The following is a 109,442-nucleotide window of genomic DNA, read 5'->3' as shown; positions in this document are numbered from 1 at the left end:
GCGATGCCCGGAGCTAGAGCTGGCTGCGGGAGGTGGAATCCCTGCTCAGCCCAGCTTTCATTTTTTTAAGGGCTGGTGATGATTTTGCAAGGCTGCAACGCCACTGCTGCTGCCTGGGGTGGTTGTTCTCTTGGCTGGGGTGAATTGCTGCGTGGGGATGGAAAGCGGGAGGACGCTGAGCCAAGAGGAGAGTTGGGAAGGCAATGGGGTCTGCCCACATCCCTCCCACTCCTCGCCCAGGGCAAGGCAGATTCCCAGGCTCCTGGGAGGGGAACCGCACCCCACATTTCCCTCAGCAGCGAGCAGCTGCCCTGCCAGAGCTCTTCAGCATCCAAAGAAAGACCAACAGCCAAAATCTCCTAACTCCAGCTGGGCTGTGGGGTCTGAATTTCCCAACAGCGGGTCCTGATGGAGAGGCAGGGAAGCATGTCCCAGCTTGTGATCCAGCCACTGAAACCTCCCCCCTCCTTGCCCAGAGCAGCTCAGCTGCAATTTGGATATAACCTTTTTTTTTTTTTTAATTTATTATGGTGTCCTGAGCAGGTTTCCCAGCAGAAAGGCTCCCTGCGTGCTGCGCCAGCACAGCCCGGGCCCCAGACGAGGGGCAACGGGCTCTCGCAATGAGCCCAATGGGGTTTGCACCAGGCCAGGGCTGCGCCGTGTCTGAGCTTTACTTGCCGTGCCCAGAACGAGATGGATGATTTGGGAAGCCGGCTGTAAAATATAAAAAAAGAAAGAAAAAGGTTTAATGCAAAGAAAGAACCAACCCCAAATGAGTTTCCCTTTGGCACGGAGGAGGAGGAGGGAAGATGCTGCTATGCATGGAGCAGCCTCCGTGCAGGAGAGTTCCCTCTGCATATGAATGCTAATAATCCGGGGCTGCCACCACCAGAGTCACTTGACAGGCTCGTTCACCCTTCTCCTTCAGATCCTGCTCCCCTTCTGTGCTTGGTAATTTTTAAACTTTCCCAAATATTGAGGAGGAGTGAGGAGTGTCCCCAGTTTCCCACTTCCCCCATCCCCCTGCCAGCACAGCCATCCCCTCCTGAAAGCCCCCCTGTGCCAAAGGATGACTGCGGGTGGCTGGGGGGGGGTGGCCAGGAGCACCCCAAGGGATGCAGAGCCCCAGCTGGGCACCCATCCCATCCCATCCCATCCCATCCCATCCCATCCCATCCCTTCCTCGCCCCAGCTGCGGACCTGGTGGCTCAGTGCGGGTGGCAGCTCTCGGTGGGGCCGCTGAGTGCGGCGGGAGGCCATTAATTCTGCTGCTTGGGCTTGGGGGTGAAGGCAGCTGGGAGCGCAGGCGGGCGGTGGAGTCTCTGGTGTCTAATATAAGGGTTGAGCGCAGGCTGCTGCCTCTCCTGCAGCACAGCCCGGCAGGGACACACCGTCCAGCTGTTTGCTTTTGCAAGGCTTGTCAGGATTTAGACAGATTTGCAGCTCACCCTCTGTTAATTTTGGTTGAAAATTAGTAGTATAGAATAGACAGAGTGGGATGGGAGAGTGCTGAAGAAGTGCAGGAGGAGGAGGGGAGCTGAACAACTTGCAGGCAGAGCACGAGTGATCACATGTGCTGGGTTCCCTTTGGAAAGCGGGTTGCATAGCCAATGCCAGCTCAACGCTGAGCAATTCCCGGGGGCAATTAAAGCATTCACAAACCTGGCTGCTGCCTCCTGACCCCGCGTCCCCACACCCAGCATACACGTGAGGGTTCATGCAAGCATTGGCCCCTCTCTTTTTAAGGTTGAGCTAAAAAAAGCCTACCCTGCTGCGTACCAAAAGCTTTGGGGTTTGAGGCGATGCTGGGAAACCTGCGTTTGGTCAGCAGCCGCTGGTGCCACGGCGGGACGTGTGCCAGGGGACAAGGCCACCCCATTGTGGGGTTTTCCCAGCCAGGCAAGGAGCAGAAGGGCACAGCCAGCTTCAAAAAGAGGAATCAGCTGCAGGTGGATGTGCCTGAGCATCCCCACAGCCAGCCCAAGCGCTCAGGTTGTTTAGGACTCGCAGATGAGAGTTCACGGGCTCCACAGCAAATGAGCTGCAGGGGAGAGGACGGGACCAGGATGTTTTTTTCTATGGGATTCCCAGGTGAAAAAGTGCAAAGGGCAAAATCTCAGAGGAGATAACTCCTTTGGCTTCTGCTCCCCTGACAGCTGAAGTGGAGGAACTGCAAAGGAGTTACACCTGGTTGTAAGCTGAATGTGTGAATTGAAAGAGCTCTTGGCTGTGAAACCACAGGTGCCCGTGGGAAAGGGAGACGAGCCCTCGCCCACGCAAGAGCTCCATGCCCTGCCTGAAATCCTGCTTGGGGGTCAGCAGCCGGTGGGAAGGAGGGTGCAGGAGCAGTAAAGAGTGAGAGGCTATTTACCCAAGGGGGTAAGTGTAACCAGGATCAGCCCCTCAGGACTGTACAAGCCTGGGGGTGCGGGTGGAGAGGAGGGAGCCTGACTTAGCTCGGGGATGACAAGGGTTTGGGATCAGGCTGGCGGGTGGCTGGGGCGCAGACCACCCTAAATAACCGGCAGCCCAGCCGTGCTGGTGCTGGGCTAGCAGCTCTGGGCTCAGGGCTACCCTCGCATGAGGCTTTGGTGCCTTGTGCCAGCACTGGCTGCAGCCTGGCTGGTGTCTGCCTAAACTACGGCAGTTTGCAGTGAGTCCCTGCGTGCTGCTGGCAGCAGGGCAGGGGACCTGTTTGCAATCCCCTTTGCAAGGAGCTCCCTGCTGCTCTTCCCTGGGGAGCAGTAAGCTTAGGTATTCCCCCTCTCTCCCCTCTGCACGCCTCACCCCGTGGCTGCCAAGAAATGGGCTTTTCTGTGTGCTGAGGTGGCCAAACCAGCCCCAGGGAGGGCTCCTGTGCTGGGGCTGGCGGGACCCCCGTGCTGGGGGGTGGGAGGTCTGTGGCTGCGGCATCCCTTTGCAACCGCTTGCTGGGATGGAGATCCAGGACCACGGCTCTTGCTGGAAGAGGAGGAGGGAGTGCTGTTGGTAAAGGTGGCTTCTCCCCACCCCATAAAGCCTGGCACCTCCCCGGGGAGCATCAGCAGCAGATCAGGCCCTGCTGGGGGTCAGGGGAAACCTCAAGCAGTGGGACTGGGTTGCCACTTTCTGCTCCGTGTGAAGGCCCTGGGAGAAGGGTAGGACTTAAGATCTCCGACCCCGTGGATGTTTCCCTGCGTTAACAGCTTGTTTCTGCCTAAAACACGCTGTCTGCCCCTCCAGGCGGGGGTATGAGCAGTAATTCCCAATGATTTAAGGCTTGGCTAATGTTATAAATATTATCTCAAAGCAGGTGTCAGTTCAAGGCGTAATCCCAGACTGATGCGTAGCTAGGTGGCCCATTTGAATAAAAGCAAAGCAGGAGATTCGGATCTGTGATGCAGTTATTTGGTCATGCTGCTGGTGTTTAGAGTGAGACCTGCTGTGTGCATCCATCTGGAGCCTGCAAGAGGTGGTGGGTCCCACAGGGAGCAGAAGTTCAGCCTGGATTTTTCAGAGGAGGAAAGCACAGGTTTGCTTTTCGGGAGCAGATGAAAGGTTTTTTGGGGGCCGAACACACCCCGAGAGAAATGTGTGTGGTGAGGCAGCAGCACAGGCTCTAAAATACCTATTACCAGGCAGGAGCCCTTCCTCGAGGTGCGGATATCAGGGAGCTCACGGGGCTTTTAAAGCCCTGGGGTGGGGGGCAGACATGGGCTGCGTGGTCCTCCTCGTGCTGGGAGAAAAACCCTGATAAATGTGAGTGCTGGGAGACTGAGGAGGGGCTGAGGGGTGTGCAGTGTGAGAGTAATGCTCCTAGTATTAGTATTATTAATTATTACTACTATTGCAGGCTAGGAAACAGCATGGACTTAATGGCTGAAAGCAGCAGTAATGAGAGCAGGCGCTAGGAATGGTTTTCACGGAGTGTATTGCCCTGCAGGAGTGTGTTTTAGCAAGGGGCAGCTGGGGCTGGATAAGGCCAATGAACACCTCGTGCAGCATGGCAGCTGTGACAGCATCTTCCTTCTCCTGTGGCAAAGTCCTGCTGGTGGGAGAAGCTGACCCCAGCCTGACGGGCTATTTTTAGTCCAGTTCCCTAAAGAAACAAAGGTCAGGAGCTCGTGATGCTGGTTTCCTCCTTCCAGGCTGAACCCATGGGTTATATCCAACCACGTTCAGCACACAGTGAGGGGCTTGGCAGAAAACCAAGGTCTCCAAAATCTTCACGAACGTTAGCAGCTCTGCTAATTAGCAGTCTCTGCCTGGTGGGGCCGTGCCGCAGACGGGGGTGGAGGAGGGAGCGAGGGGGTGGAAGACGCCCCAGCCTGACAGCTGGTCCTGGCCATGGTAGGAAGAGCACCTTCCTGATGCCTCCTCCCAGTGATGGGGAACGCGTGCTCCTGTTTGCACTTGGGATGTTTTTACTGCCCCTGGACCGCCCGGGGTTTCTCTGTTGTGTAAATAGGTTGAGAAATGGAGGAGGGTATGAGTTTAGGGCTATGCAACGTTCAACTAGATGAATTATTTTGCCCCAGAGAAATGTTAGCACTGGCTTTACAGCTTCGTTCTTGCTTGCTTACTCTGCTACTGCCATGGATCATTTGTCTCAGACTTTAAACATCTTTTACTGATTACTTCCTCTTATTTTTCCAGAAACCAAACTAAAGCTTACATAACCATCCCTAGTTATGCAACCCACCATTCAAGTTTTGTTTGCTGGGAAACAATATGTGTGTGTTTGTTCATTCTTTGTCCTTTTCATTGGGGAAAATTTATCCTTTCTGTGTCATTGGATTTCTCTGTCTTTTGCAGTTAAGTGATGGACTTCAGCCTCTTGCCATGCACTGGTTCTGCTTTCACACCCTTGCTTGCCAGCACCAGAACTTAAGGTAACTTGTCACATCTGATGTTAATGGGTATGAGGTCCCCATTGCCATGTGCCAAGGTTAGTTGCCTCTGTCATTTCAAAGGTTGCTAGCTTTGAATCTTGGGATTTGGTTCTCTCCTGCAACTAATTTGGGGTAGCATTTGAGATTTCTTAGAGTTGGTACCCTTTCTGTGTCTTACTTCTGTTCCTCTGCAGTATGGATTGTAGAGTAGCTGCCATAAAAACTAGAAGAAAAATCGGGCTTATTAACTGGTATGTAAAATGTACTGGGCCAATTCTGAATGCTTTCAGCGAAGAAACTAGAAATGCAAGTAACCTTCTACTGTCAAGATCATGGCTATGTATTACTCAACACATCATGTGTTGTTCCCCATGCATATAGATTGCTTACACCAGCAGTTTGGAATGGCATTGAAAACATGTTATGCTGTTAGGGACACTGTTCTAGGAGAGGTTGATGTAGGATCTGTGGCTTTTTACTTGATGTCTCAAGTTAATGTAGTAGTATAACCTAATATATAATGAGAAAAGCTCTGTAATGGAGGTGCACATTCATTCAGTCTTAGGCCACAAACTTCTCGCAGCAAGGCAAGGAAGTCAGGGTGCAGCATTGTATTTTTCCTTGAGTAGCAAAGATCAGGATAATGTCACAGCATGTGAAAGCTAATCCACTTGAACAGCAATGCAACTACCTGATATATGATAATCTGGTGGTGGGTTTGAGCATGCCAGTTCATAAACTGCCTTGTTTAGCAACAGAGCTACATTACCATGTTAATCCTACAGACTGATGGTGGGTAGTTTCCTGGCTCCTATAGAACACCTGCACATGCAGTAACTGCTTGGCTGGCAAAGGGCTTTTAAAAAGTAGCTTGACTGCTTGGGAAGTCAATTATTTTTGTAAGAATTTTTCTGAGAATAGCAGTTTGCTTCAGCACATGCTTAAATGACTGGTGACTTCCAGTTGATGGAGTTGGTGGTTTTGGTTTAACCTGGGCTTCTATCTCCCCAGCATGTGGCTACTTATGATATTATAATAGATCTCTAATGGGAGTTTCACAGCATGTCTGTGAGCTCAACAGCAATAGGCAGTTCTTCCAGAAAACAAGAGTACCTGGACAGAGTAGCTGTTCAGTGACTTGTGAAAGCTAGACTGTAGCAGTTATTGGACATGTCTGTACATGAAGGAAGCAGTTTAGTGCTTTGCTCTAGACTTCATGCCAATATTGACCTCTGAGTACATGTATACACCCACAGAATTACTTCCCCCTGTTCAAAGCATGCCCTTGCTATTCATGAAAGCATTAAATAGAATGGCAATTAGGCAACAAGCCCAAGTTTTCAGAGGGGTTACAAAAGCAGCACTGATATTCTCTTACAATGACTTCTGTCAGAGACCTGAATTATTAGATTGCTTACTGATAATTAGTTTTTACACTGAAGTCTAGCTCAGAGTGCACTGGAGAGCAGACCATATAGACTTGAAGAGACACAGGCAGCCAGAAGCAACTTGCATCTACCACCTGTAGTGGTAAAAGTGCCTTCCTTTCCCAGCTGCTACACTACTCTGCCACCTTGGTTTTCTAACTGTCAAAGCAGTCACAAAATACCACTTATTAAACCTCAACAGCACTTTTTTCCTCTTAATGGTGTTCAGCATGGTGCTCACTAAAGGCAGAATGCTTGTGCATAAAACTCCAAAGGCAGAATAGGGCAGTAGAGGGAGACAGTGTCTAGCAGAACCCATTCTAAATACCTGCCTCCAGAAAAAAAAAGTGCAAGCTCATTATACAGCATTTCTTAAGTAGTATACTCTTGCTTAAGTTTTAGTGTCCATGTAGTACTCTACCTGCATGTTTTCAAAAGCTTTCAGGTAGAAGCTCATGAGAAGCTATAAATACCAATTTTCTCTTTTCATAAGAAATAAACCCCTCACTTATAATACTCCAGGAAACACTATTAAAGTTCTTTTGGCATACATTTACTGAAAAGTCAGTACTTCAGCTGAAAGGCATTAAGCTGTAGGCCACTTTTTATTCCACCAGATGCCCTTCCAACCACTGACACTTCAGTTTCACTTATAGAAGATAAGTAGAGAAGCAAACAAAAAACACAACTGGGCATAATGGCTCTAGAAATTTATTTTCAGAGCTTAGTGCTTCAACTATGATTAAAATACTTATTAAGCAATTTAAAAATGCTACTGACTGGGTACTAGAACTAGACAAGAATACAACTAACATTACTTTCATGCACTGACAGATACTAGTTTGCTCATGCCACTGAAGTAGGATCTTTCCCGTTCACTCATCAGTTCAAAATGTAGGGGTCTTCTACAGAAGTTGCATTCAGCTGACGAGTGCGGTTTCAGCTCCAGGCCAACATCCTTCCATGTAGCTAGCAGTTTTTCTGTTATGAGCAGAAAAATTCATTAAGATCAAGGCTTAAGACAGTGGATGGCTTTAGAGAAGCAGCAGAAGAGAAGTATCATCATACCTATTCTCCTAGCAAATGAGGAGGGATAATAGGAATTCACTGTGACATAATTAACCACTTGAGCAAGGTGACTGGGCTGCAACTAAGTCTCAGCTATCCTCATGCTACCTCTTCTGACAGGATCAGGTAAGCTACATTCCCTGGAAAGATCTCTGTTTAAGACAGGTTAACAGCTCAGCCAAGGAGAGCAGGTGTCTTTGGACCCCACATAACATTGTTTAGGACAATGCATGAGCAGAGCCCCAGCAGAGGTGGCTGGGATGGAACTGGCTGGGTACAGGACTGCACTGGCCTTGCACACTCTGTTCTAGGATGCAGTGCACTGGCCTTCACATGCCATGCTCAAAGCAAGTTAAGTGCAGAAGTATGCACTATGTGTGCTGCTGAAGTGGAAAGACACTGTCCAGCTTGTGACATCTAAGACTTAAGTATTTCCTAGTCTCATCTTTAGTATAAAGACTGTATAGACAACCCCATATTTTCATTGCACTGATATAAGAATCCACTCACCAAGAAAATAACTCATCATCTGAGGGGTGTGGTGAGGCGTAGGGGCAATACGTAGCAGCTCTTCTCCACGGGGAACTGTGGGGTAGTTGATTGCTTGGACATAGATGCTGTGCTGGCTCATCAGCTTGTCACAGATCTCTGTATTTTTAGCAGCATCTGCAACCTAAAGTTCAAAATTCTAAGTTACAACCAAAGATCAACCAAAACCTGCAAGGTGGCAGAACTGTCGGCCCAACTTGGCTAGCCACAAGAATCAAATAGGACTACTTAGTCTTCCTTGTGCCACTACAAGTAGCATATACATCAGAAAGAAGAGCTAAAAGCTTGTGTTGTAGAGCCCTCTGGGCGTAAGCACGCTATTGCAGCCTAGCCAGGTAGCTCTTTATACCAGAACTCTTCTTTTTACTAGCTTGTTACCAGTCTCCTTGCTTTCTGTATACTGTTAGATTGTGGGTTTTGTACACTTCATCATTTTGCTTTACAACATTTATAGCAGGCTGAGGTCTACTTAAGCCAGACTCCAAGCACATCACTGCTGAATACTGAACAGGCTTGAACTTTGTGAATGTTAACTAATACCTGGAAGTATAATGTTATCATGGACACAAAAACAGGCACTGCAGTCCTGCATCAACAGTATCCAAAGTACTCACCCTTATTGGAATGATGTGACTGGGGCAGTGCACCACAGGAAGGCCCGCATCCATCAGCATCTGTCTCATAAGCTTCACATTGCGTTGATGCTGGCGCCTCAGAACTTGCCCCTCTGTGCTCTTCAGAGTTCGGACAGATTCTAGGGCACCGGCTAAGAGCATGGGTGGCAGGGACGTTGTGAAAATAAAGCCAGCAGCATATGAACGAACAGTGTCTATCAGAGAACTTGTACTGGAGATGTATCCTCCTACACAACCAAATGCTTTGCCTGAGGAAAAAAAAAGGCAGCCAAGCTTATTCCTTGTACCCATTAGAATGGCTTGAAGTATTATAGCCTTTCATTTGAAGGAATGAGTTATTTGGACTGCATACTTAATGCAACAATGCTAGCCCCCACTGCTAATCTTGCATTTACTCAGCACATGTTACAGCTTTGTTTTTAAGCCAATCCTGATAACATGGATCTAATTATTACACAGCAAGCCAGTTCAAGACTTTCAAATACTCAAGTTTTGATTTTGGGAAGACCTTATAAGCCAAATCATTGAGCATAGACTTCAATAGTGACCCCAAGTGATCAACACTAAGTCTCTCAGCAGATTTAAAATAATCTGTTCCAGAGATGCTAGAAATAGCCTATGCTCCTAAGGAGCACACAAGGTTGTTACTGTGATTGTGTGGTCAATACCAGCCTCCCTTTCCAAATGTTCAGGTACCAGAACAGAGCCACAGACAGAACTAGGGTGTCTGGTGAATGCTTCTGTTCCTATTAGGCTGTCACCAAAGTTTGTACATTTCAGAGCCATGAACTTCCCTAGTAAATTTTATTTATGTTTTTGAAGCTGTTTAAACAACTTTGCAATTTGCAGCAGTAAACTTACTCCTAAGCCTCCATTCTACTAAGATAATAGCAGTTGCTTCAGTTCTTGCCAAATCTCTTTATATAACTCCCCATCTCAGGTTTCTAGATTAGAAGCACTCCATTTCACATAAAAGAATTAAGTACTACTAAATATAGAGTACTACCCTACTAGCATTCTCACCTGAATTTATTCTTGAGTTGTATAATATGCCACTGGAGGACTTTTTGCTAGCTTGTTTAAAACAAAGAGCCCAATGCTATCTTAACTGATTTGTAAGGCAGTGTAAGTAGCTTAACACAAGCTTTTCAAACTGTGGGGCATACTTAAATCCTTTGGGCTTTTTGGAAAAATCCTAGCCCCCAATAGCCCTTAGCAAGTTCATTTGAATAGACTGAGTTAACCCACTTAATTTGGCTGCTCAGAAGCTTTGCTGCCTTAGCTTCTGTGAAAATGCCAGGCCATGCATACCAAGCGTTCCAGAGATGATGTCCATCTTGTGCATGATTCCATCCCGGTCTCCTATACCACCACCTCGAGCTCCATATAGCCCCACAGCATGCACTTCATCCACAAAAGTGATTGCCCCGTGCTCGTGGGCCACATCACACAGCTCTTCCAGAGGACAGACTGCACCTAGGAACCAAAGCAGTGACTGGAAGTTTAGGATTCCCTGTACTCAGCTTGGATAAATACTAGAAGTACCCCCAAACACTAGGCATTTCAGAAGACTATTTTCATGTAAACCCTTATAGCACTGTACACTTTTAGATCTAAAATACAGACGATTTGAGCACTAACTGCACTGAAAGGAGAGAGAAGGGTTTGATGTCAACTTACCATCCATTGAGTGAACAGTTTCAAATGCAACAATTTTAGGGGTAGAAGGATCAGACTTCTTCAATAGTTCTCGAAGATGGTTGACATCATTATGGCGAAATATGTGTTTTGGCACCCTGCTGTTTCGGATCCCCTGGATCATGGAGGCATGGTTTCCAGAATCAGAGTAGATCTCACAGCCTGAGGAAACAGCCCCGTTACACTTTAAGTATAGAAAGCATTAACTGATCCCAGCATTGCTTTATGTATGGAAAGTGTTCAGGCAGCAAGGGTAGCATGTTCTAGAAAGTAATGCTCTTGATCAAAAGAACAAGTTACAGATCATGCAGAATAATATTTAAGGCTTATTTTAGGTGTTAAAACTAAAACAAACTTGAGCTTAAGGAAATACAGAAGCGTTTTTCCAAGTCCTTAATATTTTTATCTAACTCTTCTAACTTCTGAAGGCAGACAGCATGCAAGAGAAAAGTTCACACCCACAGGTGGGAGGACACTAAATTCCTGCTGCCTCATTTTCAGGTGGAATTTATATGTAAGAGCAGAAGACTCTGCTTTGTCTAATTCCTTCTGCAGTTCCTAGCTCCTAGACCTCAATCTCAGTAGGCTGCTACTATGATTTAAATGAGTTGAACATAATTTGAATATGGCATTAACAAAAACAACCACACTTTGCTGATCAAGTAGGACGAATCCTCACTTTGGGTAGCCATTTGTAAAATGCACTCCCAACTGCTTAGGGCAAGGTTGTGTTTTTGTGGTAAATACAGGGTGCAGTTTGAGATCTCACCTGGCAGCATTTTAGCTAGAGTGAAGAGAGTGGAGTCATTGGCTACAAAGCAAGATGAGAACAACAGTGCTGCATCTTTTCCATGAAGATCAGCTAGTTCTTTTTCCAAATCAACATGAAATTTACTTGTTCCTGAAATATTTCTTGTGCCTCCTGCTCCAGCACCATGTTGTTTCAGTGTATCCCTACAGAGGGCCCAAAGAGAGGCATTAGGATTACAGCATGACACAGATGAATAAAGGATCATTGCCAAAAACATTCTAGTACATAATCAGTATTGTTCTAAAAAGGAACTGGCTGCAAAAAGCAGCTGTTAGATTTAAGGTTTTTGAGCAACTTGCACAACTTGGGAATCTGATAAGCTAAGAAATCAGTTACTGAGTACAGCTGCAATATACCATCCAGTTTATCTGGTAATATTTGGGGACTTCTAAGGAAAATCCAAGGAGCAGTGTCAGTGACTGACAGGTATACTGCAGCCCTGGAGCTAAATATTAAGTTACCTACCTGAGCTCAAGAGAAGAGTATAAGCTTAATTATAGACCAAGAATAATATCAGAAGCAGCTTATGTAGCACAGTACAGAAATCAATTCTTCAGAAGGCTTCCCACAAAAGCTTCTGCAGGGCACTATAGCTTGCAGCTGCCTCTTAAGAATATGGCACTACTCACATAACTGCTCCACACACGCGAGGGTGACGACTCATCCCCAGGTAATCATTGCTGCACCAGACAGACACCTCTTTCTTAGTGATCAGAGAATCAGTATAGTCATCTGCCATGGGAAAGATTTGTGCCTTTCGGTTGACTGTTTTGAATACTCGGTAGGTGTGATCCTTCTTCTTTTCATCTATCTTTTTCTCAAAGAACTGATCATACTGGAAGGTGGATACAGCTAAAATGAAACAGACACTTAAGCACACAGGGAATAATCACAAGAGACCAGGCTGGTGGGGGTTTTGCCAGACAATCTTACATTTTGGCAAGTTATCCTGAAGCAGATGAGACACACTTTCTGGTCTTTGCTTCAGCACAATATCCTTAAACTTCTTGAGCAAGCCACTCCGCTCTTCTCCCTCAGTCTCAATGTTCCTCAGTGTGGAAGTAGTTGGTATTTTGGCAAATTCTGTACCTACAGACATTGTAATAAACTCTGGTGAGCTTAATCAGTTTGAAACAAAATGAAATAAGTTGACTTCAGCAAAGCAAATGCTTTAAGTAACTCTTAACTCTTCATTCTTTAGGAAGCACGTGCCTGAATCCACATGTGCCTGTTAGGATCAACCATTTTATTTGCTTACAATTTTGTATTGTACACAACAAAAGGAAAGCCTCGCTAGTTAATAACAATACAACATGCAATTTCCTTACAACACATTTGGTTCATCATGATTCAGAAAACCACTCTATACAGCTACAGCATTTATCTCAAAGAGTTGGTACACACCTACCCAAAGGCAGAGTTCTAGTCAGCTGCTTCCTTTTTGTTCCTAGTATTTTGTTCAGTTAGCACAGATTTTTTTAAAACTATGCCACAGAAAAACAGAAAAGTAAAATAAGCTTCCTGAGACAGACAGCAAGGCTTTTCTGATATTGGTGAAAAGTTCCTTCCTTTGAAGGACAGCCCTTCCGTATCAGGACTGAGAGCCAGCCAACACCCTTTAGTTCCATAAACCAAAACCCGCCACCTTTGCTTGCTTTCCAGCTTGGATTTGTGCTGGTACTTGCCTAGCATCTCGATCCAGTTTCTTCTATCTCTGGATATACAACCTTTGTCTACACCAGCACCCTGGTAAAGCTCTCTTCAGTTCTAAGCATCCACTTTGGGTGGAAGCGTAACAGCTCCATTCACACAGTTAGAGCCAGTGTATCAAAATATAGCATACAGTATTCCTGCACCAAAATCACCCAGGGGAAACACTGCACAATATTGCAGTTATGCCATTAACACCTACATTCTCCAACAGCTTTTTATTGCAGTCTCCCATAATCCTACCTGCATAATTTAAGTGGTAACTGTTACGACTTGGCACACTCTTAGAGCAAAGTCAGACACCAGAAGCTCTCAGAAGGAACCAACGCTTCAGCACACAGAATACGTACCTTTCCTCTCCGCCTGCATTTCCTGCACATCCTCTTGGAGTTCTAGGCTGGCTTTGCAGAAAACATTACTGTTCTTGTGATTCATCTGAGCTGCCAGGAATGGGCATTTGGTAGCAGAGCTCTGGCTAACACCAGCAGGTGGGTGGCCAGTAGGTGGCTGGGTTCCATCTGTATTCTGTTGGGCCACCTCTTTGGCATTTTTGGCCTCTGAGGTGGGGGTGAAGAAGGGAAAGCACTTCAGCTTCATAATTTTAATACACTGACTTAAGCTTTTCTACCCATTACCTTCACAATTAATTTAGCACAAGCCATTCAGAACTATTTAACTGAGCAGTCACACTGTATTTATACAAGCATAAAATCCCAGTAACACCCAAGCGGCATCTGATTTAAGATGCCAGATGTAGCACTGTACCCTTTGAGGGAAAACAAATAATCTCTCTTTCTTTTTCACTCCCAAAGGGAAGATTTTCTTTTGAGGAGTTCAGCTATTTTCAGCCACCGGTCTTTCCCTTCCTACAAGCCTCAACTCCTTCCCCCGAGTGCCAGGGTAAGAATCCCCCAAGGGATGCTACCGGGAGGGGTGAAGAGACGCTCAAGCGTGAGAAATCCCAGCTCCATGATCCAGGATCACAGATCCCCAACCAGAGCTCACTGCAGGACGTCCTAACAGTCCGGTCTCCGCTTTACGCCGTGCCCATGCTTAATTACCACAGACATTTAAAGGATTAAGCAACCCTTATCTCAAAGCTGCCCATTCCAGAAGTTTCCTTCTGTGACATACGATGTTTGTTTGGGTTTTTCTTCCTCCTTAAGGGTGACCAGGTCTGTCCCGAGGACGGCTCCCCGCTACGGCTGCCGTGACCCGCCACCCGCAGGAGAGGCCTGGCTCCCGAGGCGCGGCCCCAGGCCGCCGCTCCCCTCCGGCCGTACTCACCCCGGCGGGCCGCGGGGGTCTTCTCCTCCTCCGCCTGCTGCCCGCGGGCGGCGGACGTGGCCAGGGCGCGGGCGGCGGCCGGGGGAGCCGCCTCCATCATCCGGGGGCAGTGCTGGGCGTACAGGAGCAGGGAGGGCCCGGCCTTCTGCAGGAAGGCCTGCGAGACGCGGGCCAGGAACGGGCAGCGTCGCACCACCGCCTCCATCCTCGCCGCCGAGAACGGGAGACCGGACCTGACTTCAGCCGCCAACGGGAAGGGAGGAGGTGAGACCCGGGCAGCGCTCCCGTACCCGGCACTGGCCCCGCTCCGCCGCTGCCTATATAGCCCGGGCGGGCACGGCGCAGGCGCGCTGCGGCTGCCCCGCCGCCACACGGCGCAGGCGCGGGCCGGGCCGTGAGGGGCCGGAGGCGGCTGCCGGGGCGGGGGTGAGGCGGGGGAAAGCAGCGAGGGGCCGGGGGTGGCTCCGGGTGGTTCCAGTGGGGACGGAGGGGTCCCTGGGCGGCTCCCGCGGGGAAGGAGGGGTCCCTGGGCGGCTCCCGGGGCGCTGTGAGGGGCCGGAGGCGTCCTGAGGAGATGGGGGGCGGTGAAGCGTGAGGGGCCGGAGGGGGCCCGGGCGACTCATGGGGGCGTCGTGAGGGGATAGCAGGCGCTGTGAGGGTACGGAGGGGGCTGGGGGGCTCCCGGGGCGTCGTGAGGGCACGGAGGGGGCCCGAAGATCTGGTGGGGGGGGGGGTGTGAGGGGACGGGGACGGGGGGCAGCCGGGAGGGGACGGCCCCCACGGGAAGCAGGGGCGGGTAGTTGTCCTGCTCTGGGTTTCCCCTCAGCCCCAGGCTTTGCAAGGCTTGTTTCCCAGAAGTATTGGAGTCCTTTACCCCCAGGACAGAAGATCTGGGGGCCCCTAGTGAGCCTGTTCATGGGAAAATACGAGCTCTGAGTCAGCTGAGTGGGGAAACCCAGCACTGCTCTGACAAACCTCATGTATTTTCTTCCTAAACACGCACCTCTGACTCCCTGCAGAGTAGTCGCACAGGGGCTCAGAAAGCAGCGGGTAGTCTCACTGATGGTGGTGGGATCCTGAAGCCCTCTCGCTTTGCCTACAGCCAGTATGAATCTCACAGTTTCTCTGTCAGCAATGCTCAGACTTCCACCGCTGTGTTTTTGAAGCGTGGTGCCACTGCCCAGGTTTTGAAGATAAATAAGACTTGTGAGAATGACAGCAGCAAGTGAAATCGAGTCCTGCATCCTCTGGTTTGCAATGGACATTAAAGTTTATTTGTTTAAAAGTATATTTACAGGTGGGTAATGACAAAAGGAGCCCTCCTTATATATCTGGCCGTCTGAGCTGCAATAGTACTAATTCCTGTAAGCGTATACTGGCTGCTGAAGTGTGGAAAGAATGGAGAAGAAAGATGACGATGCATTTTTTTTCTTCATCTTGTGAAACAACGATTTCACGGAAGACAGGATTCGGGCTGAGTACTGCCTCTCGGCCTCACATCCCTCAGCCAGCTGAGAGCTGGCTCGGGCACTTTGAGGCAGGAGTTGTTTTTGTAACAGGTACAGAGTTTTGAGGAGAGCTCTCTTAAAGCTCGCTCTTACTTGATTCATGTCTTGCATGTAGTCACGTTGTGTAGTTACTAGAAGGCACTCATAGAAGAGTGATTAGGGAAATACAAAAGCTATGTAGAACTGTGGCTGCTGAACTCAAGTTTGGATACAAAAGGCACTCAGAAAATATTGGTTGGTATTTACGTGTTGCAAATTAATCTTCTGATAACTCCTCTGTCAGAGGGCAGGGGGAAGACCAGCAGGATATTTGCCTGACCCTCCTCTCTTCATCACTGTCTCACTTTGAGGATGCTGGCTGCAATATGTAAACTTTGAGTAAGTAGATGAAAAGGAAGGCAACCTTAAACCATAGTCAAACCGCAGACTTGCTGTCAACTCCAGCGCGTTACTAAGCTCTGAGGTAGGAAACAGGACAGAGTTCTGCCTTCACGTACACATTGTGGGGCCCTGAAAAAAGCAGATAGGGCTTTACAAGGTAGGGTGTGGGATTTGGGTTTTATTAGGGCTAGGTGGTTTTTAAAACACAGTTCACTTCTTGCTTACTAGGTATTTAAGACAACATTGTTTAATAAGTCTTGATGCTTAGATCTTAATTCATTTAATTATTCCAGCAATGTAATGCAGAAGTTACCATTAAGAAACAGCCTTTCATCAGTGGGTATCGTTAAACTACATATATGCTCATTTTAATTTGTTCTGTAAATAAATTATTAAACCAAGGCTATAGTATTTGACCTGAGCCTGTATAGCAGTTATGATAGCAAGAATCTTGGCCATTTGGTAATACCAGGACAGTGCTTCAACTTATTACTTCAGTTTGCTCATGAAAAGTGCTCTTTTTTCACAGCTGGCTTTCAGTTAGTGTTACATGCCTCAAATATTCACATTTTGCAAAATACCTGATCTGTGTTTCAGATTACTGCTATCCCTGCTCCCCTGACCATCAACATTTGACTCCCTACCTTGAAGCTTTGTGTCACATCAGTTAGTTCGAAAAATGAGGAAACGTCACAACATTCTACCATGTAGATACCTGACGAGTGTCCTTAGAGCAGACTTAATGTGTATGAACCTAAGGGATCACTCCAGTGGTCCTTAGATTAATTTCAGTTTTAACAACAGAAATCTAGTCCCATATGCTTGATTTATAGTATGTTGATAGTATTTTTCCTTCTCCATCTATTCTTCCCTTATTAATTGACTATGGTACTTAACTCAAGAAGGACAGAGGGAATACATGTTTTGTTGTAAGAGGCACCAGAGAAAGATGTTGTGCAAATATGCTGGCAGAGTACTGCAACAGGCTGCAGAGCTCTTCTGCATGGACACCTGCCACAGCAGGTTGAATCCCACAAAAATCTGATAATCCTTCTTTATCCTGATAATCTTAACAGCAGCATCTTAGCATGTTGCAAGGTTGAGGGATGAAGTACGTTAGTCTGCTCTGTTGCTGGAATTCAGAAACTCGTGGTTCTGTATTCAAAAGTGCATGTGAAGTCTGAAGAGCATCTGCTTTTTACACAAACATCATTCAAGGTTGGCAGCTGAGACACAGCGACCTTGGCTGTGATACGGAGGTCTCCCAAGCGGAGCAGAGCTCTTGGCTTTTCTGTCAGGCTTCCCTACAATCTGTGCTATTAATCAGACCCCGCAATAACTTCTTTAGAGCTTGATTTTGGTGAATTTATTTAACCTTGTAAATGACAGGAGTTGCGCAGAGCTAAATAGCAACGGAATGACATTAACTTGACCCTCATCTTGGAGAGCTGCCGAAGGAACATGTCCTTGTCAGTGCACAGAGATGGCTGCGAGCTCTGGGACCAACAGAGGGGGAAAAGTCAGGGAAAAGGGTGTCTTGTCAACTGCTCTGCCAGTTTCCTCCCTTTGGAAGTATTGCCAGAGCTTACATGTTGAAGGTGAAGTAAATAGTAATAAAGCTGCCATTAATTAAAATTTCTTAGGGCTTCAGTGGATTAATTAAATGGTATTTAAAGATGTTAATTGTGGCGATGTATTACCATCATCCTACAGGGCTCAGGAGAAACCATGAAGTGCCATGCAAATGCTGTTTGCCACACTCCAGAAGGAGGACTTCAGACTGCAATAAGGGACAGTACCTTAGCAGCCCAAGGGGGAACAGGGAGCCTGTCTGGAGAGAGAGAAAGCAGGCTTACGGAGCCTGTCTGGAGAGAGACAGCAGGTACAGTGAGTGGGGAGAAGCAATGACTGCCTGTGAATATGTAAAGGGCAGAGTAGCATGTAATAAAAAACGAAAATGCTTTAAGCTGAGGGGATAGCATTGGTGTGAGAACAAATTTATTCAGCTGGCCGTGACAAAGTTTAGGTCGGAAGGTGAGTAGTTCCTAGCTGTAACTGTTTTGGAGCAGTCTTTGGAGCTGGTACCTGAGATGCTGCGTACCAGATGGATTCAGCAGAGGAAGCTCGATCTGCCTGAAAGGCCCCTGTGATGCAGTGGTAGGGGAAGAGAAGGGAAGACTCCCAGCTACCCTGAGAGCCTCCGCTGATTTTAGTTTTCTAAAGCCCATTCCATTCTGATGATTTGTCCATTTCTTTGCTAAATAAGTTGCAAGATGGGGAAAAAAAGGTGAAATTCCAGCAGTTTGGGAGGTGGATGAGAAGCCATAGAAAGTGCTTCCCATATAGAAATTGAAATGGGGAAAAAAAAATCCCCTGCCACAGGGTCAAGTTGATTCTGCAGATGTCTGTGAAGAGCTGCTGCTGAAGATGGTCTCTTTCCACATTACCAGTTTAGTATATAGGCTCAGATCTTAAGTTACCTTCAATACTTCCCTCCCATCCTTCTTCTCTCAAGCACATTTTGCCCAATATTCCTGGAAAAAGAACTTGATTCACACATTTGTAGCCTTCATCCAGCCTCACATCTGTCAGCAGTTAGCTCCTTTCGTGGAATTTTAATGAATTTTATGCTTTTAAGAGAGCATTTAGCTGCTTAGCAGAAAAGCAAGAGGCAAAGCCCCTCTATGTTCAGCCTGTCCAAATGAGAGCATATAACTACCATTAGCAACATTTAATCCCTTTTGCCCACTTCTGAAGTCAGAGCTGCGCATATTCCTAATTTTTTCCCACCCAGTCAGTGTCACAAGAGGGCGAGCCAGAAAAACAATTCCCCCTCCCCACGCACAAGTCACTGTCTATATTGAGATCTGAATTTTCCAAGGGAGTGGATGTGATCCTGACATCTGGATTTAATCCAGACTCAAATTCCAGGCTTAGATCTGAGAACTTCCACCTCCGGTCCTGAGACTGGCGGTTCTTAGAGAGAACTTAGTTTACCTTTTAAGGCAAAATTCGAGGGTTGCGATAGTAGCTGCATAGAGAAAATTCTTCCCATGCTGAATTTCTTTAGCAGATTTTCCTCATTTGGATCCAGTGTCTTTACATGACAGAACAGGAAATCTCATTTCTTTATAGGACCCTCTAATCGATAGAGAATTCAGCCAAGCTGGAAGAGCTGCTGAATGCTGAGGCGCGTGTGACCTGTTGCGGAGTGACTGAGCAGCACCCCTGTTTCACAGATGCAGGCCAGGCAAGCTTCTTACCCCATCTCATACCAACAAGTGCCGAGCTGTTTTTCTCGCCAATGTAATGGATATCTTTTAAAATTCATGACCTGCTGGTGGGTCCTCACAAGGGTGTTGGGTCAGGACACTTTTGCCTGTCTGCCAGGCCCCAGGTGCTGCCCGTTGATGCAGAGGAGTTTGGTCTCTTGGCAAAGTCCCATTACAGGGGGATGACTCATGCTCAGTTGGGACAGTAGAAGCTGTTGCCACCCTCATACAAGGTACCCTGCCCTTCTGCTGAAGGGCACCACTCCCACACCAGGGCTGCTGTGGTCTACAGCCCATCTGATTAACACATCCAGCCATGGTTTATCTTAATTCCAGCATATCTCCCTGACATCCCTCCAGTTGCTTCAGATGTAGAAAATCACACAATAGTCTTTTTTTTCATCTTGCACCCTCCAGTTTGTCTTGCTTTGTGCAGCACACGGCAGGAAATGGTACACAAGTCTTTCCAGCTACTGTGAGCTTTGCCACACTTGCAATGAATTACATTCACACCCTTGTTTGCTCCTCTCTCACACAGTTTTCCTCCTTCTCTTAGAAAGAACCAGTAGACTCCAACCAGTATATTTTTAGTTAGGATTATTGCTGGGCTTCAGCCTGTCTTTTTTCTTGCACATATCTCAGCCCTCATTTCTCCTCATTAGCTACTCGGGCAGAGGTACCACATTCTACATCCAGTATAGAAGCTTGAACTCTCTACATAGTCAGCATAGAGCAGAAATACCTTACAAAAGGTGAATCTGAGCACTTCCTGTATGAAGGTATGAGAGGGTGGGGAAAGGTCTTAGCTCTGAAGTCAAAGCTCTCTATAGCTCTCTGTAACTGAAGTTTCCAGAAAGGAATTAAGTAGATAGCCTGCTCTTCTCTCTATAGGAGGGACAGCTGACAGAGGAGGGAAAGAAGTGGGTGTCTCTTCTTTGTCTGAATTTAAATGCTCCAGGCCCAGAGAGACACTCATGTTTATATAGTAAAGCATCTTTGCTACACCAAGTAGCTCTAGTGAGCTCCTACTGCTGCTCATATCTGCGTTAGTGTGGGCATTGCCAGGAAGGTGGAAGTCAGAGCAGAGACAGGAATGTAAAAGTCCTTGAAAACAAGAAATCGACCCACAGCTGTGAAAAATGCTGTGCTGGAGCCTATGGGCTGTCTCTTTTAAAGCAATGTCAATGTTAGGACTTTCCTGTCAAGCAGAAGATTGCTAGAAATCAAGGGTATACCTTGTTCTTTCCCTCTCGCCCTGTAAAAAATGGGCTGGTTTTGGCTGGGATAGAGTTAATTTTCTTCACAGCAGCTTGTATGGGGGTAAGTTTTGGATTTGTGATGAAAATAGCATTGATAACACAGGGATGTTTTAGTCATTGCTGAACAGTGCTTGCACAGCATCAAGGGCTTTTTTGTCTCTCGCACTGCCCTGCCAGCAAGCAGGCTGGGGGTTCATGAGAAGTTGGGAGGGGACGACCCCAACTGACCAAAGGGTTATCCCACACCATATGACATCAAGCTCAGCAATAAAACTGGGGAGGTGGAGGTTGGTCGGGGCTGCCGTTGCTCAGATGCTGGGCATCTGTCAGTTGGTGGTGAGCAATTGTTTTCTTTTGCATCACTTGTTTTTCTCGGTTTTGGTGTGGTTTTTTTTCTCTCTCTGTTGGTTTTTTCCTCTTTTTTAATTATTAAACTGTCTTTATCTCAACCCACAAGTTTTTGCACTTTTACTCTTCTGATTCTGTCCCCTATCTTACAGGGGGGGAGGGTGAGCAAGTGGCTGTGTAGGGATTAGCTGCCTCCTGGGGCTAAACCATGACAAAAAAATCATCTCTCTGACTTGTATACCTGTCCCATGGGCCCGCCATGGACACCTTACAAGGCAGTAGCATGTTCAAGTGCCCTCACTCCTCCCCAGTCACCCCAGACTCAGTTTGACACAGTAAGTTAAATCCCTTGTGTAAACTGATGTAGTTTTGTTTGTCAAAACGGAGATTCACTGACTAGACGGGTTTTTAATCAGTACTATTTCCTGCAGATGTACATGCTACCTTTCTTTTCCCAGGTGTAGTAATACAAATAAGATTGCCTTTTCAGCCTGGAAATAGGGATAAAGGCATCCTGTGAAGTCTTATTAGTGTCTGATGTCTTTTGGGTGGGTGAAAATGATGGGATTTCAAAAGGCTGTCACCTTAAAATGTCTGTTGTAGGTACAGTACACCTACAAGTAATGCTAGTTGTTGTGGTTTGTTTTGGCAAAGGCTTATTCTTCTCTTATGCATCTGGTATTTAAATTTCTTCTGCAAGGATTGATATTTCAGGGAGGTATGGAGAAGGAGAAGCATTTCAGAATGAAATACCTGCTTATGACATGAGAAGGTGGGGAAAAATCCCCCTCTTGACTAGACTCAAGCTGGGAATTCCTGTGTGGGTGTTATCCCATGAACGAATACCCAGTGAAGCAAGAGGACCCTTCTGTTACCTGGGTGGCTTGTCTTCTTATCCAGCAGTTCCTTAGCATTAGATATTGCTGGTCCTGAGACAGTCTTAAGAACTGTCTTGGAGAAAGCAAGCAATAAACAGAGGGAAGTGTAAAGCAGTTTTGATCTTTTGTTGTTTCCATCAATGGTCAGGGAAACTTTATAGTTAAAGAATTAGTTGTTATAGTTAACATTGGTTGCTATAGTTGTATAGTCAGTTAGAATTTGCTCCTTGAAAGAAACAATCCAAAGGGTTGAGAGGGAAGTGGCCAAGCAGTAGAGCAGAATGATGCCTTTCATCTAAGTGGAGATGTTCCAGACATGAAAGCAGCATGAAAATGTGTGGCAACAGGGGGTATGAAACATCACAGGGCCAAACCCACTCCTGTGAGTGGGAGAAGAGTCTGTGTAACACCATAGCCTGTGTGCCACAGCAGAAAGCTGGAAGGATGAGCTACAGCCTTGTTGGTGTCCAGCTCTTTCCTCTGCAAATGTTTCCATCTCCCAGTGTAAGTGTTGGTGCATTCTGTCCATGGGGTTTGCTGTGCTCTTTTGCAATAGCTCTGTTGCTTAACCTTTGAGGTGCAAGACATACTATTCCTCCTTGTGCTCTAAAGATTATAGATAGATAGTGGTGATAAGGTATTAAAATGAGAAGAGTGTCAGCAATAGGGAAGAAGGGGCCGGTGCTGAAGGGAGGAAATTAGCACATCATATATCTCCAAATCTGAACTTGGGAGCTGCAGACCGGAGAAACTCTGTGACATATTAAGGTTATTGGAGTATATGAGGCTTCCATTCCTTGTTTGCCTTTGTACTGAACTCTTCAAAAAGCTGGCAAGTGCTCTGTTTGCACTGTCTTACAGCCTAAGTCACGCAAAGCTCTGGGCTCTACTTTCAAGGCTTCTGGGCCACTCTGCCTGCCAAGCAGCACAGGTGGTACCAGGGGGAGTACAAGTGAGGACCAGCCAGGACAGCTGGGATGGGAGGTTTCTTGGGGTACTGTGACCCTGCTAGCAGCCTTTTCTGCATGTAGTTTATTTGACCTGATGGTTCTGCAGCTCTTTGAACTGAACACCATTCCAGCTGAGATCTACAGGGCTAGAAGACTCAAAGGAGCAAGTTGTCTCTGACTTGGTGTGCTAGCAAACCTAGTCTTGTCAGGTGTTGGCTTGGGCTGGTGGTAATGGTTGGAAAATGTGTTGTTCTTGTATCTCCAGGAGATGTGGTAGAGAAGCTAGATTCTCTTATGTCTTCTTTTCAGGAATCGCTCCACTTAATCAGGCAAGATGCACGTGTTTTCTCTTGGAAATGCCCATTGTCCCAGCCCTGGGTGAAGAGGGTAAAAGCTGATCCTAGGGAATGTCCTAGAAAGAGATGGAAGTGCAAACATTGCATAACAAAAGAGTTGAAAGGGATCAGCTGAGAAATTAAGACTGAAATGGCAAAAGTCCAAACCCGAGGTTAAGTCATTCTCTTTACTTCTGTGCCCAGTTTCTCATGTAGAATTGATTGTAAGAGCAAACCAAGGGAGAGTAGAGGGTTATTGCTGGCTTAGCATTAGTGATGGATCATGTGATTGACCTGTGTGCTGTGTTTTTATACAGAGCTCTGCTAATCTTACAGAGCTTTTATATACATTAGAAAATGTAGTCTCTTCAGACTTGCAAGTTGCAGCACTTTGCCCAAAAATTCCTGCAGCCATCCCACAAGCTCCTAGGAGAACTAGAGTGTAGTTGTGATGGTTTGTATTTCTTTTTAAGTACTTCCAATTTTGGTTTTTAAAGACCTCTAGTCTTGACAAGTCTCTGCTTCAAAGTTTAACTTGAAAAAGCAGTTCAGACTTCATCTTCTCAAAAAGTTGCATCATTTCCAGTGTGAAATTTGATAATGTGTTAATTAAAAAAAAAAAATTAATGTTAGGACTGAAGACCTCTCCTGAGACACTCCCCTCTTGGCACTGGTAAGGGATGATTGATCACATAGGGAGAAAGTACCAAGCCATATGAGAATGTGGTGTGGAGGGGTGGTGGCTCTATGTGGAGAGATAATTTGGGGTGAAGGGTAACTGATTCTCTCCAGCCATTGGTAGCACCAGCAAACTTTCAGATTAACTCCACTGCACAAGACTATTGCTGGGAGGCTCGGCTTTAAGCAGTGGCTGAACTGTTTCCCCAAAAGCCCTGATGACAGTTTTGTATTTCTGTTGTTTGGCACTTTGAAGTCTGCAAATACAGCACAGCTGGCATGTATTATTTCAGTGTTTAACAAGTAGGGAGGTGGCTGGGTTGCCTTGCAACGTTTTTCCTCAGCCCATTCACTACTTAAAGGTTAATTCTTCTGCCTCTGATGGAGTGTGCTGGCAATCTCTGTGTCTGGGTGGGTGCGAGGTAGGGCTTTTTTGCCAAGCTGCATTTTTGTGAGGCAACAATGTCTTGGAAGAAGCAGTTTTGGGGAGAGATGTCATGCTGGGCAACACATGCTTACTAGGCCAAGCTCTCAGATACGAACCAGACATTCATCCTGCCCAACCTGCAGCAGGAATGAGACCCTGTAGTGGAAGGTGGGGTGCCTGGGAGGGGGGCAGCCACCACTTCAGCCACAAAACAGGAGCCAACAACTCTAATATGCGAAGGTGTGCAAACCCTCTGGATCCTTGTGCTATCTAGTGCTGAAATCCAGAAGAATCTTCGGGGCTTGTGTAGTGCCTAGTCTTGCACTTTGGCTGGAGAAGGGAGAGAGGAGGCTGGTGCTTGGCACAGCGAACAAATGTGCTGCTCTTCTGTGGGTGAGTGAAGGGGTCAAGCTCTGGGTTCCCTTGCAAGCCTTGGGGACCACGGATTATTCCACGCTACCTGTGCTCTGTACTACTGTCTCAGAAAGGTGGTAACCTTTCCTGTGTTTGCTTCAGCTTGGTTCCCAAAACTGCATGTCTCCTCCACAGCAAAAACACTGTCAAGATACATTCACCATGAAGGATGATGAAATTTTGAGCAAGTAATTGAGATTTAAAGCTCCAATTACAAGAGCAAGTAAACTAGAGCTGCTTCCTAAGCTTGTGTTTTAATTGGAAGAAGTGATTTCAGTACATCCTTCCCAAAGTCCTCACACTGTCTCTTGGGTTTCATAGTCAGTGACCTAGTTTTCATGGAGCTATCTTGTGGCGGTGCAGTCCCTCGCTCAGCTGCATGCACTTGGATGAGGGAAAACAGTGCATGTGTATGGTGATGGTGCGTATGCCTGGGGTTTGATTGCTCTGCTATTCAGAGTTTCCTTGGGTAGAAATACTGTTTTATGTTTACTTGGCAGCTTTTCTCCTTGCTGCTTGTTCTGGTTTAATTGTGTGGAGTCGTGTCTGTTCCCCAGTGTGCTGTCAGTTGTACATGTTGCTGAATACAATGCCTTTGGGGGTGGTACTGAGCACAAGTGACATCTTAATAAGGGACCCTGGAGACATGGCTTTAGTACTAAGCTGCCCCCCTCTCCCAAAAATTGTCAGTTTAGGGCTTATTAGTCACACATCCCTCCTTTGAAACCACTATTTTTAATGCTTCTGCTCTGTGCTGAGCCCTCAAAAGCCCTGTTAGGTTTTGCCTTCTTTGCTGATGGTGGCTGCTTTTTAATTGCTCAGGTAGCAGAAGCGGGGCTTGAAAACTCAATCAACATTATCTCAGCTTATCTCCCTGTCATCAGTGGATTTAAGCAGATCAAGACATTCATAGGGATCATGTGTAGATGCAAAACACAGCTAGCTGTAAAGGCAGATCACATGCACCTAGACTGTTCTCCCAGGTGTCAGCCATCCATGCCCTTGCCCTCAGCCAGTCTCTGCCACTCGCTGCCAGATGGGCTCTCCGCTGTCATGGTTGGGAACAGGTCTTTCTGCCAAGTGAACAACCTGGCACTGCTGGCACATGACCTCTCCTAACTTCAGCTGCAGCATCAGGCCCTTTTCTCCACTGACCTTGATGCCCCTTTGCAGCATCTGTGTCTCAGGGCTGTGACTGCCAGCCCAGCATGTTAATTTAACCCTCTGTGCAAGCTGAGGCAGCGCATGCAGAGAAGCTGGTATCTCTGAGCTTAGAGGAGTCAGGGGAAGAAGTGACTTTGGATAGCACACCCTGGCACAGAGGAGTGTGGGGGACAAGAGCAGGAGTGTGAGAGTGAAGCACAGTGCAGGGAGCCGGGGCTCAGCTGTTCAGCAGGATTTGGTACAGCTCCTTTGCTGGAGCCTCATGTCTGCCTGCCCCTGGGCTGTTTTCGATCCTGTCTTTCTCCTGTTTCATGGTTTATGTCAGTGTGGTTTGAGCAGTGGCTAGTGAACAAGCTCCAGGCTGCTTTCTCTTCCTCAGAGGAGATGGTGAGAGCCTGGTGCGTCTGCTGGCTAAAAGCTTGGCAGTGAGCAGGTTGGGCAAAGGAGCTGCTGTTGCTGCCAAATGGGATTTTGTCCCCAAACCTCTGGGGGCTAGGCTGGGGTCTGGCATTACCCTGGCTGCCTTCTGCGCTTAATGAGCTACCTTATCTGTCATGTTCCTCATGGCAGATGGGGTCTTTTCAGGATTAATTAAGGATCATAACTGTGACCTAGTTACCAGACTTGCACTATTGTTACTGGAGCTCTCTGAGCCATCAGGCTGTTTGAGAGAGCTTCTTACCCTTGTCTGCTCTGGTTACTCACTCTGTATATCCTTCTGGGACTGACTCTGAGCCCCAGGCAGGATCACGTTACATTCATTTCTCTAATAGATTCTTGCCTTACCCTTGGGTAGGTAGTTAGCTGCTTCCTGCTTGCAGTACACCAGTTGTGTGGGGATTAGATATGTTGGCCTACATCTTTCACAGTGTTGTGTCGCATTTGAGAGGGGGATCTGAAGATAGGGAGAGATCAGCTGCAAGATTAGAGAGGATGGTGCTGGAGACAACGTCCTGAGACAGTCCAGTTCCGTGCTGCCATGCCTTAAACCATACTGATGCTGAAGGGATATCCCAGGATCTCTCTTCTCTCAGCTACTCAAATCCTTGTCATTTCCAGTTTGTACTTTATTGTAGCAAGCCTTTAAGAATGCTCCCCATAAAGGAGCAGAAATGACAAGAGCTTGAGAAGTAAATTGAGTTCAAGCTCTTCTAACCCTGCTTCTTGCCTGCCAAATTTTCAGGTAGGGCACTGTTCCAGCTGGGAACAACTCAGTCTCGTGTTCCTGTGGTCTGCAGACCTGCTACAAGCAGATCCTTCCTTTGGCTGGGAAGGGGTCACACTACAGGGGTCATGGCGGGAATTTGTCCCCTTCACATCTTCCTGCTCTCTCCTTCCCTCCCTTTGCTGCTTGTTTGATGAGAGCTTGCTTTGGCCGGTGGATTGAATCTCACACAGCTGGGACCTTGCACGGGCTCACAGCCTTGTGCACAGGGGCTGCACATGGTATGTTTACTGTTTACATGAAGAGGGTTTATGTCCCCAAAGCTCCCCTCGGTCCCCCAAAGAGCTGGTCCTTAACTAGCCTGATGTTCTGCTCAGGGTCTGATCGTGTCCCCACAGGGATCCCAGCAGCTCCTGCTGATTTCAGACAGGAAGAGCTTGAAGGAGGCTGTTGTGTGGGACCCCTGGGAAACAGCATTTCACTTTGTCCTCAGAAACATGCACAGCGAGAGAACTGTTTGGCTTTTCTCCTTTGCCTTGGAAAACATCTCTCGTGTTCCAGTGACCTGCTTATTATGTAGGTCATCACTAGCTGGAAGGAAAAAACAATTTAAAAACTAGGAGAAATCTAGCAGGGTTCCTCCACTGAGCAGCTCTTTCTGGAAAAGCAGAGAAAGTTGCCCCAGGGCAGGTGGCAGGCAGCATCGCCTGTTCCTCTTCCACCCACCCTTGGCAGAGTAGTTGGAGAGGGGAAACTCTGCAGCTGGAGGGATGTGCGATACCCTGAAAGCAAGCAGATCCACTGTGCCCTGTGATGGGGGAACAGTGCATTAAGGTAGACAACAGGGACTTGACTTGAGTGGTCAGGGGTTGTTTGTCCTTTAATGACTTTCTTGGGCTTGGTTTTGGTAATTAGGAGGTTGTTTCTGCTGGTCTTACCTTGGTCATGGCACAGTGGAGACCTCTGCCATGTGTGCTGGAAGAGCAGTCCCTGCTGGGATACAAGACTGTCCTGCCAGGGGTAAAAAGGGGACACAGAACAAGCAAATGCCTCTGGATGCCAAAAGTAAGACTGGGACCTGAACCAAAATTCATCTCAGTGTCGTGCCAGTGCCATTACCCTGGGGCTGTTCCACTTTGCTTGTAGCAGAGCTGACACCTTCTGATACCCACTGAGAAAAGAGAAAGCCCTTAGCATAAACTCCTGAGTGTGACCTAAGCAAGGGACAAACTGCTCTGCGAACAACAGGTTCTGTCTGACTTCACTCATACTTGCCTCTGATGCAATAACTCTTAATACCCCGCACTATCCTCGCTTCTTTCCCAAATCCCCTAAATGTCAGCTGAGCTGGAGACACTCTGTGCCCTGGCTACTTCCCGCTTGGGGAAGTGTGCATGTGTGTTTCCTTAGGAGGAGCATGAATGTAGCTCCCCTCTCTACTGCTCACTGAAGGATTTCTCTTTCCCTTCAGAATGCATAGAAATGCGATGGTTTTGAGGCAACCAGGCTTGACAGAAGAAGCTGAAATCACTCACAGGCTTCACTAGTAATCAAGGTGAGACAAGATCGTGTAAGCTGTTACCTTAGGAAATGAGATTTCAATATGCCGCATTCTTGGCAATGAAAACCTGTATGGGGAGGTAGGTTGTACAGCGAGCAGAGGGCTCTGTCCCCCTCTGCCTTGCTGTTTGCTGGGTCCCCTCTCCAGGTCCGCATCACAGCTGTGTTGCTGCTTACTGTAGCAGGGCTGGCTGAGCAACCCCTTGCTGGCACTTGTGCTGTTGCTGCATTCACCTGTGCTAAGCCTGAGCGAAGCCTCTCCAGTTGCAGGAGACGCCTAGCACAGACTCTTGTGCTTGAAGGTGCAACTGATCATTTCCCGGAATACAGGTTCTTGCAGAGCTTCTTGCTTTGTTCTAGATGTGCTCGCTTCCTGCAGCCTTTGCTCTTTGCTTTATACCAACATCTGCTGTGCTGTCTAGATAAAGCACATACATACGTCTGTGACTGGACTGTCCTCCCTCTTCAACATCTTGATGTTGGTGGTTTCTGTTTAATACACGAAGATATCTCTGCAGATTGCAGTTCTCCTGCTGTCTAACCCAAGGGTAGGCAGTCCTCCTCCTCTCAGCACAGCACAGTAGTCTAGAGAGAAGTCAATGTAGGAAGCAATAGAGCGATGAAATTTTAAACAGGATGACATTTTTTCACCTACAGTAAAAAGACATCTCCCATGCTTTGTGCACCCACACGGAACAGAGCATTAAGAAAGCAGGCAAGCAAGCAAGCATGTATCTTAGCTGGAGGCACTGCCATGCGATCTGCCAGTGTACTGCAGACAGCTTGGAAGTCTTACTCAAGATGTAGGATTAGGTAAGTTCCTAGCACAAGATTTTCTGAGCTAGACAGGGGACAGTTGCCCTGAGGCTGGGATTGTCACGTTGGCTTGGTGGGTCCTTGCACAATGAGGCTGCTCTATGCTGTAGGCAGAAGGTGCTGGAGCTGTCATGTACTTGTGGTGAGAATGTCAAGGATAGCCTGTTATCTTTGCTTGGAGGAAGGGTTTGATTAGAAACTGTCTCATAAATCTGTGGTTATTGAATGAGTTGCTCCTTCAGTATGTATGAGCCATCTCCATATAAGTGCCAAGTGCATCTGTCCTGGGCAGGCATGCAGCTGGTCTAAAGGAAAGCAGATGAGCTTTCCTCATCACAAGCTTTTCCTCATCAAGCTTTTTCTAAATTGCCCCCTGTATGGAGCAATTCTCCAACATTATTAAACACAGCAGCAGGGGTGAGTCAAGCAGATTTTGTCAAGGCTGCCCTATTTTTTCCTCTTTTTGGTTTTATTATAAATTGAATGCACTGTGTCACAGGGCACAGTGCTGTTCCCAGCATGATTGGTGGCAACAAATAGCTACCCAGGAATGGTATCTATTGTGTGGTAGCTGGGGAGAACCTCCTGTTCCCAACATCTCCAGCCTGTCTGGAGCTTGTTGCCATGAAATTGTGGAACTTAACTAAAGGATGATTGGGCTGTGAAAAAATAATTTTAACCACTGATTAGCTGAGTTTACTTACGTGTGTCTCATTGTCTTCAGAAGTTGGTGAGGCCATAAATTTAGCAAGCTGGAGTATCTAACTCAAGTTCTTAAATGGGAAGCAAGGCAACCTGGTGTTGTAATGAATGGTGATACTTTCCTGAGGGAGTAATGAGTGTTATAGTCCAGACGTGTTGGAAGGCAGGTTGAACCTTTGCAGGCAGGCTGGGGTTCTTGCACCTATTTGGGAAGTGTCTGGTGCTGCTCTGGATAAGAGATGAGGTTAGGTGTCCCTTGGACTTGACTTCTTGAGAGGGAGGTGTCGGCAACACTCTGCTGAGCCTGGGGCTCTGCGCAGCTTTCTGTTGCGAGAGCACACCTCTCATTTGCTCAACTTTGCTTAGCTCATCTCAAGATAAGTCTTGATATTGTTTAACACAGGTTTTCACCCAAACCACAGGACAACTGTTTAACAGTTACTGTAGCCTCAGATGTTGCCGAACTATTGTGGGTAGTGGAAGAGCTGTACTGGAACACGGAGGGTCTTTAAAGTAAACACCAGCCTGGGTCTTGAATAATAATTAGGGCTCCTAGCAAGCAGCTGTCCTACTGGTTACTTGTCTTGCAAGCTTCAATTGTCCTATGAATGAAACAACTTTTATTTGAATTAATCTCAAAGTACAGGGTGCCTGAAGGAGTAAAATACCTTGGCTGTTCATGCTGCAGTGAGCTTGCTGCAACCTGGGGTTGCTCTTTCCTGCATGCCCCCCACCGTGCCAGTGCTCAGGTCCTGGCTTCCACCCCTGGGGTGGTGCAGTGGCCCCAGCCCAGACCTGGGCTGCCCAGGGTGGGAGTGAGGAGCACAGCTGGGCCCTGCTGGGCAAGAGAGGAAGGACAGGGAGACGACTGTGCGCCTCTGGATGCATGTTGAGGGAGGTGAGGAGGTGTGGTAAGGTCACTGGAAGCTCAAACTGATGGTCTTAGCATGGCTCTGCTCTTCCTTCTGCAGCCTGCTCTTCCTAGCAGCCTCTGTCCCTGTCCCTGCACTGCCCCCTTGCTCACATGGTATTTTCAGACACTGCTGAGTAAATTGAGCAGGATACCCTCCCGACCAAGCCTTCATCAAGAAGAATGAGATGGCTTAATTACAACCAGACAAAACCTTAAGGATCACAGCCTACAATAAGCCACTGACATCTCTGGTTGCTCAGCCCACTGTGGCCACTGCAGCTTGGAGTGGGACCACGCAGGGAACTGGCTTTACAGCTGTCTTGTGCTGGGTGAGATTGTGTTGGGGCGACAAGAAAATAGACCAGTGTCCCAGCATGAATCAGCGATCCATTTGTATACAGCTACTGCTTCTCCAGTGGTACCAGGCAGTCCTGCAGGGTGATGAGCTACAAGGATAAAGAACTGACTCTCCTCTTGTGACAGGAGGGTTTATGCTAGGCAGTTGTGGCTGGCTACTGTTTGTGAGAGAAGAACGACTCCAGGTTTGGACTGAAGAGCTTCCCTACTGTCTGGGAGTTCAGGGCTGAAGATCTGGTAGCTAGATAACGAGTGTTCAAGCTGTTTGGTTTGGAGGTTCAGGCTATATCTATGGGAATTGAGGAGACGAGGCTACAAACAAGAGTTTTCTGATTTGATGCCTTTTCAATTTGGTATTGCAATTCCCTTGCATTTAAAGGATTTTTGCTAGGCTATTATATGATTCACTATTGGCTTCCTTTTCCATCTGTTTTAAGCTGAACTTCATGATGGCACATGGTTATGCTGTGGCTGTGCTGCCTGCCTGCCAGTGGCTTTGAATGTGGTGGCCATGCTTTGGTTTAATGAAAAGCTCAAAGAACAGTAAAACTTTTAAAGGTCTCTAAGGGATCTCTGAAACCACATAGCCAGTGGATAGAGACCTTACAATACACTGACCAAGAAAGAGGCTCTAGCAGAATCGAACCATAGTAGCCATGAGGAAAAAAAAACCCCAAACATGCAGAAACTAATTATGCAATTACCAAATCCATGAGGGACCAGGTTCCTTAGTTCTGCTGTTGCTGGAGCTCCTTGCATGGCAGAGGAAACAAAGTTGCTCACAAATGAGAAACCAAGTGAGTAGAAAAAATTTCTGGCTTGCCTGCAACTATTTGCTAGTAGTGTAAGGCAAGCAAAGGTTAAACATTAATTTCAATCTAGTATCTTCTGTGCTTTTTTTCACTTGCCCAGTGCTAATTCAGTGTTGCTATCTGGAGGGTAGGATGGCACACACAGTGCTGGGGGGAAGAGGTGGTTTTGGGTGAGGATATACCGTGAACATCCACCTTTGTGGCATATCCTGCCAGGCCAGGGCCGCTGTTGCCAGTTAGGCTGAATGCCACTGAGCTGCCGGAGCAAATGTCGGCTGCTGCGGGACTCTGCCTCAGGCAAGGTGCTACTCGTGGCAAGCACGGGCAGGAGGATTTGGCCTCGGCATCCAGGGTTGCTTCCTCTCTGAAGTTACCCTGCTGCAGTCAGTCCCATTATGTACGATGGTATCTTTGGTCAAATGAGAAGGCGATGACTTAGCCTGTGTTATAACCCCTGCCCTGGGTTTCTCCAAGCCTGTCAGTTATGAGTCACTGTTTGTTTATTTACAAAATGCACACAAATGATACCAATACAGAGTAATGCTATTACAGACAGTGGTGTTTGGATATCAGGCTTTGTTTGCAGAGCAGAGACGAGTAGTTGCACAATCTGTGTAAGTAGTCACTCACTCCTAAGAAAACCAGTCAGATATCTCAGTTTGTCCACCTGACCTATTGCTTTAGCCCAATGACCTGACTCTGTGGTTGCTTTTACTATGTAAGGGGTTTGATTTTCCTGCTGCAAAGGTGGTTTAGTGTGTGTGGGCTTTGTATCATCTTTCCACCTCCTCTACTGCATCAAAGCATTAGGGCAAAAGCTATAAGAGCTTTTGAAGTACAGCACAGCTGTATTTCACTTGGGAAGGGGAGGGGTGTATAAAAGATATGTTTAACTTAAAACAATTTAATGAGTTTACTAGTGATTTTTTTTAATGCTAAAGAGTCGTCTCCACAGTCTAAGCCCAGAGCAAGCATCATGAGTGCTCATATCACCAGCAGAGCAGCAGCCACGGCTCAGCTCAGGGGCAGTGTTTGGTGCTGTACCACCCTGAACAAGGATGTTTCCCTATGTAAGACCCTATGGTGTGGCTGGCAGCAGGAAGCTTTACCTTATAATTATGTCATCTGGAGGTGAGATGAGGGTACATCTTTATAGCAGCAAGGAATTGTTCCTGTAACTGTGCAAGAAACATGTATAAAGTAGTTGCAGTAAAATCATGCTTTTGCTGTTTGGTTGAATTTGTAAGAACCAAGGCAGGCCCCTCCAGAGGTGTGGCAGAAAATCTGCTCTAGCGTAGTCCTGAGCTAAGATAATAGACAACAGGTGGGTGCAAGTAGTTTTTGGACTAGCACAAGAGAGTTTGGGGTCTTTGTTATAATTAACATAAATAAGCTGTGATGGAAGATTCTCATACTCCTCCTCTTTGGGTCATTTTTATCCATGACACCAATGATTGCAACATCAGCATGACTAATCCTATGCATCAGATTTATCTGACGTCTGTTTCATCCGAGGTTAGACTGTTTGTTTGCAGAGTGTGTTGTAATACTTTACAAAAAAGAAGCAGAGCAGCCCTGTGCGGAGTTGTCTGCCCTCTTTGGAGATGGTGGCCTGTCTTCTGCTCAGGCTCACAAGAGACAGAAGGAATAACTAAACGCATGAGACACTTTGAGAAACAAGCCTGTAAAATCCCACATGACCAGGCAAGGAGGCTTTGTTTCGTGCAAACAAAATTGAGCCTTGAATACTTGAGTCTTGGCTGACTGTGACAAGCAAGTCAGACCAAATGTCCATCCAGCTAGCAGCAGACACTAAGGGAAGATGCTGGTGTGCACTATGCTCCTGGCAATCCCCTGAGCCAGAGGATGTAGGCCAGGACATAAAAGTGCTGGTGAACCCGTTCTGCATTGATCTGTCTAACCCTTTTATCAACTTGCTTGGTTTAAATCCAGAATTTGGCAATGAGTGAGACAGTTCTGTATCATTTGGAAATGAACTTCCTTCAAAGAAATAAGGATTGTGTTCAATGTCAGCTGTGCTTTCCTGCCCTCTAAACTCTAGAATAGCATATCACACTGTCATAAAACTTGCTGGTCTTTACAGCTCACAGTTTGAAAGGCATAAGGTTTCATTTTGGCTAAGTATTCTGTAGTGTCAACAGCTTGCATTTCTGACATCTTTTGTCATGGTGTAAGTATTTATGGCAACTATGTTATGCTGGAGGGTTTTTTCCCTGAAGGTCAGGACAGTTGCAGATGAAATACCCTATCCTTCTTTGTGCCAGTCCCTTACTGTACCTCTGCAATTTCTAATGAACATTTGCTGATTAGAAAAACTACCCTTGGTGTAACTTGACAGAACTAAATGCTGCCAACCCTAATTGTTCAAGAAGTTGACATAGCAAGTGGGATCCTTCTTTGTCTTCTAGTTTTGAGACTTTGTGGTGCACCTAGGTTTGCGATGAGGACCATTCTGCATAACTAGGAAAACAAAACACTGCTCTTAGCATGAAGTTCTCCTACTCCCTGAAATGGGACACCAGATCTCTTCAGGTGAATACAATATACTGGAAGACATGTAATAAAAATAACAGCAGTTGGAAACAACTGGCCTTGCACCTCAGCTCTAATTATAACAGTGTTCAGCCACTGCCTGCACTTGGCAGAGGTACTGTCTTCTGTGAACGAAGCACCCAGCTTGAACCAGTGCTTGGCCATTTTCCAGTGCCTGGTTGAGTGCAGCCCTTCTCTGGGCAGGCAGCACCTTTCTCGTGCTGGTTCTCCAGGGAAGTCCCTCACACAGGACAAGTTTCAGGGGATCGCTTCCTCATTCTGCTCTTCTGCTTCTACTTGCACAGGTTAAAAGTTACCACAAGCTTGAGAATTGGGCAGTAGCCATGTGGCTCTGGGACTGGTGTAAGTACGAATGCAGCTGTGGTGGAGGCTGCGGAGCCTGCTCACATCAGCTGAGGGTCTGGTCCTTCTATGCCATTGTGGTTATTCAAGAAACCAAGCAACGCCTGAGGAGCAGTTGAGTGTGATATTCCCCCCTGTTCTCCTCCTGGCTGCTTGCAGCATCCCAAAGCCCAGCAGGCATTTTCCATTTGGCTGTGGTAGCAGGCTGTGTAGATAAATATCTACATATTCAGCAGGCTGAGCAGGAGGGTTTGTGCGTGTCTCCCTTTAGGCTGGCCTGGACTTTGTCATGTTCTGCCTCCCCTTCCCAGATGCTTCCTTCTGTGCTTCAATAAAGTGGAATATGGCGTCACTTTTGGTTTTGTCTTTGGAAGAGTAAACAAAACAGAAGGCCAAAAGCCAGCTACTTAAAACACATTCCTCTGCTGTGACTGGGAAAAAATCTCTACTTCAGATACAGCCATCCGCTGTTTGCATTGCTCATCTTCCTGGCAGGGGTTATGGGCTTTGTCTGCCTCACTTGATCCGAGCCTAACCTTTCTGATCTTTCTATTTTTGAGATGCCTGATATGCTGCTGCTTCTTCTCACAGATCCCAGGTCCAGCTGCTTCCCACATCTCCAAGAGTTGATAAAAAAGATCTCGTACAGTGGGTCAAGGTACAGTGATAGACAAGAATGCTCTTGGTCTTGATAGGGCTTGGATTATCTATCAGGCGCATTGTGGACCTGGCATTGAGCTGAAAGGCAGAGGCAGAGGAATGTGTCTCCTGTCCAAGAGGGAGTAAACCTGACCCTGACCAAGACACGCAGGGCTGGGTGACTTGTGGTGGGAAGTAAATTCTGAGAAGGCCTGAGGTGCTGCACAGGACAGTGGCTTCTCCTATACCTCAGGATCACTCAAAGCAGCACATCTCGAACTCACTGCAGCTGTAGTGCCTCTCTTTTTTTGACTTGTCCATCTTCCTGTGACAACCAGCTCCTTTCTTCCCCTTTCTGCTTTCACAGGAGAAAACGGAACAAGTTGCTTCCTGAAGGTAGAGATTGAAGAGGTGGCTGCGGTCACTGGGTCCTGGCTCTCCGCCCCAAAGGGTTTGCCCTGTGGCCAGCAACGGCACTTTGTGTGCTGCTTCTTGGCTTGTGTGAACATTTGGTGAGCTTCACCCTCAGAGCAAGCCTAAATTCCTGAGGATTTTCCAGCGATAAAGTGAAAGCCAAAAGCTGAATATGGACATTTTTCAAGGGTCAGAATGTGTTAGGAACTGGCTTGTTAGTTGAATCTGTGTTTTGGGTGGCGGATTCACATCCATTTGCAAAAGTCTGAAGCTAGACGATGAAATACCCTCTGCTCCTCCCATTTCCCAGCACTTAATGCAGTATTAAAACTCTATTATAGCATTTTGAAGGACTCACATTTAGATATGTACCATTCTATAGAGGAAATACTGTACAGTAATGTTTGTGCTGCTCCCTTGTCCTGCTGCTAGTGAATCTCCCTCTGTTGACAAGCTCTTCATTCATTGGCATGATAGCAGCAAGCCTGCTTTTAGCACTGTTTCCAAACTTAGCCAATGCTTAGAACAGATTGCTAGAGAACAGTAACCTGGGACTGCCAACAAAGTGAGCTCGGGTTGTTCTGGGCTCTCAGCTGTCTGCTGGGTCTCTGTCAACTTAGAAATAGCCTCCCCTGTTATAGAGCTCACAAAATGCTGCAGCCAACCTGCCTCACAGTGGGCTGCGAGGGAGAGAGACAGAAGCAGGAGCTGAGATACCAGGTACCACAGACAGGTCCTTTGCATTGATCCTGCTGGTATGAAGAGGGTTTACGCCACACAAAGGCTTGCTGCAATGTGTTTTAACAAGGGAAACCCTTTCCCCTTGCTTGGCAGAAGTATTCAGAGCCCCTTTGAAAGCTTAGTTTGCTACCAGGGAGCTTTTCCAGCTGCAGGACAGATCTCAGGGCATATGAGGAGTCCTTGTTCACAGATCTTTAAATGCTGGCCTGAAGGAGCTTTATCAGTATTGTGGTAGTGCCTGGAGCATAAGGAGTCAGTATAGCTTATGTTGAACATGTAAAGCTGGCTCAGGAAAAACAGTTGCCAGCTCTTCCAATCCAGAGAGGGTATTTCAGGGCAAATTTCTTCATGCACACCCTTCCCTTTCTCATCAAATATAAGAAACAAAAGGCAAAACGTCTTCCTCCCAGTTAAACTCTTCCAGGGCTAGAGAAGCTAAAGGATGAAAGGCACAATGCAGCCAGTGCTGGGGAGGGAGCGCACTGAAAGGTCAGAGCACATCATGGCACCACATGCCTAGAACATGAGGGTGCCTGGTAGCTGTGACAAAGGTTATGACAACCCATATCAGACACAGCTTGACAGTCCTGGTGTGCTGGGCTGGGCTGAGCTGTATGCTGGGCTCCTCTGAAAGTGGCTGTGCAGCTCAGAGGGAAAGATGCTGATCTTTCACCAGCCCACTAGGCTTCTCTTGGAGCAAAAATACTATCAGTGCCTGGGGAGACTAGAAATTACTGCTGTGCAGTCATGCAGTGTTTAGAGATGGGAGTATTTTGCTTGACTTTTAAAGAATGTGCAGCCAAGGCTTGTAAGATGTTTCTCCAGTGAATCACAAAAACTTCAGAAATGAGGGCACTGGGATGCCCAAGGCTGCAGCCATCCCTGCTCCTCCCTGTGGACCCACTCCTGGATGCAACCGCACACAGCACGGTCCTCTCCCTGCCTACAGCCCCTCGACACAGCTTTATTGACTTCTGGGCTCTGGAGTCCTATCACCAGTGGCTCTGGGAGTGAAAAGCAACAAGTACTCTTCAGCAATTTCTCCTCTGGCTGCGCCCTTGTGCCAGGTCACGGGTGCCACCCTGCGATGTCACTGCCATGCAGCATGGGTGCCACAGTGATGTTTGAGAATGTCCCATGGGAACCAGCAGTCAGCCAGTTGGCGCCAGTTGGCCTTTGGTTGGTGTCCGGCAGGACCAAGCCTGGCTGGCCAGAGCAATGTTTGCAGAAGAAAGCTCAAGCCCAAATGAGACCGGATGGTTTCAAAGGGAGTCATCAACAGCTGAAATCTCCTCCTCCTCTTTGTCAGATGACCTGGGGGAGTCGTCACGTTCAGCTTCTCCTGCCTCTCCTGAGTGGGATGATCAAGCAGCTGGGGATGCTGTTGTAGGGGCAATGACGGAAGAGTCTTTCCAAGCTTGCAGTGATGACAGCACTACTGAAAGAGACACTCCTGCTTCTTCCGAGGAGAGCACTGGCAAAACCGAGGACCTCTGCTTTCTCAAGCAGCTCTGGAAAATTGCCCACAGCGACAAGTTTCAGTCCATTCAGTGGGTTGATGAAGGAGTCTTTGTTGCCCTCACTGAAGAAATGTTCAAGAAGGAAGTGCTGGCAAGAAGAGGACTTGGGAGAGTTTTTGAACTGGAGAGCATGGAAAGTTTCCATCATCAGCTCAACCTCCATAGGCTGCGCGAACTGCCAGAGGTGTCCGATTTGTCTAACTCTGGGGAAGAATTTCCGGCAGAAGACGCAGCCACTCCTGCTCCTAGGAAGGCACATCAGTTCCTCAGCACAGGAACTGGTGGGAGAGACTGATGTTCAAATCAAATAAGCCTTGGCAACAGAGGAGATAGGGATGGCCATAAATGTCCTCACCTTCATTTCTTTCTCAGGGCATTTCTCAGGTGAAAACCCAGGGCTGGTTATAACTTAACAGAACCATATTGTAACATTTGAGACAGCCCAAGCTTGAGGTCTCCAGTGTCCCTGAGAGTGTTTTTCAACACCCACCTTTGTCTTCTGCCGTCAAAAGCCTTAGTTTGCATATCCTTGGTTTTTTCCCATGTGGGAACTGGTGGCAACTCACTCTTCTCCTTTCCATTGTTTAGCTTCTGCACTTCTGCCACAACCCTAACTTTAAGAGGCACCATCCCCAGCTGCTGGCAAGGTGCAAGCCAAGAGTGGGATGCAAAAGGAGAGTCCTGGCTGCATTGTGCCTGGATGAGGAGCTGGAGGAAAGCCACCCCTCAGGAAGCCACCAAGGTCTTCAGCCTGTGTGGGGAGCCGCTGCTGGGGTGGAGAAGGAGGTGTTTGCACCAGCTCAACCACAGGACATGCCGGCGTCTCCCCCTCGGAGGTCCCCAAAAACAAAGCTCCGGGCTGAAGTACCTCCCAGCTTTGGCAGCACCCAAACCCCTTCCCAGGCAGCTGCCCCCCGACTTCCCGACCCTGCTGGAGCCGCAGGCAGGGAGAGCTTCTGGGCTGCCCCATCCCTGGCACCACCACCCAGCAGCCAGGCCCCGGCTGGCCTCCGGCACCGCACCAGGCTGCACCTCCCGCACCACAGCTGCCAGCGTTGGCACCGGGGCTGGGCTTTCCCACCTTCCCCCCCGTGCAGCCCGGCCCAGCGGCTGGGCTGCTCCCCTGGGCTGGCCTCTCTCCCTCCTGCAACCCCAGGCTGGCAATGCCCGTGCCGGCAGCAGCCCTTGCCGCGGCCACGCCAACGTCACCCCACGGCCACGGCCCAACAGCCCCACGTTGTCCCACCTGCACCTGCGCCACCAACGCTGCGGCTGCAGGTGATGGGGCTGGACCCAGCGTGGCACATGGTAGAGACAGTGTAGATAGTCACTACAGAGTGAATAGAGCCTAATAAGTGGAAGTAAATAGGGTCTAATAGATTCATAATAAATAGTCTAATAGAGTTGGTAAGAAATAGAGTCCAATAGTTAGTAATAAATGGAGCCAGAGTTGGCAATAAACTGTTTGAACAATAAACCTTTTCTAGTTGTCCTGTCCTGTTTGGGCAGTGGAAAACACTGTTCTTATATAGTTCTGTGGCTTTAATGTTCCCACTTGTCCTTTAGTCTGTCTTAGCAAGACGGACATCCCAGCACAAGCATGTGCCAATGTCATGGTAGCGCCAAGAGGTCCAGCAAAGGCTGAGCTCCTGTTGGCACTGCACAGAAGAGCAGCCAGGCGCCTCTTTCGCTCTCTGAGGATGAGAAGTTGGAAGGGGAAATGATCCGTGCAAGGAAGCAACTGGTTTGGGTGGTGGGCAGTGGGCCATACCACCTCTCCGGTTCGGTCTGCCTCAAACTGGCTTGGAAATACAAAGGACTGCTGCTTAACTGTCTACACAGTTAAATTCACTGCAGAAGGGTCTGGCTTTAGTAACTCTACAAGCTGTTCAGAGAGCTCCTCTAGCACTGTTCAGGCTGATAATACCTTTCTGGTTTATTAGGTGGGTGGTGCTGGACTGTCCAGCATTACCCGCTCTGGCCAGGCCTGCCCCAGTGCCAGGGTCTGTGTGGCAATGCCCCTGCCGGGTGTGGATGCTGGGTGCATGCCCCATGAGTGGGGAACTCCATGTCCCAAAGGTCTCAGCTTCACTCCTGTGAACTCAGCTAGCATTTTCCTAGTACCAGTCTCTGTGCACTTTGGGTTCTGGGTTGATGCAATCATGAGTTCAGCAAAGACTGAACTCCGCTCACCCCTGCAGGCGACAGCAGAGAAAGTTCAGGGACTGAAAGCAGCCACCTGCCCTTGGTCAGCAAGATCAGCAGAGCTGGGGCCACCTGTACTGGGAGATACTTTAAAGGTGGGTTTGATCTACATTCGTGTAACAGACTTGAAGATCTTACAGTGGCTTAAGACACTAGAACCAATGTAAGTGGTCAGAGACAACTTTGGAGATGCCCGGAAGGCTGCTGATGGGATTCTGGCTGGATCCAGCTTGCCAGGATTTCTCACTCCTGAATCTTTCTCCTCCTTTAGGCCAGTTCTGGAAACTGTAGGCATGTGCGAGCTCCCTTCCCTCCACCTCTCTTGGATGGCTGAAGAACTGTATAGCTTCACGCAGGGAGTAGCAGTGTATTCCTCTGGTGCTCCAGGATATGCCCTGGTGTCAGTATGTCTCTGTCCCCTTGTCACCCTTCCCCTCACCACTTCACCTATATGGATGAGCAGTGAAAGTAGCACAAATCATCTGCAAAGATAAGGCAGCAAATAAAATATGGTATTGCAATTAACAGAGTGCTTTCTGGCTCTCCACCTAGCAGATGCTTCGGATCTGAGACAGACAAATTTTTTCATAGTGGCCCGAGCAGCTCCAGAGCCCGGGCTCTGACGACCCTTTGCTTTACAACGGCAAAGCAGCCCTGCATGCTGAGTGCTGAGGAGGGGTGACAGGCTCCCCCAGGCCTGTCAGCTTTTTCCAGTTGTTGCCATAATCAGCTCATGTTACCTTCCTCCCTCTTTTCAAGGCTCTGATAACAAGCACCTAGGACAGCCAGCTGACCTTTGGCTGAGCTTCCTCTTTAAACTCCCGTGGCTTTTGCTTCATTGCCTAGTTGTTACGCAGCAGTAAAGATCCATTCTGATAGCAGCAGAGCCTGCTGCCCTCCCCTTTCCCTTCTTACACAGGATCAGAGCTCTCTGAATTTCCTTGAACAAATTTGCATTTAGGTCAGTGAGAGATTTACTTGAGGAAAAGATTTTTTTCTCCCATCTTTTTCTTAACTCTGTAAGAAAGGACAATAAGCACAAACGCAGGTGGGAGAAAAAAAATTGTGGGCTATAAATAAATGGGTTTGGCACACGTGGGAGGACGAAGTCATTAGTAAGAGAAAATCTCTGATGTGGCAGCAAGCTACATCTTCAGCTGATGCAAAGCAGCATCGCACCATGGAAGAAATGGTACCATGTCATTGGCATCAGCTGAGCTCCTTGGTGGACACGGACCCCTCTGTATTTCCTAAACTGTCTGCAGGTGCCTCCTTCCACAGCAGCAACGAGGGAAGTATGGACAGCAAGTCTCTGGACTACATTGATCTTCACCTGCAATTTTTGGCTCCTTGTAGCTGTCTGCTTAGGCTGCCTAAATCCCTGCTGTGCTCTCTGGATGCAAAGCGGCAATAACAGGGTGGCTGTCCCATCCCAGCTGGTGGGGTTGACATATGCCAAAGCATTGCAAGGTTGGTTGCTCAAGGCCCCTACCTCCATCTCTAGGGCGTGTTGGGATGAGACACAGAACAGCTGCAGGAGACCTATGCTGGGATCATGGTGGTCATGGAGACAGGATGACCTTGTTCTGAGAGTGCTGCTAATGACTGGGAGACTTGGGTGCGGTTGCTGGTTCCATCTTAGCTTGTGCACATTGCCTTGACCAACTCCACATCTCTTGGTGCTTTCTCTGTAGACAGCAAATACTTCTTCCCACCACTGGTCTTGTTGAGAACCTCAGCTTTCCCAGGAAAAGTCTCATTGTGGCTTTCTGAAGCCTAGCACACTGTCCACCAGTTGGCATATTCTTAAAACTGCAAAAGTATGCATAGAGACTGGTGTGCTCAGCAGTTTAAATATTAACAGGACACGTGAGAAGTGGGGTTTGCAACACAGAAGTGGTAAACATTCAGTTTAGTTGCTAAACTTAGACGCGCTCACTCTAGCGAGAAGTTCAGGGCTTTCTGAATTGGGCTTGAAGTCAAAGGTTAGCTGTAATTTCATGCAAGAATGACCCACCTGAATTCTGGGTGGGTCTGATGCTGTTCAATAGCTTTGCTGTCCAATGTGGCTGCGTGCTGCCTTGCAGCGTGCAGGGACCGCAGCCCTGCAAGGGCTCGCAATGCAAGGCTCTGTCGTTACGACAGAAGGTGGCAGATCCTGGGGCTTCTGGCCTCTTCCTGATTCACAGCCATACAAACAGCCCCAGGGAAGTACTTCCTGAGAGTTACTGTATGTCTAGGTTTTGCAAGCTGGGAAGTGGTATTTAAGAGGCTAGCTCAACGCTTTTTTCACCCAGAGTTGTGGTAGTCTTAACAAAGAAGCTGGCTAGTTTGGCATGATTCATCTTTAATGAAATCATGCTGCATTTTATCCAATTTTCCTGCTTATTTCTGCAGCTGTAGAAAACTGAAGGCTGGAAGAGGCCTTAGCCTGCCCTCAGGTGGTCATCTGAAGAAAAGTAGGAGTCACACTCCTGCCCGTGTGTCTTCAGCCGGTGGTGACACCGGGGTGCTGCCTGTGGTGGAGTGACAGCACATGGACTGAGGTCCTTCTCCCTGGCTGGGTCGTTGGGAGGGGGCTGGCTCCCAGGGCAACGGTTTCTGAGGGACGGGAAAATCCCATCCTGCCCAAACCCAGGGCAGATAATGCCACAAAGACGTTCAGATGCTGGGACAGAGCCTGGCCAGCGCTGCCCTGGCTGAACTGGGCTATCTCAAGACTCTGTCCTCTCCACCACAGGACCTGATGTATGCCTGTTGCTCCCAAGGGCCCTTTTTTCCCAAAGACCTTGGCATGAATATTCTTTAATTTTTTTTCTTTTGACATTTGTTCTGGACTGCTGCAGGTGTGAATGTCTCGCCACTGGGCTGCTGTTTCCTCTGGCTGTTGGTGTTATGGCAGTGGTACCCCAGGGCTGAGGACTTGGTAAGCGAAGTATCCAGCCATGGCCACCATAGATGCTGCTAGTGTATGATCTAGAGGTGTGTTGGGTTTTGGGTTTTTTTTTTTAGGTGGTGGAATCCTTCAATAAAAGCAAATGTTCCCATTTTCTGCCTTTATAAGTGGGAGTGCAACCACAATATGTTTCTGACTTCATATTTCTCTAAAATGGGTTGTACAGGCTTCTTTAGTGCCTCGGGCATATTTAGCATCTTTTCCGTGTTCTGGTTTATTTCTGTGCAGAAAAAGAAAAGCTAATAGTCAAATGCCAAAGAATTTTGTGAGGAACAGATTAGGCGATGCTGGAAACTGCGTCAGGTTTATAGATCCAAGATCCATAGCTATGTGGGCAGAAAGGCCATATCTGAGGGAGGAATGTATCTCTTCAGACCCAGTTACTCAAATGGCAGGGGGAAATGGAGAGCTTTTCAGACACACAAACACCCTCAAACCAGCAGACTGTTGACCATGGGATGGCAGTGCGGGAGGGAGAAGGATGGATGGCTTCCCTGAGAAGAACAATTCATGGGATTGTGGTTATGGCTCCATGGCAGCCTGGATCACACCAGTATTGGTCTGCTGTGGCCACAAGGGATGTCAGTAGGCTCCAGAGGCAACACGTGGGCAGTGACTGTGCACTGGCAGCGGTATATATAGCCTTGTGCCAGTGACGACCTCAGTGGGGATTTGTGTCCTTCTCCCACTGGCTGGAATCTGGCATGGAGGTGCTGGGAGGCATGAGTGCTGTCCCCAGGGATCGATCACAACTGCTGTGGATGTAGCCAGTGCACGCTGAGACTGTCGTGATGCTTTTGGCTGATTTAGCAGGGAAAAAGCTGCAGCTGGCGGTGGGAGAGGTGTGTTCAGACACTGCCCAAAGCAAAACATCCTGGCAGATAAGGAAAAGGTTTGAAATTGTCAGGTGTTCCACTTGACTGTGCTTTTCCTTAAGAAAGCAAATTTTTTTTAACCCTGCATGAAGCAACTTTTCAGTTAGAGACACTAATCTTAAAAAATAAAAAGGAAAAAAGCTAGAAAAGGCACAAATATGTATTTAGACAAAATACATGACCGATTACTTTCCGAGAATTGGAGAGCTTGATTGCTTGGGCTGATTCACATTAAGGAAAACTTCTTTTCCTTTTTTGCTGTTGATTAGGAGTGGGAGTAAAATAATTTCTGGTCCAAATCCAGCACAGCTTGAAATGTGTCTTGTAAAGGTCCTTATTGCTTGGTTGTGCTCTGGGAAGCGCCGTTTTAGAGCCCATCCACTGCCCTATGCTGTAGCAGACAGTTTTCAACAGCAATGACAGACCTGTGTAATTTGGAAGCGGTTTGTTAATGCTGGAACAAAAGCTGGAGGATTCCCTGTGTGTTGAATGAAACCGTCAGTTCCTTAATAACCAGAGAACAATCCATTTCATTTTTAACTCAATTTCATGTAGTAGAACAAGCTTCGTCCAAAAAACCTCAGCTTTTAGGTCACAAGGCCTCCAAACAATTAAATGCTCTGCATTTATGAACAAAGCACGAGTGATTCAGATAAAGTGAACTGGAACATCTCCTGCCCAGAGGATGAAGAGGAAGGAACGCAACATTTGACAGTCTGACAAGGAAACCGTAAAATACAGGCAGGAGAATTACATGCTGTTCTGCTCTTCTTGGACTTAGGACAAAGTTAGGAAGCACATCCCCTGCTGATGTGATAAGAAGTGTGCTGGGGAGAAGCATAACAGGATGAAAAAAGCCATCTTGGCAGCGGCGTGGCAACATGCTATGTTGAGAAAATTCACAACTGGCCCGTGCTGACCAAGGAGAGAGGCCAGGACGCAAAGTCTAGAATTACAAGGATAAATAGCTACTCATGTGCAAGAGGTGTCCCAGCCAAACTGTGGCACCCCAAAAGTGGTTTTACACTGGGATCCTACACCCTTCAAGTGTTCAGGTACAACACAATTTGACTAATCACTTAATCATAGGAAAACTTTGCAAAGCAACTCTGTTTCTGCAGTATTCTTGCTGCTTGTCTATTGATCCAGATGTCCCTGAGTTGGGTCTTACTGGAGTTACTTGTGTATGATTCTGGGAAGGTTTCAAAGCCGTGTCAGAGGGGCTTGGATGCTGGTGTTACCTCGGTTGTCCAGGGGTACCCTTTATCCCTCACGGACAGCTCTAAGCTTCCACAGAGCACAAGCCTTACGCCCAAGGCCGGGCCGTCCTTTAGTCCATTTACTTAAGTATGAACAATACCAAAGTCTCCAGTAAAATTTCACTATCTCCTTACCCTGCAGTGTATAATGTGAACTAATATGTATTAACAAAGCTAACAGGCTTTCATACTCTAAAGACTAACTGCTGTAACAGTGAGGGAAAGAAATTTTCCTAATACCGGTGAGCACCCTCACACAGGGCCAGCTGCGCTCAGAGGAACTGACTTCCACAGCAAGGCCCACGAGACTCCTTCCCTACACTTCCAACCGGGCTTGCGTTATAGCCTGACCGGCGGGAGGAAGAAGAAGAAGAAGAAGAGGAGGAGGAAGACGAGCCCCAGCCAGCAGTAGGTTCCCGCTCCACCTCCCGGGCTTGTAATGGCGGCCCCCCTCAGTGGACAGGCCCCGCCCACGGCCGGAAGTGCCCCCGCCCGCCCCTTCCGGCCCGGCGCCGTGGCCCCTTTAAGGGCGGAACCGTTGCTACGGGGCGCGGGAGGCGCCGAAACTGAATTGTGGCGCGCGAGAGGGGTTATGGCCGCCGGCTGCCTGGTGAGGGAGGGAGGGAGCGAGCGAGCGTCGGGGTTTGCTGCGGCCTGAGGGTTTAGTGCCGCTGGGGCTGGGCTGAGAGGGGGAAGGCCTAGGGGGTCGGGCCGGGGTCTGCTGCGGCCTGGGGGTTTGGTGCCACTGAGAGGGGGAAGGCTTGGGGGCCGCTGGGGCCGGGTCGGGGGCAGCCTGGGCCTCTGGGAGGGTGTTGGGGACGGGGAGGCTGTGGCCCCTGGGGCCGGGAGGAGTGTTGGGGGGAGCCCTGGCGCTGGGGGTGGTGGTGCATGGGGCCCTTGGGCTCGGGGTTTGATGGGGGGCGGCCGTTGGGGGGGGGGGGGGCACGGTGCAGGGCTGGGGAAGGGGGGTGGCCCTGGTGTCTTTGGGTGGGGGGGAAGGCAGGCCTGGTGCTGGGCCGGGGGGGAGTGTCTGGTGTTGCTGGGGCGGGGCTGTGCAGGGGAAGGCCTGGGGGGCTCTGGGGCCGGGGTGGTGGTGGGGGGCAGTTCTGGGTTAAGGGGAGGCTTAGTGCTGCTGGGGTTGGGCTGTGCAGCAGGGGCTTGCTTGGGTTGGAAGGCACTGGGAACAGAGGTAGGCTTGGGGGAGCTTAATGCTGCTGGGGCTCAGGGAAGGGGGCAGCCCTGGTTCTTGGGGTGCTGTTGCAGCCGGGATGGGTCTGTGTTTGTGTGTGTGTGGGCACCTCTAGGCTGGTGGGGGGGGGCTGGTGCGGGGGGGGGGGGGGGGGGAGTTCTGGATTTGGGGAGGTCAGCCCCTGGGGAAGGTCAGCTCCTGTTCTTCTGGGATTGGGTGCTTGTTTGAGCAGGCTGGGGCTGTGGTCATGTCCTGGGGGGGAGCAGGCTGTGGTGGGGATTGACAGGGAGGCAGAGGCTGTGTGTATGAGAGCAGGAATTGAAGGCTGATCAGCCTGTTCTGAAGTCTGGACAGTTTTCAAGTGTTACAATCTCTTGTAATGGTTCTCTCGGTGTTTTTGGTTTTTCCCCTTGACCTCGGGCTTTGTTTGGCCTTTGCAGCAAGGTGCCATGTAGGGACATGCTGTATTCCCAGATGTAGGGGAAGAGTAGTGGGTCAGTCTGTTTTGCTGCAGTTCTGATTCTACCTGTCTGTTTTGACAGGTGTGTTAAATCTTGCAAATTTGTCCCTTCTGTGTGAACAGTGGCCTCTTGGCTATACCTGTGCTGAGATGAGCAGCTATCAGAGCAAAGTTGAGCTTGACTGCCTGCTCAGGTGGTAATTGACAAGGCTGATCTGTTCCAAAGTCAGCTTTGGGGTCTCTGTACCAGCAGCACGTTGTAAAAATGCATGAATGATTTGTGGAAGTAACCTAAGATCCAGGGAGGTTATCAACTTGGATAATTTGCCCCTTTTAAAGTTTGCCAATACATGTGAAATTCACATTTTGTGTTGCATGGTGTTCTTATCTCTACCTGGCTTTTGTGGGCTGAATATCTGGCTTGGTTCGCTTGTCATAGAAATAAAATGGTTTTATTGTGCGAAGATGGTTCTTAATCTATAGTGTCTGAACATTATTGTCTTCTAGGAAGATCCGTCCCTGGAGAGACACTTCAAAGGCCACAGAGATGCCATCACTAGCGTGGACTTCAGTCTCAATAAGAAACAATTGGGTAAATTGTCTCTCTATGTTTTGATGGCCAGATGATAAATAAAGAGCTTCTCTGCTTTAGTTAAATGGAGGGAGCACTGGAGGTACTGAGCTCTACAAGAGCAAAGAACTTGTTTTCATGATGAAGAGATTTTGGAGAATTTCAGGATGAATGTTTCTCTGTGCTTTGAAAAAAATCCAGTTCTTGAACCATAGGGGTGGCAGATTGTGTGCGTCCTGCTAGAGCTTTAGGGACATCTACCAATGCTTATTTCACATAGCTGGTTTTAGCATGCAGTTAGCTTAAGGTAAAACCTTACTTCTTTTTCTCCCTCTTCCATTTCTCCCCTTTAGACAGCTGCTTGTGGTTATGCCAAGGCTTGTGTCCTAATTGCTATTCAGTAATCCACTGCATGTGCATTGAGTAGGAACCAGGAGGGTTTTTGGCTCTTAGTGAAGTTGCTGTTTGGTCTTTGTGGCATGGTGGACATTGCTTTGGCTTGCAGAGAAGATAAGGCAGAAATGATAGTTTGAGGCAATATACCTGGTAGGCAGTGGGTGCAGCAGGCATCAGTAAACAGAAATGGAGCAGTCTAACAGGTAATAATCCTGTTCTGATCTTGCAACCTACACAATCTACTGGAAGCTGCAAGGAAACGAAAATGAATCAAATTTGTCTTGGATGCCCTTTCTCCCTGCTGCTGTGTTTATTGTTGTCTGCTATCTTTTCCTTTCCACTTTCTGCATCTTTGATTGCAGAGCAAGAGTTCGCTCTGTGTCTGTGATTCTGTTTGTATATTCCTAAAACTTTATTCAGTCAATGCAGATCTCTGTTTAGCAAGGGTGCTTTGAATGTAATTTAGCATTGCTTTTGAATGGCCTTTCAGAAGTAGTACGGGGGGCCTTTACCGCCTCCATCTAGACTGTGAAATAGCCGCTCTTGATATTTTTAGTAAATGAGATCAGGTAAGAAAGGGAAAAAATTCTAAGAATTTTTCTTCTTTAGATACTGTCAGGTCAGTTGTGTGTACTTGACTCTTACGAGATCTTAAAGTTCTTTTTCCTGATTCCCCCCCCCCCGCCCTGAAATAAACCAACCAAACCTAGAGGACTCAGTCTTTTTATGCCATTAGATTGCTTGCTCAATCCAATAAGGATAATAGGTATTGCCAACAAGTCACATATAAGCATCATACTGAAGTGCTTTATTGAGATGTCAGAGTATTATTTTCCTTAAATTTTTTAACATCAGTCCTGGGGAAGCTGTGATATTGCAACTTAATAACCTTGCCAGACAATGACTTAGTGTAGTTATGACTGATGTTCAAATCTCTTGACGCTAGGCTGTGTGCTCAATCTACTTTTGCACAGTTGTCTCCTCTTAAATTTTAATATCAGTAAGGAAAGGTGTTGCCTGTATGAAAAACAAAACCAACAGTTGAACTGACAAATGTGTAAGGTTTTTTGTTTCCCCTTAGGGGACATGAATAATAAATGATCCTGTTTCCTATTGATTTGGGAATAATATATGCCCATTTCAGGAAGAGAGATGACCATTATTTTTTATGTCAAAATGACTGAAATAGAAGGACATTTCCAGCAAAATCTGTTTGGTGTTTTGCCATAACACTAGCGAACTGAATTCTTCTTGTAATTATGATACTGCCATGTCAGAACCTACCATTAAACTGCTCTTTTTTTTTCTAGGAACATCTTAAGATCTCCCTGGAGATATACCCCACTTGGCACTCAAGCAGAGAGATACAGATGCAGCTTGGGTTTGTTGGCAGGCTAAGATGTGTATATTCGTAGATTTTCCACAGGCAAATACAGAAGTTTTCTGTTAGGCATTAAAATTGATTAGAAGGGGTATTTTTGCTGTTATTGTTTGAGACTTTAAGTTGCCATGGGCATATGTTTGCTCTTTTACAAATCACTAGGGTCCCAGTGCTACAGACTTCACACAGTGTGGCGGGCTTTAGGGGATGAACAGCTGTTTAGTTTTCACTGCACTGAGTCAGTGATGGGACCTGGGCAGGAGAGTTTGACTGAAGTGGAATTTACTCTTATGTTTGGGAAACCTGTTGCCTGGTATTCTTGGCAGGGACCGATATGGCTCCTGTCAGACAGAGAGGGGGATGTAGCTTGTATGAAGTTCAGTGTCATGGAGATGAGTTGTCAGTTGTGCTTTCAATGGGTGTAGCATGTGCACCTGAATTCTGCCTTCTGCTTAAGTGGCCCTTTGCTCTTGCTGCTGAGGGAGATCTTGAAAAAGCAGCACCTGTCCTGGGGGGTCTCCCTCCAGCCCTTCTTGTCCTTGGAGCATGCCTTTTCCCTCTTCCACCCCTTTCTTAGAAGCCCAAGAGTAAAGGCAAGTTGTGGTGGTTGTTGGTTGTTTTTTATTCCCACAGGTGACTATAGAAGTAGTCATGAGTAGAAGAGTGGGTGTGAGTAGCTGGAGGGACCCCATCTCCATCCATATTTCCTTAAAGCCTCTCATGACTACCATCAAGGCCTGCAGACCCTTCCTACTAATAGCAAACTGAACACTGCTCTAATAGTGTTGCAAGCTTGTATTTTTCGTATGTTAAGAACTGCTGAGCTGACTCTGATCAATGTTTTTGCAACAAGGGAGAGGTGTTAGAGGGAGATGTAGCTGGGTTGCCTTTAAGTCACCAACTCACAGGGCTTCTCTGCTTAATCTGTAGTGTGTTACTTGATATTTAACCTGCTGCAGCCGACAGCTGCCTCTGCTTCCCAATAAAAAAGTGACAAGAGAACCTTCATTCACAGACCTTCTATGTGTTGCCTTGGTGTGTATTTATTTGGAAGAAGTTTTGCAACTTGTGTGGCTTTTGTCTCTGCAGCTGTTGTGTGACTTTACTCTTGGAAGTAAGTTGTTGGTCCAAGCCAATGCATGACTGACTTTCTTTGAATTACTAATGAAATACACAGTATGCAATACATCGGTGAAGCTTCAAGGACAATGTACTTGAGATTGCTGAAAGCTGTAATGATGAACTGAGTGTGAAATGTAGTTTCAGTGTAATTGGAGGAGAACTAATGCAAGTTTGGTTTTGTGTGGGTTTGGTTTTCCTTTTTATTTCAGCAAGTGGCTCAATGGATTCATGCCTGATGATCTGGAGTATGAGACCTCAGATGAGAGCCTATCGCTTTGTGGGCCACAAAGATGCAGTGATGTGTGTTCAGTTTTCACCTTCTGGTCACCTGGTGGCTTCAGGCTCTAGAGACAAAACAGTCCGTTTATGGGTTCCCAGTGTGTAAGTATCTATTCCCTTCTGTCTCTTTTTGTGTTTTAACTATGGTTTGGGATTTCTCCTTGCTTCTTGATAGCAGTTCTCCAGCTATGGGACTGGGATCTGTTTGAGGGAAAGAAGAATTATTTAGTGTGAGAGCTTTAACAGAGGAGAAGTAATTTGGTCTTGCAATTGCATTGGAAAAGACTAAAATCCTTTGCAAAGCTTAAGGTCAGTATTAACTTCCTATGCTAATACAGCAAGTCACTAAAGTAACTCATCAGTGGTGAGCTGTTGGATTTTTCTTCCCCTTTCTCCCCCAGTCTTTCTTCCTAGCAAATCAATCCTTTGCTTCTCTGCCAGTGTTAAGCAAGATGCTGAAACACAAGCTGAGGTTTAGTGAGGGAGATACCTGTTCTGTGAGCAGGGTGGAGGTTACTAGCTTGCATGCTTGCTGTAGTCCACAAAACAGGTGCCTTTAACCTTTATTTTTTCATCTAAAACTAGTAACTCTGAGTTCCACTGATAGTAAATGATGGTATATTACTAAGGTAAAAGACTACTTTGGGTTATGTGTTGACTTTTTTTGTGAGCTTAGGTATGATTAACAAAACCTTACTTTCAGTACCTTAGCCTATTAGGAAGTTTCCATTTTTGAGTAGAGGGTTTAGTTGCTTTAACTCATTAACACTTGTCAGGTGCTTGGCAATCGCTGGCTGAGAGACCTCAGCTTCTGTTGTCTTACTCTGTGATGCATTGTTTTAAGTGATATGTCTTCAGCAAGGAACACTTAATTGAAATACAACACAAACAGGAGAGTGCTGAAGAACAACTGCTTGAAGACTTAATCTTGCTGCAAGTAAAGGGAAACTTTTTGCAGCCAAGATGCAGAAAAGCAACTGCTAGTGTTTCCTCTGGTCTCTTGATTCCCATGCTAAACAGTGGGATTGGTTTTTTTTTTTTTGAATGGACAGGCTTATAAAAAGGTATTGGAGCTTCCTTTGCTTGTGAGCTTGTAAATTGCTGCTATCAAAGACTAAAGAATTGTGTCCAGAAACAGACCTGATGATTGCGGTGGCAAATAAAAGGCATTTAAAAAACCCAAACCAAACAAAACCACACAAAAGCCATACCCCAACTTTAAAATAAATGTGTCTCTTCAGACACCTGGGAAAGCATTTCTAGTTGTTTATTTTTGATGAGATCTTATGGTTATGATTACCCATTAAAGCCTTATTTGATGATCTATTAAACCATAAGTAATCTCTGCCATGGAACTGATAGGTTCTGAAAGTGACTTTTTAAACTACGTGATAAAAGTGCTTTTAAATATCTTAATTTTAGTTCTATTTCACTACAAATTTGCAGACTGTAATTTCAATTATAATTATTCAAGTTCAGCTAAACTTTCCTGGAAGGAATGATCACAATGACATGTTAGCATATATATTATTAAAAGACAGGGTAGATTATGATTAAAACTTAACCTTGCTGCTCATAAATCTATAAAGAAAGAAACTGACAATGTCATTTTGCTATCTCCAGAGCTGTGCTGCTAACACAGAATGTTGAAAATAAATTACAGCGCAAACTTGTTAGATTTCTCAGAAGCTAACGTATACATTTTAAGAAAGTACTCGGATGTGAGGAGAAAACTGAACTTGTGTTGGATGATTCTATCTTGGTTGCTTAGGCATGTGAGCTCTGTGGTCTAAACTGCACTTATGGCTGTCATGTCAGAAAAGGGCCAGTGTGGAATGGGAGCTGTTATTGTTATGCTGGTTGTGAATACCTTGGTGCATGGCACCTTTAATCTGTGTTTGTTTAGTATTCTTAATCAATTTACCTTCACCAAATATAACAAAAAAACCTGTTGATGTTGAATCATGTTTGAGACCTTCAGCTTGCCAGTTTTGTGCTGTCATTAAAAGGGGAAGCAGAAGCTGCCCCAGAGTCTGTGGGCCACGACTTTATTTCCAAAGAATCTGAAAACTTGCAGTCCCTTTCAAGGGTGATATGTTACTGAAGGAGTTAATGCTACCCTGGTGTGTGGATTTCTGTCTTTGGAATTTGTTTTTTTATAAGCCATGCTGACAGAATTTTTTAATTTCATGTTTCTGCATGAGTTTTTATCAGACTTGGTGATGTTCTGTGGTTCTGGAAGAAAGAAAACTTTCCTGAGAAGTAACCTTTACTGTTCCTTGCCTTCTGGCAGATAAAGTATTAAATAAAAGTAGGCAGCTCTGACCTTTTCTGAGGAGGGAGGGAATATTGCTTGGAAGGTATGTTGTATTTTGATTTTTTGGCCTTTACAGTTTTAGTTGTCCTCAGCCTCAGTATAAAGCCTGTTAAATCCTAATGGAGAAGGTAGCAAACCACTGTGTCTTTCTGTTTCTTCTGCCTGTGAATATGGAGATCCTGGTAGTATAGGACATGCTGGAGATGTATTTTAGACCAAGAGTCCCATATACCTCTAAATATGTTGCACTTTGGATCTCTAAATATGCCTTGCATTTATTTGCCAGAAGAATCCCTCTTGCATTTATTTGGAAATGATGGGTAAAGAAGAGTAACCAATACATTGTGTTTTGTCTTGCCTGGCTGAGTTAATGGTAGCTTGCTCTAAGTTGTACAACATCAGGCATGCTGAATTCAGTTGTGTTATTTCTTGTGTGATGCTACATCAGAAGAGTTCAGCTGGAGTATGGGCCATTACAGGAACAGTTGTGAGGTAGTTACCTACTTGGCTCTGTCTAGATGAACTGTGAAAATACTTACTTCCCTCCTCACCTGCCTTCCAGCAAAGGACCTGGTAACAGAACAGAATCTCAGCATCTTCTTTTATATTGATGTTTCCATAAATGTTGTTTAAATGGTTGCACAAATTAACAATAGTATTTTTGCCCCTTTATAGGAAACATGGGTTGTTTCCTGTTGGATTGGGCTCCAGTATTGAACTGGAACAACTGGTTTTAGCTATGTATTCTGTATAGCTCATGAAGCATGAGTTTGGGGTTGAGCGACATTTTCTTCCTAATGTAAGCCCATGCAGTTCCCATAGAAGTGGTGGTTAATAGCACCGCTCAGCATACAGAAGCTTTGTGTTTTCAGGTACATAATGTCTTTGCTGCCCTGCTGTGCAGTTTTAAAGTGCTCTTTCCTTCTGTATAGCAAAGGAGAATCTACTGTGTTCAAGGCTCATACGGCAACTGTAAGAAGTGTTCATTTCTCCAGTGATGGCCAGTCCTTAGTTACAGCTTCTGATGACAAAACAGTCAAAGTGTGGACGGTTCACAGGCAGAAGTTTCTATTCTCACTTAGTCAACACATAAACTGGGTTCGCTGTGCCAGGTAAGTACCACTTTCTGACAAATAGAGATGGGGATTTATCCCTCAAAGCAGAGACTGAATATCATGGTCTTGTGTAACAGATTTCTATTCAGGATAATTCAAGTGTGTCTAGTGACTGAAATATATTGCTAACCTACAGAGAGATCTCTTTGCATAATAGTTGAGTACCCACCTGGTGTTTCTTCAGTGATCTTTGTCAAGCAGAGACTTTCCTGCTTAGTGATTTGTTCTGTGTTTTGCTTTTACCTGGTATGGAGACTTCTGCATCTTGAAGTTGCTAACAGAAGCAAAATAAGAGATTTATATTGTTATTTCAGCTTAGTTACTTTTAGACTTGTCATGCCTCTAGTTAAAAATTATCACCTGTGCTCCTTCCAAAATGCTGAAAGTGCTGCCATCATAAAACATTATTTCCTGGTAACTGTCTCAGACTTGGTTTTCAGTTGTCAGTCTCAGTTGTTCTGAGGAGTTTTTATGTATATATGGATCTAGGATAAAGCCACGGTTTCTCTGTAGGTGAAAAGTTCCTTATAGTTCTTGAATGTGGTGGTGGTGGCAGTGGCTGGTAGTGCTATAGATGCCCACAGTAGAGCGGAAAATGTTTTTCTACTTAGGGACTCAAGTACTGATCTTGTAAAATGTATGCCTCTGAAGAGAGATATTGATTTGTCTTGTATATGAAATTTTGAGATAGGTGCCTGATACATTCTTCTAAGGCACTTGAATGATGAAGCTTCTCCTGCTGCAGCTGTTATCTTGGGAGTAACTGTATTGCTCTGAATGCTTGTGGCAAAGGTAGGCATTTTTTTGAATCAGGATACAGAAACAACTTGAGATACACTTAAATTGACACAAGTAGGACAGGACGTCTTAAGTCAGTCTCGGGACTTTCCTGAAGGTTATTGTATGTGCTTGTGGAATTAGGGATAATTTGAGGACTTATGGCTTGCTTTGTTTTTCACTCAACTTAGTGATTGGATTTTTAGCCTCACTGATGCCAGTGTGACTTCTTGAAGAGTGAGGTGTGATTACCAACATACCTTGAGAGCTTGCCAAACCCATTTGACCCCATACACCCTTTGGGGGCATTTCTTAATTGCTATAACTCTTGTCTTAGATTCTCTCCTGATGGACGATTGATAGTGTCAGCCAGCGATGATAAAACTGTCAAACTGTGGGATAAAACCAGCAGAGAATGTATACACTCCTTCTGTGAACATGGGGGGTAAGTACGTGGCAGTGCGCAAGGACTGGCTTCCTTGTGATTTCTGAAATGGGGATCACCTGGTTTTGTGACTGCAGTCAGAGGTCCTTGTCCTGGCAGTCATTTCTACCTCTTAAAAAAGCATTAGCACCTATTACAAAAGTAGCCAGCAGATGACGAGATGCAAAAAGAGCTTCCAGAATTGCTTTGACCTTTTTGTGACTTCTTTAGATTGGAACCTTGAGGGTTATATTTCAATAACTGTCCAACATGTCAAGCCTTAGTTTCTTTATGCTTATTTATTTTTGGAGATGCTTAAAGTATTTATTTCTTCTTCTAGTTAGTTTAAGCTTTTTTATTTTGCTCTGTGTTGAAGTAAATTAAAAGAGCAAAAGTATACTGGCAGATTGGTACTTGGATGCTTTGTTTCATGCTCAAATTTTTGAATAACAAGGTTATTCCAAAAAACACTTTGTATTCAGAAAACCAGCTGTTGAATTGGGATTTTTTCATGGAGAATATTGAGCCACAGCAACAGTTAATTTGTCCAGAAACACAAAACAAGTCCTTAGAGAACTGAGACTGGAATCTTCCTGATTTCTTGTTGCATTGAATCTTTAAGACAAAGTTGTGTTCTTTCCAGGTAATATGCAATTATATTAACCCAAATTCAGACAGCATTATTTTTTCCAGTGCTCTTAAGAATACAGCTTGTCCAAACAACCTGTTGAAATATCTCAACTTCTTCAGCATTTGTTACAAGAATACTCAAAGGATAATTAATTTTATCCAATTTCTTGCATGGATTGGGTGAGGAGTTACAAGATGCTCTCCACAGAAAGTTCTGAAGGTTTTACCGTACTTATGTGTTCCAAATAAAAATTGATTGCTACACGTCCAAAAAGGAATTTGGTCTTAGCCTCACTACCTTCCAAGCAGCAACATATGATTTCAGGCACAAATTCAGCAAGTTCCATCTTAAAATTAGTTAAGCATAACAGAAGAAAAACATCTGTTCAGTCTTGTACACACCACTCTAAAATCCTGTTAATTTAATAGAAGACACGTATTATGCAAACATTAAATGAATGCTTGAAAATGTTGTGACAGTCGGATCTGTCAGATTTCAGGAGGCTTGTAGTCCTTGCATTACTACACCTGTAATGCAGAACATTTAAGATGGTATGCTTAGCTATAATCCTGCAGTCTACTTGGTGTTATAAGCAAGGTCTTAACCTGAAAATTTGCTGAATTTCTCTTACCTCTGCCTTTCTGTAATGTTCAATGCATCATGATGTAGCTTCCCCTCTTGAAAAGACCTTTTTGATCTTTAGCAAGAGTTGAATGTAAACGATCGGATTTAACTGCAATTTACAGGTTTGTGAATCATGTGGATTTTCATCCCAGTGGTACATGCATTGCTGCGGCTGGTACAGATAACACAGTGAAGGTGTGGGACGTTAGGATGAATAGACTTCTTCAACATTATCAAGGCAAGTTATGATCTTAGAAAAGTCAGACCTTTCCACATATTAATATGAATTGCTCTCAAGTCCAAGGACTGTTTGTCCATCACCTGCTGCTTTTCCAGAAGGGCACTGGGTTAGGCCTGCCAGTGGAACCCTTTTTTCACCAAACATCATGCTTTGCTTTGTGTTAGCTCCAAGACTGATTCTTGCATATTGGTGAGAAACATCTCTGTTCTGATTCGTCCCTCTATGCCCATCATCAAAAAGCAAAAAAGCCCTGACGCTAAAACTGTCCCGTGTTGCAGGTGTGCATAGGTGTTATCTGCAATGCTACTTGGCTTGTATTCACTGTTCTTGAGATTATGTGCAGTAAAAAGGATGTGGCCTTTGCCTCTGAATAAGCCTGTAGAAGGAGTTAGATGCATTCCAGCAAAGCAAAAGGTTAAGTTCTTCATGAGAAAATTAGGAAAAGTTAACAAAAGAGGAGAATCAAAATCAACCAATTGCAGTTCTGTACCATGATCCATGTTTATGGTTCCTTCTCCAGTATCTGTTTGGTTTCAGCTTCCAGAATTAGCTTTGACCTTGTTATGACTTGTCCAGGTTGGCTTGTCCTTGGAGTAGCTGGCTTTTATATTTAGGAGTCTAAATCTTTTTTTTTTTTTTCTCCCCCTTACCTTCCAAATGGCATCTCCTCCCATTACCTGTTCTTGTCAAACTGTGTAGTGCTGCTGTTTCGTAGAACTAGATAGGAAGAGGGTGCTTTCCCATTCCTGCAAGCTGCTTTGAGTTTGATTGTCCTGTTTTGTGCATATTAGTTTCTTGAGCCTAAATGTGGCTTTTCTTTCCCTTACTGTTAACAATTTTTAGGGCTGCTGTAGTATTTTGTAAATCCATATGTTCTCAAGCACTGTTTCCAGTACAGATAGCTTATTAAAGTTTGTTTTGTTAGCTTTTTGTGAAGACTGCTTCTGGCATGCTAGTAAAGCAGATCGGCAATACAGGGCTGGAGCTTGGTGTATTGTTCTTTCTGCCATGCACATCAGATACTGTCAGTTCCTGTTGTGACAGCCTCACAGCTGAATGCCAGGCAGAAAAGACAGAGTAGTAAATAGCTTGCAGTTGATTCTTGCTAACTTTGCAAGTTAAGAGTAAAAAAATTGAGTTCTAAATTAAAGCTGTTGGTCCTTCTGGCTTTGTCACTTCGGTTGTTTTTTTTAAAGTACTTTTGACTGTGTATCCCTTTACTCAAAAGGCGATGAAAGAATTTGCAGGCTGTCAATACAAGTTCTCTTAGTTTCCCTTGATATAGAAAGGCAGAGAAAATGACCGATGTTTAAGGAGCAAAGTTCTTCAGTTTGTCTTCCTTCACAGCAACCTGTGAAAGACTAGACCTCTTCTGGTAGGTAAGAGCAATGGAAGTTACTCATCTCGAAGCAAATGCAGATTGTCTGCAGAGAAGCTATTAAGATGATGAAAGTTCTTTTGGCTTCCATAAAGTAAATAAAAGCTCCCCCAAAAGAGGTTGCTATGAAGTAGAAACAGTCTGCAAACTTTAGAATGCTTTCATAATTCTGTATATAGAGGGCTGTTCTTTTGCTCTTTGCATATAGATGGAAACACTATTATGATCATCTGATCTGACTATTAAGCACTGGTGGTGACACCACTATCATTGGAACAGGGCTTTTTCTTGGGTAGAAAAAAACATTGTATTCCTTATTTCTGGCATCAGCTTCCTGCTGCTCTGCAATTTATTCCTGGCTTGTGGGGTTGTCCTCTCAAGTGTATTCTCCCTGTGTAGTCAAGTCAAGTACTCTTTGAACTCTTTCAACTGTAAACCTGCCAGAGCTCCTTGAACTCTCATATAATGCGATTTTTTTTTTTTTTTTTTTTTTCCTTCAGTTATTCTTATGGACTCACAATCACTCCCAGTTTTCTGGTAGTTGTCAAAAGGTTTGATTTCCATTAGATTTTGTTAACTGTTGTTCCAATTCATTGGTATTGAGCTGGTATAATTACAATGATGAATACTAAAGTGTGATTCTTTGTGTAATAAGTATTGTTACCTTGTGACCTATATCAAAACTTGGAAACGACTTTCTTAAGTCTTCCTACTAAAATAGGTAGCGTGTTTAAATACCTGAACAGTGTCGTATTGTCCTTTAACCTACTTTATCAGCTTTTCAACAGTGGCAAGATCTGCAGTGTGTGTTTCCAGCCACAGTATAACTTGGCTCAAAAATCATCTATTCCTGCTTTCTACTTACTGCTGTTAAATTGTCCAAATCTAATGTGGTTTAGGTTTGGCTGTCAGGTTTATTTTTTGTGTCTTGGAATTATATATTTCCTGCCTATCCCACCCTTACTAAATGGCATTTTAGGCTGACACCCCTGCTATTGAAGGGATCTTTTCCTGTTATGAGTGTTATTTTTAACAGCTACTGTGTAAATCCTAATTGTGTATTAAACTTTGAACTAGAAGTAGTCATAAAAGCCAAAGAAACCTAAAATTGCAGTGGTAGCTGTATGAGGTCACTTTGTGCACCTGTGGCCACACACTGATGTGTTTGTAACATGTTCTGGAGATGTGTTTATAAGCCCTGCTCTTCTGAGGGTTTATACACATGTCTTTTGGCTAAATCGGATTTAGTTTTGTGGCTCTCCCATGTGAAGCTGCCATCTCAGTCCCACTAGAGGGCATCTCATCCTTCAGGACGTGCTTATGCTGCCTGATTTCAAGGGAATCCATTTTAAAGATTGAGTTGCATCCAGGAGTTAATAGATAAGTAGCCCTCCCACAGACTCTTGCGTGTTAAAGTTGGGCTGTTTTCCAAAACTGATTTGTCTTTTAGCAGTGCTACGCTTGTTGCCAGGACTTGTTCCAACTGTGACTTTCGTAAATGAAGTTGGAAGTAGAGCAAACTGCAAAACCTTTTGTGTGGTGTGTGTTTTTTGTTGTGTTTTTTTTTGTTTGTGTGTTGTTGTTGTTTTTTTTTAGCATAGTATGCTGTGGTCATGTTTACTGTACAAGAGAACAGAAGATGCTTTATTCAATCCTCTACTTGGCGCTAACTTTTTTGTACAGTAGATCATCTGCCTACAAAAATGGCCAATGTTTATTGCCTGATACTTTTTCCTTGTGCAAAGTTGTGTGGGGGGCACTTCTGTTGCAGGTCTATGGAAACAGGTCTAACTTTTTTTATTGCTGTTTGAAAAGAACAATTGGTACTCTTATACAGTTCAGATAGAGCTGGATGGTGGTTATGTGTTTGCTAGGGACTGTGGCTGTGTCAAGGGCATCCTAATTTATCTTCTCACTGGTGGCTACTAAATCGTTGCATTCACTGATTACATAAAAGTAGTATTGTCAGACTTGGGACAGTTATGTTCAGTCACTCTGTAGGCTGGCATGATTCAATTTTAGTCATTAATCCCCCAGTGTAAGTTCCTTAACTGGCTGTTACTTTTCTAGGGCTTGGCTGGCAGAAGGGTAGGCTTGTAGCAACAAGTCGCTGGGAGATGACACCTTGTGCTGCACCAGATTTATTGTTTATCAAGTGAGGTTGCAGGACATGTTGGCAATTTTTTGGAGAGGTGTTTTGAATGGTCTTGTGGAAGATATGAGCTGGTTTGGCAGAAGAGGCATGACGTTTTCTCTGAGCTTAAGACAGCCAAGAATTCCTTGGGCACAGAAGCTGCGACTGCTTACACGGCCACAGTCTGTGTGATTTCTTTCCATTATGAAAAGGTTTTTTGGTGAAGCTGGAAATAACTTTATTTGCTATCTGGAACTTGGAGGATATATCACTAACTTTGTCTATTTCTGGTGTGAATCTTTTCAGGACTTGCCCTTGTTGACAGAATATGTTTGCTTTTATCTGAATATAGACACTAATGGGGTGAGGAATATTACAAATCACTTGGAATAAAATTTTCAAAGGAGAAATGTATTTAGTACCCTTTCAGGAGGAAAAACTCCACATAGACTTTTTCTTCTTTAATATGTAGTGTAATACAGGGCCGGGGGAGTAGAGGAATATCTCGCTGTGTGAGAGACAGTATTCACCCACAAAAATAGCTGTTTAGAAGTTACCTCTGAGTTAAGGTTTTCTTCTGTGTTTTTTTTAATAGTCTAGGTCAAGAGGAGTTACATTCTCAGAACTTAAGCTGAGGTATCTAGTGTTTCTGAGAGTTTCAAAAGTAGATGCATTCTGTTTTACAATTCAGCAAGGTTATTTTAGATTTCTGCTTCAAATCCACACCTAAAAAAAAAAAAAAAAAAAATTGGTTCTAGTGTCTTTAAAACTGTTTTTAGGGTTTTTAACATGCAGTTTGGATTTGAAAAGCACAGTAGACTCTCAAGGGAATATAAATTTAGTTGGGGGGCTGTATTAGTAGTAGATTTGAGATACTAGAACATTTGGAGGGCACATAGTATAATTAAGAATAATTGGGTAGTTAAAACCCTCTTCAAGCATAGTCTTAATAATCTGTAATGTCACATACGCTCAGAAAGCTGTGCATATGTAAAGTACTGCATGTTCTCATAAATCAATATGTTCAAAGCCTGTTTTGTAAAAGTTTGTGGAGGGGGAAAAAAAGCCCTACATTAGGTAGATGTTTAAAGTTACAGTGAACTTAAGTGTAGTTTGACTTTTTTCCTAGAGCATTTTCTTTAGCTCTTTTCAAAATAACTCTCAGGCTTCATCTTCATGCAGGAAGGATTGCTTTACTAGAAGTTCACACTCCTGATAGTTTGTCTATTCATACTTGTTTTAAATTTTTGGTGAGACTAATTGGATATCTGAAGAAATAGTGCTTATACAGGACCATTTTCAAGTTGCTGGTTCTTCCTTCCTAGTTTCTCTTAAACCCAGTCTTGGTTAGAGTCTGGTAGTAAACCAAAAGAACCTGTGCAATGCCAACTTTGAGTTTGTCTGTCTTTGTAATTTCAGTCTTCTCCTTAATGTACTAGCATATAGACTTTATTCTAGAATGACTTGGGAGCAAGAATGGCATCTCCACAGTAGTAAAATATGTCAATGTCCAGCTCTCACAGAAACATATAGCTCTTGCTATATGGTATATGCTATATGATATATCACTTGCACATATATTTACATTTTGGGGCTACGCTGGAAGTTTTTGTAGCCTTAAATCTCCCAGAATAATTGGCAAAGCTTCCTTTCCCCTTTCAATAAAGTAGTGCCTGTTTTTACAGGAATTAAGTACTGTGCTTGTTCTCCAGTGCTTTGAAGAATGTTTCCACCATGCTAATTTTCCTGTTAAACTTTATAACAGAGAATTGGAATGTGCTTGCACTTTATTTTTTTGCCTTGGGTTTATGTAAACTGGTCTCGGTGACTATTATATACGTTTTTTTCCATCCTTAGTGCACAGTGCTGTGGTGAACAGTCTTTCCTTCCATCCCTCTGGAAACTATCTGGTTACTGCTTCCAATGATTCAACTCTTAAAATTCTGGACTTGCTAGAAGGAAGACTTCTGTATACTCTTCATGGTCACCAGGTGAGGCAAAGCCTTTTATACAGTAATGTACAAACCCATAACAAACTGGGCAAATCTGTGTTTGAGCCTTTCATTCTTCATGGCCAAAAATCCTTTGAAAACTTGCTTGCATAAAACTACGATGATAGTACTACTAATAATCTTTGAGATTATCACTGTTTCGAAAGGAATGCCTATGGGGAGGGAAGGAGGTAAGGCAGGAATGGAGAAGATGAGAAAGCAAGACAGAAAGGGAGCTCCACTATTGAGAATGCAAGTCAAAGACCTAAGGGGCACACTCAGAGCTGTGCCCTCGACTCTAATCCTGGGTCTGTGGTGTATTCTCTGTACTGCAGCTCTGACCATCTCTCTCCCTAGAGTGGTGCAAATAACACTTGTCCCCCTGACATAGGTGTTGTGAAGATAAATGCTATTTACCTGACAGGAGACTTAAGGACAGTAGTGGTAAAATGGAGGAAATGTATTTCAGGATGTGATTTGGGAACACATTTCCATTTTGTTAACAGGCTGAATTAAATAATTGAAGGTGATAAATGCTGCTGGTTGGTTAAGTTTAACTGATTGGCCTATTAGTATTATGCTGCTGGATGTGTTGCTTGTAAGGTTAATTATATGAATGTTTGGAGATCTCTTTTTAAATGTTAAATGAAAATAAATAGACTAATTTCATTGTCCATGCTGAGTGGGGCTCAAAGGCATGAAAAAGCAGACCTGCTTTAAAGGTTCTCTTTCCAAAGGGACAAAGAGAACAGTAATTCTTAATCCACTAGTCTCTCTGTTAAAACAGGGCCTGAGTCTTAAAGCATCAAAACTAGCTGGGGAAAATCACAACCTGAAGCTGTTGGGGGTGGTGGGGATGGTTCTGGGCAATAATGGTAGCTGTGTAAGCTGCAAAACTGATAATTCTGGCTTCTTGTGGCTTTGTTTAATGACTGCCTTGTCTGACGTCTGAAAAGGTCAAGTTTGTTCTGTAACTTCTCTTTTGCTGTGTATTAATAAACTTTTCTCCTTTGTTGTAATATTAATGGAAAAATAGAACAGCCTCATACTTAAAGCTTTACTTCACGGAAAGATCTGATTAAAACTGACCGAAGGGTTCAAACGCTGAAAAGAATGGGGGGAAGATAATAAATACTGGTTATCCTAACATGTAAACCTTGACTGCATAAAACTTTCGTACTCTGAAAACTGGACTAAGTGGGTACTCCTATCAGATACGGGCTGCAAAGCTTCTAATCGTTGTCTTAATCTTGTTTTCGTATTTGCCTTTTGTGTTAATTTGCAAAAAAGAGTTCTTAGGAAGTAGCTTTCTGGAAAAGGGTAAGTGTGGAGGGACAGTGGATATTTACACCCTTCATCCTTCCCTTGGGAAAGGTTGTGCCTGGTTATTGTTCAGCACAAGGCTGAACCTGCTTTCCATTTTCCTCCCTTCTGAGCTGTAGGCTGTTCCTCACTGAGTGCAGTGGGACAAAAAAAAAAGTTTAGCTTTGAATGAGAGTCCAAAACTGATTATGGTGATGAAAGTCTTCAGAATTAGACAATAGGAAGTCCCTTTAGGCTGATGCTGTACTTAACTCAGGGCTTCTACAAAACAGTTGGTTTGTGAATCGTCTGTTCAGAAGTATAAAGCTCTGTATTTTGCGCCCCCCCCCCGTTTCAGACCAGTAAGACAATGTCTGCCACTCTCTCCTAGACATCTAACTGGCATTGGAAGTGCTTTGACACTGGCACAGCTGAAGGGTAGTTGCCATTGTGAGATTACGTCTCCCTCAGTTTGGAAACAAGTAGAAGTATAAAAGTGGCTGGTAGTGCTTTCTGGTCATCTTTAAGGGTATTGCACCAAGACGGCTGTGGAACCAGTCCTAGCATAGCCCTGGCTGGCATTCCCTCTGCTGGCATGTGCTGTATTGTTGTGTGTTTGTTCTTTTCGTGCCTGATTTAACAGATACCTCACTTTTTCACTAAAAGTGTATGATAACTGTGCTTCATTCACAGTAAGCAACCAGCAGTGACAACAGGCCCTGCTTTCATCAGAAGCTGCTGGGGTGGATTCCTGCACTGGCTGCTTCTCTAGCCTGCTCTGCTCATAGATATACCCAGGCTACTTAATACTGAGGGCTTTTTCCTCTGTTCTCACTGTGATTTCTGCCAGTATCTCCAAGTGGCTAAAAATGAAGTGGGTGTGGATTTTTTGGTCATTAAGTAGATTTGCCTTTTTAAGTGAGGGCTATAGGTTAGGCACCAAATGAACAGCCTGTTCTGAAGACATTCTTGAATTGTGACTGTGTGGGTGAATATGCTTGTTGAGACTGTTCCTACTCTGACAGCTGACTGCTGTTATGTTGTTCTGGGAAGGCTGCATGCGAGTGGACACTTGAAGGAAAAAAACCTTAAGGTCCTTTAGACATACTTTGACGCAACTGCTGGAGTGCCAGGAATTTGTTAGCAGCTGATTAGCTGTAGTTTACATAGGGAGGATTGCCAAGTTTACATTGCTGTCTTTAATTGTGATGTAGCTGGCCCCCTTGTAGCAGAAGGATCGTTAGAGACAGGAGTTTGCAGCTTGGAGCTGACATCTTGCATCTGTGAAATATCATTCTGTATTGTGCTGCATATTTTAGTTCTGGAGTGCTTCAAGCTGTGAAGTATTCTTGCCTAATTCCATACAGATGAGACACTGGGTTGATAAGTAGGTTCGCCTCTGGTACTGAGTCATTGTCGAGGAACAGAATGTTTTGGGGCCTGTAAGTCACCTCCAGAGAGTTGCTAGAGGAGAGCAGGTATGTACACAGTGCTTGTCTGCCCTTTGGGGTGGTTTGATTAGAGCATTTCCAGACTGACTTCCTTAGTGGAATGGAAGTTCTCGGTAAATATTTAGAAAACATCTGCATGGTTATGTTTATAAATAGGAAGACAGAAAATGCAAAGTTACAATTCTCTAAGCAACCTTGACTTGAATCATGAAGTAGCTGTGTTCTACCTACCTGGGTGGTGTAAGTGCTCTCTGCTTTGCTGGCTGACTAAAGAGCAAGATCTTCTGAGCAGGTGCACAGGAAACAAATGTGCTCCTTTACTGTCTGCTGCCAGCTCTACTGAAGTGGCATTAAACATCCATGCAGGCCTTGTCCTCTTTGAAGGTTGTGAGGACATCTCAGGGTTGCACAGAACTGGACCAACAAAGGGAGAGAAGGGTGTGTTGCAAACAACAAGTGACTGACTTTAGATTAGCATTTTTGACTATTAAAAGGAAGGATGAGTGCTCTATTCTTCTGTTGTACTTTTTTTAAACTGAAGCTTAAAAAGCTACTGAAGATTCAGTTATAAGGTGCTGTAGCCCTTACTCCCTGGCAAAGGAAGGTGCAGGCATGACAGTCTTTCTCTGTGTAGCAATATAGGAATTTTTCAAAGCTTAGTGGACTGAGAATCCTTGTGACTTCTTGTCAGAGGTATTTTGCATGAAAACATCCCTTGTTGCCATTGCCATCTCTGTCCCCTGTGCTTTTCTCCTTGGTTCCCTTTCCCTCCCTCTCTCTCCTTTGTGTTATCACCCTCATTGTGCAGTTTCTAGGAATCTGCCCTTTTTATGTAAACCTTTTTCTTGTCCTTACTGTTGGAGATGTGGATTCTTTCCACAGTCCCTATAGCTTTCCACTCCATCCCCACTTGAGGACCATACTCAGCTCTGTCTTGTACCTCTTGATTTGCCAATATGCAATACCTGTGCTGACACGTTTTTCCCTAGCCATGTTGTCTTTAGGGTATCTGTGGTGTTTGTAAAAAGACAACAAACATCCATAGCTTTCATAGCTTTTTGCTAGCTCTTACCTCTTTCTAAGATTTGGATTTTCCTGTCTGATGCTTCTTCTGCAGGATATGTGCTGCATTCTCTACCAGATTGTGAAACAAGTGTGTTAACTTTGTCACCTGTCTTGCCCCTTGTATGTCTTCCTGCCTCTGTCCAGCTTTCTTCTCCTACTAAGTATCCTGCTATTGTCTGTCCCCTTTTCTGATGAGATTGAATAGATCATCACAGCTGTGGGTTTCCTTGCTGTGAGTTCATTGTTGATCCTGAGATACAGGCTCAGTGCTCCCGCCTTACTAAAAAGTCTGTTAATTTGAATTGGTCTTCACTGAACTCTCTTCACTGCTTTCTCTGCTGCTGAAACCAAGTGATAGGTGAAAGACACATGACATCCAGCATCTTGTCTTAGGCCCTCTACGTTCTTTGGCACTTTGAATGCATTTATCAAGTTCCTTACCTGCTCTTGGTGTTTTCCTAATTGTCTTGATCACTTCTTCTTTGTATCTTTTGCTCCTCTACCCTCTGTCATTTCAATGTCCATCTGTTCAAGTGTGACTTGTCCTCTTCTCCTGTGCCATGAAGCAGTTAAAAGCACTGTGAACAGTGGCAATGGCTGCTCTGTTTATTATTTCTTTTATGCCTTGAACTGATGATCCCATGCCTGGGATCCCAGTGTGCTGGTTGCTGCTGAATTTGCTTCTCGGACCTTGTCACCACTTGTATCTCCTTTTTCTCTTTGTACTAATTAATATATTCCAGGAGAGTTTGAATGTACTGGCTCATATCTTCCCCCTTCTACATCCCTGCTGGCATCCTTGACCCCGCTTGTCTCTCCAGCTACCTTCCTCTCCGCTTCTGCTTTCATTGTGCAGACTGGGCATCGTTAAAATACTCTTCTCTGGTTTATTCATGGACCCTCTCCAGCCTGGCTCTTGTTTCTTCTGTTATGCTGAAGCCAAAGTGTTAGCTCTCTTTCTAGCTGAAGCTTGCAAGTCTGGCCTTTCTTGATTTGAATTGACTGTTGGTGTTGGCCTTGCTGTTCTTGAAATTGTGTGCCTTCTGTCCTCCAGCAGTTCTATGGGGGAGGAAACAGTGTTCAAGAGGGTTTTCTCTGTGATTGTCCGCTTATTATTTATAGGTGGTACACATCCATCTGTCTGCATGCAGGTATGACTGCTCCAGGCGTATTTCTATTTCTCCAAACTAAACTCTTGGTCTTTCTCTTAAGTATTTATTTCAGAGAGATCTATTTTTATCTCTACCTTTGAAAGCTTTGTGTTCAGGGATGCTATTCCTGTTGTCTCTGTTCATCCCTGTGTCAATTGTTACTGATGCTATTAGCATCCTGCCAGTCACTCACTCAATGTTGTAATCTGTGTCCTGGCCATCTCTCTAGGTGATGAAGGCATTCAAGCTATTCAGAATAGTTCTGAACATCTTTTTCTAAGGCCACACTTCATGTTTTGTGTAAGCTGATCAACCTGTGAATTGCTAGGGCAATAAAGGTCTTGTGATCACTAGTCTCCTTCTGCAGGAAGTGGGAAAACAAGGAGAAGGTATAATCTCTATCTCTGGGGGGTAGTCTGCATATAAATTAGATCACGTAATATGCTGTGCCTCACCCTTCTTACCTTTGTATGCAGCTAGAAGTGGGTTGTCACCTGGTGTTTCAGCTACCATGGCATGGCAATCTGACCTTGCCTGAATCTTGTTCATTGGGAACGCTGATGCAAAGGACTAGGTTTGATCCTGTTGTTATTCCTTCTGTATGGCTTCCTTTTTTTTGTTTGTTTGTTTCCAGTTTCTTTGCCGCATCCAGTGTGCGAGTGATTTGTCCTTTTCAAGGCTCCCTGGGGCTTAACTTCACCTTGCCTGGTGGTACTCTTTCACTAGAGGAATGAGCTGACTGTTGTTTAGTGGCAATGTTCTTCCCACTCAACATTTCCAGTGGATGACTTTTTTGTTCTCTTCTGTACTTTCCTTAAAACTTTCTGCAGCTCTTTCCCAGTATCACCAAAATTATTATTATAATTTCAAACTCTATTTGACATGCACAAAAGCTCAACAGTCCTCATGTTGTTGGCCTGCTGAGGACTGAATAGAAATATTCCTTCCTGCTGACTTGGTGTATCTCATTGTCCAGTCCTTTCTTTCTGCAGTTTGCTCTTCAAGGCAAGAAGCTGTAGGAATTTGGGGACTGGTGCTAGCATCTTGTGTGCAGCGCCTAGTACGATGAGGATGTAGAACTGGAACTTCTGAACCTCCAGGGAATACTAATAGAAGGGCATTTGTATCCTGCTAGAGAAAGAGGAATAAAGTGATCCTTTAGAAGACTGCTGTATCCCACATTTTCTAGTTGCATGGGAAATAAGCTTAAAATTCTCCCTACAACCTGTATAGAAGACCATGCAACTGCTGCTTTTTGGCACTTCAATGCAAATGGTAAGTTTAAAAGAGAAAAAAAAAATCTGAAGGAATATTTGAATTCTTCAGTCTTCAGCCATGTACCTATTGTCCAGGACTGCATCAGAAATCTGTTGGATCTCTGCTGTGCGTACCTGAAACAAATGGGAGTTAGGCTATGTCTAATCGGTGGCAAGTGTAGCTTTTTATTTTTGTTTTGTGTGTTTATGTTAGTTTGCCAAATACTCTTGCAATTTATTACTTGTATGTTGCTATAGCAAACCTGTTATATCTGGGAAAAGTAGTGTAAGTGTATGTAGCAAAAATACTTTTCACTTAATTTATGTCAACAAATTTGTAGAGGATGTTGGGTCTATAGGCTTGTTTGTTCCCTTTCTTTCAATTTATAAAGGCACATTTAGTCTTTGATATAATTTTCCATTTTGGGAGGAATATGTTCTGTTGAACTTTTTCCCTTCAGAATGCAGTGACTTTGGAGTCAGTTCATCGCCCGTTTTGATGTGACTTGCATTGTGCTAAATTTTGTCTAAATACACTGAAATATTTAGACTGATAAAAATAGTTTCGTGGCACGTTGCTCTTCTCTAGTATTCCTCACTTGTGCTTGTTCCTGAACACTTTGTCTTAATGTCTTGAAAGTTTTTGCTGTCCTCCCAACCCTGACTGGTTTATTACAGTCAGAGTGCAGCTTCTGTATCCTCAGCACTGTTATCTTTGCGCAATATTCACCACTGTGCAGTTTTCTGGCTTGTTTCTGCCCTCTTCTACTGCTTATTTGTCTTCTGCTTCTGCATTTTTTAGAGAGTCTCCATTCCTGACAGTGTGGTTGGAGAGCTGAACTGCTGGGGAAGGTGGGTGGGAGTAGAAGGCAGAAGCACACTTTGTCTCAGCTGATTGATGGTGGTGTCTTTGGTTTGAAATATCTGCACTATTTAATACTGTGTTAGTTGAACAAGCTTAGTCAAACTAATGACTGCACATGCATTTTGAAATTGCTGCTACTACATCATTTCTGGCAAGATCTTTCGAGTGAGATGTTGCTATTAGAAGGCCTCAAAACCTTTTGAAATCACTGCAGGTGAAATGATAATATGGAAATACTTTAATGTGTTTTAAGGAAGCTAAAACTCTTCACACTGGAAGTGACCACATCAAGACTCTAGTTTTGCCAGCATAACCTTGTGCCAGCATATTTGAAAGCACACAGGACTGTGGGACACAGGTTGCAGTGAGAGTTGGGTGCTTGCCCCAGATACAATCTTTGGGTATTTGTCTACCTTTAGGATTTATAATGATGAGCTCACTTTTACAAAGGAGAGAAAGAAGGAAAACCAGAAACAAACTGGATGTGAGATTTCCATGCAATGCCCACTGGGAGGATGTGAACTCTTAATAGAATAGTCTGTTCTTGGAACTTGATACAGGGTGAGGAGAAGATTCTTACTTGCCTTCTGAGATATGTGATCTTACTTGAAAGAGGTCTGTCAGGAGGTGTATGTTTGTGTGGTGGAGTTTTCTGGTGGTGGTTGTTGTGGCTTTTGTGTGTTAGGGTTTTTTTTTGTTTGGTTTTTTGTTGTTGTTGTTAGCCTGTCACTAGTTCATCTTGCTTTTCCCAGCAAACTTGACCATAGGCAGCCTCTGGAAATGCTTGTTCCTGCCTCTGCCCATTTCAGCTTGGGCAAAAGCTTAGGCTTAGGACAGTCCCTAAAGTAATGTGTTCAATAGCTGACATAAAACTTCACTGTCTGGGTTCTCAGCTGTTTATTCTAAGCAGAACAGTTTGTCTGTTGTGCTTGTGCTCAAACACATGTAACAATTTCCCAGCTCTGTTTAATTGCATCTCAGAGCGCCTGCCTCATCCTTCCCATGTGCATCCTCCTGTGTGCTTTCTGAAAGGTTGAAAAGGTATTAAAATGGATGTGTGGTGTGAAATGCATTCTTTTACTCAAGCAGTGCTTTAGCAGTCAGCAAAATTTAAAGTCTCTCAGAACTGACTGTTGTTTTAAGAGCAAGGCTTCTTCAAAATGCAAGTGCCTGTACTGTATGAAGATGATCCTGCATGCATTAACTCTGGTATTTCTTCTGTAAAACCACTAAGAGAAAAGCAGTTTAAGCCAGTCTTCTATTCTTCAGTTAAAAACCTGACAACTAACACAAACCTGCATAGATCGTTAGGCTGTAGCTTAAAAATGGCAAATGATGCTATTGTAAGGGGTGCCTGCATGCTGCTTGCTTTCTTCTGTGCTGCTGCAGGTGCTTGTTTGGTTTGAAGCCTCTGTCATTGCTTGGCCACATGCTCCACATGTAAGGGGATATGAAGCAGTGACTCTGTTTTGTTTCTGATGCCTTTAGATGTCTCCCTTGTGTTGACTTTGTCCTGCTGGTTGGTATCCAAAGAGAATAGCTGCCTCCTGTAAAACTCTAGGTAGTATACAGAATATGGTAAATACAAGCTAATGTATGAATACAGTATGCTCTGCTGATGCTGCTCTGTCTGCTGTTCGGTGACATGTTCTTCACTGGTGTGCTCCTCAGGTAGCCTTGTCTCTTTCTGCCTCCTGTGCTGAAAACTTTGTGGTCTTCTTGACTGCCAAGTCTCAAATGAAATGAGTAATTGGATTCTGCTCTGAATCTTGAATCTTATGTGTTCAGTTATTCTGCTTGTACAGATTTCATGACTTAAAATGCTTCTAACCTTGGCCAAATTAATTGATGCAGATTGATTGCTTTGGTTGATAGCTGGTCAAGCATGTTTTGAAGTTATGTCGTGGTGGAGTAAGCAAGAGCTTTAAGCCTTGGGTCTTCTGCAGTGAGCAGTTTGTATGGAATATTCTAGAAATATATAGGAGAGTATGTGATGACTATTAAAAAAACCCAAACAAGCAACAAAGAAAACCAACCAACCAAACTACTCCCCCCCCGCCTTTTTCTTCATGATAGAACTGATTCTTTCACTTCTTGCCTGTAGCCCTACCTGTTGGCTATTTTTATCATCAGTCATGTGTTTTATGCTGTCCCTTAGTGACAGTTAAGTATTTTCAAAGAGGCTGTTGGGAAAGCATGTGGAGAGAAGATACTATTTTCCATGGTGAATCTGGTGCACACAGTGGTCCGTGAAGTTTGCTGTCTTGTGGTATTCAGTATCTTGAAGATTCTGGCTAATGTTTGAAGTTCTGGTCCCTGAAGTTCCATGATTATGTGAAAATCTTGGCTTAGTGCATTTTCCTTTCACGGCTCTACTATTCAGGGAGTCAGGATGAGCTTGGAAAATGTGGATTCTGAGGGCTTGGCAATTGAAGCCTGAAAGGTAGATTCACTGCTCCTCAAATTTGTTTTTAAAAACTTGCATTTTTATGGGACATGGCTTATGATTTGTGAATGCTTAGAATTGTCAGTAGTGGGGGTATTTTACGTCTAACAATCTTTTTCAATAAGCATTTTGATGCTGCTCTGTGTGTATCTCTGTTCAAACCTGCTTTTCTGCTTTAAACTTTTCTGACAGGTGGCTAACTGAACACTGCATTTAACAAAACTCAACAGTTTCACCGCCTTTAATAAATGAACAGGAGTTTTAGAAATTTCTAATTCTAAAGGGAAGAAAGAATGATTGAGAGGGAACAAGGAAAAGCCTGAAGCTGCAAAGCTTGGTTTGTTCCTGTCTATGTCTTAATGCCGTGGCTATTAAAGAGTAGGTGTCTTAAACTGGGGGCAAAAATGTAGGAAATGACAAGTAAGTGCCAGCAAGCTTAGCATGTTAATTGTGGCCTACTTACCTAAGAGCTTTTTAAAATTTGCCTTTAAATTGCTGATGTCAAATGAGAAATAACTTGTAAAGCTGTGATGAATGGAGCTTTGTAACACTTTGTTTTCTTGCACACTTTTGTAAACCTATCTTTTAAATCTGTTTGCAGGGGCCAGCTACCTGTGTAGCATTTTCAAGAGTTGGAGACTTTTTTGCTTCTGGAGGTTCTGATGAACAGGTATTTGACTAGTTTAATTTCATAGTTTTGTGCCTTGTTGTTACTGTTTTCTTGGCATCTTACTGCTTTAAAAGAGAAAACAAATATTTAAAATAGTGAGAGAGATTAAACAAGTGCTTCCTCAGTAAGAACAGTCTTTCAGCTGGATTATCTGGGAAATGGGTATGTACAACAGAGGAAATATTACCCTATATATGGCCCTTGTTATATGCCTTTCTGAGGCATCTGCTGCTGGGGAATAAGGTAGATGGGTGTGCAGATGGCTGTGTTGAGATACCTTGACTATCACGGCCTATGCTGATGGGTTGTCTCCTGATCTACCACTGGCTAGTTCTGAGACACAAGCACAAGGCAAGCAGGCAGGGTTGCTTCCCCTGAATACTCTTCCAGGCTCCACTGGTCTACAGTGCTCTGTATTTCTTAGTCCTTAGGACTCTCCTCCCACAAATCTGTCCTCTCAGTCTTACTTGAGGTGCTGTGGCTAAGCCATCTCTAGTGACTGAGACCAGATGGTTTTGAGTCTGATTGGACAAGAATATAGACTGCAGGCCTCTTTATTAACGGGAGCCTGGTGCAAGGCTGTGCTAATGCTGCAGTTGCACAGCTTTTTGGGTCAGAGTTGGTCTTGTCTTTGCTGACCTTGATATGTACACTAGGATTGAGAGCCTGGGTGCCTTGTACTGCTGATGAAGGGTTTTTGTGGATGAAGCAGTTGGGGCAGGAGGGGAGATCTCTTCTGGTTCTGAATTATAATCTAGATTCACATTTCTTCAAAAGCTGCTGGGTTTTGTGTTGTCAGTGGGGGAAATAAAAAAAAAGTACCCGGTGTGTCTGGACCATGCTGAAATGACTTGCTGGGTCTCTATGTAATGTATGTTTTTGATTGTATACTATCGAGGGGGAAACCAATCCTTGGGTTGCAGCTCATGACAGCTTCATGAGCTGCTGCATTTTAACTCTATCTTATAGATTTGCTGACATAGGTGGCATAGCTTGTCACCCTGTCTCTTTAAGACCACTTTTTATTTAGGGCTTTAAACAGACTGTTTTGAAGAGATGCATCCAGTTTTGTTTTACAAAATTATATTGGGATCACTAGATTAAGGTTTGCTCTTGAAATACTTATCTAACACAAGGAATAAATATGCCTTTTTGTTGTTGTTTCTCTCTTCCTTAAAAGCCCTGATGTAGCTGGGATTTGCAGTTATATAGCAATTCATTGTTACTTATTTTCAATAGAAAACTTCAGTAATTTTATTTGTCTTCAATTTCTAGGCATAGCCAAGAAGCTGACTTTTTATTTGTTTCATTTTTAGCTTAAGAGGATGTATTAGCCTACATTTCTCTGTTGTGTAAAGTAGATTCCTTCAAAAGGCTTTTGTTTTATCAGCTCCCTCTGTCTTTCCTATGGTTGGGATTTCTTTAAACAAAGTAATGCTCATTGCAAAGTATCACCTGATATTGTTAAACCAAAACACTGAATGTGCTTTGTAAAGGTATGTTTATGGCATGGGGTCATAATTTACTTCTTTGGCAGCCTTTTCTATTGTAGCTCAAGGTGGTGTGTTTCTGAATGCATGTATTGGGAAGGGTGGCTGTTGGCTTTCCTGTTGTTAGCTCCCATGAAGGAACTGCCTCTCTCCTCTTAGATGTGTATCTGAAAATGCAGGCAGTGCCTCCTTTCATGCACGGAGAAAGAACTTTTAACATAGAATATATGTATGTATTAAAAACAGCATTAGCCTTGTATGTACATAACTGGCAATTTAAGAAGCTTTTCCAGTGGAATGGACCTTGCTGAATACTAGCTTTCTGAATCCAAAAGAAATAGAGAAATAATAATAAAGAACATCTCTACAGGTCAAAAAAAATTTTTGTGTGGTAATTTAGACATGTAGCCTGTCTAAAAAACCATACTTGATTACTGAACTGCAGACAGGCCTGTTGTATGAGCCTGCTGGAATCAGGAGGTGCCATTTGCACCCTGTGCTGCAAATATATGCTGGTTTAAACATAGTTAGTGTGAGTTGCCCCACTGAAGATATAGATGGACTTCAACCCAAAGTAGTGGTCTGAGTAAGTGTCTATTTTTCTGTCATCAGCCTTCACTCAACTGCGTTGAATTGCTCTTAATCCCCAGGTTAGACTAGGTGGCAATGCCCATCTTTGTTGTAATAGCACTTCTTCTAGCTGTGAAGAGACAACTTATACAATAAAAGAACATCACTTTTTTTCTGTTACACAATGGAATGGCCTCGTTGGTTAACTATGCAACTACAAAAGAAAGATGCTTTTCTTTCATGTGAAACAGGAATGAAAACTTGTAAGTGAAGAATAAAGATTGATGTTTCTGATAACCAAGATGAGCTGCCTGGGTTCATAGGTGTCTCAGACCTCTGAAATTGTTGATTGCTCTGAAACTTTTTTAGACTTTTAGAGCCACTGCCAGGGATTTTACTCCATGGGTTTGCTCTTGATATGTTGAAGTGGTTTATTTGTTAAAGGCCTCTCCTCTTCTGTAATAACTACTGCATTATGGAGGGAAGATGCCTGTAAGTGGGATTTAAGTTTGGTATTCAGCTCACAAACTAGATCAAGATATCTAATACTAGTTTCAAAGTACTAACTCTCCTTTTCCTGTGAATGAATTTCATGATGAACTAGGGACTAGTTGTTTGGGGTGTGGCTGATAAGTGCTGTGATGCTAAGCATGGTATTTTAATATATTTGTGGTTTTAATGGTGTATTCTGCATGTTGCTCTGAAGTTCTCTAGCTAGCCCTAGTTTCATGATGTTCCTGACCCAAAGAATGTTGGAAAAGGTCACTTACTCATTGAGAACTCAGTTATGCTATGCCTGTATTCAGTAGCATATTTACAAATAACATTCTTTACTTAATCAATGGCAAAGCTTTCTTAGGTAAACTGTGTGCTTCTGCTGAATCTTCTCTGATGTGTTCACAAAATTGGCCTTTAAGCAAATGTAGATGGAAAATTTTAATAGAGATAACTTCTTTCTGCAGGTGATGGTCTGGAAAACTAACTTTGATGCAGCAGATTATGGTGATGTACTGAAAACACAGAAGTCTGGCACTAGTATGGATGGGACTCATCACACTCTGGTAGGTCAGCATACAGAAATTGTGTAGAGTTCCTTTTCAGTATGCCTGAAAGCATGTGACTCAGGCAGTTGAACTATGGAGCCATCTTTCCTTGGTATTTATTTGAGCTGCAAGATGCCTGTTTTTAATCAATCTTGTATTGTCTGTTTTGTTTAACTGTACTTGCCTTATAGGAAAATGTATGTAATGATTTTAAGGGAAATAAATTTAGTGCATGTATGCATGCATTTTTTTATTAGCAGCCTGTGTTCAAGAATGTGTGGTAAGCTTGGATGATAGTCCACAAAAAAGTACAGATGTGAACCACAGTGGAAGTCAGTTTTGCTAGGTGATATTAATCCTTTAGGCTGGTGTCAGTCATGAAAATAGATATTGTTCCCGATATCTTTTTCACTGACAGTCGGCAAAGACAAGAAATCTCTGTGCATGGACTTCACACGTGAGAAATGGGTGATGTATTGTACTGGAGCTTCTTTTCTAAATACTTGGAGACATTAGTTCATATCTGTTCCCTGAACCATGTGTTAAGAGACATCTGAGTTCTGACTGTAATGGGTAAATCCACTAGCTGAATAATTCAATAAGATGCACTGATCTAAGTGTAGCACTGATGTTGAATGTCATGGCTATTACAAGAGTAACCCTTTAAAGTTACTGCCCATAAGAGTTATGACTTTTGCACATGGTGATACTTAAACTTCTGTATTTTGTCTTGCCAATCTTTGGATATTTTTGATGCTTCTGAAATATGTTATTATTGTGGCTGGTTTTTGGTATATCTTGCTCAACACGAGCTGTAAGCTAGAAAGCAGTTTGAACCAGGGGGTTTATGCCTATGTGGCATTGACTCTGTTGAAAGGTAAGCTTCTAGCCAACATCTGTTGCTCTGTGGCAGTGCCTTTAATCTTATCAACTTAGATCTTTACTGGGCTACTAACCTTATGTTCTCTCTTAAATATAGTAGCATTTTTATTTTATGATTTCAGTCCATTGCTGGAGGTGTTGGAATAGCTGTAGTATTTTGTGATGGACAAGACTTGGTCTGCAGCTCTAAACCTGATTCCTTACTATGCTTTCTTTACAGAGCTCCACAAATAAAACCAGGGGATGTTAGCACTAGGTGAGTGGGAGAGGATGGTAGGAAGCAATCACAGAAGGAAGGAGGAGGTGAAAGTGTTTGTTGATCCTTGGCTGGGTTTGGCTAAAGCTGACTTCTTCCTTTTCCTCCTCTTCTGTGTTCTAACTCTAAAGTTATGCAGGCTATGAAACCAGCAGTCCAATGACCTCTTTGTTTATTAGCCTATTGAACTGGACTAATTTTGAACTCTGCTTTAATTTAAGATATTGTGTAGTATAATTCTCGGCTGAAATACAGCAGAGACAAAGAAAGCCTTTATGGGAAGAAATACCGTTTTCAGTTTGTAACATTCCAAGGAATGGCTTAAATATTTAGTGTAGACAAAGTGTCCGCTAATGGGAGATTATGGTAAGTTTACCCCAACCTGTACTGCTGTTATTACTAGAGCATATTATCCAGTAGTAATTTAAGGAAAGGAAGGAAATGCCTGAGCTCTTCTAAAACTTAGTTCTTCATTATAGAACCTCTCAAGATGTACATTAAAGGTAGCTGCTGAACAAAATCCTTGAATAATGACTAACCACCCTGAACATCTGTCCCTCCAACAAAACTATTCCCCTGTGGAAGAGGTTTTACCTGGCAAAACCTCTAATAGATGCTGCTGGGACCAACTGTGTGTGTGCTACTGACAGCCAAATCCATGTCATGTGGTGTTGGTTGACACAGGGTTGCTCTACTCATGGTCTGAGCCTATGGGAAACAGGGCACTACAAATTCTTTGAGGTGTAATATATTGGTTTGGACCAGGGGCTGTGCTTTTACAGAGGGCAAAGTCAGTCCATGTTGAGTCATGCAGAAGAGACATACTTTGGTTTCAGTACCTAAATTACTTCAAAGGAGTGAGTATTTTGAACTGCCATCCAAATGCAACATTTGGCTTGGGCATGCAGTGTGGGAGCTGGTGATCCCAGCAGTACTACTTGAATATAAAAAGTGTTGGAAAGTTACTGTGTTATGTGCAACTTACAGAAGACCAAACTGAGTGATAGTGGGATTCTTCCTTCCTATTTACTCCTTGGGCAAATGTGGTGTTATTTTTTGGTCTGAATAGCACAAATGATGCTTCCACTAGATTGGCCAAATTAGCTATGAGCATGAATAGACTTGTAAATTAAACCTTTGACTGCCTTCCACAGTAAAATCATCCCTGGTTAAAAAGCAGGGTGAAGGTAGTTGTGATGGAGAGCTTGGGTGCTAGCTGGCAAAACTAAGACCAATGTCTTAGTTGACTAAGTCTGTTGATGCAGTTCAACAATGTGGTCTCTTATGCAGTTAAGAACATTGTTTTGCCTTGAAAGTATGATGCAGCTTTGTCCTGCTGTAAAGGAGTGGAGTTTAAATTTTTGTCTCATGTCACACAGTCTGATTGGTGCTGCCAAAGCCAATATAGTCTAAAGTTTTTTTGAGGAGTATCAGCTGTATTGTGGCTGTCTTACAAGAACAACCATGTAGCATGCTAGAGCTTACACACGGTCTCTGCTAAGAGCTCACTACACTTGATGAGAATGGAAATGCAAAATATGACTATTACTCAATATCCTTATGTATTAGGTTATTAAGAGTGCAACGCTTTAATATTAAGGCCGTTATAATTGCTAAAGTCAGAAGGGGAAGAATAAACAATGTAGTCTGAGAGCTTGTTTTGAATACCATAGGTTAAGTTTAAATTTAGTATTGTTATGGAATGTTCTTTGCTGTTAAAAAGAAGCTGGTATCTCTGAAAGTGGCTTGGTTTGTTATTTTAAGTATAACATGAGCATGGAAACCTTGGCTGCGTAATAACTTGTCCATTCATGGCAGTCTACTCTTCTTTCAAGTGAATTTCATGACTTTTATCTTTTAGAAATTTATTGTGCTGTAGCAGTGACAGTACTCAAAGAGCCCAACTTACTGCAAGACTTAAATTTCACTATATATTCAGTTCCTTCTTCTTTTGAGCAAAATGTTTGCTTTTTAATAATGAAGTACTTTATTTTGGTGGATTTTGTGTAGCTGAGGTCAGTTATTTTTCCCATCAAAATCAGACTTGAAACTGCCATTTGTCACTCTTGATTTCATGCCAAAGTCACCTTTACCTTCAACGAAGAGTGAAGCTGCTTCATCTTTCTCTACTGCTGTGTTAGTGTGCCGGGATTCTGCTTCTTGAATAATACTGACACTTTTGCAGACATTTTTGGGATGTAACTACATTTAGAACAGGCATATAGGTTGTTGTTTGGTTTTGGTACCCCTAAAACACATGAACGCTATTCTTGACACATCTTGAATCTGTTTTCAACCCTTTACTTAAGGAGAGCTTATGCTCTCGTGTAGCTGTATAATTTTTTTCTGAAGCATTGTGAAAGCATACTAATCGTAACAGTGGCTGTGTAAAAACACTCAGTATCTGGTTTCTTATGGGGAGAGTCAGACTAACGCGCAAGTGCTAAGAAAGAATAACTGAACACAGACATCAAAACCAGTTTGTCATCAAGATGAATGGGAAGAAAAAAGAATCCTAAATAACCTGTGGGATAAGAGGCATGAAACACTGTCAAGGTTGGTGAACTTGAAAACAAACTTGCTCTAAAACAATTTTCACTTCCATAGGCAGAGGGAGACTGGAACCTTTAGAAGATGCTGGTTTCTCAGGCAGTTGGTTAAAGTTCATTATGAATCAGTGTATTGGGCTCATTTGCAACAATAGGCAAGAACTTCAAAGTTGCTCTGCCCACCTGCTTGTGTTTTCTGTAAATATATGAGGCTTGGGAGATGCAGCTTGCTTTGAAAGTAAAACTGCTCTGTGCAAGGACTAATGCAAATGAGAAGCTCATGATGAGCAGGAATTGCAGTCATGACTATGGTGTAAAAGCATAGACACAAAAGTGTGATAAAGAAAACGCTAAAGCTGTCAGAAGTGAATTATAAATATCTGTTAGCAAGATGTGAGACTTTAAATGTTAGATCAGAATTACAGTAGCTCTGAAATAAATGCTTACTCTTAAATTATAAGCTAACGATTGTAGCTATTAAGTGTTGCATAACTACCTTGAAAACTGAAGTTAAGGGCAAGCACTTGTGATGCATGCTGTATGAAGCTGATGGGAAGAAATTAAGTCTTACAGTCCTGTGTCTTGATCCTATAAGCATTTATGTTTGTTTTGATCTAGAATCTTAAGGGGTAAGAGTAAATTCATGCTTTAAGCTGCAATATTGAGTGGTGATGACCTAAAGGAAAGTCAGAATAAGAGGTATGAATTTTGCATGTGATTTCATAAACATGGGCTCTTATGCTTGTCCGGGGGTCAGTAACTGCAAGCATAAGGGTCTGTCTGTATGAAGAGTTGTAAAGGATCAGATCAAAGGACATGTTCATGGATCTGATATGTTGTGCAGACATTCATCATACAGTTTGCTCTTTCCAGAGAAGGCCGATAATGCGTTTTATTTTGGGGTTTGGTGGTGGTTTTTTTTCCAAATACAAGGAGAGCTTTGCACATGCGGTTACAGCTGATGTGAGTATATGAGAACACTTGTTTCATTACGTGACAGATTTGCTGCTGCTATTGACTAATTCCAAGACGTCTATGTATGGTCAAGTGCTATGAGCAAATGCTGAACAGTTGATGTCATGTGGAGAGTTAAAAAGTGCTTGGGTGTTTAGATAAACTTGTACACTGAAAGTTACGAATAAAAACATTGTAGTATAAGCTATGTTGGTAAACAGTTTTTCATGCAATATTATGGAAAACAGGAAATATTAATTGAAACAAAGGTTCTTTACTCAAGTTTAAACAGAAATTGTAACTACTTGTGCAAAATACTACTTTGCAAAGGAGGAGGCTGATGAGAGTTTAGTCTTAGCCTCTGCATATAGCTTTCTAAAGAAAAATACCTTAAACATTGTTCGTGTTGCAGTTTCTCAGAGGCAAAGCTATCTTGTACAGGGGGAGTGGGAGCTTCAGATGTCCAAAAGGCAGTGAAATGCACAGTCTGCAAGGGTTGTGTGTAGTTTATCTCAAACTAAGGGTATCCTGGCAAGAGAGGTAATAGGTACAGCAGAACATAAGCTTACAGGTAGGTGGTGGGGAAGTGTTTCTCTTGCCACTTCAGTTGTGAATTCTGCAACCATATAACTTAAATATGTGCAGCTTGGTTTTCAGCTCCTGGTTAGGACTCTGAGAGACGTGCTTATGCGAGTGGATGTGCAGACTCAAAAGCAGGTAATCCTTTGGTAGGGCAATTTGGGAGACATAGGCAGAGGTGCAGAGTTGTCCTCTGTCACTCTTGCCAAGAAGTCTTTCTGCTCTTTTGAAATTCAAGAGCACAAATGTTTTGAATATCTTTAGCTCCTTTGAAGTTAAATGGTACTCAATTGTGGAGCTACCAAATTTGAAAGCTAATGGCATAGCAGGCTTCACAAAGCGAAGCTTGGGAAGAGCAATGCTTCAGCAGAAAGGACCTCTAAGTAGCCTGTGACTCTTCAAATGCATCTTTTGGTTAAGACAGATGTTTAGATCTCTTTCTGCACTGCTGGGTTTAAAATTTTCTCCAGGCGTTGGAGTATGCTTATTTCTTCAATGGCAATTTTTCCAAAATAGTTCTGTTGAATAGGATTGGAGACCAATTCCAAAAAACATGATCTGATCATAAAGTTGTCTGAGGCTTATAACTGAATGTCCAAAGCTGACTCCACCTCTTTCCTTTGCTGGTTCTGTTTTGTGCTTGGTGACCTTGGGTGCCTCCTGTGCTCAGCCTGTGGTCTTCGTGCTGACTGCAGCAGTTCATTCTGTCAGCCACTCATTCCTTGTGTAAATAAATTCCTCCTGAGTTAGTCATAGGCCAGATGTGCCTTTTCTTTTTTGACCTTTTGGCTTCCAAATTGGTAACTATCTCTAATTCTGGCATCCGTTAATAGTTATGAATACTTTTGTACATTTCTTCTTTTTTTACTTGCTGTGAAGTCCCCTCCTGGGAAGCAGTTTCAATGCACAGAGCTGCAACTCTTTGCAATTGGATGTGAATGTGTTGTCATTTGCACCTCCTCCACCCCCTTCTATTTATTTATTTTTAAAGTGTTGTAAGGGAGGAATCCTGTATTCAGCAGTGGGGAATCCAACCTTCAGCCTTCAAGATAGATGTGGTCTGCAAAATGATTATTTTTCCTGATCTGCTTGTCACCTTGTTTTTCTGAGGATGTGTTCCTATGCCAGGAAGCTTTAGTCTGGTACACGATTCTCTTCCTCTTGGGATAGGTAGGGAGATTATTTACTTAAAAGAACAGCAGTGTGATGAGTGCTCAAGATGTTTCCGCTGCTCTTTACCCTGCTTGGCTGTCCAAGCAGAAGCTTCATAGGGATGGGTAGGAGTCTTACTACGACTGATCACAGGATGCTCGGGAGCTCTTCCCCATATCCTTCACAAGCAGTGCAGTTGCAGATGGTTATCCATAGCTCCCTAACCTTCACTCTTCTTTCATTGAAGGAAGCCTGCTCATGTAAGCCTATTGCAACGTGTGACCTTGTAACTTTTTTGCAAGGAGACAGAGGTTCAACAAGAACAGAGGAAAAGGCTTCTCCTTTCCTCTCTCTCCTTCGTGGTGTGGACAAAGCTGGGTCTCTACTTCGGCCTGTGCCTGAAGAGGCTGTCCTTGTAAACCTTGTGAGAGCCAGAAGGATGTAATTTTTTTTCATCGCTCCTGTACTCCTTTTAGCAAGAACAGCTAGTAGTTCTTTCTGTGCAAGAAGTGTGCTCCTGTGGTGTCTTCCACTCATCTTGCTGGAAACCAGAGATTGAGTGGGATGAACTCTAACCCCCAAGAGGTAACAGACACTTAGTTGACTAAGGGAGCTATCATGGTGAGCAAGCCTGGCTAGCTGAGAATGTTTGTTTGATCTCTTCCTGCCTCGTTCAGCATCCGGAACATCAGCCAGGAAGGCATCAGTGTTGCATCACCTGTTTTGTGGGTAGCCCCCAAGGGGGTAACCGCTTGGTTGCATTGATGAAAAGGCTGGGTGCAACTGAGCTCTAGAGTCTAGCTCTAATTCACTGGAGAATAAAGTCTAGCAACAGTACCAGGTTTCTTCATATCAGGAAGCCCAAGTTTATCTGAGCAGAACGGGATAGCTGTATCAGTTGACTGTGCTCTTTGTGGAGCCTCACTGCAGTTCTCTCTGATTTTCTGCATCTTAATTTGACTGTGAGGCTGCATCAGAGCAAAATAAATGGTTTTCTCTCACTTGAATAAATCAGGGTCCACCTCACAAGCAGCTAACAGCAGAGCTTTTTTCTGGAAGATGTTCTAGGAAGCCTCCCTTAATGGCTAGCCCTCTAATACTCTATTTCAGCTTTTTTTTGTTGTTGCTGTGTGAAACCGAATTTTTCACAAGCTAATGGGTTTTGCCCCTATGCTGTTGCTCTTTCCCCTGAAACTTGCGGGTTTGCTTTTATTTTGATCTGGTCAATGCAAGGAGAGATGGGTGTGCATGACAAATGAAAGCTTATGCCTTCTCTCATTTTGTGTGTTAACAATTTTTACGTGTTTGCAGACCATTTATCAGAGTGTTCTGATTTTGATGAAGGACCTAAGAGAGAGGAAAAGGCAGGGTATGGGCACCGAATGATTGCAACAACCTGTAACAGCTTTGCCCGTTAGTGGATAGGAGCAGCTGTGCTGCTACAACTGTTTTCCCTTTTGTGTTCTGGTTTGACAAGATTTTTTTTGCTGAAATAAGAGGATCAGCTTTTAATTTCTGTCATCTTACAGTGAATAAATTTGTTCGTTAAGGCTCTGGAACAATAAGGCAAGTCCTGACAAGTCATTATTGGTCAGAATAAAAATTGCCTTTTAAGTTCAATATCTCAGGCTAATTAATGTAAATTCACCCACTTAGGTTGCTGCTCTATGTGGCTTGTTTTAATGCTTGGGTCATAATTCAAAGAGAAGAGATGGAGGCAAGATTTATACTATTTTCCAAGCTGTTATTCTGTGTCAACTTTTGAGATAGATGAAGATAGCTCAAGCTTCGAAAGTTTCTAAGATCTCAAACTTTTCTGCTAAAATCCAAACTTCAGGCAAGTGTAATAACAAATGGGCACGTTATAATATGTGTGTGTCTGCATATGTTTACATATGTGTATACATACATAAGTGATGTACATAGGCATGTACATGATGTGTATGTTACATGGCATATACATACCTATTTCACTAGAAAGAGGCAAATGATTCTGATGAAGGAAATGAGCTGGAAGCTGTTATTCACACTTCAGGAGATCACTGTGTGTGTTTTGCTTCTTGCCTTGGAGACTGCTTTAGGTATAAAAGAACCTGTAGCTGGATAACCCAAAGCTAAGGATAAACACTTTGTTTTGGTGTTTGGCTGCTTTTTCTTGGGAACCTTTCCTAAAAGTGATCTTAAATGGGGCCAGGAACAGTAGTTCAATTCTTGGTGAAAGTTCAATTCTTGGTGAAATTTCTTACCAATGGTTCTCATATTTATCTTTTTGTTCCTATAGTGGCTTGTTTCAACACAAAACTGTTCCTTTGAGATTTTTGGTGCTGTTACTCACTAGGAGCTGTGTTAGGATAGCCAGTTGAGCATCACCTGTACAACAATGCTTAATTATTCCATACTAAATTCTGGAAGACTTCATGTCTCCTAAGAAAACACAGACTGATGGGAGTGGAGAATTGTTAAGGGAGGTAAAATGCCTAAGCAAAGTAGGAAAAGACAAATCTAAAATGTTGAAGGCTACCCTTAGCTTTTCCTTCTCAATAAATACAGACCTGTTTTTTGTTTTGTTTTTTTTTTTTTTTAAACAACTGGTAGTGATTAAGTTTTACCTGACCATGCACTCTTGCACTGGGCTTTCAATGCCTGGCATTATTGTTTCCCATTTTCACTCATCACAGAAATGCTATTTGTGCTTTTGGAAATGTAATATGTGTAAAAGTTTCCCATTCTTCTTCGATGTTTGTAGAGGGCTTTTTAGCTATTTGAAATGTAACTCAAATGGGAAAGGAGCTGACTAGTGAAGATTAGTTTCTATTATTTTATCATTTTTCCTTAGTGAGACAGTGAATTAATGTAGTATTGCATTAATTACCACTCATTTGGAAACCCTAGCTTTGTTATAATTGTGTTCCTTACTCGTTTTGGGTTGTGGCAATCCCCTTTGCCAGAGCTTATCAGGAACAGTGACTTCTATTCCTTCCAGTGCCAGATACACTTCTCCTTGGAAATCAGTGCAGGGATCTACTTTCTTTCAACTTTTTGTATAAAACGAAGATCACGTAGCACAAAAAACCATGAGCCTGATCTCAGCTGTCACACAACCAGTTGATGCCATGGCATATATAGTGGTGCTCAGTATAAACCAACTGAAAAGCATGGACAGCACATAACTTGGATGCTTTTAACAGTCTGCAGAGATGCTTTTTACCTGAAGTTACCTCGAATAATGTCTGTCTTGGTTTAAAAGTGACGCTTACAGAGTATAGATGTAAGTTGGGTGGACCAACAGACAGTGAACCAAAGAGCAAGGTCACTGAAACATGGGAGGGGAGCAGCTTTTCCCTTCTGGCAGGCAGGAGCAGGCTGAGGACTCCTCTTGGCCAGAGATTGCCAAACAGTGTCACTTGCAGAGATAGGATGCTAGTATTTCTGTAAGCAAATACAAATTTCAGTCCAAGTGCAGCCTTCTATGGATGTACAGGCTGGTTTCATGCATGTCTGAGTACTGTAGCTGGCCATTAGCTGTTACCCTTGTTTCTTTCCTTCCTGGCAGCTTGGTCAGCAGAGCTGGATGGTGTGATACTGCATCACTTAAAATATACAAACCTTACTCCATCTGCCTGCCTCTGTCAGTGGTTCACTTAGGCTTTGGCACAAGAGTGCCTTGGGATTTAAAGGGGTTTGAGATGTACCTATTAACTCTTATTTCTTCTTGGGGTTATCACAGACTTAGTATTTATTGGCTTATTACAAAATATGGCCATTACTGTAGAGGTGCCAAGTTTTAATGTTTTAACTTGGTATTTTTAGTAGCACTGTCAGGGAAAAGGGTTCTGTCTAAATAATTTATGGCTTCTTGCATATCTAACCCAGCTTACCTTTTGGTGTGAAGCAAAAATGCAAGCACAAATAAAAGGGAAGTAATGTTCTTTTCATCTCCCTTCTCTTTTTCTCCCTCTCCCTCCCAAATCCCCTTCTGTTATTGCAACTTGAATCCTGAAATAAGAGGTGAGCAGGGATGAATGGTCCTATAAATTGTTTCATAAAGCTAATTTAACTTGTATCTTATTTCTAGTTGTTACCCTATGCTGGTCTGGACAGTAGATGTGGAGTAATGCAAGTCTTGAAGAATGTGATTGCTCCAGAAATTTCAGTGCTGCCTTGAAGAGGGGCTGTTCTTTCCAGTCTAGAGAAATGTGTTTGTACTTGGAGAGCTGTGTTCAGTCAGTGATGTTTTGTATGTAGCAGGGAGAAATGAGGTTACCTCTCAGTTTTTAAGGAGTCCTCCAATCTAGCATGGTGTACTCCATCTGACCTTCCTGTGGAGCTCACCTTGCAGCTAATATGCATCCACTGGATGTCACTGTTGCTCTTTAGGAACGCATTTAAAATATCACTTTACCTGTGGTGAAAATGACTCCTCGAAATAGAAGACTTTTAATGTATTTCTCTCTCATTTAGATTAGTAGAATTGGGGTCCGAATAAACAGTGTGCACCGCCTACGGGAGTTTTCTGCTCCTCTGTTGTTTCTAGGGGAATTTTTTCAGTTAATTTAGTGAATTTAATTGCACTTAGTGAATTTTAATACACTGGATGTCTGAATTGGATACAATGGATGTATGTGTTGCTTAAAAGGGAATGCCATCTTTCTAGATACTTGAAAATTAATTCTCAGTAACATCATATTCTCTTTAAAAAAAAAACAAACAAACAAAAAAACCCAAAACAGAAGATGTTGGAAATTGATTTAAAGGAACTTAAAGGTAGAGCTGAACCTACCCCCCCTTGCATCACTTAGTTCTTCCCTTCCAGTGGAGAGGTGAAGAGAAGGGAAAAGAAATATTTCCTCTGGATTGAATTATAAGAATCCTACTTTTTATTAGTAGATGTAAAATTCTGGTAGGTGGTTATCCTGTCAATATATCTTCTAAATATCACCATTTAGAAAGTAAAATGTCATTTTTTTAAGTTGTCCCTTGCAGTTTTACTATGGATGTACATGTGTTTTGTAGTTAATACTTTCCCCCACCCCCCAATCAGCACTATAATAGCTGGCCAGAATGCTGTTTAGCCAGAACAATTTTCCTAAGAGGCTCAGTAAGAGACCTCTGGAATGAAGGCTGATTAATTTTCCCCTTCCCCCAAGTAGTTGCACTGTGCTGTCTTTAAGTGGTTGCTATAAATAAATCACTTCTGTTTTCCCTTTGTCACTGAGAGCTGTATTGTATTCTGAAACTGCTCATCTATTCTTCCTTTAATGTTCAGCTGCTTCTTGCTATACTCCCAGTGCTTAATATGCAGATGTTGTAATAAGATATTTAATGGCAAATACATTTGTTCGGTTCTGCCAAATAAATTGTGCACTTGAACTCTGACTAAAATAAATTAAACCTCTGCAGCAGAGTCATTGTTTCTGGTGCCTGTCCCCCAGATTCAGCTGGCACTTTACCTTGCAGGTGAGTCAGATGGGAGCACAGGTGTCTCTCTCTGTAATCGTGATGCTCATCAGTACTGAGACTGTCACAAAGCCAATGCATATTTCAGGGCTCTTTCTATATTTTTGCAATGTTTTTTTAAATCTGTTAGAATTTAAATCACTAGTGGCTGGCTCACCACATGGTATATAGATCACTATTAGGAGAAGGGTTGCTGTACTTTAGTCTGTGAGGGTTTTCTTGTTGGTTCTTACAGACAGTAGCAGGGGCTGATTTAATCCTCTTTTACAAAATTTTGAAAGGTTTCAGTCTGGGGGCATTTCAGTTCTTCCTCACTTGGGTGCATATTTCCTTTCAAATGTACTGGCCATTAAGGTAGCGGTAAGTACAAGTTATAGTTTGGCTGTTAAGGGAAAGTTTCCAAACATTTTCTGCTTTTGTTAAAATGTAAAGGGCAAAGCTTCTGCTGAAGGACCTCACATTGATGCTTACCACTGTCAAATTTGGAAGCTATACTAACGGTTCAGTAGAGGCAGCCTTACTGCCTTTTTAACACAGCTTCAACTGGTGTCACTGCTGTGTTTGAGCTATGACAGAAGTCCAGGTGGGTGCTTATGGCAGACAACCTGTCCCTCTGAGCATTGCAGTCTCTTTCCAATATTTTAATGAAGAAGAGTGTGTTTGAGCTCATCAAAATGTTTGGCTGTTTTCTAAAATTAATGTCAAACAAAATTCTGGGTGTCCATTTGGATTTAGGATACTTGTAAAATGCCCCAGCATCTGCCCTGTGAAGTCCTGGCCGTGTTTTCTTAGCAGGTAAAGCTTTCCTTGGCTGTAAAAAGTGGAGACTTTGGCATGAAAAACCTGAAAGGATTAAAAAAAAAAAAGCCACCCTGTTTTTTCTCCTTGATGCCGTGGTAGGAATGCCATGGTATCACTGTTCCCTTCTGTTCACAAGGCTCCTGTTAGCTGGTAGCAGAGGGATATGCTTTGGGTAGTGTCAATACAAATATACCTACTTGGGCTCCTCAGCCTCTTCAGAAAAAGTGAGTTGAAATTAGTCTAGTGTATCTGATCCAGATGGATGCAAATGCTCTGCTTCAACCTGTGAAAAGGGAAGCGCTGTGCCTTTGAGATGCAGCAGCGTGCGTGTCCACCTTGGCCAGGTTGGTTGTCAGCCCATCCTTTGCTGTTGTCCCTCTGCTGTTCTGTACATCATGGGCTGCATTTACAGCTTGCAGTGTTTCTGTGTGTGTCTAGCTGAGTTTGCAGGCATTTTCAATGAGCTCCACCTTGCACTGGACATGCCTGTGTTGGGCAAATCCAGGCTTAACCCTTGTTGAATGCTGCGTATAGGCCCCCGCTTTGAGAAGCCTGCATGGATGGGTCCCAGACTTCAGATTGCAGCTTGATGCTATTAGAGCGGGTGGGATAAGTAAGAAGGTAGAGCAAACTGACTTCAGTCTCTCTGCCTGACTGTTTGTGGGCGGTGATTCAAAGTGCTGTCTGTAGGTGTGGCTGTTGGATACTTGTTTTTTTGCACCTGCTGTGGCAGGGTAAGCTAGGTTGGATGTGCTTGTTCCTAGAACTGAATATTCAAAGACCTTGGTCAGTTGAAAGCCTCCCTCTTGGAAGTCACACGCCATGACATGTTGACATGGGTTTTATTTGCTGGCTGGATGTGTCCCTAGTTTAGGTAAATGAACTAACTCTGAACTTCATTGCTGAAGGCATTAGCTACAGGTTATCTTCTTGATGATGATGGGCTGTAAGGAACCTTTTCAAGCAGCTGTGATGTTTGAAATGGGGCAGTATGTCATAATGCTATGCTTCTATTTTTAAATGTAGATCTACTTCTATTCTTGGGGGTGTTGCCACCATTGAGTGCCTTCAAGAGCCCCCATGGGCTTTGTGGAGGTGGCTTGCTTGGCTTTTCATGGGGGGTGGTACATAGTCTGTGAGCTGATCAGCAGAATGTAGCATCTGTAACAAACAGCTGCTGCTGCCCCTGGCTTCAGCTTGATATGATGGACCACCTGACCCTAAAGCATTGGGTGTGGGAACATCTATGCAGTACTGCCCTTGCAAATATGCCAGACTCTTAAACTTTGTGGGCTGTGGTAAAGAGAATATCAACTCTGAGTTCAGCCCAGCAGCTTTTTATGAAAAGTTATCTGACGTATGCTATAAAGATAGAGGGAGAAACTATGTTGGTACAGTCAGTTTTCTACTTCTGTGAGTCAGCTTGTTCTAATGGGTTTTGAAGTGGATAGCTCATCATCATTTGGGGTTTTTAAGTGCAGGTTGTATGCAGTGTTAGCTCACTCAAATTTCTGCTGTGCCATGATTGATTGGCCTAAAGTTACATCATCAAAATAGGATAGTCAGCCTTAAAATAACAAGAAAACATGCTTTTTAATGCTAATTACCCATTGAAAAGCAGTGTTCTGGGTTTTTTTGGTTATAGTTTAAATTTAAACAGCAAATAACAGCTTTGTAAGGCTGACTATCTCATCTCTGCAAGACCGTATTTTAGTTGATTAAATCAATGCATTGTTGAGCAACATGTGGCTCTTGAGCTACCTGCAGCACAGGAGTAGTTTTGAGTGTGGCTCCCATGCTGATGCTGTGCAATGTGACCTGGAGTGTGGGCTGTGTTGGCCTAGGGCCTGTAGATAATCCAAATTATCCAAGCAAGTGGGAGGAAGCAAATTAGCGGAGGCTGGTGTGGTTGGTACCACCTGATACCCAGCTGCATCCCAAGCCTGTGGTATAGCACAGCGATGCCTATGGAGCAGTTGTTATATGTATCCTTTAAACCTTTCCCTTCCTCTCCTGTACCTTGCGCAAAAATGGCCTTGTGATGCTTGGTTGTATGAGGATAGTTTGGTTGGCAGGGTCTGGAAGAATGGTCGGCACTTACTAGCAGTTAGTGGGCAACAGCAAGCCATTCTCCTGTCAAAGCCTTCTATTGCCAAAGCCTCTTTTCAATCCTGCTGAGTCTCCAGCTTCCCTATGTAGTCACACTTTGTTGCACTACTTACTGTTTATTTTGCCAAACTGTTGGGCTGGACCTCAGCCTTGGTAGCCTTTGTAGCCTAAATCAGTGACTCCCAGCAGCAAAAGGTGTTTTTTTTAATATATATTTATTTTTTAAATACATATATTTTTGTGTGTGGATGTGTGTATACACATATGTGTATATATATCTTCATAATGCACTAAACAGTTTTGAGTTTAAAGTTATGTGTGCTGGTCTAACGTCTTGTTGCAGCTTAGTTGCACATCTGCATACACATGGCATCAAATACAGAGATGAGCAGGTAAATCAATACAGTGCTGATGAGAACTGCTTTCATCGTAGAGCATATGAGGGAAGAGGTGGAAGCAACTCTTCATTTCTTGCTTAGGAAAAGTACATGTGGGAGAACTTTGAGACCATTTTTCAATCTGTCAGAATTCCTTGCTGCTTTGTTGATTTGCAAACTACAGTCATATATGTGAGTAATAAGTGCATGGGATGGAGCTGCACCAGGCATCAGGCCACGGAGAACTATGTTTTGAGCGCTGTGATCTTGGCTTCAGATTCAAATCTTCTCCGTTAGTGTAAATTGAGAAACTTAAGTCTGCAATTGCTTAATCAGTTGGCTACCTTGTTTAGTTAGATAAACTTCCCTGAACTTCTACTGGCAGTAATGCAGATGAATAATGTAAATAGTGTTTGTTCTAGAAGAAAGATACCATTTTGAAAGAGAAGGAAAGAAGAGTAAGTTCTCTAGTAAAGGTCTGTTTGTGCTTTTAAAACTTAATTTATTCCGAATGAAATATTCAAGCTTGCATAACTAAAACAGTTGAAATTGAAACTTCAAAGTGAACTTGTTCTTAACCTCACTGAGGAGAGAAAACCAGTTCAAGATATAAACAAAATTAAAATGACTAAATCAAACCTGTCTGTTTTAATGCATATTGGAACATCTTGCTTTTGCCGAACTTAACTACAGTACTACATCCTTGCCTTCTTACAACTGCCCAACATGGGGAGAGGCTTTTACTGCACTGTTGGAGTGAAATAATTGGAATCCTCTCAGGGTAGCTTACTTAATTCTTATAATTTGGATGTAGTACTTCCATGTGGCTCCAGTAAGTCTTCGTTTACCTGTACAGTCTATGCCTGTGTACCCCATGAGCATGCCAAAGCCCTTTGCACATACAAAAATTGAACCTTGCAGGATTGCTTCGAGATTGTTATCTAAGGCTTGCCTTTCCTGTTGAAGGTTTAAAAACAAACAAAAAAACACACACAACACCCCCCCCACCCCCCCTGAAAACAAAACAAAAAACCCTCCACCTGGTAGACACAGACAAGTCTGCAGCAGCTTTTCCTTTTCCAGCTGTGACGAGAGCAAACAATTCCTGTTCTCTTTTGCCATTTTTAATAGCATAGACTGTCCCAACATAAACTGTTCTTTACTCTTTACCCTCCATGAAACAGCAATCCTTCTCCAGTTGTTTGCATTGCAATAGCACATTGTCTGTTTATTTTCCTAGCAATCAGAAATGGATTTTGGTGTTCATCTTAAGAAGACAAAACCTCAGGATTCTGGTAGGAACCATGCACAGCAAGAGGAGGAGACCAGTCTCGCAAATACCTTGGAGCATATTATGGGACAGCTGGATGTTCTGACTCAGGTATGATTTGCTTTTTAATTTTGCAATGAAGAAGGTACCTCTGACTGGAAGAATTGGGAATATTTTGTAATAGTTTCATAGAATAAAAGTGTGGCTAGTTCAAAACCTGCTTTTTAGTAATTTTTTGATAATTCTGTCTTCATCTGTTTGTCAACTTGTATCTAGTAGTTCCCTCGCATCGACTTCCAGCTCAGGCCCTGCTCTTCCCCTAATTCTTTTGTGCCGCAGTGTAGCGGAGCACTACTTAAGCTAGCTCTGGTACCCTGTGCTATTAGCCAAGGTTTATCTAAGGTGATGCCTAAAGGAGTGGCTGGTATTAGGACTCTCTTGGTGAGTAATCTGTGTCTCTCTTCCCTTCCCCATTATACTGCAGTCTATAGGTTAACTCTGTTCAGATCCTGCTCCTTCCCCCCACCCAACATTCACCTACACAGTCCAATTTCTGCAGTATTCTCTTCCATCAACAAGTCTGGGCCCTTCTGTGCCTCATCTCTGAAACATGCTTTTCACCCACAGCTAGCAAACAAATAATCCCTTGCTAAAGCATTAACATACAGTTCTTCCTGCGAGTCACTAAGCAATGCTTGAATAGTACCAGCTGTTAATGGTGATCATCATAGTATGTGTTTACTTAATAAGAATTTGGGGATAGAGCTGCTTTTTGTTTAACTAAATAGCTGCTCATTGGTCCTGTGAAGAAATACTATTTCTGATCATTGTCTGGGGCTGATTTCATTGTGTATTTTTGAGATTTGTGAGAAGCAGGGAGAAAGCATGGGATAGTAAACATTGGTCATCTCCTGTAGATGAGACCATGTTTGTAGGATGGAAAAAGCTGTGTGGGAGGGTTTTTCTGTGAGTTTGAGTGTTGTTTCTGAGGAAGAACAAGCAGGTCTTGAACACATGGTGTTGAACATACTGATTACTTGTCCAAGTTAGCTCTCTGCTCCTGAGAAAGCAGAACTTGTCAAAAAGTGTAAGATGATGGGTTGGAGGGCCCATCAGGGGATTGAAGTAGGGCTGACTTAGGGATTTAAAAACATTCCAGGACTACAGACAGTCTAAAAAAAGGTAGGGTGAAAACCAGAAAGTATTTAAGTTCATTTGGCAGAAACACAAGAAGGCACTTTTCCTGTGATCTCTAAAATGCTGAACACTTTGCAGGGGGAGGGGGGTGTGTGTGCAGATTTTGTATGACATTGGGCCCTCATGCTTGTGAGTAAAATGCAACCCAGTGTATACACAAAATACTTTATTACTGTTTTTACATCTCCCTAGTAAGTTTGGAATGTGATCTTTATCTTTCATTACATAAATCAGATCCACACTTTTGATGATGGATGTGTAATGGCTCCATTTCAACTTCATAGGTATTTAGAGGAGGCAAATATTGCAGTAAACAGTATGTGTAGGATTTAAACTAGATATAAGCAATGCAAACATCTCTCTCAAAGATATTGTGTAACCATAGAAAATTCCAAATGTTGTTTTAAACCTAGCAGAAAGAGAAATTGAGATCAGTGGGGGAGGAATAAATTAGTAGGTTATAGGATAAAATTGGAAATAGGCCTGAAATAGTAAAAACCCAAAAAGCTGCCTTGAGTAACTCTGCATTCAGCAACTTTTAACCTTTTTTGTAGCTTTTTTGCCATCCTTGAAGTACTTAATTTCCCATTGGTTTTAATCTTTGTATGTTGTGTTTTGTATTAACACCATTTTAATGTATTTGTACAAGTAGGTGATCCCGACACACTGTTGAAATGGTTTCATAATTCTTCCTTTTCATGCCAAGGTTTTGATATTTAGCAGTGAAACAAACCAACACCAAACAAAGTTAAGCAAAGGAGCCTGGAAGAAGTCGTCCTTCTCAGAGCAAGGGAGGAGGTTCCTCAAAGAGCAGGGATGCAGGCATGTAGCAAGGCAGAACTGTGGAAGGTAACTCTGGAGGGCATCTGCTCGCATAGCTAAAATTTTTTTTCCAATGTTGATGGCCTGTAACAGAAGGGAATGCAGCTCCAGTAGAGCCTCTGCTACCCCTCTTCTGTGCAATTAGATGTTGACTGGGAGAAGCCATGGTGTGCTAATTGCTAGCAGAGAGCCAAGTGAAATGGAAATAGTGGCTGGTGGTGTTGGGTTGGTTGTCTTTCCTAGCCATTTCTGCCAAAGTACAACTGGGTGCTGTTCTCCCCGAGCATCAGATTCAAAACAATGTTGTGTGTTTTATATGGCAGCTTTGGGCCTGCTGACTTCTTTTTGTGAAAGGACAACACCACTACTTCAAAACTGGAACAAAAAGCTTTCATAAATAACACATAACAGGTGTCAGTATTTTTCCCTTCTTGAAGAAGGGCTGAGGATGCTCCTAGTGCTCTGTTATAAATCATTGGTTCGTAATTCCCAAGTGTTGCTTGTTTAAAGAGAACATTAATGGCATAAACAGGGTCATACAGTTGAAGGGAAAGGACAGAGTCCCTGTGATATTCCCAGAAACCCTCTATTGATATAGCCATCCATATTATTTGTTAGCTCCATGGGAGCTTGGGTGTATTTCTGATGTGGTACCTTGAGTTCCTATGCTCTTTGTTCATGTTGCAGTTTCCAGCACTGTGTTAACATGATGTAATGTACCAGTGGGGGAAACTTAAGGTTGTGATAAACTACTTTGGGAAATTATGCAAATATAAACCTAATTTATTTTCCTAATATTTTTTCCATAGCTATCATTTCAAGGTTTATCATGTAAAAGTGGGAAGGAGAGAAAATACTTTCAATTTCTGCTGAAAGAGGTAATAGTAAGACATCAGCTGAAGGCTGTCATCTTTTGCCAGTGCACAGCTTTTGTTCTGTGCTGCACACTTGAAGCTGCATTGTCTGCCACTCACCAATTATCGGTACCTTCCCTCTGTTGACAATAGATTTCCAGATGAAGTGGGGTGTCATGTACTTAGAGACAGCGGGATTGTTTTTATTCTATTAAGAGTTCTCTTCCTGCCAGACACCAATCGCAAGTAGCTCTGAGGCTGTACAGGCATTGTGCCCTGTGCAGGAGGATACACTTGAGCAGGCTTGCTCCTTCAGTTAGGCACTTCAGTTCTTATCAGAGAAAGATGGATCAGAAGAAACTAGCGGCTGTTGTATACCACATCTGGCAGTAACTGCTGTAGCAAATAGATATGGCCCCCTCAGATTTACAAAGCTTCATTTTTATGTTGTTGACTTTGTGCTATGATTTAATTCTTTAAGGTTTTGGCAACTTTCTTTAACCTGGTCTTTGATTCAGTGAAACCTTCCTCTCTTCCTCCTCATTAGAACTCTGTCAGGACATTTTTTGTTTTACTTGTAAGGAAGTGGTCTAATGTGAACTGACGGTCTTTGTATTTTTTTCTAAATGTGGTGTGTGTCTGGCCATACTTCACATGCAAATAAAGAAGTTAACGTTTGTCTGCCTTTTTCAGAAGAGTAGCACCTCCTTAATAATTCTGCTGCCTTGAAGGATGGAGTGAAGTTGAGACCCAGACATAAGCCGGTTGTTTCCAGTAGTTTTGGATTACTTAAAGATACCCTGGTGCCTCTTTGTAGGAAAGCAGGCAATTCAAATCTGGCAAAGGAATGAGGAAGATGAGAGTAATAAATGTACAATACGGGTGTTTTGCTCCTCCCTTTCCTGCAGCTTAATATCTTGTCAGTGTCTCAATGTTTAAAAAGCTTGTTCTTTACTGGCATTTCAGAGATGTGAAAAGGAGAAAAATGCAAAATGTTTATCAATTATTTTTTTTATCAAAGGCTGGATCTCAGTATCTCAGTTACCTATATGAAGAGGTGGGCTGAATATTAAAATTTAAGGGAAAAACAAGGTGATTTTATCTCTTGGATAACTCCTGGAACAGAAAGGTGTTTTGGCTGAAACAAAAATGGAGCAGATATTAAGAGTTTACTTGGTTCACATGTGTTTTCTGCACTTGCAGCTGAGCTGCACTTCTGAAGGATGATCATCTGTGAGTAACCATGTTGCCTGCAGTGGAAAACTTGCATTTGCAATGATCATTTTCAAAGAGTTTGTATACTGTTGTCCTCACTCCAAACACCTGCAGCTGCCATGTTCACTTTGTTAATCTGTAGTACTGGCGGGCAATGGGCACTGAGGCAAAAGCTGCTGGTTTTATGTGGGAAGGAAGATGTCTGCTCCAGACAAAGAGTTCAGAATCAGGTTAGCATAAAAATTCATAAACAGCTGTGATAATCACCCACAGGAAACAGCTTTATATACTTCCCCAAACTAATCTGGCATTGAAGCTGGGAGAAAACAACACAGTGAAATGGAGAAGACTTCATAAATCTGTAAAATAATCCATGCCTGAACTGAAGGACAATCTAGCTCATGAGATTAAAGGATTATTTCACTCCAGAAAAGATTGCAGAGGGAGGGAGGAGAATTTTTTAAATTAAATTCTTTAGCATAAAAAAAAGACTTGGACACAAGTGAGTTGCTTTTTAATTAAAACTGAAAATGTTTGTGTGTATAATACTTATAATGAAACCAAGTAAAATCAAATTTGTTACTCCTTTTGAGATGTGGTCTCCAAAGCCTGTGTTGGTGAGGAATGAATGTGGCCCCTCTTTTCTGAGATATATTGAATGTAGATTAAGCAACTGGTTTAGTAAAATAAATGGTGTTATGACTTCAAGTAGTTACAAGTCAAGAAGAAAGATTGGGGGGGGGCGTGTGTGTGTGTGTGTATGTGTTCATAAGTGCTGCTACCTCTGCCTTGCGCAAATGTCTTGGTTTCTATGTTGCTCTTAAGACCTGAACACCCACTGGCTACAGGTGGACCCAATGCATAGGAAAAAAACTACAAGCAGTTTTTATTCCAAAAGAAATGGTTTAAAATCCAAAACACTAATAAAAAATGTTCCCATCTGAAAAAAATGTGAAATGCCAGATGAGCTTGGTTTTTAAATCTTAATTTAAAGGACATAGAGGCTATTTCTCATGAGTCAAAACCATCTCTTGGAGATGCAGTAGCTTTGATCTCTTCACTCAAAACAAATTAAGTACCTGGTTGTTGCCAGCCCTCTGTATAATATCATCAGAGCTACTTTTTTTCTGAAATTTACTTCCAAAATATGCTTGTTACAAAATCTCTAAGTCTTGATGCAAGTACATTTTTCTTCTAAGACTGCCTCAATTAAACACACTCCTAGGGATATAGTTACATTAGCAGGACACTGTCTAAAGGCTGGCTTCTTAAAAGTGCTGATCATCTCCCAGGAGGTCCGCAGGACCTTCACCTTCTATTAGCCTTCAGTGGGGAGGAATACTGAACACCTCCCACAATTTGTGTTCACAAGCAGACCTTGAAGATTAATATAAACTGTTATTTGGCCATTGGGTACCAGCAGCTGGGTTAATTTAGATGAGTGATTTGCATACTTGCAGAGGTAGATTGGGTGGCAGGGGAAGGATATGGGAAGTCTTTGTGGTTGGGGGAGACCTCTAGTCATTTGGGGTTCTAACCTCTATATTGTGCAGCTGCTCTCATGGTACATGCTTGGATATTTTGTTGTAGCTCATCATTACTTGCTGTGTTTTCATACTGTGTGGTGAAACCTGAAGTCTCCTGACTCCTTTTGCTGTGCTAGTCTAGCCCTAGAGGCCTAGGAGCTCTGCACCAAGGAAGCTGCCTGTACCTGTGCAGAAGCTTGCAGCCATTCCTTTCCGGAAGCTTGCAGATCCAATGCAAGTGCCACCAGTTTAGCTTTGGCTGATCAACTGTCAAGACTGAAGCAACAGCAATGTGTGATGAAGTATTTTTAGTAAGAGGGCTGTAAATGGAAAGGCTCAGTTACAGATGGCTTGTGTGCCTTGTGTCCCCACACTGTGTGGAAGAAACCGGCAGAGCCTGTGGCTCATCTTCTTTGTGGCTAGGATTGATTTAATACAAAGAATGCCCTTTTCTGTCCTCCAGGGTCCCTTTGGTCACTGTGATGCTAGTACTGACCATGCTGCTTGGTCTGGCAAAGCAGGTCATACTAGAATTTTCAGGTACTCTTGTATGGTTTTCTTACTGTAAAATGCACAACAAGCAGTGCAAGTGATAACTCGTTGCTGTACTGAGTGTACTGCATGAGTAGACTTGAGTAGACTCATGCAGTAGACGAAAGTTGCTACTGTAATTTAGTTAAAGGGTTGGTCAACTGCAATTCAAGCATCTGCAGAAAGTGGAGTGTACTGGGAGGTGGAAGGAGAGATGGCAGCTGATAATCATAGCATGGTTTGGGTTGGAAGGGACCTTAAAGATCATCTAGTTCCAACCTCCCCAGCCATGGGTACGGACATGTTCCACTAGATCAGGTTCCTCAAAACCCTGTCTAACCTGGCCTTGAAAATCTCCAAGGATGGGGCATCCACAACTTCTCTGGGCAACCTGTTCCAGTGCCTCACCACCCTCACAGTAATAAGAAGGAGGTATTAGCTGAGCAATACTGGTTTCAAATTTTATAACTACCCACTTCCTTCTTGTAGTGCTTTGGGCTGCTAAATATAAAAAATTCTTTACTTTTCAAGTAATCCGAGTAGCATGTGTCTGGCTGAAGAGAGCTGGTAGGACTAGGAGCTCTTGGGCGCTGCACTAGAGAGCAGACATCGAGGTGGTTTAGCCAGACGACTTCTTGAGCAGATCTGGAGCTCTATGTAGGGATCCTGATGAGGCCAGGTTAATGTTAGCATTTGCACTTCTGCAGGCATCATCATGTATTCCTAATCCACGTGACCTGACTGTGACTTTGGATGAAGGTGCAGAAACCATGTTGAGGGGGCTTATGGGACTTCCTAACCCACAGCTGTACAGCAGCACTAACTGATACATTCCTGTCTGGCCACACTGGAGCTAAGTGTTTTGTAGTAGCAAATATAAAAAAGTTTGTGGAATTTGAAGCATGCTACAAAGTAAACCCAGGAAAATTCATGAAGTTGCATTAAAGATTGAGGGGAAGACTGAAGCACTACATGAGCTCTGTTCTTCATTCTGAAATAATCAATACACTATCTGTGAATCAGCCTGGTGTGAAATATTCTATGCAAATAGGCTTTGTGAGAATTTGCCTTAGAGTCTGCATTCAAAGCAATTGAGATGTTGTGGAGCTACAGAATTTATTTTAAATGTCTCTGGGGTAGCAGATCTTGTTTTGGTCTGAGCAGATAAGGAGCTATCATTTCTTTAGAAATCAGTTCACATTTTAAAAGAAAAACAACAAACAAAAACCACCTTAATTGTGTATTTGATCTCTGAGATTAAGGCTTTGGCCACTAGAGTAAGTCTAGTCCCGGCATGTGTTTGTTTGCTACATAAAGTGTTAATAACTGTGAAGGCTTCATACCTTGTTACACTTTCAGGTATGAGGCTTACTTCCTCAGTTAGTCTGAACTGCCAGCTTTTTGCTGGAAATGCTTCAGAGCATACTGAATGTCAGTAGCCATTTCAAGTCCCATCTCAAAACTGTGTTAAGATAAAACTTGTACACGATGAGGGCAGTCTAGCTTTCTTCAAGCATGTTTAGTAATAGCAGGGGTCTGCTTTGAGTTTCACTAGATGCAGTTGCTGAGATCGAAGGGAGGCTGACAGCAAGTCAGGGCAAAACTTAGTATGATAGGAGGAGAGGGTGCTTCTCACCAGGCAGCTTCATGCTTGAACCTCAGAGTGACTTGTGCTGCACGAGTTCTCCCATGAGCCTTTTAATCTTGCAGCTGAAGTTTGGTATTTTGAATTATTGCTGGTGGAAGGAGTTAATTACGTGTTCTGTAAAAGGTAGGTAGGGCTACCCTGGTGCAAACCCTTCCTGTGATACTTTATTTCACTCATTGGATTAGTTTAGAGAAAGGGCTCCCAAGCTTAATTTACCTGGAAACTTGCTAATTTCTGTCTCTGCACAGAACTGCGTATACATTCAGGACAGCGTTTAGCGAGTGTTGGAGGTGCCATCTTAGTGAAATGCATACAATAGCTGGGGTCTCTTTTGAATATTACTCAGTTCAGGTGGTGCATTTGAAGGCTGGCAACTGTACTCCTTTCTTGCAAGACTGATTTTACTTTCCAGTATAGTGCCAGCAGGTCTCCTCAATGCTGTGCAGCAGCTTGAGGTCCAAGTGTCACAAATTTGTGCCCTAGAGGTATATAGGTGCCTCTGAACCCACTCCTTAGAGCTTGCTCAGGAGAGACCCTTGGATGCTAAGGGAGCATTCCCATGATGCAGTTTACTTGCTGTACTTCTTGGTTGTGTTTGGGACTGAAATCCACTCTGCAGTGACTATTTTTCTGGAAAATCAAGTAGCCTACAAGAAGTTACAGCTGGGCATCTAGCTCTTTGAAAACAAACCAATGTTGGCCTGAGTCTTTACAGAGGGGAGAGCTCTTAAGCCTGCAGCTCCGGGTCAGACTTGGTAAGTCTCGTTCTGCAAATCCACGGACCATCTGTTGTCTTCATTGTACCTCTTGAGAGGCATCCCTAAGTCTCCTTGTACCAGCACAGTGGAGTGGGGAAACTGAGTGCGTGGAAACTTAGAAACTTCTGCATTTGTTGCTTGTTCTTTTGCAGGTGTGTTTTTTTGATAAATTGTAAAGAAAATGCTGTCTTCATAAATTAACGTGTCAGATGGGAAAGAAAAATCTGAAGAGGTAGTAATGTTTTTTCTTGGGCTGATATGTTAGTGCCCTGCAAAATCTTTTTTAGCATATGCTTAGAAAAACTGGTGGAGCAAACTTAAGAATCTTTTTATTTAAGTAAAGCTAGGAAACTACTTCTGCCTCCTTCGAGATCAATGGAGAGAGTGATTTTACGTTATGAAATGATGACAGGAATAGAAGTGCAAGTGTAATACTTAGCCTGCACATAGCCAAGAGCACATCTACTTTGCAGCTGGTGTGCAGGATCATATACCTTGTAGGCTGAGCCTGGCTGTTACCTCATTTGAGTAACTGTAGTATCAATACATGTTTTTGGGATCCCACAATTACTGCTGATCAACCGGAGCAGTGCTATGTCCCCTGTGCTATTATGTGTGCGAACTCAATCAAAGCTGGTGCGAGTGGCATACTGAAAAACCCATGTGCAAGCAGGAGCTGCACTTTTTTGCTTGCAGAGGAGTCATCCCTTAGCAGGGCGAGCCTAACGTTATTCCACTGTTCCTGTGCTCTTGTCAGCTTTGCCTGCAGCTCCAGGTTAAGTACTGCTTTAGTTAATGAGCAGCCATCTGTTTAGGTGGATCTCTATCTCCTGGCAGAGAGGCCCACCACTGCTCAAGAGGGTTGCTGAGGGCCTCTGCTTGCTCTGGACTCTGCTTTTCAGGTTTCCTTTGGTAGTTGTAGAACTGGTTTCTGTTGGCATTCATTTAGCACCTGGTTCCCCTTATCTGTAGTCTGTGAAAGAGGCAGGGCTGATTGTCCCTCCAGGACCCCTGCAAAAGCCTCAACCCTGAGGCTAGTGGTTCTTAAACTGTCTCTGCTACTTAATCAGACAGGGAAATGTTTAACAGGGACTAAGGAAAAGATACTGATGAAGGTGTCTTGGAACAGCATTCACAAATCACTATTACTTGGGTTGAGAGAGTAAAAATAATATGGAGGAATAGCATAGGGGACTTGTCATCATGTAAGCAAGTGTGACTATTGGGTGCTTCAGTTTAGGTGTCCTGGGGGAGGATGGAGCTGAATGTTCCCCAGAACTTAAAAGTAAATAGGAGATAACTTTTTTTTTCTATATAGTTTTTCATTAATGTTTCCGAAGAGAATAGCAGGTTTTTTTCTAGGCTAAGTCTGCAAAGGTGAATGAAGACAAATGTTGCAGGAAGTCTTGGTGGAATTGATTTAAGTAAGTTTTCTTTTGTGTGAGAAATTTCATATTCTGTTCTGGTGTCCATAGTAATGCTTAGTATATTACTGTAATGTCAGAAATACTCCTTAAAAAAAAAAAAGAAAGGTTGATCTTCCTTCTTATTTAAGCCTAAGCTGTTATCCTTCTGCCAATTTGAGCCAGGATTTTAATAAATTACCCAGCACTTTACTCCCTGGTGCGTAATGGAGACATGTACTGTGCTCCTGACACAACAGGAAGCCCAGATCCTGCCACAGAGAACGGCTTGAGTGCGAACCCAGCTCCAGTGAATCCTCACTGAATCTGGCTAACAGTATTTTCCTCCTTGGCTTAATTGTTGGTTCGTTATCTTCTGAAAAGCAATAGCAAAAACACGCAGGAGTTGAATGGATGCAGTTTAATTTGCCTACCAACAAGGACTTGCTTTATGAATAGCAACATGGAAATACTGTAAAACTCTGTCAGCTGCTGATAAAGGAGCTTTTCTTTCATGTGTAAGTTACAATATAGCACTAATAGCAGCTGGGCAGTATTTGTGCTTTCCCTTACCTTCCAAGGATGTCTGATGCCCTGTGTATTTTGGGCATCGTATATTCAAGTCTAAATGGCTGTAGTCATCAATTCCTACTTTGGACTTCCTGGATTTAATTTCTGACTGCTACTTTTCCACTTTTAGTTTCCAAAAAATACTCACTACAGGTTTTCTGTGTATACTTACATGCAATTTCCATTCTAATAAACATTTTCCTTACAGCTTTTTCACAAATTCAACACTTCTGAAATCTGCTTTACTTGTGCTTAGTCTCACAGTGCTGCATGTAACAACACTTAACTCGTATCAGCAGGATCGCGGTGGCAGTTAATCATGGAATATAGGAACTGCAAGTAATCTGGGGTTTTGCTTCTAGCAGGGCAGTGTGACCAGGACATTAATTCAGTTGATTATCTTTCTAAAGGGAATTTGATGCAATGTTTCACCCTCACCTTTTTAACCGAGTCTTGAGTTACTAGTTCTTCTTTTTTTAAATGGAAAAGCAAGGATCCCTACTGCTTTTCATTCTCTGTCTGGTTGCTTGCAGGGTAAGATCTTTGCTGTAAACCCCTGGTAGACATTCAGCCTGCTGTGTTCTGCCCTGAGTAGCTTTACTCCTGACATCTGTAAGACAGCCACTAGGCAATAGTGTGGCTTCATAAGAAAAAAGACTAAATCCTCTTTCCTTTGAATAGACGGGAGGGCTCCTGCTGGCTCTGGGGCACCTGGGATGTTACCTGCTGGCTCTACAACTTTTCTTCTTGTTCTCTGTGTACTGCAGTTCTTGTGCCTCAAAGGGGTGGCAATAGAGGAGGAAAAAACTTAAATGAAGCTAGTGCTGTAGCCCATGGGAATATTTAAGTAATTCAGGGTTTTTTCTTTCAGGTGAAGCTTTCTACAGTTGCAGCAATGCTGCATTAGGCAGCAGGGGTTAGCTCTTCTGCCTTGTCACACGTCAGCGGTACATGTGCAGTAGAAGTAAGCTTTGAACTATGTTTGGGGAAGAAAAAAAGGGCGTGTTACAGTAAATGCTATGATGCACAGCCCCCTCTGACTTTGTTGATACGCGATCTTGCAAGATGGCTTTGCCATGGTGTTTGGTGTTGGTTTTTACTACATCTGTTTTCTCCCCCCCCCCCCTCCACCATTTGTCTCATTCTCCAAATCATTTTACAGGAGACTTTTCCTAGTCTCAAGTGGCCTTAGCCAAGCTATTTCCTCTCTTTGTGCTTTCGTTTCCCCAGCTGTAAAATGGGGATAATGAGACCTGCTTTCTTTTGTCAAGCACTTAGATGTGCTTACGAAATGCGCTATTAAAAGGCTTTCTATGTATAACTTCTATACGAACAGTGGTTGTCCAAGCTTATTTGAATTACTTTATTGAAGTCCAAGGTTCTGAACATCCTTTGTTTTTAACAGAGTATGTTATTTATGCGTTAAAAATGCTCAAAATGTGAAGATATTGATTATTGCTGATAAGTTTATGGATATTAAAGCATTAAATCATCACTGCCTATTATCAGCCATTCCGGTGTCTTTGGAAGCTGAAAGTGGTTCTGCATAGCTGGGTCCCTTGATTACCTCAGAGTGATCAATAAAAGGTTTTCAGCAGAAGCTTTTATTGCCACGTGGTTAAAACATTCTTCCTGTGCATTCTGTACATGATGACTTCAGCTCGAGGAGAAAGATACAACAGTTCTTTGTGGGGTAACTGGATTACACAAAAATATTTAGGCATTATGTTGAGGTAGATATTGCCACTTTGGGTTTCAGTTCCCCTCCATCGCCTGTTGCACTGCCTTACTCTGGGAGGGTTTTCTTGCTTGTCATTGTGCTTGTCCAGCAAGTTCTGTGTGTTTTAATTGCAGCAAACGGACAGCTTTCAGGGTAGGAAGGAAAGAGTCAGAAGCAGAGAGGCAAAATCAAAGCTAAAACTGGGCGAAACTGTTCAAAACCTCTGTTTCTCATTAGCAGAAGAGTGCCTGGTGGCTCATGAACGTGGAAGGACAGAATCTGTCTGTGAAAGGAAATGCAGAGCCCAGTTTGAAAGCACCAAGTGCTGGAACGGGTGCTCGGTGTTGTCTGCAGGAGAGCTTTTGCCGCCAGCCTCTCCAGTTGTATGGGGCTCTGCCCTGCTAAAATGCTGATACTGGAGTTACAGCCCTGAAATACCTCAAAATACTCCTGTGAATTCAGCATTTTATTACCCACTGAGAGTACAGTACGTGGCTTGTCTTTGTGAGCAGCTCAACAGCAGCTTTAGTTTTGTTTTGCAGACTGTTTCCATCCTGGAGCAGAGGCTGACGCTCACTGAAGACAAGCTGAAGGAATGTCTTGAGAATCAGCAGAAAATCATTCAGAACAAAATGAGCTGATTTCTTGAGAGAAGACGGGAGCTGAAGGCGTTGGGAGGTTTGAGGTTGTTTGTGTTCCTAACAGGCTGCGTGTGACTTGCTTTAATGATTTTGAGCGCAATCTGTTTTTCAATTGGAATGTACAGTTATTGTATCTGTAAATAAGCTTTGTTACTTTACTAAAATAAAAGGAATATTTTATTCATAAGTGTGGATAACGATTGTGATCTCCTGTGTTTTCCAGAGATATAGTAGCCAGCATGTGGTCTGAGTATTAACTAGGAAAGTTGCATTTCTCCTGCCTTTGGTGCTACTGAGTTAGTTTTAAAATGTTTAAGCGTCTTGGAGCTGCCGTATGTTTGGCACAGGCTGTATTAGGCTTGTTGCTGAGGTGTGTGCTGGCTATAGGTGACAAGTAAAGAGCTCCCAGGATATTTTGGGCAGTGGGAGTTCACCTCTGTTCTCAGACCATAGCGAGCAGGTGAGGTCCCAGCGCAACTGGCACCTGGGGAAGGGTCTGTCTCACCTGAGTACCAGCTGGTGCCTGGCAAATCTGACAAAGAGCGGTTCAGCCCCTGGATGGCATTTGTGCAGAGGTGATTAAATCCAATGGTGGGATTTAACCTGCTCCCTTGTGCAACGTGTGAAAAAAAAATTGCTTGATGCTGGAAGAGAGGCCCTGGCAGGTAAGGCGCAGGGTAGATTCCAAGCGGATTTTGCTTTGTCTTTGTCTGCTTCTTAAATTAAAGGCAGGGTAGAGGGAGAGGAAAGGCAACCAAATAGCAGAATGTTTGGTCCATTGTGGAACTTCCCTCTTCTTGCACCGGACTGCCTTTAATTTTTGGTCATTTGCAGATGTTTTCACAGTTGAACAGCTCATCACTCGCACCTACGCTCTCACCCTGCTCCCTTCATCGCTCCTCCTGACTTTTTTCAGGGCTTTCGCAGGTGTTCAGTATGTAGCTGCACAAGAATTTGGACTTCTGGGAGATCCTGTTCTCCAACACCTCTTCTGCTAACACACACTGGAGGTCTCCTTTCTTGCAGTAAACTATTACCCACATTCCTGGAGAAATGGGCTGTGGGAACTTGAGCACCTCAGGGTTAATGAAACCCCTTCTCACCACTGTCTGTCTGACCTCTTCAGACAGGGCGGCTGCCTCGATCCCTGCCCTTGGTGGTCCCTCCTGCTGCCACCACCTGCCAGCCTCGCACAGCTTCCACGGCCCCCGTCTCCAGATGTGCTGTGGGCATTCTGGATGCTTGCCTGAGGACTGGCTGGCATCCTTATTTCACATGGGGCTTAGCACATCTTAAGGCCAGCCCATGTGTTTTTGGTTTGGGGTTTGTTTTTTTTTTTCTTTTTGCACCTGTTTCTGTTGCACGCTGTGTCTGCTGGTACAGTGGATTGATAGCGTTAATACTCCTCATCCCATCTGGGTGAAGCTGTTTGCATTCCCCTGCCATCACCAGCAAGCTTCTGGTCTCCTTCTCTCCTGGTACTTTCTACATCTCTAAGAACCCCTTGCTGGCATTATTGCAATATTTCACTCTTTCATTTGCGGGAGGCTGAGAGCTTTCTCATTTCCATTCGTATTGGGTTGATTATAAATCTGAGTTTCTCTCTGCTCTGCCACAGACTGTTTGTTTTCTGTTTCCAAGCTCTGAGTCTGATAAATCATTATTTTCTCTTAGATTACGCTAATGGAATCAATTCAGTGATATTCTTCTGTGCTCTTGCTATAAGCTTTCAGTGGCTTTCTGCTGAGAGACTGACATAATTTTCATTGAAATGAGCTTATGTTGTGATGTGGGTAGGTGGGGAGGAGGGGACTCAAAGGTACATGAGGCCAATTTGCTGCTAGGAGAAGGCTGTTCCTGCCCTGATTTGCTGCCGCTGAAGCGATGACAAAAATGAGTTGCAAGAGCCTAATTTATCAACTTGATCCTCAGTGTTGTGGACTGGCCTTTGGGGTGGGGGTGTGGAGGGGAGAAGAAAATTTAAGCTGTTCCAACCTTCACCAGTCTTTAAGCTTTGCTTTAAAAATAGCTTTTGCTTCCTTTTAATGTGTAGTTTCTTAATGTCTTAGAGACCACAGAAGCAATTTGTATATAGTATTTTAGGGAGAATGGCAATACAAATGACTTGGGCACATTCGATATAGACACTTTTTCTTTTCAGATGTTCTGAGTGAATCCATTTGAAAGATGTAATTGTGCTTCTGAAACAGATGAGATACTCAGGTGCTGAAGGGCAAGCTACAGGGATGTAGGGAAAGTTTCTTTTCTGGACTCAACTTCTTAAAAGCACTCATTTGATCAATATGACACCAGGGTGTTGTAACCCAGGGTGGGTGGCTGTGGGGAGTTAGGAGGAGAGGGAATCTAACAACATCTGTATGATTTAGGTGGCACGAAAGGTAATCTGAAGGGAATTTCTTCTTACAGTACTCTCCATCTCAAGCATTTCCTTGTCCCAAAACCCAGCAGCTTGTGCTCTCTTCATTTCCCCTCCTTACAACCTCTTACCTGGAGCAGGATATCAGGACTTAAAATGTACCAGTGCTTCTAAAGGGTGGTTATTGCTTGAGAGGCAGGCAAGGTGTGGAAAATACAAGATTTAAATTATAATCCTTGTACTTAAACATTGAGCAATAACCTCAAAAACACATCTGAGGAGTCCAAATCCTATTGCCTATCTCGTCCCTAGACTCCATGCTTAACTCTATCCACTAAGCACCACGGTTTTTGAGTGCTGAGGAGAGAGGAGCCTCCAGAGAGAGTTAAATCTACTTTTATTTTTACATTCATGATCTTTTTTTTGACCCAGGGACATCTGCAGCAGCTGAATTGTGAAGCTGTTAACTTGGGGAGCAGTGGAACAGCTGAGCGAGGAGGAGCACGTTGTCTGTATTTGGGCTGACATTGCTTCTATGCCATGTGAGGATATACCCTACCTTGAAAATGGCTTGCGGTGAACTCCGTGCACGGGGAGGCTATGAAGAGTTAAGAATTTTGTTTTGGATCTCCAAGGCTTGCTTGAAGCCAAGTTCTTAAAAAAGTAGTTTAATTTGTTGCCATTACATTTGCCAGACATATGACCTCACTAAACTTTTAGCAACAGTTCTTTGTGCCGAGATTGGCCCCTGGGGAGCCCGGCGCTGCTGCAAATGGCTTTTTGGCTGCTATGAGTATGGAGCATGTTAAACATAACCGTGATCTGTGAAAAAGTAAGAATCTTCAAGTGCTGCCCGCTTTCCTTCCTGTCTGGGAGCTGGAACTGGACAGATACCACAGCAGAGCTCATAACTGAATAGGCAAAAACACCAGAGTGTTGTGGCATTGACTTTTCTGGCTGGGGAGCGAGATGGCCAGGAGCATCCTCTGCCCGCAGGGTTGTCACTGGACATGAGTCCGCCAGCTAACTAGAAAATAAAATCCAACTATGATCTAAGTAGCTGGGCTAAAACTAGCCAGCCTCGTGGTACAAATCACTTGTTATATAACATCTTTAAAGAGCTGCTTTTGAACGAAATGTTTTTTGAAACACGAGTGAGTAGGAGGGGAGGGAAGTGAATTGTTTTGCAAAGGTTTGTCACTTGTGACGTGAGAGCAGGGCTGCGTTTCTTCTCTTGCTTTTAGAAGTGGTTGATCTCCAAGTGCTTCTCAAACGGCATGACCTGATGGGCTGTAGTTTTGGGAAGAAAATGCAAAGGGAAAGAAGATTCTCATATTGATGCTCATCTGCATATTTAACCTGGATTTAGCGTGCTGTAGGAAGTCTTATGTGTGTCTCTGGGAAAGCTGGGATCTATTTCTAGCTCTGCAACAGAACTGCCATCGCAGGCAAGCATCACTCTTCAATCCCCTGTTCTTGTCAGGGGAGATGCATATAAATTACTTCCTCTATCGAGGTACAGGTTCTGTGGATGGAGAGCTCGTTAGAGATTTGAATGTAGTGTGTCAGGGAAGAGAGAGGTGGGCTCGCTTCCAGAGCACAGGTCTCTAGCATCCTTTATTTTCCTCCCTGTCTCCTTGTAGCACAGCAGCCAGTGCTGCTGGGGGATGTGTGCTGAGCGCCTTTCTGCTATTTGGCACGAGTGATGGCTGTCACCTAGGGCTTCAGGTAGAGTTTGAAGTTAACTGGTATCGCTTCTGAGCAAAGACCGGGGGTACACGCTTACATCAGTCTGTTGGGAGAGGGGGCTGTGGGGTGGTTTCTGGTGGGGGAAGAGCATTGTGAACAACTGGGGATGTTCTGGCAGAGGGTAACTCATTGTCTGCTTAGCTGCAGCTGAGACAGGCCAAGGGACCACTGCGTGAGGTCATGAAT

General features: G+C 44.0%; 2 protein-coding genes across 4 annotated transcripts; one reads left to right on the top strand and one right to left on the bottom strand.

Moving 5' to 3' along the window:
* Positions 1–6,993: 6,993 nt before the first annotated feature.
* ALAS1 (5'-aminolevulinate synthase 1) lies at positions 6,994–14,411 on the bottom strand. Its single transcript, XM_030043645.2, has 10 exons — positions 14,057–14,411; positions 13,120–13,326; positions 11,993–12,148; positions 11,689–11,911; positions 11,018–11,202; positions 10,231–10,410; positions 9,862–10,026; positions 8,530–8,798; positions 7,877–8,039; positions 6,994–7,279 (listed from the first exon to the last, which is right to left on the bottom strand). Exons 1-10 carry the CDS (start codon positions 14,259–14,261, stop codon positions 7,119–7,121), a joined length of 1,914 nt encoding a protein of 637 aa, XP_029899505.1. The 5' UTR covers positions 14,262–14,411; the 3' UTR covers positions 6,994–7,118.
* Positions 14,412–14,767: 356 nt separating this feature from the next.
* On the top strand, positions 14,768–105,317 carry POC1A (POC1 centriolar protein A). Of its 3 annotated transcripts, XM_041118726.1 has the most exons (14): positions 14,768–16,253; positions 16,895–17,543; positions 17,659–17,827; positions 43,277–43,356; positions 47,677–47,761; positions 50,849–51,020; positions 54,168–54,347; positions 55,465–55,572; positions 56,929–57,044; positions 62,417–62,550; positions 72,688–72,756; positions 75,779–75,877; positions 92,216–92,356; positions 105,032–105,317. In XM_041118726.1, the coding sequence occupies exons 2-14, from the start codon at positions 17,535–17,537 to the stop codon at positions 105,128–105,130; spliced, it is 1,461 nt and encodes a 486-aa protein (XP_040974660.1). In that variant the 5' UTR covers positions 14,768–16,253; positions 16,895–17,534; the 3' UTR covers positions 105,131–105,317. The 3 variants fall into 3 exon arrangements, with proteins under 3 accessions (XP_040974660.1, XP_029899523.1, XP_040974659.1); XM_030043663.2 differs by lacking the exons at positions 14,768–16,253; positions 16,895–17,543; positions 17,659–17,827; positions 43,277–43,356 and adding an exon at positions 45,956–46,130; XM_041118725.1 differs by lacking the exons at positions 14,768–16,253; positions 16,895–17,543; positions 17,659–17,827; positions 43,277–43,356; positions 105,032–105,317 and adding exons at positions 45,956–46,130; positions 95,074–105,025.
* The last annotated feature ends 4,125 nt before the right edge of the window (positions 105,318–109,442 follow it).

This window comes from Aquila chrysaetos, chromosome 20, assembly GCF_900496995.4.
Source record: "Aquila chrysaetos chrysaetos chromosome 20, bAquChr1.4, whole genome shotgun sequence".
Lineage (NCBI taxonomy): Eukaryota > Metazoa > Chordata > Aves > Accipitriformes > Accipitridae > Aquila > Aquila chrysaetos.
This window is presented reverse-complemented; position numbering and strand designations above follow the sequence as displayed.

Bases quoted from the DNA above. Each gene is read 5' to 3' on its own strand.
- ALAS1 (XM_030043645.2), bottom strand. From the start codon at position 14,261: ATGGAGGCGGTGGTGCGACGCTGCCCGTTCCTGGCCCGCGTCTCGCAG. The intron at 11,203-11,688 runs GTGAGTAGTGCC...GGCCCTCTGTAG, and splicing joins CGCGTGTGTGGAGCAGTTAT to GGATACACTGAAACAACATG. The intron at 10,411-11,017 runs GTGAGATCTCAA...CTGTTTCCTCAG, and splicing joins TCTAGCTAAAATGCTGCCAG to GCTGTGAGATCTACTCTGAT.
- POC1A (XM_041118725.1), top strand. From the start codon at position 45,960: ATGGCGGCCCCCCTCAGTGGACAGGCCCCGCCCACGGCCGGAAGTGCC. The intron at 55,573-56,928 runs GTAAGTACGTGG...TGCAATTTACAG, and splicing joins TCCTTCTGTGAACATGGGGG to GTTTGTGAATCATGTGGATT. The intron at 72,757-75,778 runs GTATTTGACTAG...TTCTTTCTGCAG, and splicing joins CTGGAGGTTCTGATGAACAG to GTGATGGTCTGGAAAACTAA.